Source organism: Alnus glutinosa, chromosome 1 (genome assembly GCF_958979055.1).
Source record: "Alnus glutinosa chromosome 1, dhAlnGlut1.1, whole genome shotgun sequence".
Lineage (NCBI taxonomy): Eukaryota > Viridiplantae > Streptophyta > Magnoliopsida > Fagales > Betulaceae > Alnus > Alnus glutinosa.
In genome coordinates this window covers 12,603,801-12,747,979 of record NC_084886.1, presented here as the reverse complement: position 1 = coordinate 12,747,979, position 144,179 = coordinate 12,603,801, and the positions used below count along the sequence as shown (strand labels likewise).

Below are 144,179 nucleotides of genomic sequence, written 5' to 3'. Positions count from 1 at the left end.
CAAAATCAAGTGAAGTGCCCATCATGCAAGATCTTGGTTTTTTAATCCTCGGTAGCATTTACACTTTACTTCTCCCTTCATTTTGAAAAATTTACATACAATTATTGATTGTTTGTGAACCCTTAAAGGCACGTAACTAAGTTAAGACAGTAAAATTGGGGTCCAATAATGTGTCTGGTACCAAATAAAGCGATGTAGCTTACAACATTACATTCAACAAATACTGATTCATACTGATTGAAAACATAATGATGGTTGAGCATCTACAAATAAGGTTGACATTCTTGATGTGGGAACAACATCCCGTGGCTCATACATTTTTACTTGGACATCTTCAAGCTCTTTATAGTTTTGTTGAAGGTTAGGGGCTTTTTGCAACATTTGAACTACCTCCAACTCTATTGCGACTTCTTTCATTGTAAGTCGTTTCTTCCCGTTTAAGTTTAGGCACCTACGTGCAAGGTTCGCAATCGCAATAATTTCTTCTTTCTTACCTTCCTTCAAAACTCGACTATCAATAATATCAAACAAAATGTTCTCCTCCACCGAATGAATGAAATATGTGACTAAACTTTTGGATTCTTGTGTTCTTGTTGAAGAGATCATTTTTTTCGCCAGTTAACAACTCAGCAAGGACAACAACAAAACTATAAACAACATTATTTTCTGTAAATTGACTTGATTGGAAATATTCAGGGTCCAAGTATCCAAAAGTGCCATGCACTAGTATGGTTAAGTGAGTTTGATTAACATTGATGTTTCTTAAAATCCCAAAGTCAACTACTTTAGCTCTGAATTTATCATCTAAGAGTATGTTTGTAGACTTAATGTCCCAATGATAAATAGGCAAGGAAGCTGCTGAGTGTAAGTAGAAGAGAGCTCCTGCAATTTTTGTTGCAATTCGTAAGCACATATCCCATGTTAGTGGAGACTCCTCCGTTTGGCTATTAACATATTGGGAAAGAGTTCTGTTAGGAACGTATTCATAAACTAGAAAATGAACTTCTGTCTCTAAACAACAACCAATTAGCTTAACCACATTCTTATAGTTAATTTATGAAATTATGAAAACTTCATTAAGGAATTCTTCAAGTTTCCCTTCATCAATTACCTTGGACTTTTTCACAGCAACAATTCTTTCGTCTGTCAACATGCCTTTGTAAACAGTACTTTGTCCTCCTTGGCCAAGTATTCTATTTATATTGAAACGATCAGTGGCCTTCTCCAAATCTTTTGAATTAAACAAATTGGTGTTCTCAACATTGGCTTCATGTGAAGATAATTGTTGTTGAAACAATAAACCACCATTTCGTTTGAAAAACTTGTTCTTTTGTTTAATCCTCCTCCGATCCTTTTCTTTACCACTTTGTAGGACCACCATCCACCAACAAGTAGAACCAGTAGCCCAAAGCCACTACTAATACCTGTTTAATGCAATGTAATAGGAAAAGATTATCTGTTGCAGTAAAAGGTTATGCAATAGTTTTGATTGAGAAATTTGACTTAAAATAGAGAGACAACTTCTCATAATGCTAGAAATTAGTCCGACAAACTATCATGTTACAAGAAGTTTGTTTATAGATTTTGACTATTGAAGTATTCCAAAAGAATGAGATGGTAAAAGAGGGTTGTTGAGGGAGGAAAAGGATAAACAAAAAAGTATGAAGGTTTAAAGGTTCACATTAGAATCTCCTGCCTGTTATTTTAAAAAATTCTAAGTCATCCATCTTGAATAAAAAAAAACACTTACAAGAAATGATTTCTTTAGCCAACACCTACAAACGTTGGGTGCACCATCCCTTAAAATTTTTGGGATGGTTAGTCATCCCAAGAAAGTAGTTGAACACCTCATAAGCCTTAAAAGGTGATTGGACCACCCCCTCCCCCCTAAGGGCTTGAGGGGGTGGCTAGTCAATCTCCCTCTCAAGATCACTTATGAGGATTAGTCGGCCTCATACGAGTTTTTTTGAATGGTTTAGCCATCCCCAAAACCCTTGAGGGAGTGGTTGATCACTCTTAAACCTAATGGAGTGGTTGGTCATCCCTCGAGAGTTTTGAGAGTGGTCAAGCCACTTTCAAAAGTATTTGAAGTAGTCGGCCACCCTCTTTGAGTGGAGTAGCAATCCCATTCTTGCAATTTATTTTTGCCACAAAATGACTGACTTGGCAAAATCTTAGTATTCATTTAAACTATTTTAAGAATTGCAGGCTCTTGCAATTCTTAAGAATTTTAGGATAGTAGTAATTATAATTAAAGCATCCCTATAGATAGTAGTAAAGTGAATTTTAAGGATATTTTTATTGAAAATTGATTACGTAGAACGTGTAGGGGAAATATTAAAAAGGAGAAAAAGAAGAAGAGATTTGCCACCACAGACTCTTGGAAAAATACTTCAAATATTGGGGATATGATAGTACTTCAAAGATTGGAGACAAGCTAGGAGTATAACTGAGTGACATAAGTTTTAGATGTGTAATTATGGCGAGCCCATTTTGATCATTTTGATTTTTTTCAAAAGATGCATGTGCTCTAGCTAATTTTTTTTTTTTTTTTCAAAATATGTGTTTTAAAAATTTTCTCCAAGAGCATAATATTAATTCTCCTAAAAAACTGTACATCCAAAGCAAGTAGGACCAATAGAATGAAGATCAATCAAAATAATGTGGGACAACATATATATGAGATTTATATTGTGTGGGTGGTTTTTCAAAAGAAAAATAAAATGGGAAGCTTGTTTATACTTTTGATCCGAGTAAACGTACATACCTATAGTGAGCAGTCTCTTGGTGTCTATCCCACACGTGTAAGACCCATACGTATTTACACAGTATCCATTATTGGAACAAGAAGTGACTCTGCCCGGTTCATCGCATTCGTTAATATCTGACATGTAACGATGGAGACTAACACGATTAGTATCTAACTCGAAAGGGAAGGAGGATGAAGAATTAAAGAGATAAAATAGACTAGCTATAAAATAGATCATCAATTATCTATAGTGCATATATACCTCCTGACTTGACTCGATGAAAACCAACATATTGACGTCAACAAAGTGGTACTTTGAGTTTGATTCCCTCTCTCCCACTTGTGTGGATGTGTCTTAAAAAAAAAAAAAAAAAAAAAAAAGTGTACCTTGAGTTGATTAAGATATTCTGCGGTTGAATAATTTTTGAGCAAATGCTGAACGGTTTAAAAAAAATTTCCAAAATTTAATCTTTAAATAATGTATCATAATTTTATATTATTTATTATTTAAAAAAATGTGCGATCGATTAATATCTTATGAAATCATGACATATCATTTAATTAGAACCAAATGCGTGGCCGACCAAGATGAAGAAGATGAAGTAAGAGATCGAAGAGCGACTTTTTACTTAGCTCCTGTCATACGTTTTGGAAGAAGAAGAAACGTCAGGAAATTAATGTGCCATAATTGCCTCAAACGCCAACCACCGTCAAATTAAATCAATTGGTACGTAGCCTTTATTTATCGCCACTGCTATATTTATCGCCCAACTTCTTTTTTGTCTGATTAAATGGAGAGATGAGTCTAACTTCCCAGCCGGTTAACACTCCAAGACCAAATAATAGGATTAAAAATAAATAAATAAATAAATATGTAGTTGCATACCTCCTGACTTGACTTGATGAAAACCAACATTGTCGTCAACAAAGTGTATTTAGTGATAGTCCAGCGAAACAAAAGAATAGGCTTAATTCAGTTTTGGAGGCTTGATTTTGCAAAGTTTGAACCTAGTTATCCGTAGATTAACATTCTCTAAGTAGCTGGTCTGCAAGATAAAAGAGGAGATTCACCACCGAACCTCTAACTGATATAAATCTGAGGGAGATGATACGAAAGGCTATGCATGAACTGGGGGGGAACAAACTCATCTAAATCCTAAGACCTTTGGAAATTTTGAACATATGATCTCAACAATAATTTTCCAAAGGACCCATCTGTCAGATATTGTGCTGGGAGCTGCTAGACAACATATTCCTGAAAAAGTTTTAACATAAATCTATCCAAAAATAACACCACAAAGAAATCATGTTAGTTCCATAAAGAATGTGGTATTATAACAATTGTCAATTGGATGCCCAAGAATTACAAAAGCAAATATCGCAATCCAAATGACTCAGATATATCAATATCAACCCAACACACAGACAGAAATGGATTTTCATGTACAATATCTCAAAAGAATATTCCAATCAATAAATATTCCAATATTCTAAAAAGCACAAAAACTTTTAAAGAACAAATGAAGACACAACAAATACCATGGAATGAGAAGAGATGTGCAAAAAAATGTCAAAATATCATGAGAAATCCTAGAAAAAACGCACAACATAATATGATAAATCAATAAAAATGCAAAGGTGTGTGTATAGCAGAGAAAGAGACACAAGTCTTAAACCTGTAGAGATCCTGTCCGGACATGTCACTTGATCGTCTGGACGGCTATTGATAGGTCAGCGTACAACAAGACTGCTCTCGTCCAAACATAAGAATAGATTCGTCCGGACGCTTCACACTGAAAATCTGAAACTGGAGAAAAATTTGCAGAAAATATTTTTCCTAAAGTCAGCTTCAAAACACGCATGTATAATCAACTAATAAAGCAGTCGAAAAGCATCTCAAAAATATGCAGAGATATAAAAGAGAGTTTTATAGTTCAATCAACACACAAATTTCCTGCAGACAGAAATTTCAAATAGATTATTCAACTCTTGCAATGCGTGTGTGTGTGAAGAATTTCTCAATAAGATATGAAGTTCACTGATATGACTTAACGCAACCGATTTTTCTAAACAAGAAAGAAAATCAATGAAATATCAGTCAAAAGTCAAACCTTATTATTTACTAGGGCATAGCAACCCTCATCTGATACACTCCCCTTAAGATGCAGCACCTAATTATTTTTTTTACTTGTATCATGAATGACAAGGTAAAATTTTTACTTGCACCATGAATGACAAGATATAAAGTTAATTCAGCACAGCAACAGTGAATATAAGCATATAACAAGGAATTCAGAAGAATAACTACTTGTTTCTTTTTAGTGCTATAACCTAGAGAGAATGTTAGAATTTTTAGGCTTTAGGTTCAACTAGCATGTTGGTCAATTTGGCCATCTTATTAAAAACATCTCTCTTATTAGAATTTCCAGAAGCAAGAAATTAGAGAGGAAAAGATGTACCTTATGGGAGCCTTGGATAGTGCACATTTTCATCGCATGAGGAAAGTAACTATCTAGTTTTTACATGCATAAGAAAAACTTGGAAGATCTAGGCATAGTCAATTAATGCACAATAAACTGAGATATCAGGCAAAAATACAAGCAATATCTAACATGCCAAGAAAAGAAAAATAAAAAATAAAAATAAAAATAAAATTCCTTGCATTTTCTCCCTCATTTTTTTTTATGTTGAAAACAATAAAACAGAAAAACAACAAGGACATGCTTATGGAAAAGGAAATAACATCTAGTCCCAACATGTAAGGTAAAATCAAACCTGTTCTCAGGGAGAGAGGTTTAAAAATACCAAGACAGAAAGCAGCCGCTTGACGTGCTTTTAATTGTCATCCCCAAAAAAATATCTACAGAAGTTTTTCAAGATAACAAGAGAAATATGGGGATAGAATAAATGGTTCCTCAACCAGAATGCAAGACAAACAATGCAATGCAAGCATACCTGACATGCACTAGGATTTAGGAACCAAAATCCTAGGCATGGGAGACCTCACCTACTAGGTGAGTCCACTCCCCCTCAATGGGTGAATGGTCTCATCATTCTTGACCCATACTTGCTTGACTCGTGGAGATGGTTTGCGGGTCATGTCCATGTTGGCCATACTCCTTAACATACCCTGTATTAGGCTCAGCAATCCTTCATAGCCATGGCTGCCATTGGGCTTTTGCGGCTTTCTCTTGTAGCGCCTTGATTTGTTCTTCTTTGATTTGCCACTCTAATTGGTAGGAACAAACTTCTACTGATGCCGTGGAGCTTGAAGTGCCGTCGGAGGTAGAGTGCTCGATGTAGCTCTTGTTGGCAGCTCCTTTTGAACCTTCGACTTCTGAGCCTGGAGCTGTGGACATTTGGGTCGGATGTGACTGGTGATGCCGCAGTGATGACAGGTGGGCAGGCTTCTTTTGTTGGAATACTGCTTGACTTTCTCTGCTAAAATATGATTAACATTCTTACAAACAATATTGCATTTACCTTTTATATGTCTCTTATGTGAAGGGACATATTTTGAAGAGGAAGAATCTTCAATTTCACTTTTCCTCATAGTATCCTGCTTAATTTAAGGCCTGTGAGATTTCAACAAATAACAATTTGGCCTAATATAACAAATCTTCCCATAATTATGACAAGTAAGGACAAACTTACTATGAGCTTGTGTACCTGTATCTTTGGATTTTGGCTTCACACAATTATGCAAGCAAGAATTTTCAGAATTATCCAAACAAGTAATGTCTACTATCACAGGCTTAATAACAATATAATCTAATTCAGAATCAAAAGCATGTGAAGTAGAGGCACTCAAATTATAAACAATTAAATCAGGCTTGTTAGAAATATCTTAATGAATACAAAGCAAGCTCTTTAAATTATCACTAGAGAATTTTTTCAAGAGATCTTCAGATTATTTTAATTTATTCTCAAGTGTATCAATAATTTCAAATAGCATGGTATTCTCAGATTTCAAATAGTCAATTAAAACATGTGATTCAAACAATTTAATAATTAAATACTCTTTTTCTTGCTTCTCCTTTTTGAGTTTTTTTGGAGAAACAATTTTATCCAATTTAGAAAAAACTTTAAAGAGCTCAATATCATAATTTTCTTCAGATAACTGAGAGAAATCCATGATAAAAAGGTGTAAAAAATAGAAGTCACAAATGATAAGGATCACACTCAGGAATTAAATCATTTAAATGGAATGTACCCGCTCTGATACCAATTGAAAATTAAAGATGACTTCTAATTTACCAAGTGTGTGCAATAGTGTGGAACAAAATATCACAATGCGAAAATTAAAGAGACAGATATTTTATTGACGAAGTGGAAACTCAATTAAGAGAAAAACCACTCCGGAGCAGCCAAACCCAGGATATCCACTATTCAGAAGACAAAACTAGTACATAGACAGTAACACTCACATACCCGATATAGCGATCGTATCTAGCACTCTGACGTGTAACCCAACACGAACGCTTCCTAACCCAGTCACCTACTTGAAGGGGTCTTCAATGGAATCTTTTACCTTATGGTCAACCCCTAAGATAAACTTCAGTTCAGCACAGTAACAACACTTGGCAACGGCTTGAGAGAGAGCGGATCAGCACAATAACTCTTATAATATTCTCTCTAAACCCTACGGAATTCACAACCGAATTCTTACAATTCTCAAGCCTAGGGGCCTCTATTTATAGGCTACAGGAGTTCAAATACGCGCCTGACTCGAAATACCTAGGCCCCGTCCGGACGGTATACATAGGGTGTCCGGATGGACAACTGTGTAATCGGCTTTCCAAATTTCACAGAAATTCTTTCCTGAAAAGAGCCGCGTCCGGAAGGTGTTACCCTAGCGTCCAGACGATCGCATTTTATCTGCACGCAATTTCCATATCAAGGCTTGGTGTCCAGACCATAACAGCTGTCATTCTGACAGTTGATCTGATGCACGCAATTTCCATATATGAAGCTTGAGTGTCCGGACCATGAAGACTGTTGTCCGGACAGTTGAATTTTGAATGCACAATTTGCCTTATGAATGAGCGCTTCCGGACAGGAATACACATCGTCCGAACGGTTGCAGCTGTCTTCCCATATTTGTGTTTTGGAAAGAAATTCTTTAGCTGATCGAACACTGAACGGCGTCCAGACGTTCTGCTGAGACATCTGGACGGATGCAAGCTGGAACAGTTCGAAGCTTCTCGACACAGAGGAAGATCCGAATGGAAAGTTCTCGTCATCCAGACGGATGATGCTTGACTCCTGAGAGTTTGGACGAAATAACCATGTCATCCGGACTGATGTTGCTTGTCTGATGAGCGTCTGGACGAAATAACTACGCCATCCGGATGGATGCAAGGAATCCGACTTCACTGTTGTGAAACTGCACAGAATCTTCCTTGAACACTGAAGTAGCCTTCTTGCATATTGTGACACTAGAACTTGTCATAAAAGGCTCTTTCCATATCAGAGAAATAAACTCTGAATATCTGAAGATTTTGAAATAAACGGCATCCCTGAGAAAACAGGAACATTAGATAGAAGTGATTTTGTCAAACAGAATGTAGCCAATCACAAACTAACACAGCTCATCCGTTATTTCTGCATGCTTTGGTTTTTTGAAAGTGTTGAAAATAAGAGTCTTAAATCGATCACCACTTGTCCTGGGGAATAAATTACGGCGGCAAAGTTTGACTCGATCATGAACTGATCATGATCTCTCTGCTCTTATACAATCTTAAGTCATTATTATGTTAAATAATCACTACTTATTCTAAAAATTTAAGGAAATAAAAAATTATGCATTTAATCATTTAATTAATACTTTAACAAATATTCTTGCTTGAATTTTGTTTTGTATTTGTGATATTAAATTTGCTGAAACTTTGGAATGTGATATTCAATTAGGGTCAAGCACGTACTCCATATAATCAACATTTACACATGCTCATTCATAACCTTTTATTATTTTCATTTCATAAACATTCTATAACCATTTCATCACTTCCTTATTTTGTTCTAGTATGTGCATTTTTCTCAAGTATATACTACAAGAACAAAATCATTGTATGTACTAATATTTTTTCTTTTTCTTTTTTCCTTTTTTTTTTTACAGTTCATGCATCTTTTCTATAAAGACATTTCATCAAATCAATACGTAAACCTAGGGTTTAATCATATCTAACACATAATGCAATTTCACAATTTCACAGTAATTCAATTCGAAGTGAGTTTACTTACATCAAACGGTTAAATTCCTTTTTTGGTCTTTCACCATAGCTCCTCGATTAACCGTCTGCAATTTATTTCCTCATTAGTTTGATATATATTTTTTTTCTCATAAAACTCTAACTTTCCACTTATTGTGACCCTAGTTTTTCTCAAATGAAATTTACCTATGGAACCCTAATTCTCTCAAACCCTCAAGACACTTAAATCCCTTTTTCATGTCTTTAGCAAGTGTACGTCCTATAAGCCATATATTTGTTATATTTTCATGCAGACAGTGAGGACTATGCGTCTTTGATCAAGTGAAAAAATTATTGTCAATAAGGAAAAAATGATCAAGAGTTAGAAATTGTTATCAGTAATATTAAGCGTTCTCGACCTTAAACAGGCTCAAACCTTCTCCCAGTTTATTCCTCCTCGATCATTCAAACTATAGAAAAAGGCAATAGCCGCCGGAGTTCTTGGTTGAAGCAGGCGATGTTCATTCATGAAGGTGATCCATATAGAAGAAGGTTCGAGGTTCTGGAGTCACTGTGGTGGGAGGTGAATGGATCGTTTATTGAGGTTATAAGATTGGGTATTCGCAGTTACAAAGGTTTTGTAAGTTGAACAATATGTAATGTAAGTCTTGATGAGTTATTCAAAATGTTTTCACTTTGTCACCAAATCCGCGTGTCATGGAATTTTCAATCCCTAATGAAGTTTATTTTCTAATTCAGCAATTTGTTTACATGTCTTGTTGTTACTCGATTCTGTCAGTTGATTGAAATTTTTCACCAGGAGTGAAGTTCTATTCTTCTCCCTTCATTTTGAAAAATTTACATACAATAATTGATTGTTTGTGACCCCTAAAGGCACGTAACTAAGTTAGGATAGTAAAATTGGGGTTCAATAATGTGTATGGTACCAAATAAAGCGATGTAGCTTATAACATTACATTAAAAAATATATTGATTCATACTGTGGCTCATACATTTTTGCTTGGACGTCTTCAAGCTCTTCATAGTTTTGTTGAAGGCTAGAAGCTTTTTGCAACATTTGAACTGCCTCCAACTTTATTGCGACTTCTTTCATTGTAGGTCTTTCTTCCCGTTTAAGTTTAGGCACCTATTTGCAACGTTCGCGATCGCAATGATCTCTTCTTTCTTACCTTCTTTCAAAACTCGACTATCAATAATATCAAACAAATTTTTCTCCTCCACCGATTGAATGAAATATGCGGCTAAACTTTTGGATTCCTGCGTTCTTGTTGAAGAAATCGCTTTTTCACCAGTTAACAACTCAGCAAGGACAACACCAAAACTATAAACATCACTCTTTTCTGTAAACTAGCTTGATTGAAAATATTCAGGGTCCAAGTATCCAAAAGTGTCATGCACTAGTGTGGTTAAGTGAGTTTGATCAACAATGATGGTTCTTGAAATCCCAAAGTCAGCTACTTTAGCCCTGAATTTATCATCTAAGAGTATGTTTGTAGACTTAATGTCCCGATGATAAATAGGCAAGGAAGCTGCTGAGTGTAGGTAGAAGAGAGCTCCTGCAACTTCTGTTGCAATTCGTAAGCGCATATCCCATGTTAGTGGAAACTCCTCCGTTTGGCCATTAAGATATTGGGAAAGAGTTCCGTTAGGAACGTATTCATAAACTAGCATAGGAACTTCTGTCTCCAAACAACAACCAATTAGTTTAACCACATTCCTGTGGTTAATTTGTGAAAGAATGAAAACTTCATTAATGAATTCTTCAAGTTTCCCTTCATCAATTACCTTAGACCTTTTCACAGCAACGATTCTTCCATCTGTCAACATGCCTTTGTAGACAATACCTTGTCCTCCTTGGCCAAGTATTCTATTTACATTGAAACGGTCAGTGGCCTTCTCCAAATCTTTTGAATTAAACAATTTGGTGTTCTCAACATTGGCTTCATGTGAAGATAATTGTTGTTGTAACAATAAACCATCATTTCGTTTGAAAAACTTGTTCTTTTGTTTAATCCTCCTCCTCTTCTTTATTACTTTGTAGGGCCACCATCCACCAACAAGTAGAACCAATAGCCCAAGGCCGCCACTGCTAAGACCTGCTTAATACATTAATGTAATAGAAGAAGATTACTCATTGTAGTAAAAGGTTATAGTAATAGTTTTGATTGAGAACGTTGTCTTAAAACTTATAGATATCTACTCTTAATGCTAGAAATTAGCCTGAAAAACTATCCTGTGACAAAATGTAAGTTAATATATTTTGACTATCGAAGTATTCCAAAAGGAGATGGTAAAAGTGGGTTGTTGAAGGAGAAATATGATTTAACTAAAAAAGCATGAATGTTTAAGGTTTACATCAGAATCCTCTACCTGCAACTTTTAAAATTGTAGCTATTATTTTAAATGAACGGTCACGATTTTGTCAAGTCATCTATTTTGAATAATAAAAAAAAATTAAAAAAAAAAAAAAAAACTTACAGAAAATGGTTTCTTTGGCCAACACCTAGAGAGATTGGGTGCACTATCCTTTAATATTTTTGGGGTGGTCGACCATCCCAAGGAGATGTTCGACCACTCAAATAAGCCTCGAATGGCGATTGAACCACCCCTTCAAGCCTTGAGGAGGTGGCTAACTACCCCTCAAGGCTTATAGGGGTTGGTCGGCCTCTCATTAGTATTTTGGATGGTTTGGCAAACCCCAAAAACCTTTAGGAGGTTGTTGACCACCCTCAAGGCTTATATGATGTGGTCGGCCATTTCTCGAAAGTTTTGACCTCGGTGCATGGTCCAGCTACTCCCAAAAGTACTTGGGGAGGTAGACCATTCTCTTTGATTGGATAGTCGAAGAATATGCAAAAAAAAATATTGCCTCAAAATGATTGAGTTGGCAAAATCTTAAGTGTTCATTTAAACTATTTTAAGAGTTGTAGCTAGGCTCTTACAATTGTTAAGAATTTCAAGAAATCCCGATCCTAAAGTTTCAATATATCTCAAAATCAATTATACTTGAAGCATCCTTCTAGATAGTAATAAGTGAAGTTTAGGGATATATATTTATTGAAAATTGATTGCATAAAAAGTGTGCGAGAAAATATTAAAAGAAAGAAAGAAAAAGAAGAAAAGATTTGCCACTACACACGCTTGAAATTATATACTGCAAAAATATGAGATTTATGGCTCGCTTTTTAAAAAGAAAAATACATATCAAATGGCAAGCTAGCTTGTTTATACTTTGATCCGAGTAAACGTACATACTTATTGTGAGCAGTTTAACCCGAGTGTTGGTATCAAGTATCCGACACACGTAAGACCCATACGTATTTTCACAATATCCACTACTGAATCCATTATTGAAACACACTCCGCGCGCGCCCAGGTCCGCACATTCGTCAATATCTGACATGTACACGACACAGACACAGACACATACAGTTAGTATCTAACTATTAATTAGCTAATATATATAGATCATCAATTATCGCCCTATGATACGAGTACGTACTGTTACAAATTTAATTCATATATAGAAGTATTTAATTAACACGAAAAAGCTAGAAGAAGATAGAAGGAATTAAGAATTAAAGAGATAAATAATAGACTAGATCGAAAAACTTAATTTACCTCCACATCCTGCAACAAGATAGGGATTTCCTTCAAAGCCGCTTTTGCAAGAACTTGTAAAAGAGGTTTGGTTACTCGCTGAAATATGAAAACTACTAGAACAAAGGTACTCGACTGTATAAAGAGAAATGATTCATACACTCATTTCTCACAACAGCTCCACAACAAGCTGACGTGACTGATAATATTTTATTATTTTTTTACAAAAAGAAATGAAAATAAAACAAAAAAATAATAAAATATTATCAGCCACGTCAGCTTGTTGTGGAGCTGTTGTGAGAAATGAGTGTAGGGATCATTTCTCTTATTAATGAACCACTTTCCCAGAACCAATTTTGTTCTACCAAGAATGCAGACTTGCATCCTTTGGTGAATGCAGGGTCGCTAATATATATAGTTGTCTCGAACGCATTGAGATCTGAAGCAATTATGGTTTGGCAGCAGTTAGTGCCATTATTGCAACTACTACCATTTATCACTACTTCACTCGAATCACATAATGACATGCACCCAATAATTGAATCCGAGGATCTCATTGAGGCAGAGTTATCGCAACCCATGGCGACGAATATGTTTTCGTATCGGGAGAAGAAGAAAGAGCTGTTTGCTAGCTCTACATTTTGTTTTGTGCCTGAACTATTAGTACAAGTAGAAAATGTCGGATAATTGACGCGAACTGTACTGCTGTGTGGATCATAAGCGTCTACTAATGAAATGTTGAGCACCTCCAGGCCGAAGCTACTTGTTGGTACAGTTTTCGGTATGATGTGAATCTGCACGTTCCTTTGATGTTTTTCACATCTTTCAATAATTCTACAAAACAACAAAAACTAGGGACCCTTCCGGGGGTCCCGCTCCGATGCCTAAGTTAGCTTCTATGAGAAAATAATGCTCTATGCATAAAATTCTGAGACTTAGTTTATACCTGGGGTATGAGCCTATTTATAGGCATAGAGGTGGAGTCGAACCTGGATTAGGATTCCTGCTCCTTGTTGATCTAGAACTGCTGTCAGAGTTCTAATTAGACTTTAATCCTTTATTAGACTTATAATTACATATCTTCTTAGACTTCCAATCTGATATCTTCTTAGACTTCTGATCTGATATCTTCTTAGACTTCTGATATGATCATTATTCTTATCTGATCATTATTCTTATTTGTTTGGACCTTATTTGACTTTTGAATCTCCTATTTGGATCGGGTTGAGTGGGATTTATTCCCAACACTACTCAAGAAAGGTTTGGGAGAGCCCGAAGAGTGATTTTTGCAAACTACTTCAAACCAGCGATCAAGGTAACAACCAGCTCCTATTCCAAAAGGGTATGGGATATTGCTAAGATTCCCACAGCTTTTTGCTTGACATGAACTATTAATTGCTAAACCCGCTGCTTGTACATATAGTATTGCATCAATTGAACACAAGAGCACAATCATGATCTGAAATACCATTTTCACCGCCATGGATGACGGAATTGTTAAGCAGCTAGATATAAGCCCAAGCCCCGGCCTGCTAATTAATTTATACAACGTACGCCATTACCGCGTCCTTCTAAAAGTTGCCAAGAAGTTCTATGAAGTTGCCAAGAAGACCAAGTTGCATGTCTTCGTCTGTAATAGCCATTATTGATCGATCACCGCACCTCTCATAAATTACTAGGAAAATGATCCCATTTGGGTGGTCCACAATTGTGACTTTTGCATATGGGCGCGTCTTATATATCCTCCCAATTAAGTAGATGAAGCCACGCGCTTACTTCGGAATTTGTCTTTTGTTAAATTGACAAAGATCAAACAGCCAATTAAGTTGATCATCGATCTACGCCATTCATTCAATTTCAAGATTGAATTATATCAAGATAGATGTGCTTCCGCGCGTGCCCCGGCCTATAGAATATCGCAATTAAAAAGCCTAAAAGTCATTGCATTCATTTCTGGCTATTGACCGAAACTGATGCAAGAGGAGGTATTAAACGGAGGACAGAAATTTTTTATAAATTAATTTGTGAGAAATATATTACGATTTATATATAAGGTTAAAATGTGTCTCTTGACATGTGAGAATTATATGTTATTTAAATAACATGTACTTCTTACATGTTTTTTAATGGAAATTGACTCCTGCAGTTGTGTTGTGCAGGAGTTTAGAGACATGGAGTGGGTTCTATGTGGGACCCGTGGGTCCCATCCCATGTCTCTAGAGTGGTGCACCAATCACTCTTCTTTTTTAATAGCATTAATGAAAAAAAAAAAATATGTTTCTCACATGTTTAAAAGACACGTGTCAATTTTTTATGTGAGTTAATTGTAAAAAATTTCCTACAAAAGAAATTTCCTACAAAATTTATGGACACTAACCCCGATCTCCAATGCTTTGCCAAACTGGTATCAACTCGTCTAAATTTATGATCAGGAATTTAGGCTGGTATAAACTCGTCTAAATTTATGGACACGTACGTGTGAGGTGATATATCAAGAGGAAATCAAAGATGGACAAGAACTGCCATCTTTGCTTTGTTGTGTACGTTCTTTATTAACAACTCATCTGTTATTTCTGCATGCTTTGGTTTTCTGAAAGCGTTGAAAATAAGAGTCTTAAATCACCACTTGTCTTAGGGAATAAATTACGACCGCAAAGTTCGAACTTGATCATGACCGGCCTCTTTGCTCTTATACAATCTTAAGTCATTATTATGTTAAATAATTGCTACTTATTTCAAAATTTTAAGGAAATAAAAAATTATGTATTTAATAATTTAATTAACATTTTAACAAATAAATTATGAAGGAATGTTTTCGAATTAGAATAACAGCATGTTTGGGTAATCTATGTTTTTTTTTTTTTATATTTTAATTATGTTTTAAAACAAATTTTATTGGGATTCGTAATTTTGAATAGAGAGATATGTTGTTATTTGCATAACTCTTACACAACAATGATAATGTGTCCAAATTTATTTTTTTAAAAAAAATAAAATAAAAATGTTAGACATATCAGTATTGTTATGCAAAATTTTTGTGCAACTAACATATTTCTTTTGAAGATAGTAAACAATATTAGAATACAATAATATAAAAAAAAAAAAAAAAAAAAAATAGCACACCCATTCAATTTGAAAATGGCCTCCGACGTTAATTATTATATTTTATGAAAAATGTTATTTACACACATACGTCTTATCAGGGGAGGAACCATGATTTTTTGTATGGGAGTACGAACTTACGTGAATAAATAAATACATAGATACATATAGTCCCTATATATATGTGTGTGTAAGTCATAAGTCATAATGAAATAAAAAATTTACATGTCTATAAAATCATCTTTAAAAATAACCTCCTTTTCAAATATAAAAATTTTATAGTTTGCTAGCTATAACACAAACAAGCGGAAAGAATTGAATTGAAAAGTATAAGATTTTGTTAGCATTTTTTACTCAATATAGTTATTACTAACACAAACAAGCGAAAGAACAACAAAAAAATATTAATTAAGTAAAACCATCAAATTAACAAAATAAAAATAAAAATCAGCAATCAAAGTAACTATTTGAATTCTTAGTCTAACGACATCACATATGTACACAGAATAATATAAACTACAAACAAAGTAATTCAAGTATAATTAATTAATAGGTTTTAAGAAAAATGAGTACCTTAATTTAAAGTTATCTCCAGGATTTATTGAAAACAAACCAAGCACAATCAGGTGCAGTAAACGTTGAAAAACCGGCCAATTCCAAATATTGAAAAACAATAGAACGATCTGATTTTTATTCATGCATTACAAAGATCAAATTGAACAACACCAATTTGTTAATTGTACAAAGGGATGATGCAAGACAATCCTGATTGCCAAGGTATAATAAAAGAGGAATGATATTTGGGCACCTTATAATTGTCTTTACATACCTATTAGTGTCCCAGCACAAAGTGGTTATGAATATTTTATCATGTTTATTGTGGTTAACCTAAATTACAAATTGTTCATTGTCGTATCAAAGTGAATTCAAAGGTTCTTAAGATATATCTACAAAAAAAAAAAAAAAAATTAGTCCCTAAAGTCAAATTTCGTTAAAACATTTAACAGATTCTATTATGTGTCACGTCAACACCAATAAAAAGATGACACGTGTCACTCTTACTAAAAAAATATAAATATATATAGAAATTTAAGTCTTGGTTGTAATGACACTTGTTGTAAAACAGTTAGTGTTATGACCAAAGAAGAAAAGGCTTCTTGCTCTTATAAGTAAAATTTAGAATCCTGAGTTAAAGATATATATATATATATATATATATATATATAATTTGAAAAACAACTTTTTTTTAAAAAAAAAAAAAAATGATAAGTGTATCATTTTCCTTTTAAAAAATAAAGAAGATTGTGACGTACGTAAGGGGAATTAATAAACTAATGTTTGGGGTGCAGTACTGATACATTAATATTTTTATAAGACTCTAAATTAATTTTTTCGTAGCTTTTGGAGTTGCTTTATGGTTCGTTTGGGTATTGAATTTTTAGAATTAGAATTGAATTCTAATTCTATTTACAAATATCGAGGTAAAAAATTGTGTTTGGGTGTTGAACTTTGAGATTGAAAAATATTATATTTTAATGGTAAGAAATGATTGGAAGTTTAAAAAGTTGTGTATAATTATTTGTATTTTGAAAAGTTGTGTGAAATAATAATATAAATAATATAATTTATTATATATTGATTATTTAATTAAAATAAATAAATAATTTTTTTAAAAAAAAAATAATTGAAATCAAAATTAAAAAATAAAAAATAAAAATAAAAAATGAAGCAAACCGGCAGCCACCCCTTTGCCCCCAGACAATGGGGGTGGCCGCGCGGTACCCCTAGAGGAGGTCGGAGGTGGCTGCCGGCAGCCACCCCTCTGTTTTTTTTTTTAATTTCATTTATTTTTTTTATATATAAATTATTAATAGTTTATTATTTAAATGTGGGACCCATGCGTTTTTTTGTGACAACTTTTCCTGCGCGTGGGTCTCACCATTAATCTGAAAGACAGCCTTGAGTGGACTCAAAATTCGAGTCAAAATCCAAGTTTTTAAGCCGGTGGGTGAGTTTTAGAAAAAATTCGAATGAAATAATTATTTCACTCGGTTGCCAAACCAACTATAAGTACCCCGAGTCTTGGGGTTGGCAAGTCCCCCCAGTCCATGGAATCCCCATCATGACTACTATTTGTACACCCTGGTCCACGTACGCCATTCAATTCTTAAGCATTAAATATAAATTGTCTAGCTAGCTAGAGCTAGATGAAGACATGGTATGCACACGGAATATCCCCATCGATCATGACTATTTCTACACCCTGGCACGCCAAATTAATGTCTAGCTAGAGCTAGATGCAGACATGGCTTTCAACATAGCCTATGCAATAATACATATGCACAAGATCGATGTCTATAAAACTGATCGAAACAAATTCATTCTACTTTTATCAACATTAAGAATATTTAAGGCATTTTATGTGGAAATTAGCTTGGAATATCTTGCCTATTAGACTTAATATTTTCAGGTTTTTGCATAAGCGAGATCCGGATATGCTTTGTTGCACTCTTTGCCAACTCTCAGTGGAGTCTCTTCAACATGTATTCTTGAGTTGCCATTCTTCTAGAATTATGTGGCAGAATTCCCTCTAGCCTTTGCACACAGTTTCTTTCTCTTATATGCCTTTTGTTGATTGGATTAAGGCTTTGCTTCGCCTCATTCCTCTCTTGGCATCCTGGTGCAAGATGTGCATAGTTTTCAAATTTCTGTTTTGGTGCTAATGGATCAGATTTGGTTTGCTAGGAATAAACTTATTCACGAAGCCATTACCCCTGTACCTCTCACTACTCTTAAATGTATCAAGAACACCACTCAGCATCACTTGCTGGCTTGACAGAATAGCAACTTGGCTGATTGGGATCCTCCTCCCTTAGGTTCTTTTAAAGTTAACTTTGATATGGTCATTCATCCTACTTTTGCAGTTGCTGCTGCAGTTCTCCAAGATCACTCTGGAAAATTTCTGGCAATCAATACTCTGAAGCTGCCCCCTATGGATGCCTTGATGGGTGAATCCCATGCAGCATTATTAGCCTCCAGATTTGTTGTCTCAATGGGTTGTTCCCCCCTGATCATTGAAGGAAACTCTCTTCTCACTATTCTGACTTTGAAAGATCCTTTGCTTTTCTCAAGCTGGATCTCTGCACCAGTACTTCTGACTCTCTTGTTCAATTGCATTCCATAAATGTTTGGAGTGCTCTTAAGATATCTAGATGTGCTAATTTAGATGCACACCTTGTAGCTGGATGGGCCCACCTTGTGTTCGGAAGCATTCCCACTTTTTCACATTTCATTTCCTCTATCAGATTAAGGAGTGGAAAGGATCCTCCTTTGTAATTTCTCCATTTCCCCCTTTTTTTCCCATATTTGAATAGGAAAAAAAAAATATATATATATATATATTTAAGGAGCTTTGATATATATATATATATACTCCAGGAGCTCTAACGGTCTACCCCCCTCCATCGACATGAACATGGAAGAGTTACACATGGCAGCTGAAGCGTACTATAACAATTCCGCCTCTCAACTTTGGCAGCTAGCAGCAAACTTCTTCTTCTCAATAGATATGAATGAGGATGGCCTAGTTAGCTTCAATGAGTTCCTGAACTTCTTCCAGCAATGCGGCTACAACAAGATTGACCTCAACTTTTTCCGTAGCTTGGACCGTAATGGGGACGGTAGCTTGGATTTCTACGAAGTTCTCACGTTGTACTACATCATGAAAACCCGTAGTTCGTGTTGCCAAAACTGCATAGCCTGCCTTATGGGACTCTATTTCACTTGCGTCTAATGCTTTGACACCGCTCCCACCATCTACGATCTATGTACTTCCTGTTATAATAAACGGCGGTTCTGTCACTACCACGCCGTTACTGACGCCACCTCCTTGGATAACTACATGTTGCTACAGTCTAAGAGAGGGCTTCCTCCTGATGAAGCAAATCCCAATCTTGTAAGACAATACTAATTTGGAAATAAGATTGTACAAATTAACTCCACTCAAACCATTTATTTATTTTATTGTAATATTATTTAGTATGACTGTTGGGATGATATGACAGTCAAAATTAACCAAATTAAATCGTATATTGACCCTATTTAATTATCAAATGCATATATGCAGGCACTAGTTCCACAACCTTATGCTGCAAATGCACCTAGAAGGGTAACTTTTTGTGTCTACTATATATATATATTCTTCTTTTTCTACTTCTTTGTTCTTCAATTTTTCTCCTTTTAGTAATAATTTGACATCTTCATGCAGTACTATTGATATACACACTCAGATTAAGAACTCTAGTTTTTCGTCCGTACGTATATGCATCCATTTAAAGTGTACTCATTTCTTGTGTTTTTTTTTTCGCTATCCAGAGTAGCTGGTGGATCGCATTTCAAGCATTGGAGATGGCGCTTAGTGTCAGAAATATTTTGGCTACTGGTAGCATCATGTGAGGTTATCAATTAAGAGGAAATCAAAGATGGACAAGCTAAAGCAGAACTACATATATGGCTGCATTTTTGGAATACGTTATCCTGCATTTTTGCTAACAGAGTAATCTTTTTCCTAGAAAATCTGCCATGGAAATATCTTGCATAGAAACAAACATACCCTAATTGAACAAATTGATTGTATCTCAGGACACTATAACAGCCCCACCAATCATATATCATATCATATATATAGAGGAATCAGTAAAGGAAAAGCTTATAATCGCGACAAATGACGCTTAATTGTTTTGACAAGTGTCCCTCTTTATTATTAAACGTGCATTTAAGCTAGTTAAACTTTTTTTGTTTTTTTTTAACAAAGCAAAACTCTTAAAAACGTTAAGCCACCTCATATGCATGCAGTTTAATTTTTTAAAACAAAATAAACTGTTGACAAGTGTCCCTCTTATTATTGGACGTGCATTTAAGTTGGTTAAACTTGGTGTAAAGTTGGTTAACCCACCTCATCATGCGTGTAATTTTATTTTTTAAAACAAAATAACTGAATCTGAAGTCAAATACAAATGAAAAGGTGCGATCAGTTTTTTTTTTTCTACCAAAAAACTGTATGTGAAAAATTGTTTGGAGGAAGACGCTATAACATTAAAAAAAGACAAGACTTCTTCCTCACTATTTCTCATGCTCCAAAGAACTTGCCACTTTATCAAACTTCCAACCCTTTACGCTGATCAAGTAAGTTTTCTATGCATGCTCAAGATTTCATTTTAAAATTTGTTTTGTGGTTTATTTATTATAATTTTTGTGATTGGATATTAGAACCTTTTAACAAAATCGTTCTACTGCCCCTTGGAGTTCGTCTTCAAATCTGATCAACCAAAAGGTTTTCTACTGCCCCTTTTTCGTTTGTCATCTATTTTCATTTTTCGTCCTTATTTTATGTTCTAATTTATATATTATTGCTTATTTTGTGCTAAAAGTATTTTCTTTTATGATATATATGTGAAGGACGGTGGTCGGGAAAATAAAATTTAAAAAAAAAAAAAAAAAATCTCATTTTGTCGGGACTTCTTTCTATACCTCTTAGTTTCATTGAAACCGAGAAAAATATACAAAAAATACAAATCTTACGTTTCAATTTTTTGTCCTTATTTTTTGTTATAAATGTAGTTTCTTTTACGTTAAACATGCAATACATGTATATATACACTTTTAGAATGTTGTATGAGTTACACTTCATTTCATATTGCCCTCAATTTTAAAGGTAATAAGAAAACAATATTTATAAAAATGACTATATAATATTTGGCAAAAGGTTTCTTTTGTAAATATTGAATACAAGTTATAGCAATAATGTGAATACATTATTTTATTCTTTGTTTTTGTGAATTCTTATATTATGACAGAAGCACATTTAATTTTAAAAAAAGTAATAAATAATTGAAGAATAATAAAATGTGTAGAAAAATAGCATAAGCAAGAGAGAAAATAACACAATGAATTACGGGTGGTTAATTGTTAATTTTATTCATTATTTTTTTTTTGTTTTACACTATTTTGTGCATTACAATATTATGTAATTGTTCTCTAGAATTAAATTTAGTAAATGTAAATATTCAATACATGTGATTTCTTTTACTTAATTTGAAAATAATTTGCAATAAGAATGCAATTTCTTAAATAATTTGAAGTCGTGTATTTATACTTTTTTTTAGTTTACGTCATTCAATTTTCATACGAAAAATTAAGCATAATATATAATTTTATGGTCAATAATTATAATTTGTAGTTGATTATGTACGCTGATAATTATATAAGCCCTCCATTTTATGTTTTGTGAGTTACAGTTAACTTGATATTGCCCTCCATTTTGAAGGTACCATGTATATGATAATAAGAAAACAATATTTATAATATTTCACTTCATGTTTGGTGATTTATAAATTGTTAATTATTCATTATTTGATTATGGTGAGTGTGCAATTTTCTTTAGTTGAAATATGTTTATTGTTAACAATATTTTCTTTTGGGTTTCTATTTTAGACTGTAGCATGGCAGACAAACATTATAAGAAAGATGAACGAGTTCCCAACGGACGCTTACTCAGCCTGGTACGCTGGGCGTGTCGCGAGAGATATGAAGTCCTCCGTTTGCGTCCTTTCATGGTGAGGACTCCTAGCATCAGTCGTAGGAGGGTACGACGTGTTCAGATACATCGAGAGAGGATATCAGACAGGGGACTCGCTCATGCGTGCGCCTCTGATCCTAAGAGGGCAACATCACTAAGTCACTACCAACACTTGCATCAAACACCTGAAGTTATTAATTTTCACCACATGGTTGATTTGGAGTATCAAGAAAAGACAAATGCACCACCGCCTGAGTCCTCCGACAATGAGGACGATCACGCTTGACATATTTCAATTTCTCTATTATAAATTCTCAAATTTCATGTTTATAGACTTGATAAATTTTATGTAGCATTTTAATATAGGTTATCCAGTTTGTAAATATTGAATACAAGTTATTCCAATTATGTGAGTGTACTATTTTGTTCTTTGCTTTTGTGAATTCCTGTATATGTATGAAATGTCTATTGAATTAACATCTATAAAATTGAATACATGTGATATATTTTGCTTCCTTACGATATTATTTACCATATACGTTTACGTATTTTTATTCTTATTCATAAGTTTTTATTTTGTTTTTAAAATTTAATGTAGCATTCTAAAAACTTTTTTTAAAACTATTTTGTATATTATTTATTACTTTCTAATTTGATTCTTATTCAGTTTTAATTAGTAAAAACCTGCGCATAACGCGGATTACATGCTAGGTACTCTAATTTGCGAAGCATTTAATTCACTGCAAACATCAAATTAAAATTGAGCCCCGCCAAATTGGACAAAACCCAAGCCTGCCTTATCGGTACCGGACAAGCTAAAGCAAATGAAGTTATCTATCGATCCGATGGAGATTGTTTTGTTTTACTCGATCTTCTGATTAGTTAATTAATTAGGCCATACGTTGTGGTTAGAAGTATTAGTCTTTAATCATTTGATTAGTAGGACAATTGAGTGTAATTTTGTCTTAGGAATAGTTTTAGTCTAGTTGCAAAAGTATTATTTTTCTGAGATTAATTACAACATGAGACGGGAGAATTAAGGGACAAAAATTACAGAAACAAACACAAAAAAAAAAAAAAAACTGTGCAAATCAATTATAAGTTCCGAAACAACATACTCACCGCAAGTAAACATAAATTAAAACGGAATGCGTCAAATAAACGTATTCTACCCTATAAATTCTTGGGACATATGTTGTACTATTAATTAATTTAAAGCAACTAGTGCAATTCTTTTTTTCTTTTTTAAAATCATGATGGTTTTTCAACTATGAATTATGAAAAAATGAAAATACAACTATCGTCGAAATCCTGTAACGTCCGGTCGCCGTTGCCGGATACATCCAGATCCGGTCGGATCAGTGGCCAGATCCATCCAAATCCGACCGGATCCCGGCCATTTTGGCCAGATCCAACCGAATCAGTGGCCGGATCCATCCAAATCCGGCCGAATTCCGGCCATTTTGGCCAAATCCGGCCATGGTCCGGCCGGCTTCTGACCATGGCCGGATTTTGGTCCGCCGGCATCCAGCGATGATGGCCAAATGTCGTCGGATTCTGACATGCACCGGCAATATTTCGATGGCCGGATGTTGCTGGATTCCTGTGCCGCCTGAATAATTTGGCTAGTTGTTGCATCATGTGATGTGATCAATTAAGAGGAAATCAAAGATGGACAAGAACTTCATGCCATTTTTGAGATATAGGCCAGGAATGTGCATGCATATATATGGCCAACACAAGGGCAAAATTTACGTGTTGTTTTCTTTGCTTTGTTGTGTTCTTTATTAACAACTCATCTGTTATTTCTACATGCTTTGGTTTTTTTGAAAGTGTTGAAAATAAGAATTTTTTTTTTTTTTTTTTTAACGAAAGATGTGAGTATTTTATTGATCAAAGATCACAAGCATAAAGCTCTTACATCACAAAGCATAAAGCTCTACAAAATTATAGCCACATACTATATGAGGTTACATAGTTATAGATACAAATAAAATTCTTACAATAAAGTGATATCTATGACTTTCATCTTCCGCTAACCCATGTACAAAAATAATTAAAGAGCAGATTTGCTCTGAGCAGACTAGATTTAAGAAAATAGTAACTAAATATCTTAAAAATTTATTTAAACTGGCCATGAGAAAATCGTAGGAGTATGGAGTAAAAAGGAAAAGGAAGAGGAGGAGGGAGCAACTCATATATGTTTTCTGAAAGGGAAAGTCTTAAAAATAAGAGTCTTAAATCACCACTTTTCTTGGGAATAAATTACGGTGGCAAAATTCAAACTCTTGACCTCATGATCTGCTCTTATACAATCTTAAGTCATTATTACATTAAATGATTACCGGCCACTTATTTCAAAAATTTAAGTAAATAAAAAATTATGCATTTAATAATTTAACAAAGAATTCATGATGGAATGTTTTCGAATTAGAATAACGGTTTGTAATAGCTGCATCATAGTCGATCGACAACTTAACGTACGTACTTAAAATCTCCAATTATTAACTATAACCTAATGGAAAGTTCGCTTCCGTTACGAATTATTTGGGTGTCTATATATATATATATATGAATATAATTAGATTTTCTATTTTATGACGGTGGGGATCGCATCAGGACAAAGACATAGATTGATGCTTTATATCTTAGTATCTCCCAAAAACTGCTCTTAATAAGTCAGAAATCTTTCTTATTTTCGTGCAAATTAAACAATAATTTATTCAGATGTTCCATTTTGGAACCATAGCAAGCTAAAAAAAATTATAAAAAAGGAAGATATATTGCATAATCTTTTCATAATGCAACAACTATACATGCAATTTCTTATAACACTAATCAGCACGTACAGTTGTAGTTATCAATCAGCAGTGAACATTAGAGCTTAGTGGCAGTCGATCGGCAGATTATTGAGGATTGTTATCAGCTTGTCTTGTGGTTTGTCTCAAACTCTGATTGGAGTTCAATATTATCAATCAATTTTCATTTTCTGTTACTTTTGGATTCTATCAACCTTCCTTAGATATCCTTTCCTCAAATATCCTTGATTGAATTTTGTTTTGTATTTGTGATATTGAATTTGTTGATACTTTGGAATTTGATATTGAATTAGGGTCAAGTCCATATAATCAACATTTACACATGCTCATTCATAACCTTTTATTATTTTCATTTCATAAACATTCTATAATATTTTCATAACTTCCATACTTTGTTATGGTATGTGCATTTTTCTCAAGTATATACTATATATAATAACAAAATCATGGTATGTACAGGGATTTATTTTTTTTCTTCGTACAATCCATGCGTCTTTTATATAAAGACATTTCATCAAATCAATATGTAAACCTAGGGTTCAATCATATCTAACACATAATGCAATTTCACAATTATTCAATTCGAAGTGAGTTTACTTGCATCGAACGCTTAAATTCCTGTTTTGTTCTTTCACCACAACACCTCGCTTAACCGTCTGCAATTTATTTCCACATTAGTTTGATTTTTTTTCCCACAAAACCCTAACTGTCCACTTTTGGTGGCCCTAGTTTTTCTTAAATGAAATTTACCTATGGAACCCTAATTCTCTCAAACCCTCAAGACGCTTAAATCCCTGTTTTCATGTGTGTTTAGCAAGTGTCCTAGAAGACAATTGTTATATTTCCACGCAGACAGTGAGGACTATGCATCTTCAAGTGAAAAAAAATTATTGTCAATAAGGAAAAAATGATCAAGAGTTAGAAATTATTGTCAATAATATTAAGCGTTCTCGACCTTAAACAGATTCAAACCTTTTCCTCGTTTATTCCTCATTCAAACTATTGAAAAAGCCAACAGTTGCCGGAGTTCTAGATTGAACCAGGCGATGTTCATTCGTGAAGGTGATCCATATAGAAGAATGTTAGAGGTTCTGGAGTTACTGTGGTAGGATACTGGGAGGTGAATGGGTCGTTTGAGGTTATAAGAATATTGGGTATTCGTAGTTAGAAAGGTTTTGTAAGTGGAACAATATGTAATGTAAATCTTGAAGAGTTATTCAAAATGTTTTCACTTTGTCACCAGATCCGCGTGTCATGGAATTTTCAAACCCTAACAACGTTTATTTTCTAATTTAGCAATCTGTTTACGTGTCCTATCGTTACCCGGTTTTGTCAATTGATTGAAATTTTTCACTAGGAGTGAAGTTCCTCTTCTGTTATGTATTTATTAAGCAATATCATTAAAAGTGTTAGACAAAATAAAGTGAAAAGGCGTAACAGAGCCTCGACACGAAGCTCCAAGTGCATGAGTTCACCTGATCAAAATCAAGTGAAGTGCCCATCATGCAAGATCTTGGTTTTTTAATCCTCGGTAGCATTTACATTTTTCTTCTCCCTTTATTTTGAAAAATTTACATACAATAATTGATTGTTTGTGGACCCTTAAAGGCGCGTAACTGAGTTAGAACAGTAAAATTGGGGTCCAATAATGTGTATGGTACCAAATAAAGTGATGTAGCTTACAACATTACATTAAACAAATACTGATTCATACTGATTGAAAAGATAATAATGGTTGAGCGTCTACAAATAAGGTTGACATTGTTGATGTGGGAACAACATCCGGTGGCTCATACATTTTTGCTTGGACGTCTTCAAGCTCTTCATAGTTTTGTTGAAGGTTAGGGGCTTTTTGCAACATTTGAACTACGTCCAACTCTATTGCAACTTCTTTCATTGTAGGTCGTTTCTTTCCGTTTAAGTTTAGGCACCTATTTGCAAGGTTCGCAATCGCAATGATCTCTTCTCTCTTACCTTCCTTCAAAACTCGACTATCAATGATATCAAACAAATTGTTCTCCTCCACCGATTGAATGAAATATGTGGCTAAACTTTTGGATTCTTGTGTTCTTGTTGAAGAAATCACTTTTTTGCCAGTTAACAATTCAGCAAGGACAACACCAAAACTATAAACATCACTCTTTTCTGTAAATTGACTTGATTGGAAATATTCAGGGTCCAAGTATCCAAAAGTTCCATGCACTAGTGTGGTTAAGTGAGTTTGATCAACAGTGATGTTTCTTGAAATCCCAAAGTCAGCTACTTTAGCTCTAAATTTATCATCTAAGAGTATGTTTGTAGACTTAATGTCCCGATGATAAATAGGCAAGGAAGCTACTGAGTGTAAATAGAAGAGAGCTCCTGCAACTTCTGTTGCAATTCGTAAGCGCATATCCCATGTTAATGGAAACTCCTCCGTTTGGCCATTAACATATTGGGAAAGAGCTCCGTTAGGAACGTATTCATAAACTAGAAGAGGAACTTCTGTCTCCAAACAACAACCAATTAGCTTAACCACATTCCTGTGGTTAATTTGTGAAAGGATGAAAACTTCATTAATGAATTCTTCAAGTTTCCCTTCATCAATTACCTTGGACTTTTTCACAGCAACGATTCTTCCATCTGTCAACATGCCTTTGTAAACAATACCTTGTCCTCCTTGGCCAAGTATTCTATTTACATTAAAACGGTCAGTGGCCTTCTCTAAATCTTTTGAATTAAACAATTTGGTGTTCTCAAAATTGGCTTCATGTGAAGATAATTGTTGTTGTAACAATAAACCACCATTTCGTTTGAAAAACTTGTTCTTTTGTTTAATCCTCCTCCTCTTCTTCACCACTTTGTAGGACCACCATCCACCAACAAGTAGAACCAATAGCCCAAAGCTACTGCTAATACCTACTTAACACAATGTAATAGGAAAAGATTATCCATTGTAGTAAAAGGTTATGCGATAGTTTTGATTGAGAAATTTGACTTAAAATAGATAGACGACTTCTCATAATGCTAGAAATTAGTCCGACAAACTATCATGTTACAAAAAGTATGTTTATATATTTTGACTATTGAAGTATTCCAAAAGAAGGAGATGGTAAAAGAGGGTTGTTGAGGGAGGAAAAGGATAAACAAAAAAGCATGAAGGTTTAATTAAGGTTCACATTAGAATCTCCTGCCTGTAATTTTAAAAAATTTCAAGTCATCCATCTTGAATAAAAAAAAAAAAAAATTTACAAGAAATGATTTCTTTAGCCAATACCTAAAAAGTTTGGGTGCACCATCCCTTAAAATTTTGGGAATGGTTAGTCATCCCAAGAAAGTAGTTGGCCACCTCATAAGCCTTAAAAGGTGACTGGACCACCCCCTCCACCCTAAGGGCATGAGGGGGTGGCTAGTCAATCTCCCTCTCAAGATCACTTATGGGGGTTAGTCAGCCCCATTCGAGTTTTTTTGAATAGTTCAACCATTCTCAAAACCTTTTGGAGAGTGGTTGATTACCCTTGAGACTAATGGAGTGGTCGGTCATCCCTCGAGAGTTTTGAGAGTGGTCAACCCACTTTCAAAAGCAATTGAAGTTATTAGCCACCCTCTTTGAGTGGAGTAGCAATCCCATTCTTGCAATCTTATTTTTGCTTCAAAATGATTGACTTGGCAAAATCTTAGTATTCATTTAAACTATTTTAAGAATTGCAGGCTCTTGCAATTCTTAAGAATTTTAGGATAGTAGCTAGTAATTATAATTAAAGCATCCGTCTAGATAGTAGTAAAGTGAATTTCAAGGATATATTTATTGAAAATTGATTACGTAGAACGTGCAGGAGAAATATTAAAAAAGAGAAAAAGAAAAAGAGATTTGCCACCACAGACTCTTGGAAAAATACTTCAAAGATTAGGAATATGATAGTACTTCAAAGATTGGAGACAAGCTAGCAGTATAACTGAGTGACGTAAGTTTTAGATGTGTAATCATGGCGAGCCCATTTTGATCATTTTAATTTTTTTCAAAAGATGCATGTGCTCTAGCTAATTTTTTTTTTTTTTTTTTTTTTCAAAACATGTGTTTTAAAATTTTTATCCAAAAGCATAATATTAATTCTCCTAATTAAAAAACAGTACATCCAAAGCAAGTAGGACCAATAGAAAGAAGATCAATCAAAATAATGTGGGACAAAATATATATGAGATTTATATTGTGTGGGTGGTTTTTCAAAAGAAAAATAAAATGGGAAGCTTGTTTATACTTTTGATCCGAGTAAACGTACATACCTATAGTGAGCAGTCTCTTGGTGTCTATCCCACACTTGTAAGACCCATACGTATTTACACAGTATCCATTATTGGAACAATAAGTGACTCTGCCCGGTTCCTCGCATTCGTTAATATCTGACATGTAACACAGTTAGTATCTAACACGAAAAGGAAGAATGAGGAAGAATAAAAGAGATAAAATAGAGTAGCTAGCTATAAAAACTTTACCTCCACATCCTCCAACAACATAGGGATTTCCTTTAAAGCCCCAATTGCAATAACATGTAAAATAGGCCGCCCGCGGACCACCATGACCATAACAATCGTACTCTTTGTTGGTATAAGATTCGAGTGATATTGGAAGTGAGTAGAATGACGTGTCAAAAATCCCCCATTCCAACACCACAGGAACGTGCGACATAATGGAGGACATATTTATTAATGAACCACTATCCCAGAACCACTCTTCTTCTACCAAGAATGCAGAATTGCATTGTTTGGTGACTGCAGGGTAGCTAATTGGATCTATAGTTGTCTCGAACGCATTGAGATCTGAAGCAATTGTGGTTTGGCAGCAGTTAGTGCCATGGCAACTACTACCATTTATCACTACTTTACTCGAATCACATCTTGACTGCATGCACCCAATAATTGAACCATCCGAGGATCTCATTGAGGCAGAGTTATCGCAACCCATGACGACGAATATGTTTTTTCCCTGGGAGAAGATGAAAGAGCTGTTTGCTAGCTCTACATTTTGTTTTCTGCTTGAACTGTTAGTACAAGTAGAAAATGTCGGATAATTGACGCGAACTGTACTTCGTGAAGATCTATAAGCGTCTCCTAATGAAATGTTCAGCACCTCCAGGCCGAAGCTACTCAAGAAAGGTTTGGGAGGGCTGAAAGAGTCATTGCAAACTACTTCAAACCAGTGATCAACGTAGCAACCAGCTCCTATTCCAAAAGGGTACGGGATGCTAACATCCCCACAGATTGCTTGACATGAAGTACTATTAATTGCTAAACCCGCTGCTTGTACAAATAATATTGCATCAATTGAACACAATAGCACAATCATGATCTGAAATACCATTTTTACCGCCATGGATGACGGAATTGTTAAGCAGCTAGATATAAGCCCCAAGCCCCGGCCCGCTTTATACAACCCCATTACCGTCCGAACTTCGAAGTTCTCTGGAAGTTGCCGAGAAGACCGACCAAGTTGTCTTTGTCGGGACTAGACTAGTTTATCATTAACAATTTGAGAAGACAAAATTACGATTAAAAAAAAAAAGGTATTTCATGTATCGAGATTGGGGGCTTTTTTTAGTTGAAACGAAGTTAGTTGACCAAGAACGACTCGCATGCCGCAGGACCAAGATTTAGTCAACAATGTGTTCTCAAGGGGTACCCCCTTCCTCTCATAGCTATACACTTCACCTTCCTGGCTTCCTCTCACCTAAAGGCCATACAGCTTCACCTTCCTCTCATACACTTTCACATCTACAAACAAAGACGATCAAAATGAATTTTTACTGTCGAAAGATGAAATACAAAGAATAATAAATAGAAAACCATTCAAAATTCAAAGCCCTAATACATTTAAACATCTTTAAAAAAAAAAAACAAAAAAAAAAAAAAGTAAACTTGCGGAGTTGCGGCTCTCTCTCTATTTGAAGGAATAAATATATAACTTTTATGTACTTTTAAGTGCACACTTTTTAACGGGGTATTACTAGGAAAAGATTTTGGCGTGTAAAAAGAGACAACAAGCCGGTTAAGTGGTTAACACTCGAAGACCAAATATATAGCATTAAAAAAAGAAAAAAAAGACTATAGTGCATACCTCCTGACTTGGCTTGATGAAAATTAAACCAACATTGACGTCAACAAAGTGTACCTCGAGTTGATTAATATATGCTGGAGCTGAATAATTTTTTAGCAATGCTATAAATTCTAAAAAAAAAAATCAAAATTTAGTTTTTAAATGATGTGTCATAATTTCATATAATTTCTTATTTTGATTAATATGTCACTATCTCATGATATTGTGATACATTATTTGGGAACCAAATTTTGAAAAAAATTTTGAAAAGTCTAAATTTTTTTTTCAAATTTTTGGTTTAAATATTTAAATGTACTTTTAAGTATGTTCAGGTCAGATTACCGGCCATCTTTAATTCTTGGTTGTGCAATGTGCCAAGGATATTCTTAAAATAACAAAACATTTTTTGTTTTGTGTTTTTTTTCTTGTCAATTAGACAAAACCCTTTCAAATGCTGAATATATATATATATATATATATATATATATATATATATATATATATATATATAAAGCAGACCGTCTGTGCTTGGAATCAGAGACCCTATGGGCGGTAGAAATCAATTAAAATTTTAGGCTTAACTAATAATTTTCAAAATAGTTCCGTGTTTATTTTTAAAAATAAAATTATAAATTTATTTTCAAGATACATGCATAGGTATTTTTGTAAATTCCGTTAAATTCTGACCAACACCTAAATCTTAGCAATTTTTTTTAAAAAAAAAAAATGGATATTTTGAGAATTTTGATATATATGATTTAACAGAAAATTCTAACTAAGGGTTGAAATTAAAAAAAATTGAAAGATAGATATTCTAAATTGACACTTTTTAAAGTTATGGTACATTTTTTCAAAAGTAATGAAAGATGAGGCCAGGGGTAGTTATAGTTTTCCCAAACAAAAAATTTCAGTCTTTTGCTTAGCGGCATCATGTTCCATTTCCTTTCTTTATTTGTCTTTTAGTCTATTATCTTTGAGCCTATTATGCAAGAGATATGATACATTTACAACTTTCATATAATTGTTGTACAACTCTAATTAACTACTTTTTTTTTTAAAATCAACCATCAGATGTATGTATAGGACCCACTTGTAAGAAAATAAATTCAATAGTTAGTTTAAAAAAAAAGTTTTTGGAGTTGTATCAAGAGTTGTACAACAATCATTTCTCATTACGCAAACATGCCAAAAAATTTTTTTTTAAAAAAAGCATGAATTTATATGGATTTACTACAGCAAATGAGGAGATTACAATTAAGCCTCTCAACTTCACTCTTCGCCAAGAAGACCAAGTTGTCTTTGTGTGTTCTTTCTGTGCAGTTGTCTTTGTCTGGACTAGCTAGACTTGTTTATCATTAACAATTTGAGGAGACAAAATTACGATTAAAAAAAAAAAAAAAAAAGGTTAATTATTTCATGGATCGAGATTGGAGGCATTTTTTAGTTGAAACAAAGTTAGTTGAGAACGACTCGCATGCAAGACCAAGTCATACAAGATTTAGTAAACAATGTGTTCTCAAGGGGGCTCACGTAACGGCTAACGCCAGCACATTTCAATACACTTGAGAGAGAGTTAAAAGAAAAACCTTGACGAGGCTGGGGAAATTAAAAAGAAATGCCGTATGCATTTTTAAGTACACATTTCTTTGACGTGATATTAAAAATTATTATTTAATTTTTTATTTAGTAGTAATTTTTACTCTTATGTACGTTAAAAAAAGCATGTACATGCAATTGAAGTGCACGTAGCATTTCTCTTTTTATAGTAAGTTCAGTGACTTTAAGAAATTTTTCAAAATGGTTGGTCATGTACTATAATGAGAGTTCGACTCTCAAAATAAAAAATTTTAATCTAATTAGTATTAACCGCATTGAATTCAATTAATGGTTACGGTTCAATTAAATTTGAATGAGCGTTTGTAATTCCCACTTTCTAAACCCTTTATGTACGGCTCCCAACAATATTCAAGTGTTACTATAATATCTCACCAAACAGAATAGATACGGTTGATCTGGCCCGAAGTCAAGTCTTATAAGGAGAAGATTTTGCCGTGTAAAAAAAAGGACAACATGCCGTTTAACACTCCAAGACCAAATGATAGGATTAAAAATATAATAATGATAATAATAAATAAATAAAATATATATATATATATAGTGCATGCCTCCTGACTTGACTTGATGAAAACCAACGTTGACGTCAACTAAGTGGACCTCGAGTTGATTAAGATATGCTGGAGCTGAATGATTTTTTAGCAATATTGCTACCCGTTCCAAAACAAAAATTTCAAAATTTAACTTTTTAAAATGATGATGCGATACATTATTTGAAAACTAAATTTTAAAAGAAAGTTTTGAAAAGTCCAGTATTTCTTTCAATTTTTTGGTTTTAATTTTTAAATGTACCTATTAGGGAGAATATTGATCTCCTCGGTCGCAGGGCCTAACCCAATCACTCAAGCCCATTGGGTCCATCTGATTGGGTCAATCAACCCGAATCCAGTGCAACGTTCGAAATCCCGAATATCTTGGAACTACCTGAGAATCAAGGAACGAAGATCCCAAATATTTCCCTCCACGATGTGTAGTCCGAGTCGCACTAAAGAGCCAATGGATCCCAATAATTACGTACGCCCGAGTCGTACGGCTACAAATTCCAAAAGATCCGTGCATCCGAGCACACGTTGCCTCCAACTGTAGATCCTTGGAAACCCGAGATTCGCAAAGCCACTTGGTGACATAGTCACGCCCAAAATCTCTATAAATACAGAAGTTCTCCAAGTACAAAAGACACACTGTCACCTCAATATTACTCTAAGCATTTTTTTCTCAAAATATACACTGACTTAAGCATCGGAGCGGGATTGTCGGCATCCCCCGACGCAGTTCTCATTTTGCAAACTCAGAGAAGGAGTACATTGACAAATCACAAACAGACACGTCACCTACCAAAAAATCTGTATCAACAATACCTTTAAGTATGTTCAAGTCAAATTACCATCTTTAATTATTGGTTGTGCAATGGGCCAAGATTTTTTTTTTTAGGGTATCTTGTTTCACCTATAGCCGAACAGTACTTTTTGTTACCTGACCCACACACAGTGGTGGGCTTCCAATAGCTGAACAGTACTTTTTGCTACCTGACCCACACACAGTGGTGGGCTTCCAAGTGTAGAGGCACAACCAGGATCCGCAAACTAATCCCTGTCCCCACCCCCAGTGCCACTATAGCAATTAAGCCTTTAAATGCTGGTTATACTCGGATGGTTGGCCTAATAAGGAAGTAGCACCTAGATGAATTCGAACTCGAGACCTCGATAGATAATATTCTCTCGAAGCCGCAAGCCTGACCACTAGACCACCCCCTTAGGGTTAATGGACCAAGAGTATTCTTAAAATAACAAAACATTTTTTGTGTTGTTTTTTTTCTTTTCTTGTCAATTAGACAAAACCCTTCCAAGTTAATGCTGAACATATATATCTAGTTGTGTAATAAAGCCACCATTTGTACTTGGAATCAGAGATCCCATGGGAGGTAGAAATCAATTAATATTTTACGCTTAACTAATAATTTGAGTTTCAAGATAATTGTCCATGTTCACTTAAAGCATCTCCAACAAGAGAGCTATTTTAACCAAAATAGTCAAATTTGACTATTTTTTTTTTCCCTCCAGCAGAGTAGCTATTGTAACTTTTTTCTTAACTTCATGAACAGTGAATAGGCACTATTGCCTATTCACTGTTCATTTATTTATTTATTTATTTAATTAATATTTTCTCTCCCTATCAACCGCTTGCACTTGTCCTCCATCTCCTTCAGCTTCCCACTCCCAATCTTCGCCATTAACTCCCTCACAAACCTCGTCCCTATCCCCAACCCAGACAAACCCGAAAACCCCATCTCCACCGTCGTCTCCAACGACGCCCTTAAACACGGATAACCCCCCCAAATTTTCTTGGAGAGCTCGAAGGACTTCCGCTCGTGGGGCTTGGTGGTTTCTGAGCTTGCAGGGAGGTGAGGGTGGCTCAACTGCAATGGGGGTTGGAGATGGAGACGGAAACGAGAGAGAGAGAGAGAGAGAGAGAGAGAGAGAGAGAGAGAGAGAGAGAGAGAGAGAGAGAGAGAGAGAGAATCAATGGGGGTTGGGGGTTGGAGATGAAGACGTAGACTAGAGAGAGAAAGAAAATCAAAATAATAAAACAAAGATTGAAAAATAATATTTTAAGAAAATAAATAGTAGAATAGAGAATGTTGTTGGAGTGTTTGTAAAATAATGAGTAGCTAAAGTAGATATTTGTAGTTTTTGAGTAGCTACTTTAACTTTACCTGCTGGAGATGCTCTTATATATTCTAAATAACGGATGCAGTGTTAGTAGTTCCTCACGTGCAAAAATTTCTCATAAACATGTTTAATTAGGTGTATGAATATGGATAGAGACTTGAGTTGTCATATGCATTACAAAGCAACAATTAAAAAATAAAAAGGAAAAACTTCACTTATAAACCATAATTTTTCATTATTTTAAAAAAGAAGGTACTCAAACTTAAAAAAAAAATGTCAATTTAAGGTATCCATCTTTTTCAATTTTGTTCAATTTCAACTATCTGTTGAAATTTTTCGTTAAATCCTATCAAAATTTCTAAAATACCCATGTGTTTAATTTTATTTTTTTAAAAAAAAATTATAAATTTTTTTCAAGATTCAGGCAATAGTGTTTTTGTAAATTCTGTTAAATTCTGACAAACACTTAAATCCTAGAATTTTTTTTTGCAGCCGGTGTGTCCAACAGGTGGCGCGCTGCTAGGCTTACATCATAGCTTGCGAGTGATAATGCTACGACCAAAGACAAAGCAAAACAGAAATGATCCGAAAATGTTAATTAGAGTGTTAGTGTTAAGGAGTTCGACCAATTTAATTAAATGAGTTGGGTTATAGTTGACATATATAATCTTATACCCATGTCTCAACACGACTCAAACAAAACACAAATACAAATTGCTATCCTTAGTCCTAGGTCCGTCCCTAGGTGTTACCAAAGTCCTGTGCTTTGCTTAACTTTTAAAGGTAGCCCATTTCTAATATTGGATTTATCAGCTTAATTAATATGGTCATTTCAAAGAAGTTGAAATCAATAAAGCAATAATGAAGGTTGTTAGGAGATTGTCGCAAATGGACTTGAAGGTTGATGAAGTTCGTTCAAAGTTATCCATCCGATGATATTGTTTTGTTTTACTCTTGCATTAGTTAATTAGGTCATATGTTGTTGTCGGGAGGAGTAATTTTACATGTATATTAAATATTTATAAAGTGTTCATAAAAAATGAGATGATTTTTAAAATTATTATTAAGCGTGTGATTGATTAAATAATAATTTTGATTAGATGATGATTTTAAAAGTCACCTCATTTCTTTATGAACACTTAATATAAATGTAGAATTACTTTGTTAAGAGTCCTTAGTCTTTAATCAGTTGATTAGTAGGACAGTTGAGTGTAATATTGTCTCGAAAGTAGCAGGTTTTTAAGTTAATAAGGAACCCTTTTAAAATAATTTTGAAAGGCGTTTTATTTATTAGTGAATTTGTAACATTAAAGTGTTCTATACGTTGAATAATAAGTTGTCATCATTGTCTTATTATTTTTTATTTTATTTTATTAAAATATTGGTGTTAATTATGCGGGGCATTACATTACAAATCACTATTCACACCTTTCATCTACAGCCATTATTTCCATTACAAATCCATCAATATTCCCATATCCAGATTCATATACACCAGAAACCAGTTTCCATTACAAATCCATCGATATTTATAATTTCATTTTATTATGATGACATGCGTTATAATTTGATTGGTATTGACATGATATTTAACGGTTTTGAAAAAATAATTAATGCTCCGTTTGTTTCGGCGTAAAATGATTTCAGTATTTTCCGGTATTTGGTAGGGGAGAAAATAATGGTCAACCGGAAAATGATTTCTGTTTGACCAAAAATGCTTAATAAATTTCGGAAAATGATTTATGCTTTTTAAAAGCGTAAATCATTTTCCGTAGATGGTAGATGCAGTCGACTATCTTTTAAACAATGCAGTCGACCTTTACGTTTAAGCAGCGGACTATTGTCAAATTTTAACAAGCCAGATTCCTACTCCAGTCGGCTCCAGAATCCGACATATTAGGTCGGAATCCGGCGACTTCCGGCAGATGTCGCCGGATTTTGGGTATACCGTGTCATATTCTGACCCGGATCAGACCAGAAAGCCGGATGATCGGCCATCTGGCCGGGATCCCGAATCCGGTCTGGATCTAGCCAGAACGGCCGGACCCTCGACATCTGGCCGGATTCGTCCGTTCTAGCCAAATCTCTGTCCAGCTGGTCGGAAATTGGCCAAGATGGCCGGCTTCCGGTCAACTGGCCGGGATCCGGCCGTTTTGTGCCAGATTTTGGCGAAGATTGCGGGAATTTGGCAAAATGGCCAGATTCCGGCAATTTTTTCCGGAATTTGAATCTGGCAAATATAAAAAAATATTTTTATATTAATATTTTTTTATTTTGTGAATAAAATTTATTTATTTTTTTTAAATTAATATGATTAAATTAAAATATAAAAAATATTTGTAATTTTCCGTATGCGTCAAACACTGAAAAATGATTTCGACGGAAAATATTTTTTGAAAAATGAATTTCTCGAAATTATTTTACGACGGAAACCATTTTACACCGAAACAAACGGAGCATAAATGGAAGTTAGGTGCAAGTACCTATTTATTATTTTTGCATTCAAAACATTTTTATATCACATAGAGTTTATTACAAAGAGAAATGCTACATGCATTCTTCGGTGCTTACTATCAAGTGTACATTTTGAACGTGATAGTGAAAATCATTATTAAATTCAAAATCTAACAGTGATCTATCCAAAATTGAAAATTCAATGGTGATTTTTACTATCAAGTCAGCAGTGAGTGTGCACCTGAAAGTAAAAGTCTGTTTGAAATTACGTTAAGGAGCTTAAACTTGTTTGCTGTAAAAAAAAAAAAAAAAAAATCTAAAATTGCGTTTTGGAGAAGTTTAAAAATGAGTTTTTTTTTTAAAAAAAAATTTTTAATTTTTTTTTTGGTTCTAAATTTAGACTTTTTTTTTTTTTTTTTAATAAACAAAAGCTCTATTTATTTATTTATTTTTTTATAAGTAAAAGCTCTATTTTTCAATGCAATCCCAAATAGACTATAAACACTTAAAAAGTCCTTGTAGGATATATTTATGGAGTAATGTTAGAAACTATTTTTTTGTCATTTTTTTTTATTTTTCTAAAATTGATGTGGCTTTTAAAATTGCCATTGGATCAAAATCCAATAATGGTCTATTCCAAAACTAATGGTGATTTTAAAAGCCACATCAACTTTGAAAGAGAGTAATTCTAAAGAGTAATGGTAATTCTAAAGAGTAATTCTAAAAATCTATAATTTGTCATTCAAAAAATGAGGTGGCTTTGAAAATCATTGTTTGATCAAAATTCAATAGTAATCTATTATAAGCTCAATAATGATTTTAAAAGTTATTTCATTTTTAAAAAAGACATAAAAATGATGCATAAAAAATTTATAGAATTACTCTTTTGAGAGGATAAAAAAAAGGAAAAAAATAAAATAAAAAAGTTCATAGCATTACTCATATTTCCGTATTGGAAATCACAAATCAGTAACCTCGTGGATTGATTTTGAATGCTAAAACATCATTATCTCAACCGTTGATGCTAATAGAAAAGAATGAAAAATCAGTCAACGTGATTTACCTAATTTACAATCGTTACTACGTGCAACCGTTGTCCGTTGATGATAATAATCCCACGCGTGAGTGCTGAAACGGTACGATGTGGTCGAGATGAGGAAAGGAAGACAGCACTGTTACTGTCTGTCGCGCCGTTTCAGTGATTTTTCACTTTCTCAAAATATCCTCCAACACAAACCTCAAACCTCACACATCTACAAAATCTCTCTTTGTAGCTTTGTGGCGGGAAACCTCTTCTCTTAGAGAGGGAGATTATAAACCCTAAAAAGCCCACCAATTTTCTTAATCTTCCCATTCTGAACTGATGCAATGCTCAGCCAACAAGCGAAGTAATTTGGATAGGATTCTCTTACAGAAAAAATAAAGAAACATCCACTAACTACTCCACTCTGCACAATGTACTGGCTTGCAACTAGAAGCGTCGTCGTTTCGCTTCCCCGGTGGCGTTCCCTCGCTCTCTTGCTTCGTTCCGCTGCTCCCAGACACTGCTCATTCAGCTCTTCACCCACGCTTCGGTCTCTCTCTCTCTCTCTCTCTCTCTCTCTCTCTCTCTCTCTCTCTCTCTCTCTCTCCCTATCTGTGTGTGTGTGTTTTAATGCTTGCTAGAGTCTGCTGCGTGTCTTTTTGTTGTGTAACTATTAATCTTGCGCATTTATATGTCGTGATTCGTCTTTAAATTTCTGGGAAAATTCTTTCCGTTGTTTCTCTCGAGGGATAATTTGTATTGAATATTGGAGGGAGAATATCTATGTATCCCTAGGAAATAATTTTCATGGAGATAGAGTAGAATTTGTGAAGTTTGATTGATGTAATAGATGAGTGTGAGAAATGGATTTTTGCTCTTTGTGTATTTGATGTGTGTCAAGTGCGCTTTGAAATGGCATTTTGTTTCAAAATTTCTACTCCCTTTTGAATTTTTCTTAGGCTAGTTGTTTCCCCGTCAAATTACACGTTAAACTATCTGTTATATGTAATACTAAGGATTTCTATGTGACAAGTGAGATAACCCATGTATGCGTGACTCATAACTCATAAGCAGAAAAAGGCCCCCCCGAGGGGTGGGGTAATAAAGGCACTTAAATGCGTTGCTGTGCTTGGCATTGTTATAACAACATGAGCTGTGAATCTGTGAATTGTTTCTGCTTTTGAAATACGTAAGTCCATTGGGAATCATGTGTAATGAATTGATTATAATGCTTGATCTGGTGCTGTGGCGATTAGAAAATGGACAATGAGATTGTCATTGCTCAGTATGTCACTGGGAACGTGCCGCAGCCAACAATAATGTATGACATACCTATTTATGTTTTTAAGATGCGAAGAGTATTCTGGTAAAGAAAATCTTGAAGTGATGTGGCTGTTGATCGTACTTAATATTCAATTCTTCCTTATCAAAAAAAAAAAATTCAATTCTTCCTTCTTTTGTCTGTTTTGATTTACATCTAATTCATGAGATTTTGTTTAAAAAGCCACAGCAGGAGAGAGTTGGAGCGGATTTGTTGTTTCAAAGGTCAGAAAGTTTTGAAGGGAAGCTCAAAAACCACCAAGAAATTTAAAGCATTAAATGGTGCCCTCAATGATAAGGATCTTTCTAACTTACTATGGTGGAAGGAGGTGTGCTACTTCATGCATTTTTGTCAAGTTGCTTGATAAGTCTTGCTTCTTTAATTTGTGTGGGATATTAAATTTCTTGAATACGTTAGCTAAGATCTTGAATGTCATGGTTTCTTTGTTGTAGAGGTTGGAGATGTGCAGAAAGCCTTCAACTGTTCAGCTGGTTAAAAGGCTTACATATTCCAATTTGCTAGGCTTGGATGTTAACTTGAAAAATGGGAGGTGAGCTCTTCTGATGTTGCAATCAGCTTATTGACATGTTGCACACATGCCTATGATTTAGTGAAACCAAAAAAAGAAAGAAAAAAAAGAGAGGCCTAAATGGGTCCTTTCTTTTTCTTGCTTTTGTTAATTGGTATGATGATTTGTTGCCATCTGGAATTTTAGTAAATATTCAGTGAAATCATTCTTATTTTGCATCTTTAGATTATCTGAGGAGCAAAATTGAATTAGCCTAATTGGGAACATTGCTCTTTTACAATTTTGATTGGAATGGACAGCAGCTGCATTAGAGCTAGATAGTGGGTTGGTGATAAGCTATCAAAAGGCTTCTGGTTGTGAAATTGAATCTTGAAAAGGAGGCAGGTTTAAGGATTCTGATTAAAACTTGTGCTGGTTGGTGGGTCTGCTTGAGATAATCAGCAGTTTTGATTATTAATTCCCTGCTCTATGCCTAAGCCAAGTGAAATGATTGACTATCTTGCCTTAATTTTCAGGAATTTGTGGTTATAGTAGTGTCCTGGGCATTATGTGCTTCTGGGAAACTGGTTTTGTTATGTTCTGTTTCTGACTTAGTAGAAGAATGTCTGTTACCTTTGGTAAGCTATATTATAATAATTTCTTTACTTTCCTTTTCCAGAGTGTTGAAATTATACTCTATGAGCATTCTTCACATCACTTTTCTGAGCCTTATTAATCTATCTTTTATGGTGTTCGCATGATTGCAAATACACTGAGCTCTCTCCAAAGCATCTTAGAGAAGGGTTCCTTCTACATAAAACTAATACATAGCATTGTGTTCAATGTAGTCTAAAAGAAGGAACACTCAACTGGGAGATGTTGCAGTTTAAGTCAAGGTTTCCACGCGAAGTTTTGCTCTGCAGAGTATGCTATTTTTCTTTTTCTGCACCCCCATCCCTTACTTTTCAATTTTTTCCCATGGGACCTTAGCAGTTATTTTTTTCTATTTTGGGGTCCATAGTGTATAGTTTTGCATAACTGAGCATTTGGTTTTCATTTCTATATTTCATCTCTGGTCGATTGTGTTTTCAGGTTGGGGAATTTTATGAATCCATTGGAATAGATGCCTGTATTCTTGTTGAATACGCAGGCTTGAATCCTTTTGGGGGTCTGCGTTCAGATAGCGTTCCAAGAGCTGGTTGCCCCATAATGGTATCATATATTTTCTTTTCCATGGATCAAATGTTATATGGATACAAGTTTTTTAATGCTCCAAACTCTTATTTTTTTTTTTTATTCTGGACCGCGAGAGTTATTTGTTTCGATCTCTATCCTTTTACCTGTAATAGGTATTGGTATTTATCCGGATTTCATTTTCTCACTATCAGTTGACAAGGTTGAAGATATTATATCTATATATTTTTATAGATAATTTTCTTGAATAAAATAAAAAATCAAACAGCAATCCTATACTATAATAATAATAGGATGTTTTAAAAAATTCGTTGTACAATTAAACAATACTTGGTTTTCTTGTTGCATTAAGGTATATGGAAATCTTTAGTCTTCTTCTTACCTATTTTTGAGAAAAAATGATTATATGTAAATGGATCTTGAACTAACTATCTACTACACCATTTTCATTGTGTTTGAATGATTTAATCAAGTGTTGAATGGAGTTCCTTGATTTAGTTCAGGGAAGTCCACAATGTGGTATGAATAAGATTGCTGGCATAGGAAGGAAGGTAGTTAACTGGTGCATCATTTAGAATAGGGGCCCAACAGTAAACCGGCTGAGGTTGCATCTTAGTCAGCAGATTTGGCGATTTATTTCTATTGTTTTATTTGTTTATTTATTTTGGTTTGGTTGATTAGTTGGTTGGTGCTGTCATTCTTCTTGGCAAATATGGAAATGCTCAAGGTGCTGCTTTGTGGGTTATTTGTTTTGCCAAATTGAGGGTTGTTGAGTTGGAAATAATGAATTAATTTTTATTTGTTCAATAACACACAATTACTTTCTCGTGTATAGGTTGTGGTAGGTTCTGCTTTGGTCTTTTAGTCGTGGCTGCACTAAAAAAAAAAAAGTAAAAACGAACGAAGGTCGGAATCAATTCAAACCTTTGGTACAATCTCCTAGAGACATCACTAGTAGGTTGGGTAACACCTATTTATATTTTGTGGTAATCGTACAGAAAACTATGTAATGGTAATCATACAGAAAACTATGTAAAACACAATCTTGGCGTGGCACGGCCCATAAAAATCATTGGTGACAATCCGAAATAAATCTTTTACAAAAATTATTTTCTCTAATTTTGTTTCCATCAAGAGAGGTACTAAACTTGCAAGTAATAAGCAACTTGGTTTCCTTCTCTATAAACATGAGAGACTAGAATCTCCACATATTTGTTACAAAGAATAATAGTTTGGCTCTTTCATTTTTTCTTTTAAGTTTTCACAAGAAAAAGTTGGTAAAAAAATTTAGATACCATTAAGTTAGAACTGATGTTGCTTAAAAATTGCCAGAAGTAGTTCAAAGTATGCTCATCTCTTATGAAACTCCTGAATCCATTTATTATCCAAGCTTCAAGCAAAATCATACTCTGAAACTGCTAGATTAGTTCTTCTGAATGTTAGTTGTGCCGTATCTCTTGTTTCTTTGCTTTCTGTTATTAATAACGTGGGAGTAATCATTTATTCTGACCATTTTGTACGTTCTGTTGATAGTCAATGCTATATTGAATCTGATTAAATGCTCTTTTTTCAGAATCTTCGGCAAACTTTAGATGATTTGACACGTAATGGGTATTCAGTGGTGAGTGGAGCAATTTAGAATGTTGTTCATGTTAGTCTCTTGGGCTCTGTTGTGTTTTGCTCTTGTGCCATTGTATTGGTTTGCTTGACATATGGATTATGATGTAATTAACTTATAGAACAAGTTTGCTTACTCTTGTAATCTGTGATCCTTAACTTTCATGGACCCATCCTTTATGAGAAAAAGAATGAAACGTCTTTTAAGAATAAGTTTACGTTATGATTTGTGATAATAAAGATGCAGCTATAAAACAAAGTCCCATTCCTTATAAATTTTGAATTTTAAATTTTACTTCCTAATGGCTTTAGCTCACTATTGTCATAGTTAGATTTCTCTTTTGTATTATGTATTTATATTAAGGCGAAAAGATTGAGATTTGGTAAAAATTAAATTGGATTCAATGGTCAGAAACTTGAATTTTCTTGAATATCTAGATCTCATTGTGGACTTTTCTCCTTAATTTTGTGATGTTTATCCACACCATCCTTAAGAAGTTGAATATTCTTTCCTGTTTTTCTACCTGTTTGTAATGTATTAAATGCGAGCCATAAATGACATTATATCAGCGGATCAATTTATGTCGGCCTTTACTCTGAAAGGAGTTGAACCTTTTGTTCGGGTGATTATATTTGAAAATAAAAAAGTTGTCATTTATCACTTTTTCCTTTAGTGAGTACTAATTTTCCCTTCACTTGTGTTAATCAAATTGATACTTGGTATGATAATGACAGTGAAGATTATTTTGTGCATGGTTGGTAGGAGGCGTGATACTGTGGCTGAAGAGTCTTTCCATACTGTAACCTTTTAAGAATAATCTAAAGAAAGAAATGAAGGTTAAAGTTCCATTATCTCCAACATGTCTCAGGTTATGGATGAATATGTAATTAATTCCCGAGCACATGCATTACATCTTTTGCAGGGATCTGGCATTTGTCAATAACTTATTCTTTATGCATAGTACTTGTGTGGTTTCTTTCTTCTTTGTCTGTCTTTCTTTGTACTACTCGATCATCAAGTAAAAAAAGAAGCGGGCTAAAAGCCACCAGAAAAGTCTGATGGCCAGAGTCTCTTACGCAAGGCATCTAATTGTACAATCTTCTGTTGGAGGTCCTTTAGATTATCAACCAACAGCCATGGTCTCTGTTCTTCCTACGTTTGTCTTGCATTTAGTAGAATTGCCAAGTTTGACCTTCTCTCCTTCCATATGTAAGTCTCCAAAGAAGCCAATGACCATTGGGTGAAATGGTACTTCCGCCTCCATAAGTATTGGGTGATGGGTGAGAACTTTGATTCAAAAGCTTCCCTTTAGGGTCAAAAGCTTGAGGCTGGATGCTTCCCATGTTCATAAGAGAAAAAGGGAAAAAAATTTAAATATTCGATTATTTGTAATCCACTTTTGACTAGTCTTTAAAAGAAATTTTCTTTTATTTGTTGATTTGACAAGTGCTTCTAGCATGCTTTTTTTGTATGTTCATGTTGAATATATCTTCCAGCTTTTATGGCCTGAGCCAAATTTTGGGTTTTCTCTTCCATTGCCTAATTGGTCTTCTTTCTGTTTTCAAGTATAAGTCGAAGCAGCTCTCATTAATTATCAGATTGGTTTACTGAGTGGCTGTAGTTTGGTGTTTGCAGTGCATAGTGGAGGAAGTTCAGGGTCCAACACAAGCTCGTGCTCGTAAAGGTCGTTTTATATCTGGGTAAGTACTTGGCAACAACACGTGCTTCAATGTTACGAGTTATTTTCAAATTGTATATCCTTTTTTCGATTGGATTGTTGTGTTGTTGGTACTCATGCTGAAGTGTTTGATTGATAAATTTACACTGGAGAAACAGAATAGTAATTCTCCTTTCTTCAAGCACACTCTGATTTAATCTGCAAATAGAATGTAAATGTATGTATACTTTGTTTTATTGTTATGTTCTGAGAGTAGAATAATATATTAATTGGAAGTCTTGACTCTCTATTGATGCTAATCATATACTAAGCATTCATTCATTGGAATCAGTGGACTGAAGGAATTGCTTGCACGTGTTCCATATTTTTCTTTCTGGCTTTTAAATATTCAACACCCCCCACACCCCAAAAAAAATAATTTTTTTTTTTGGGTTTCTAGTGGATCGAGGGACCTAATTATCTATTATCTTTATTCTTTCAAATGGAGGACATTAAAGTAAAATTATCAGGAAGTTACACAATATAATACTCTAGAAGTTACATAGAAAGGAATGATTGATTAGAAAATAGAGAATAGGATTTAATTGATGAAGGCAAATTAATCATTTACTATCTTAACCATCTAATTTGGAGCATGCATTTCCGGACAAAGCATAAAAAAGATTCTAATTGGGAATTGCTGCTGTTGCTGATGCATTCTTTACAAAAAAATGTTTTCAATTGGTAAGACCAACATTAAAGTCAAACAGGGTTTTCTAATTTATACTTGTTCTTCATAGTTTCCAAAAGCAACATGGCCTGGGGAGTCCATTTTCTATGTTTTTCTCATGGGTAAGGTGTGCCATGTCATTGTACATATGTGCCCATAAAAGGATAATTCTTAGATTTATGTACCTTTTTGCTTTTTAGCTTTCTTGGGGGATTACTTTATGCCTTACTGTGGTGTCTGGATATTCCAAGAAATTGAAATTACTCTATAACACATATCTCACTACCTATTTAGAGACATTACCTATCAACAAGGAACAATTTCAATAGGAATGTTTATTCAAGCTATAAATTTCTTTTTGATGGCCGATTCGTTTAGTACCATCTACATACTATGAAATCATTTTGATCTTGTGTGAAATACCGAGCACTTAAATGAACCAACTAAACGTTTTGATTAGTCCCTTTTTCTTCCAAGATTTGCTTACATTATAGGCTCAAGTTGTTCCTTGGAACATTGCATTATTCTCATGTTGTGTTAGATTAAAAAAAAAAAACAGTGGTTATTAGTCATTTTCCTGTGAGACTAATCTGTATCACAAACACAAGTTGCTACTTGAATTCTTCATATATACATTGTCATGATTATTGTACATTTATTTACATCATGGCAATGGAGTCTCCTGATATTGGGGTTTGGAAATTGAAGTTTGTGTATTACCTTACCCTTTTATTTGCTGTGGAACTTTATTTTTCACTAGTTCTGATATGCAGATCGTTCTCTAACTTGTAATTTGTAATTACCCAGGCATGCACATCCAGGTAGCCCATATGTATTTGGACTTGTATGTGGCGATCATGATCTTGACTTTCCAGAACCAATGCCTGTAGTTGGTATGAACAGATTGCATCGTTATATCTTGATAATTGTTTCAGTAGATATTGTGCTTGAAGTTATCCAGTCTGTTTTATTGCATATTAATAAAGTATGTTTCTATGCCCTTAATTATTTAATGCCATATGCTGCCATCTTATGCAGCTTATTTTATGTTATTATCGATATTTCTTATTCTGTTTTTTTCATGAGTAATATTTCTTATTCTGTTGAAAGTCGTTACTCTGTGTGTGAACAGTTTTGTTATGCATACCCAACCAAAATGGCTGGGATTATGATTTTTTAGCTTAAGATGACGAGAGAAATATAATATAGCATCTTCACTACATGCAGTATTCTGGATATTGCTCTGAAAACTAGACATTGTATTCTTGATACCTCCATATTTTATAGTCAAAGTTGCATGTCAATAAATATAAGTTCTTATCGCCGGTTATCATTAAAAAATTGTAAAAGGATACAAAATTTCAACCGAATTGAGACAGTTTGGTAAGATTCTTAGTTTGGGCTTGTAACTCATGAGTATGAGAGGATCAACTTATGCTTATTGTGCATTGGCTGTTTTGTGACTCGCTTAAGCTGGTGTGGCTCTATGAAGCTTTTACTTTATTTACTCACAGCCTACTGTCTTTAAGGTTTACTGCATCTTGTCGTTCCAGAGTAATAGGGTATAAGTGGATTTTCAAAAAGGTCTCCCATGACCTCTAAGAGAAGCACCTGGCTGGGACATAGATATTTCTCTTAGGTTTCATTTGTTTTATTGTTGAGGATATGTTCTCCTTTGACCTTTAAGACACCTGATAAATTTAACTCAAGATTCTTGGGGGAATACCCATATAAGTAAATGGAGCCTAAAATGTTAATCTTTTCCCAAAACTTTTCTGCAAATATTTTCTTCTGAAACAAACTGCTTATCAGTGTTTGTATATCAGTTACTGATGACCAATATTACACTAGAGATTCTGGAAATCTTTCTAATTATTGGATAAACTTTGTAATGAATAAATGAGTGAATGTTTTTTTTTTTCCCTGTAATATGTATATCGCATTTTATAATTATCCAGTGGTTTTTGCATCATGTGGTATAATGTTTCATTTATGTAATATTCACTTAAACTTTCAATAAGTTTGCAAGAAGTAGAAAGATATGAATGTGTATTTGTGAGAGGATATACATGGAACCATTGGGGGACAAGATGAGGGAGACTTGACTAAGAAGGTCTTGTCATGTGCACCAATAAGATGGTCTGGTCCTGGTTACTTTAAACTTTGTAGGTGCCAATTTATAATGCCTCGTTTGAATCCTATTAATAGTTTCCTATACTTCTTTCTGTATGAAATGTGCCTGTGTTGCGTATTATAAGATACCAGCACTGTGTGGGTGAAATGATTTAAAGATGAGTAATAAATAGCCTGAAGTTTTGATACCTCATAATTATCTTTGTAAGTGATGGCATGTTTAGATAACTTCGAATGCTTGGCAGGGTGAAATACTAATTTATCCATCTGCTTTTGGATGGTTCCAGTAGCAAATTTGTTTGAAATTTTATATAGGTTCTTTAAAATGCTTTTCAAGGGAAGACATCTTCAGCATTTGCATTCGTGCCTTTAGGATTCACTTCCAAAGATTGATTCTTTTTAACTCCATATGTTTTGCTTAGAATCCACCTTCCTCTTTAATCAAGTTCTCTGGCTACTATTTTATTCTTTGATCATAAATATTTTCCAGCTCACCACAATTGAGAACCAGACTACATAGTTAATTTTGCCAAATGTGTTATGCCACACCACTTCTTAGTGATGATTGCCACTTAACTGTTGACTCTCAAGTCTAGATCAGATTTTGAAGTCACATTTGGAAAATGATGTACTGGTATATCGCAACAACTTATATTACTAAATTATTTTATTCGAGTCCAATTACCTTTCTCCACAAGTTGGTTCGTTTCTGTTGAACGCTGTCTAAATCCCCCCCCCCCCCCCCCCCCCCTCCTCCCTCTTTTTGGCCTTTATAATATTTTTATCCCACCCTATTGCGGAGTAATTTCTCTATCATGTTGCTCTTAATTATCAGTATAGATCTAATGAACATCTTTTAGGTTCCATGAATTTAATTGCTGCATTCTAATAACCTTAGTTTTCTCCATTAATGCTACACTCTAATTTGACTATTTGATTGACTGATAGTTTGTACTAATGTAGTATATGTGGTGCTTGTAGGAATATCTCGTTCTGCAAGGGGGTATTGCATAAATTTAGTCCTGGAGACCATGAAGACATTTTCCTCTGAGGATGGTTTGACTGAAGAGGCCTTAGTTACCAAGCTCCGTACTTGTCGATACCATCATTTATATCTGCATACCTCTTTGAGAAACAACTCTTCAGGTTTGCATCATCTTTTTTGCTTCATTGTTTAGGCGATGATCTTTTTGTTTGGATGAAAGGAACTTAGTTTATGACATTCTGCTGGTTGATACACATTCATGAACATCCTGCCCTCGAAACAGGGAAAACAGGGTGTTCTCCTTTTTCTTCATGAAATAGAAACATCCACAGTATAGCCCACTAGATGTTATATCTTTTTAATCATTTTCTGAAGCCCTAATTGGGTTGCCGAAGTTCCAGTCTGGTCGATTATAAATATCCTGCTTTTTCAGAGGTGCAAAGGTGAAAGCAGGCAACGTATGAGACATGATGCATGGGCTCTAAAGAACGATGCATTAGTCTTTTGTATATTTATTTATGTTTAAATATCTTTTAAGAAATAATTTGGAATACCAACAGAAGCATTCTCTATGACCGCTTCTACGGTTAATGTGGGTGGTTTCACAATAACTATGTTAATGATTTGTTTAAATGAAGTTAAAAACAAAAACAGAAAACATGCTTATGAGGTGCAGGTTATGACTGTTATTGTTTCACCAGAAAATATTCCCATAGCGGAAAATATTTGCTAGGAGAATATGTGTTTCAATTTCCAACGTTGTTGGTATGGGATGGATGTTTCCAAGAATAGTGCAGAAAAGGAAAAGATTTATTTATTTATTTATTTTTAATTTTGTAATAAAAGCATTAATACTCACCTTTTCTTTAGAAATTTTACATCCTAAAATATCTCAAGGATATTAATTAGCTTGAAAATTTTCATTAGTGCTTATGGGAAAATGAAATGATATTTTGCCACCCAAAGTTATCTATTGACACAACTATTGACTTTTTTTATTTATTTTTTTTATTGTTTTAATTTTTTTTAAAAAAAAAACACAAAACCTGACTCCAACCCATTTACATGGTTTTGTGATTATTTTTTTAATAAAAAATAAATTAAAAAGTCAATAGTTGTGTCATGGGGTGGCAACATATTATATCTCTATGGGAAAATGTTTTCCAGATATTTTCCTTTGTTTTTCTATTTTTTAGGACCTTATATTCCAAGATTTTGAAAAATTCCTGTAAAGCTTTTTCTTTTTTGGATAAGTAAATCAATCTTATTAGAAAGAGCGAAGGGGCGCAACCTAAATACACAAGGAGTATACAAGAGAAACACTCACTTAGGAAGAACACAAATCCAAAAATTCCAGAAAATTAGAAAAGTGAGAATTGTTTATAGCAACCATCCACCCTTTTAACTCTACCATCGTTCTTTCAGTCTTCAAAATTTCGGGAATTGAGTTCTTTCCAGATACACCACATCATAGAGGAGCCATCCTCCAGACTTCTAAATTACAATGGCTACCAAACTGATCTCTCCAACTAGTCAATAACTCTTCCTCACATTGGGCATTACACATTATCCCGAAAAGGCGAAAAAGCGATACCCACAAGTCTCTAACTACTTCGCTGTGGAGCATAAGATGATCGATGGATTCCCTTTTTCTTGCACATGCAATACCAGTCAATCACTATGACGTGCTTCTTTCTTAGGGTTATTTTAGGTTAAGATCCTCCCTTATGCTGTTGTCCCAACAAAGAATTGGTGTGGACCGATAGATCGGTGCCCGAGCAGTGATCGATCAGTGTTGTACAGTCAACATAGTACATGACAACTGATCGATTGACAACACAGTACATCGATCACTCAAACCAAAATTGTCATTAGTGTCGTCCAGGCCTATTTTCTCCTATATTTCATGTAATACCTTGTCCTGTATTAATCCTTAAGCCCTTATTAAGGTTCTCTTAACCCTAGTTTAGAACATAATATTACAGATTTGCAATAAGCTCCCTTGGGTTTGAAAATGACTTAAAACTCCCATTGGTGAGCATAAATGGCAAATAACTTCCCATGTTGACTTGCCGTTTGAAATTTTGACATAAATCGCCAATGCATCATCTGCAATCAAAATTAGACACGTGTCTCCTATAATAAAAAATAAGAAAGAGAAAAAAATATAAATATAAATATAAAAAATAAAAGATCAAAAAAGCCCAGAGGGGTGGCTGAACCACCCTTTATGGCCGGCCTGGGGTTGGCCGAACTACCCCATGTTTTTTTTCTTCTCTTTTTTAAATCTATTAATCTTTTTTTCTTTTTGTTTTTTTTTTCATTTAGTGTTTTTTTATATTTCTATTTCAATTTATATATATATTTTTTAAGTTTTTCTTTTTATATTATTTTATAATAGGAGACGTATGTTTAATTTTGATTGGGGATGACGTGGCACATTGATGGTTTCCATCAAGATTTCAGATGACAGGTCAACATGGGGAGTTATTTGATACTTATGCTTAGTACGGGGAATTTTTAGTCATTTTTAAAACCTGAGGGAGCTTATTGGAAATCAGTGCAATCATTGAGACTGGTTTTCTATTTCTCCCTTAAAAGTAAGACCATCCAGCCAAAGGGCCTTCGATTTCTGTCTTCAGCTTACTTCTTTCAAAAGAGTAGTCATCTCCAGGTCGCTAGTGATCTCACCCTTTATAGCCTTTTCCTCATTTGATAGTGATCTTTCTTATGCAATAACATCAAGATCGTGGAGTTCAATCAAAAGAGCCTTCTTCCGCTTCTTGACATTGCCAAAAACCTCCTCATTCCATTTTTTTAAAGTCGAGTTTCAAGGCTTTTAGTTCGCGAGCTAAGACAAAATTAGGATTTTTTTTTTTGAAAGCTATAAGATAACCACCACTCTTTCATCTTTTCCTATAAATAGTGTTTATATATATATATACATATTTTACAAAAAACAAACACAACCTAAGGCATACCGGAAGGCGTAGAGGGTGGTAAGTCTCAGCTTGTGGGGTTTAAGCCTGCCTCATTCTTTCTCTTGTTAGGCGTACTACGTTAAGCTATTTGTCATGCAACTCAATTAGCCCATGGCTTAGCTCTCATGTTTTTTAGTTTATAACTTATGAGATTTCTAAGTGGTGCGTGGGGGGCAGTTGCTAATTTGCTGTTTATGGTGCCTAGAGACCCTAGACTAGTTTGGAATGTAATTACTTCCAGTTCTTTTGTTAACAAAAACAAACTTTAGTTCTTTTTTTCTTGGTGACATGTCTAGATTCACTCACAAACAGTAAATTTTGCTTACGTTCATTTGCTCTAAGCCTTTATTGTATTTGTCTATTCAGTAAAGTTAACCCATGCTGGTTTCTTAAAGTGTTTTTATAGAAGTATCATTTGTATTAGAGAAAGAAGAATGCACATGGTACATTTTATCTTATCCGCATTATCATTGATAACAGGCACTTGCCGCTGGGGTGAATTTGGTGAGGGAGGTCTGTTGTGGGGAGAATGTAGTGCCAGACAATTTGAATGGTTTGGAGGGAATCCTGTCAATGAGCTTTTGCTTAAGGTTCATTTGCAATTGATTTTATTGGTGCTCATCTTGTGAGCCAGTCTTTTTGTTTACTAATTTATTGTTTGAAAATAATACATTTCATGATTTATTATACATTTTATAGGTAAAGGAGCTTTATGGTCTCAATGATGAAGTTACATTTAGGAATGTCACTCTGTCTTCAGAAAATAGGCCCCAGCCTTTAACCCTAGGAACAGCAACACAAATTGGTTAGTTTACTTGCAGACAATGCTCAATTTTAATTTTATTATGTAGAAAACAAATTCATGTTAACAATGTAGGTTCTTATGTTGCATCTCCCAGGTGCCATACCAACAGAGGGAATACCTTGTTTGTTGAAGGTGTTGCTTCCATCTAATTGCACTGGTCTACCTGTATTGTGAGTCAGAAATTGCTATGTTTTTAATCTGTTGTAATCTTTGGATTTAATCAATAAATCAATTAAATATTTTGGATGTAATAATTTTTATTTTTGATCCTTTACATTTTCTGAACTTTGGTTTATCTTCATGTGATTACCATTAACACTGTTAAGTGCTAGTATTATTATATTAGTGATAGTTGTAGACCTTATTCCCCTTTATAGCTTCTTTAAGTAAAAATGAAAGAGGAGGTAACAGTGGGCAAAATCTTGGAGGATTATATTGATGATATAGCATGGCACCTTTTGGGCATGGAGTGGAATGGGTTTGTAGAGGTTCAAGGTGAACTTCAAGAAGTCCATACTTTTGTCTTTCAAACTGATCTTAGATCTAATTTTCTTAGATGTCAAAGTTCCAATTTTACATTATTGAACTCCACAGTTTATCTTGCTAACCATATGATTTATACATAATTTAGATATGAACCTTGCATATGAAAGGATGCTTCCAAGCCCAGTTTGCTTTGCATAGCTTCTTGTGGCCAAACCCACCTCTGCACATGCTCTGTGCTTCCTTGATTGAGTGCTATTGAGTAATTTGTTTAGTGTTCAAAACTATTTTTGGTGTTATGGTTGGTGGGGAATATTTATGAGTTGTTCACTTTGTTGTATTCCTTATTTGGGGTGTCTTGAGTTTTTTCTACCCCTGCCACACTTTTCTCTTGGCTAGCCTGATTTGTGGTACAAACAAATGGTTTCTTTGTTTATCATATAGGTTGATTTGCAGATTAGATTAAGTTTTTAAATCAAATACATTTTATAGATTTACAAAGAAGAAAAAATGGTTTACTGGAGAGAAATATAGTTATTTACAGGGGTATAAACGAGTGTTGAGAGTGGGAAGGTGGTTGTAAGCTAACTAGGTATATCAACACATTCGTTTACAAATTTTCCCTCAAGTGGGAAATGTGATATTTGTGAATGATAGTTAATTAATTCATTTTGATTTCAATCCTGATGAGTGCTCTTTACATATTAATAAAGGCTTTCTAAAAGTCGTCTCCTTTGTGTTTAAATTGCCAACATCTATATGTTTATTTCAAATGCAGCCCATGAATTCTTTATTGTTTTCTTTGTATTATGGCTTTATAGTAACATGCTCTGTTTTTCTGCATTCTGCAACATAGTAGCTAGGGTTAACTCTTTCTTCCTTAGTTCCAATAATTTGTTTATTTGGCAGGTATATGAGAGATCTTCTTCTTAACCCTCCTGATTATGAGATTGCTTCTGCAATTCAAGGTGAGTTGTGTTATACCTTTTATATGATGAGAAATCTGTAAATGAATATGAGCCAAAGTAGCACTCTCTTAATTTATTAGTTTCTCCATGAATTGCAGAAATTTACATGGTGATAACTTGATCAGGTTTTATTTCATTTACTATTTTTTTTTTTCCTTCCAAGAATGTTTTAGACTTAAAAGCTAAGAACCCAACTTTTACTGATCATGATCACAGGATCTTCTTCATGTTTGGTAAGATTTGAAGTTCGGAACCTATGACCGATCCAACCCCCACCCCAACCCTTCAACTCTTGAACCAAACCTAAGTGGCAAAGGGACTGCTATTAAATTATTAATTACCAAGAATTGAGTCTAAGTAAGATAATTCATGTTTCTTTTAAATTATAAAAGAGGTTTATTTCCTAGGGCAACCTTGCAAGTTCTACTGAATTTTACTTTAAAGCATATTTTGTGAGCATTTTCCTTCTGTTCAAACAATAGGTGATGATAAGGTAAAACTGAAACAGTTAAAAAGTTTCTGCAAAAATCTAGTTTCAGTTGAGCATTCAATATTTGAATGCTGTAACTGGCTCAGTCACATTCTCATATTAATTAATGGCTTAACTTGTAACTTATAAGTTTTGGTGGTATTTATTTTTTAGGGGCTTCTATTAATGCAACTGATTGCTTGCAGAAAATGCTTGCTGGAAGTCAAATAATAAGAGGCATGACTTAATTCTTTTCTTGGCATACTTGGGTTGGCAATTTTTCCAAAATCTAGTTTGCTATTGAACAGATTCACTATGATTTATTAGCCAAAACAGATAATAATTGCAAGTCACAGAAATTATTTCAAAGTGAGAAGAGTCACAGAAGGAGAAACCACTAACCTGGTATAATCTTCATATGAGGTTTCGCACACAATTAAAGATTTTTGAAATATCAACCTTATATTTTCCTGCTTTTTTTTTTCTTTCTTTTTTTTTTTTTAAAAAAACTTTTGTTTAAGTTAGTTCTCATGGCAATTTACCATGATCACACTGAGATTGTTTTTTGTCTTTTCTTTTCCTTTTCCATGTGGTACTGTTCTGGTATTTTATCTCATATTTGAATATTCTCTAAATTGTATTTGTTTGGGCAGCAACTTGCAAGCTTATGAGCAATGTAACGTGCTCGATTCCCGAGTTTACTTGCATTTCATCTTCCAAGGTTGTATTCCAATTACTTTATTAATGGGTTTGATACAAAAATGCCTACAGATGGTTTATCTTAAGCTTCTTTTTGTTAGTCTCTATGAAATATTGTTGCAACCAAATTTCTTTCCTCATTATGCTTGGTGATATTAATAGAAAGCAGAACCATATATTTTGTCTTCTAGTGGATGATGAGTAAATTCCTGTAACCTATGCTTGCATTTACAGATTGTGATTTTTGGCTGTAACTGAAAAGAAACCTTGAGCACTTGATCTTTGAAATGATTACAGCTTTCATTTCCTCCACTTTTTAAGTTGTATGCACTTGATCTATGATACTTTTCTTGGCGAATTAGAATATTGTTAACGCTTTATTCTAAAAGCTACTTTTGGTCAGTTCATAAGTGCTTTAGCTCTAGTCTTGAAAAGGCCACCAAGTTGTGAGTGATTTTAAGTCATGATTGGAACTTCTCAGGCTTCACATCTCAAACAAGATATAAAGGAGTATAGGTTGTAATGGAACTGATTTGATGATACCAACAGTATTGGTAACCATACTGAAAGGAATGTCAAAACTAGGATAAAACAGTTTGTGAAAATACCAACAACTCACACTATTAAATTTGTATAGAAGTTCTATTCTATTGTATAGAAATTTTATATACTTTTTGAAAGCATAAACTTTTTACTTATTTAATAAAAAAATCATTTGGTTAGAAATCAGAAGAAAGAGAATAACTATGGATACATTGTGGCATGCCATCATCATTTCAAGTTTCAGTTGCGCAGCAACACAAGGTGGATCTTTAGATTACCCAAAATTCTTCTCCATCAGCATAGATCTGATAATCCCGTACAGTTCTAATTCGTTGGTTGACATTAACCATTCTATTGATTGCTTGAAATCTTAATGGTTTTCTGGAAATCATTACCATGAACTGAAATCTGATGCAACGTAATTGTATGCAAATAATTTTAAAGGAAATCTCTCTTATTCTCATATCCTCTTAACGCTTTGGTTTGAAAATGTAATTATGGACTCTCTCTCTCTTCCCCTTCTTAAGCTTTTTATTTTTTTTATTTTTTGACAATGTGTAAATGCTTGTCTATATGTGAATTATATTGTGTGCCTATTATGTTTGATTTTTGGTTTGCCTTTTTGTATGTTGTGCAGCTTGTGAAGCTACTTGAACAGAGGGAGGCCAATCATATTGAGTTTTGTAAAATAAAAAATGTACTTGATGAAATATTGCACATGTATAAAAATTCTGAGCTCAAGGAAATCCTGAAATTGTTGATGGATCCGACATGGGTGGCAACTGGATTAAAAATTGACTTTGAGACATTGGTAAGTAGGAGAATTTGGCTTTGTAGATTGTTTTTGCACTTCCATCGTATATGTATTCTATTGGGGAAAAAATAAACAGTAATTCGTGTGGTATGAAATGGGCATATTATAGATAAATGAATGGGGACTTCTAGAATGGCATATTATAGATAAATGAATGGGGACTTCTAGAATTGACAAACTGCACTTATCACCTTTAATCAATGAACCATTGCAATGTTGCTTTATTACCTTGTGAAATGTTGTTAGAACACTTTGTGCTACTGAGAAAGTCTTGGATTAAAAAAAAAAGTGTTACTGCCATCAGTATGGACTCCATTATTCAAGTTGCACCTTTTCAAGATCCAACTTGTGCTTTTCTATTTAGGAGTATTGTTATTCTTCTTGCAAGTGACTCAGCATATCATTGAAGGCTTCAAACTAGGACATTACAATTGGTTCAACTCATGATTAGGCTGTTTTGTGCATTAATACCCATTGATTCCGTTGGTAATGATATTCACCGGTTGGCCAAGACTCAACCCAGAGCATGCCCGTGTTATGGGCTTGGCTCAGGCTGTATAATAACTCACCTCAGGCCTTGCTGAGCTTGGACGAGAAATTTTCTTTTGGGCTGAGCTTGTGCAAGCCTCAGCCCAGACCAACTGACATGCCTGCTTCAAAAATGTGAAACCTCCCTCTTTCCACCATTTTTGTTCTATCTTTCATAATAATTCTGGGAGTACTCAAATGTGTGTTGACTATTAGTCATTTTCGTTGACCGAATTGATCGTTTCAACATAAAACATGCCCCTTTTCCAGTCTTAAGTATTTGTGGGTCCTATTTACTTGTGCTAATTTCATGAACATTTAACTTTACTTTGATGATTGTTGGATTATTAGATTACAGTTGGAAGTCTGAATATTAGGCACATTTCAAAGTTGATGTTATCAATGTCTTTTCTTATTATTCTGCCTAGCTCATCATCTTTTAGCACATTATTTTAATTGGCCTTGTTTTCTTCCAGGTTACTGAATGTGAGTGGGCTTCAGGTCGAATTGGTGAAATGATCTCTCTAGATGGTGAAAGTGATAAAAAAATTAGTTCCTCTTCTGTCATTCCCAGTGACTTTTTTGAGGATATGGAGTCTTCTTGGAAAGGTCGTGTGAAGAAGATCCATATAGAGGAAGAATTTGCAGAAGTTCAAAGGGCAGCTGAGGCCTTATCTTTAGCAGTAGGTCTCCCAGACTCAAAACTTTGCTTGTCATGATTGGATATTGTTGAAATTTGAAATAGGAAGAAAAATGAAGAAAAGATGGAGAGAAAGAATACAAAGACTTAAGGTGGTTCAGCCTTAGAGACCTACACCCACCATACGTAAAGCCCAAGTGACTACATTTTTCTATCTTGACTTAGATAATAAATCAATTCAATGAACCCTTTCTTCTGATGGAATTTATACAATTTGAAATACAAAGTTGACTTTGAATTTATGATATTAGGATATCGGATCAATATTATAATTAGATATAGTCTCCTAATTTAGTTCTAACAGCCACTCCCTTGATTTACTCATTCAGATATGATATATAAATCATACTTCAACACTCTCTCACAACTTGTGCATGGAATCCATGGTGGGATGCACAACTTAAAAAAATTTGAATTTGAAAGCTTGAAGCTGTCTTTCAAAAAAGTGTAGTTCAATAATACAGCCAATAAAGCCAAAACTTGATTTATGAAACCAAATTGGATGTGCTTTAGAGGCACATAAAAATAAATGCCATTAGAATGGGAACTCCCCCTCAATGATCAATCTGCAATAGATGCTTCTTGAAGACGTCATAGTAATGTTAATGTGATGAGATCTTTTACTATAACTTACCAGTTAGGAGTGAAAAATGCATGAAGAAGTGGCAATATTTCCTATTCTAGAAATATTGAAGGTCAACCTCTAAAAATCTTAGTCGCAGTAAGGGAGGTACCACATAAGAGTTGGCTGATATTCTCAGTTGTAGCATCTCTTCTCTTCCCTTGAAATACTTGGGTCTCCCTCTTGGTGCTCCTTTTAAATAAAAACCTATTTGGGATGAGGTAGTTGAGAAAATGGAAAAAATGTTGGCTAGTTGGAAGAATATCTACATGTCTAAGGGAGGGCACCTTACTCTCATCAAGAGCACGTTATCCAGTCTACCTACGTATTTCTTATCCCTCTTCCCATTATTAGTAGACATTGCTAGGAGATTGGAGCGTCTTCAAAGAGACTTTCTTTGGGATGGACCTGGTGGAGAGTCCAAGTTTCATATGGTGAATTGGAGGACTATTTGCTCCCCATTCCCTAGAGCAGGCTTGGGAGTAAAAAATATCATGTTCAATAAAGCTTTCCTTAGTAAATGGCTATGGAGGTTCATGCAAGAGGAGAATTTTTTAAGGAAACAAGTGTTTGTTGAGAAGTATGGGTCCAGAGAGGAGGTTGGTGTTCAGAGGAAGTTTGATGGCCTTACGAGATGAGTCTTTGGAGGAATATTAGAAACCGGTTGGGGTTTTCTCCAATCTGGAGAGAAAGTAGGATCGATAATCTTAGAAGGCGGGATTTCTCTCTTGTTAATTGGTGTTATCTATGCAAAAAGAATGAGGATATTGTAAATCACCTTCTCATTCATTGTGAGTACACTAGTGATCTCTGGCACTTGGTTTCCAACTTATTCAGGGTTTCATGGGCGATGTCTAGCAACATCCTAGAGTTGTTTCATTATTGAAAGATCCAGGGGCGAGGACATCCTAAAGAGGCATTTTGAAAAGTTATTCCTGTTATCTTAACGTCTAGCATTTGGAGAGAAAAAAATTGACGTCTCTTTGAGGACGGCGGGTTCAACGTTCTTTCTTTACAATCCTCTTATTTTAGATCCCTTTTGGATTGGGCTTTTGTATATGTTCCTAATTTTTCCTCATTGGACCTGGTAAATATGGTTAATTTTTTAGATTGTATAAGCCTATAGGGTGATTGGCTCTCTTGTATACTCTTTGTGTACGAGGGCTCTGCCCTTTTCTTTCAATAAAATTATTATTCATAAAAAAAAATAAAAAAATAAAATTCCTAGGGAAGATATGAAAAGAAATGAAGCTAGTAAAGAGATTCAAGCAAGGTCCAATTGGCACACTCTAATATCATGTTGAAATTTGAAATAAGAAGCAAATGAAGAGAAGATTGAGAAAGAAAGAACACATAATTAAAGTGGTTCGGCCTTAAGGTCTACGTCCATCGTACCTTCTGTGTAATCCAATAATTCTTAGAAGATCATTTGATCTTGACGTCGTTTCTTAATTATACATGTAGTCTTTTTTCGGTTGTTTTAGGGCGTAACCTTTTCCTTTCCTAATTTTATTACAAAAATATTCTTTTTGAGGTTTCCCTTGTCCAAATAATCAGCCTTCAATTCTGTACCATCTATCATTATTTGTGAAGCATGGATATGGATACATGTTATAAGTACAATACTATATGGATACAGTAATATGATGAATCTTGTATGCGTGTATGTGTGTAGTTGTAAGCTATTCTAAATTAGTTTTGCATGCATTTTCCATTTGTGTCCAGATATGAGATAACGTTAACGTTAAAAGGGTCAAATCCATGTCATAAACCCTTACATTTATATTATGATTTTTGAAATAATTCATATATATTCCTCATCCAATACGTATCCCAGTATTAAAATAAAAGCAAAAAAAAAAAAAAATGTATAAGAAGTATCCCGTTTCTTATTGGGGAACATATAAGAAGTATCTCATATCTTACACATGGCAAGTATGGGCACAACTTCCAGATTTGTATTACTGCATAAATTTTTTTTTTGATAAGTAATAAGCCAATCTCATTTAAAGCGTGAGGCACCCCTTAGTACACTGAGAGTATACAAAAGGAAACGCCTAACTAGAGAAATGAGTAAGAAAATGAAGAAAGCTAAAAGATAAGGAGAACACATAAGCCGTAGTCCAAAGATACAGAATGTGATAGAAGGAGGATAAAAGTTCCTCAGGGGTCTTCTCCACTCCTCAAAGCTCTGGTTATTTCTTTCCCTCCATAAGCACAAAAAGAGGCAAATGGGCGCCATTTTCCACACCGTAGCACTCCTCGACTGGCCTGAAGACCACCAACAAGCAAGCAGATCAATAACCCGTCGAGGCACAACCAAGACAACCCAAAGTGACTGAAAAGAGAGCACCACAAGGTAGAAGTCACATCGCAATGGAAAAGGAGATGGTCCACGGACTTCTCCGTCTTCTTGCACATGCAGCATCTGTTTATCACGATAATATGGCGCTTCCTGAGATTGTCCAAGGTGAGGATCTTATCAAGAGTTGCCGACCAATAAAAGAAGGCCACCCTTGAGGGGGCTTGGGTCCGCCACACACACTTTCAAGGAAAGCAAGCACCTATAGTACGAGTCAAAGAGTGAAAAAGAGTCTTGACCTTGAAAATGCCTTTTTTGGAAGGGACCCACCAAAGCTTGTCTTTGCCGCCTCTTCTGACAATACCTAAGTGCAACATCTGGAAGAAAGATCCAAAACATTCACCTCTCAATCATGCGCTTCTCTAGTAAAGCTCACGTTCCACTGGTTGGAACCACCCAAGAACTCTAGGTTATTCGCAACAGAGGCGTCCTTCGCAATGGCTATATCAAACAGGGCTGGAAATGCTGTTTTGAGAGTCATATTCCCGACCCACAGATCGTGCCAAAAGCTAATCATGGTTCCATCTCCCACTTTGAATCTGGTGTAACCTGAAAAAGTCTCCCAACCTTTCCTAACATTCTTCCATAAACCCACCTCGAAAGCTCCGGTAGGAACGTGAGAGCACCATCCGCCTTGTAAACAGCCACATTTGGAATCCACCACAGTTCTCCACCAAACATCTCTCTCAATACGCCACAACCATTTACCTAGAAGAGCACGGCTGAACATTCTTAAGTTACGGATACCCAACCCCCCCTCAGAGATCGGGGAGCAAATCTTAGCCCAACTAACAAGATGATATTTAAATTCATCACCAATCCCTCCTCATAGGAAGTCTCGTCGGAGCTTCTCAATGCGATTAGCCACACTAGCAGGGATGGGGAAGAGGGACAAAAAGTACATAGGTAGGTTGGAAAGTGTGCTCTTAATAAGGGTGACCCTGCCGCCTTTGGAAAGATACATCCGTTTCCAACTTGCCAACCGACGTTCCATATTTTCCATAATGACATCCCAAATAGACTTTGCCTTGTAAGATGCCCCTAACGGGAGGCCAAGGTACTTCAAGGGCAGAGAGGAGGGCCCACAACCTAGAATGCCAGTCAACTCACCCATGTTGTCCACATTACCCACATGAACCAAAATAGACTTAGCCAGATTAAACCATAAACAACTTCGAAAAATAAGAGTAGAACTCGGAGATGATTAGGGTTGGCCCCACAGAAAACCAAAGTATCATCCGCGAACAACAAGTTTGAGATGATTACAGCTGGAGGCCTAGAACCCACAGAGAAGCTTGAAAGAAAACCTTCATCAACAGTAGCAGTGATCATTTTGTTCAAAGCCTCCATGACTATAACGAAGAGAAAAGGAGATAGTGGGTCAACCTGCCTCAACCCCGAGAGCTACTGAAAAAGCCAGGTGGAGAGCCATTTACCAAAATGGAGAAGCGAACCGAAGATATGCAATGCGCTATCCAAGAGCACCATTTCTTCTCGAAACCACACCTCCTCAGCATGTACAAAAGGAAATTCCAGTTGACATGGTCAAAAGCCTTTGCAATATCCAGCTTGCAAAGTAACCCAGGATCGTCGGATTTGAGACAATTGTCCAAACATTTGCTAGCTATAAGGACTAAATCCAGGATTTGCCTACCTTTAACAAAAGCGTTCTGAGGCTTAGAGATAATCTTTTCCATAATAGAACTCATTCTATTAGCAAAGACTTTGGCGATGATCTTATAAACCCCAGTGATAAGACTAATAAGCCAAAAGTTAGAGATATTGATCGCCCCAGCTTTCTTTGGAATTAAAGCAATGAAAGAGGCATTAAGGCTTTTCTCAAAATAGCTGCAAGCATGGAAATCTAGGAGAGCCTTCATGAGATCAGATTTGATAACATCCCAGCAGTCTTTAAAAAAAGCCATAGAAAAGCCATCAGGGCCTGGGGCCTTATCTCTACTTACAAATCTTGCCAAGTTTTCACATCTTGTTATCCAGATTGCTTATCTACTTACAAAACCATGGCAAGTTTGGTTAGCTGCATAACTTCTCCTTATCCAAATTCTGCACTTGCTACACTATGCATGTTGCATTTGCCACTTTTGTATTTGAAAATAAAATGAAATCGTTATATTCTCACCATAGACCAGTACATTTGCTCTGTGAGTCCCCTTTTCATCGTTTTTTTTATTAACATTTATACTTTTCTAATTCTATTTGTTACACATTTTATTTATGGGCAATTATTTTCAGGTAACTGAAGATTTCCTCCCTATAATTTCTAGAATAAAAGCTTCCACAGCCCCATTTGGCGGTTCAAAGGGAGAAATTTTATATGCTCGAGAGCATGAAGCTGTTTGGTTCAAGGGCAAACGTTTTACACCATCTGTATGGGCTGGGACTCCTGGGGAGGAACAAATCAAACAGATTAAACCTGCTTCAGATTCAAGAGGTAGAAAGGTTGGAGAGGAATGGTATACCACATGGAAGGTGGAGGATGCTTTAACCAGGTGTGCACATACACATAAAGCCATGGAAGTTATTATAATGATTCTCCTCAGTAAAATACTTGCTTCATGTATTTAATTACATCTTTTATAATGGATAAAGTTTTTTATTTTTTGTTTTAGGTACCATGAGGCAGGTGCCAAGGCAAAACTGAAGGTCTTGGAATTATTGAGGGGGCTTTCTTCTGAATTACAATCTAAAATTAATATCCTTGTCTTTGCTTCCATGTTGCTTATTGTTGCAAAGGCATTGTTTGCTCATGTGAGGTTGGGTTCACATATCTTTAATAAGCGTTTGCAACATTACTTACATATCTGTGACAGTAGTTCATCTCACTTATTATTTTCATGCCTGTAATAATAAAGCTTCTGCTTTCTTTAACAGATTTTATGTTTACGTATGAGTTAGAAGAATTAGGGTGCTGACATATATAGGGTGTCTTGTACCTTGGTGTACAACTTGGTTGGGAAAGAGTTAAATCAATTTAGTTTTTGCATATATGAGAATCATCTTAAAAGATTCAATAAGCCTGTGAACTTTGCAGGAATTAATAAAACAATAAAAATTATATGTGCCATCAGTTCATATTTATATTCTTAGGTTTTAATTGAGTTGTATAAATTGTCAATTTAATCATAAAAATGATTCAACTTAATGGAAATACTTTTTATATGCATACTGTTTACACTTTAGCTGAAGGTTCTTACGGGTGGTTGGTTTACACAAACTGCAACTGAGGTCCAACTTGACCTTTGGTCAAAATTCATCATGCTTAAATTTGTTAACTTTTTCATCTTCTGTGTTCTGACAAGTTTGTGTTGTGAAATGTTTCTTGTTTTAATCACCACTAGTCTTTTATTAAACTTGCTGTCTGTATTTTAATTTTGTTTAATTGATATTTTGCAGTGAAGGAAGGAGGAGGAAATGGGTTTTTCCCACTCTTGCAAAGTCCCATGGGTCTGAGGTTGTATTCAACAAATCAACATATGGTTGAGTGAATATTATATGATCCCTTCTAGTGATACTAATTCCATTTACCATATGTTTGGTCATAAATATCACAATATGTAATTCAAAATTTATAGGATTTGCTATTGGTTATGTTCTTGTTTATCGCAATTATGATTTTAAACAGGACACAAACTCATTATTGAATTTCTTTCTATTTTTAACTTGTAATCATGACAGATCCATGCTAGATATATGGAACTGGTGTCTTCCCACTTGTCCCATTAACTGACATGGAAGCACAATAACGTAGGCTTTTGATGAATATGATAAATTGTTGGAATACTCCAGTAGAGGAACTATTTATATGTTGCACTGAATGATATCTTATTGTCTTCTGATACTTCACAATTTTCATATGTAGTGCAGTTAATATTTATTTACAAAGATAGGGCAGTTAATATTCACAGATATAGAACTGGAGGGGAGAGTATCACTGTCTCTGAACAGCATATTTGCACTATTTTCTCAGGATAGTCATGAGCAGGCTTACGATGAGAAGATGTGTGAGCAAGAGCGATGGGGAGCTCTCTTTATGTCTTTGTTACTTAAAACATGCTGCACGTTAAATGACCCGTGCTTCATTGGTCTACATGTTTGGACATAATGTTTAATTGTCTGGGTTACTGCTGAGTCTTTTGTGCTAGAAGTACTACATCTGTCATTTTATATATAGAAACCATCATCATCACATTCTTACATGGTGGTGTCTCACATATTGATGCGTTGAATGCAGGATGTAAAGCCATTTGATGGAGCATATGGGATGAAGATAATTGGCCTATCGCCATATTGGTTTGATGTAGCAGAAGGCAGTGCTGTACACAATACAGTTGATATGCAATCATTGTTTCTTTTGACAGGACCTAATGGGGGTGGTAAATCAAGTTTGCTTCGATCAATCTGTGCTGCTAGTTTACTTGGAATATGTGGATTTATGGTGCCTGCAGAGTCGGCCTTGATTCCTCAATTTGATTCAATCATGCTTCACATGAAATCTTATGATAGCCCTGCCGATGGGAAAAGTTCATTTCAGGTAAAGCATTAAATATTTTTCTAATTTTTTCGGTATTCATAAGTTCTAAATATCTTGGCATATGCGGTGTTTTGGCAATGGAGCTTTCTTTGCTTTCTTGAATGCTAGAAAATTATATTTGTAGATTCCAACATCAATCTCCTTGCTTTTTTTTTTTTTTTTTTTTTTTTGAGCTGTGTTGTTGGATCCACCTCTCTATGCTCTAATTAATTTGTCAATTGGATAGCAATGCTGTGTCTTTTTGCTGCATGATATTTCCTCTTGTTATCAGAGCAGATATATGCTCATCAAGCTTTGTGATGGAGCAACATGGTGAACCATGATTCTTGTAGCCTACCCCTTTGATTTCTTATTTTTTGATAAGTAATTCGATCTCATTAAAAGGGCGGAGGGGCACAACCCAAACATACAAGAAGATACAAAGGAGACTTCTAATTAGAGAGAAAAATAACACCAGTCCAAGAATTCCTAAAAACTAGAGAAGCGATGACACTATTGTACATCGCGATCCAAACGCAAAGAGATTTGAACATATCTTTTAATTCTACCACTGATCTCTCACAATTTTTTGAAAATCCAGCATTTCTCTCTCTCCAAACACATCACATTAAGAAAAGAGGAGCCAAACTCTGAGCTTCTAAAATGCACCTACTTCCCAATTGGCCGCTCCAGTTAGCTAACTCCACCACCTTTCTAAACATGACCCATTCTACACCAAAAAGATAGAAGATCGAAACCCATAGCTCTCTAGCCACTTCACAATGGAGAAGAAGGTGCCTTTTACATATGTAACACTAATCTGCCACTATGACGTGTCTCTTTCTCAGGTTATTCAAAGTTAGGATCTTCCCTAACGTCGTCATCCACATAAAGAATGCGATTCTCGAAGGAGCCCTAAATCCCCAAATGCTCTTCCAAAGAAGCGAAGAGCCAACGGGACTGCAAAGCGCATAATAGAAGGATCTAACCTCAAACTTCCACCTTTTGGAAGGGATCCAATACATTCTATCCTTACCTTGTGTCAATTTAAGAGAGTACAATAGATCAAAGAACGAAGTGACCAAATCCACCTCCCAATCATGCACGGGTTTGGTAAAAGAAATATTCCACTAAAGGTTGCTGTTAAGGAACTGCACATGATCTGCCACCCAAGCCTCTTTACAGCGGGAAATATTAAACAATTCTGAAAAAGAGGCCTTTAGGAACTGATCCTCACACTACAAATAATGCCAAAAACCTTATATTGACCTCGTCTCTCACCTCATACCTAACAAATCTAGAAAACACCCCCACCTAATATTTTTTGACACCCCCACCTTGAAAGGCCCAACAGCCTCGTTGACATCCTCCCCTCATGCTATCATATTTGGTTTCCACCACTGATTTTCATGTTGTCTCTCTTTCTGTTGCGAAATGTTATAAACCACTTCCACAAGAAATCACGGTTAAACTGAATCAAATTTCTAACCCCAAATCCACCAAAGCAAACTGGAGAACAAATTTTGGACCAACTGACTAAGTTTAACTTAAACTCATCACCGACTCCATCCCACAGAAAATCCATCTGAAGTTTCTCAATCCGGTTTGCAACTCCTATAGGTATGGGAAAAAGGAGTAGATAATAAGTAAGCAAATTGAAAAGAGTGCTTTTAATCAGAGCTAGCCTACCACCCCTTCAATAAATAGAGCCTCTTCCAACCTGTCAAATGACGTTCCATTTTTTGAAGAATGCCATCCCATACCAACTTAGCCTTATATGAAGCCCTTAGAGGAAGACCCAAATATTTCATAGGGAAAAAGGGCACCCTGCAACCAAGGGTACGCGCCAAACCTCCAATATCATCCACTATGCCAACAGGGACTAGCTCTGATTTAGATAAGTTAATCTTCAACCTGGAAACAACTTCAAAACATAAGAAGAGACAACACAAGTGAAGGAAAGGGTCCCGATCTGCTTCACAAAAGATTAGCGTATTGTCTACAAACACGAGATGGGATACTAGCTCGACCCCAACCAAAAAGCCTGATAAAAGCTCCCTGTCCATTGAGGTGGACAACATTCTACTCAGCTTCCATGAAGACCACAAATAGCATAGGAGATAAAGGGTCTCCCTGTCTCAAGCCGCAAAACTATTAAATAATCCAGATGAAGAACCATTAATCAACATTGAGAAATGTAATCCTAGTCTAATTTGGCTATCAAGACATTCATTAGCTATCAGAACCAAATCTAAAATCTGTCTCCCTCTGATGAATGCATTCTGAGACCTAAAAATGACTTTCTCCAAAATCATTTTCAGCCTGTTGGCTAGGACTATATAGATGATCTTATACACACCACCTACAAGACTAATAGGACAGAAATCCCTAATAATAATGATGAAATGGAGTTACGGGAGATTTGAACTTGATAAAAAATTGAGCAGTATGTTCACAGTTGTTGCTTAATGTATGCATACTTGAATATGGAGAATGCTCGATATTTTTTTTATTTTTGAAAGTGTTTTTTCGTGAACTTCAAAGTCAAGCCTATATTTTGTGGAGTTTTATGATTAGAGGTGTGCTGGGTCTGCAATACCTAAAATTTAGAGGTAAAAAAAGATTATTAAAACTATTAGCCTTGTGTAACTTCAAATTTTCTTCTTCCTTCTATTTCTTTTCTCTTTGACATACTAGGACTTATTATTATTATTATTTTTTTTGATAAGTCGACATAATAGGACTTATATCATAGGCTCCATATTTTGTGTGGTCTTTCTAGCTTTTGTTTTTTGGGGGTGTGTTTCTAGCTTCATTTGCTGGTAATCGGAAATCTATTATCTAAATCATATCCTCAAGCTCTAGGCTTTGATTTTAATCTTTTGGATGAATCAGGGAAACTTACATAAATTGTTAATTTTTTTCAATTCTTAAACTAATACTTGCTGCCATTGGATACCCAACCAGGCTAAATCAGAATGGCATGGGCTCTAGTGTAAGTGTTAGTAGTGCATATCACTTCCAAAAGGTTTGTTAACAGTTCATCAGATATTCTGCTTTATTTTTAAAATATTTAATTTATAATTATATTTGGTTGTAGAAGTCTTTATAGTGAGATTCATGTTAGCATAAAGTATTAACTTTAATTCTAATTTTTAAACCTTATGTCATTTTTTCGCTCATAACATCATAAGCACCCTCAATTATTTATACACCTTGGTTTTAATATCTCAGGTAGAAATGTCGGAAATTCGGTCCATTATTGCCGGAACCACTAAAAGAAGCCTTGTGCTTATAGATGAAATTTGCCGAGGAACAGAAACCGCAAAAGGGACTTGTATTGCAGGGAGCATCATTGAAACTCTCGACAAAATTGGTTGTCTGGGTATTGTATCCACTCACTTGCATGGAATATTTACTTTGCCACTCAATACCAAGAACATGGTTTACAAAGCAATGGGAACAGTATATGTTGATGGCAAAACAAAACCAACTTGGAAGTTGATAGATGGGATATGTAGAGAAAGCCTTGCATTTGAAACAGCCAAAAAGGAAGGAATGCCTGAAACAATAATCCGAAGAGCTGAAGGCCTGTATCTTTCAGTTTATGCAAAAGAAGTTCTTTCTGGAAGAAATGAGAGAGAAGCTGACCTTTCTAACACGAGTATTTATCATTCTGATGAATCCCATCTTGAATTGAGTAGGATTAGACAAGAAGCTGCCTTTAATAGGAAAAAGTCAACGAACCAAGTGGAAGTTTTACAAAAGGAAGTTGAGAATGCTGTCACGGTAATATGTCAGAAGAAGCTGATTGAGCTCTACAAGAAGAAAAACATATCAGAACTTGCAGTGGTACACTGTGTCCTAATTGATGCAAGGGAACAGCCACCTCCATCAACAATAGGTGCTTCAAGTGTCTACGTGATGCTTAGACCCGATAAGAAATTTTATGTTGGAGAGGTACTTTTCTTTTGACATTCAATTATTTTATCAAGTATGAGTTAATACTCAGAAAGTTGTCCCTAAGCTTTTCTCAAGATGATTAATTACACCAAACCACAACCTGTTCTGCTATTTCACCAAGATGACCTGAGCAACTGTTGTCCAATATCTGGTACAATGTATTTGTCTTCACTCTTCATCAAGGCTATTTTAGTGATGCCAATTATTAATCTGATTATCTTTTTTTTTTTGCTGTAAAATATCATTATATTATAACTCTCACCTATCTAAATTGTCTTTCTCAAAAAACTGTTGCTATAGACGGATGATCTTGAGGGCCGAGTCCGTGCGCATCGTTCAAAGGAAGGGATGCAGAATGCATCTTTCATTTATTTCTTAGTCCCAGGAAAGAGTCTGGCTTGCCAACTGGAAACTCTTCTCATCAACCAGCTTTCTAATCAAGGGTTTCAACTGACCAATGTGGCTGATGGTAAGCACAGAAATTTTGGCACGTCTGTCCCCATAGAAAGTGTGCCTGTGTCTGTGTGTTCTTGACGCAGCAGCCCTTGATCCCTATGTTAATAGCTAGTCAGTCAGAAGAAAGAGGTTGTTGGCCTCGCTATGTTACTGGATGTAATTCATTGACAAAAGCAAGAGGATGTGAAATTGATCTGGCAGTGGCTGCACCAATTTTGTCTTTTTTATGTCCGTTGCTCCACTTGCAGTTTAGGGTCCTCACCTCCAGTAAATGGGGTGAGATTTTGTTGTTATTTGACATCTTATCTTACTGTCAGTGATGCCCATGTATATAAATTTCTTTTTATTTCATGAGTTTTACGTCTCCCATTCTTTCCTTTGGACTTTGTTTTGGACTATTTTCTACAGGTTTTGAACTTTTGCTAGGCCTAACATGGCTTGCAAGGAGCGCATATTGAGGTTAAAAATAACAGGTATCTCTACGAGGTGACCATCTACCTGCAAGATGCACCACTTCCATGAACTCCTATTATTCTTAGCATGGATAATTGAGTTTCAAATGGGGTTCCGATTATTGTTAATTTATTATAAAGCATCATATTAATGGTATCTCCTTTTCTTTTCTTTTTTTAATTTTTTTTTTTATGACCATCGTTTATTGTAACTAACTCCAATTAGTTAAGAAAAAGTTTGTAAATAGTCAAACCTAATATATTGGGATGAAGGTTTCACTTTTCAGTTACTGATCAGTCTGATCTCAATTAATTAATCTTTAGTTCATATGAACCGGGTTCTTTTATAATTATTTGTTCTGGGGTCATCTTTGGTAGTGATGTGATAGATAGAAATTGGTGAAAATTAGAACAGAAAGTTCCAAGTTTAACACCCAACTTCTCTGCTTAAAAAAAAAAGAAAAAAAACACCATGCTTTAGTTAGTTGCAGCCGGCTCGATCCCTTAATGACTAATGAGAGAGGTTCTTGACGGGGTTCACTTGTCCGTGTAGTCTGAGGTGTTAAGCATTTATTTTTTCTCAATTGATTGTAATTCGAGCAATTTTGTAAGGAATCCGGGCCCATTTGGAAAAGCCAAACCTTAACCCTTCAGATTGAGGGTTGAGGGTCAAGATTCGTAGAGAAAATTATTATTGAGCCTCTATTTTTTCCATTAGCATTAGAATAATGCTATAAATTATATTTATATCTCAAAATGTTCACGTGACGTTCCAATTAATCATTGAGATTACGATATCAATATTATGAGATAATTAAGAAATAAAAATATAGTATATTTATTTTTGTCAATTTTGATCCCTCTAGAATCCGACAATACTCCAGGGAGTGTTAATCGGTTTTAGGGGGGCAACTAAACAAGCCTCCAAGAAAATCTCCGTGGCGCGCTCTCACAAAAGGAACGTTCAACCAAAACGGTGCGCTTCGTTCATTTTTGTTGCTCTTCTTTTAAAATCTCGTTTTATTTTCCCACATTTTTCTCGGCAACCAAACAGAGGGAATTGCGAAAGGTGGTGAGATCTGGATGGACAAGGTAGTGGAGGCAGTGGAGAAGGCGAAGAAGGAGTGGGACGAAGCGTATAGTGGGACCCAAGAGCATATAAAGGCGATCGAAGAGTACGGGAAATCGAAGGAGGAGAGGAATTCGCTGCCGAGATTGAACGGGCTCGCGCAGGACGGCTTGGCTTTGCTCTCTTCGCTCCAGTTCAAGCTCGATCTTCTTGCGCCACAGTTGCCCTCCGATCATGAAGTCCAATCAGCAACGGCTTTGCTTCACTCTTGGAAGAACCAATCCCAGAAGTACAGTTTCTTTTCCTCTCTCGCTATGTGAACAAATTGTACCGTCTGTTTGGTTGCTCAGAAAAATGGAGGGAATGGGGAAAGATAATTTGGAGTCTTATATTGTATTCTTTAACCTGAATTGCCTGAAAAGAATTGAGCTTTCAAGCCAACCGAGTGAAAATAGATGCATTGAGTGCAAGATTACGTTTTATTTTATGTTCCTTAATTTATGAGCAAGCAACTAACGGTCTCGTTTACTAATTTCCTTATAATGGATTTTTCATATATGAATAGTTTCGTGATTTTCGATCATGGGCTTTGTTTGCAGTTTGCGATTGAGTCTGAGGAATGCCAATTTGCAAGCAAAGGCTAACATGAGGAAAGCTGCTCAGAAAGAGGTAACCATTTCCATATTAAATTACGCTACTAAAATGTTAGTCATTAAAAACCATTTTTTCTCTGGTAGTTTATCTGATACCCCATCTTTAACGTTTCTCATTTTGTGAAAAGCTTGCAATTATTGACATATGGCAATGCTTATGAGAGAGGCTTGGAATGAGGTGTGATTTCATGTGCTTGTGTTAATTGCAGAGAGAACTACTTTTGGGCGGTGGAGAAGAGTCCACAATTCGCAGACGCAACTTGCAGTAAGTTTGAATGCTTTATATCAATATTCGGTGCAGTCATTGAAATTTATGGCAAGTTTTATGAACATGAACAAAATAGTCACTATTCTTAACTTGGGTTTGTTAATACACGTCTTTCAGGACAAAAGCTGGAATGACATCTGCTGCTGAAAGCATCACTGAGAGCCTTCGCCGTACTCGCCAATTGATGGTTCAGGTTAGCAGCTATTTTTGCTTCCTGTTTTGTTTTGAATGGGATGCACAATTAATTTATTTTTTTGAATTTCTATGTGCTTATAGGAGGTGGAAAGAAGTACTAGCACACTCATGACTGTCGGTAGGTCCTCTTATTCCAACATCTTATGTAAAGTTATTGTTGTTTAATTATAATGGAACTGCATTGGGTATGATCCTTCTTTTTTCTTTTTGATGAATTATTGGATATGATCTTTCTTCCAGCATCATTTCTTGTATTTTACTTACTCAGTTTGGATACTCTTTCTAATACTCAAGGAATCAAAGAATTATGGAACTATTTTTATGACTGCACGATTTAGTCAAAAATGTCAAAATTACTTTAACCCATCAGTCAGGAACAAAAATATCTTCCAATGGATGTGATCCATTGGAATCCGCAATGAAATGTTCATTCCTTTTGTCACAAGGAGATGGGGCTGGCTCTCTTTGGTATCTGGTCAACTCTTCCTCTTCATTGTTTTGTCATATTTCAAAATTAATCTCCTAAATTTTTGAAAGAGATCATTCTTTGGAGTTCATGTAGTGAAGCGGAAGGAGATGATGGATGGTCTTTGTGAGCTGGATATGATTGCAAAGGAAAGACCTTTAAATGAAGATGAAAGGTTGAGGAAGGAAGATATCTCTAGAGAGTTGGAGAGAAGTTTCCTTGAAGAAGCGAGTTGGAGACAGAAGTCAAGGGCCCTTTGGTTAAGAGAGGGAGATAAAAATACAAAAAATTTTCATCGTTTGGCAAATTTGTATGGAAGACATAACTCGGTGGAGCCCCTAGTTGTAAATGGGAACATGACGTCTGATTCCACAGAAATAAAGGAACATATTGTCAACTTTTATAAACAGTTGTATGTTGAATTGTATAATTGGAGATTAAAGTTGGCTGTCTGTTCATTCCTTTCAACTGATGTGGATGAAAGAAATTGGATGGAAAGGGAATTTGAGGAGAGTGAAATGTTGGAAGTGGTGAGAAATTTTAATGGGGATAAGGCTCTAGGACCTAACGGTTTTTCTATGGATTTTTGCAGAAGTTTTGGGAGGTATTAAAAGAGGACATTATGAAAGTTTTAAATGAGTTTTATAGCTGAGGGAAGTTTGAGAAGAGTTTCAATGCTACTTTTGTGTCTCTCATACCTAAGAAAGCTGGGGCAATGGAGATTAAAGATTTTGGGGTAATTACATTTTCCCCCCATGAACTACCAAAAAATGCGCGATGCCCCCATGAACTACCAACTCGACCAAAATAGAGCATTCAACTACCAAAGACAACTATTTTTCTTCTTTCGGTCAGTTAGAGGGGTTAAAAGAAACAGTCAACGGGTCATGTGTCGTTTTATATGGGGGCATGTTGGAAGATGGTGGTAGTTCATGGGAGGAAAAGAGGAAGATGGTGGTAGTTCATGGAGGGAAAAGAAGAAGAAAATGAGGGTAAAACAGCGTGTGACGGTCACGTGACCCGTTGACCGTTTGTTTTAACCCCTTTGACTGACGGAAGGGGGGAAAAGTGTTGTCTTTGGTAGTTGAATGCTCTATTTTGGTCGAGTTGGTAGTTCATGGGGCATCGTGCATTTTTTGGTAGTTCACGGGGGGAAAAGATAATTACCCCAAGGATTTTCGTTCTATTATTTTTGTGGGTGGTGTGTATAAAATTATATTGAAGGTCCTGGCGAACAGGTTGAAATTGGTATTGGGTTAAGATTGTTTCAAGTTCACAAAATGCATTTATCTGAGGCAGACAAATTATGGATTCTGTATTGGTGGCGAATGAGGATTTGGATTTTCAGATTAGATCTGGGGAACCGAGGCTATTGAGTAAATTGGACTTGGAGAAGGCCTATGATCATGTTAATCGGGAGTTTTTGTTATACTTGTTTGATTGAGTTCTTGTGGCTGTTCCTTGTTTGGGGATCCTATAATTCTGGTCATCAGAATGTCCCCCGTCTTTTAAATCAAAATTTGATTGTTGTCCCTCTGCATCTTTGAGTGTAGTTATATATTTGAATACTTGTTCGGGTTACCTTTTAGGCAAGTGCTTATCTTGTTCTTGAGTCTCTGATCTGAAAGAACTAGAGAATGTCAAAAGATGTGGAAATCTTGTGATATGTGATATCTCTTAGGTCAAACTACTGCGGCATCTCCGGCATGAAACCAATCTACAGAAATATTCTCTTTCCTCTTTCTTAACTTGAGTTTTCCTCTAGAAGACACATAATGCAGGAAAATAATCTGTTGTCACAAAATTGGAAGTTACTAAGTCAAGCAAGGTTGTCAAAACAGAGTTTGATGAAGGTCAACCAAAAACTTTGAAAAGCAATTTGGGTATAGATCAGAAGTAAGCTGTTTCAGTTATTTTTTATCTTAATTATTAAGACTTATTTCTGAGAAGCAACAGAACTAGTTGGAGTTATAGCTCTAACTGCAAAGTAGAATATACTTGAATCATGGTTGTCATCAAATGAGACAGAAGGACATGAGGACATGGTATTTGGCTCTGGTGGAATAGATAACAAGTGTGGTGAACTTATCCGAAAAACCAAAGGAAGAAAAAAGTGTGATGAGCCCCTAAGATTTGTGTATCTAGATGATAGTGACTTTGATTTTGGTTTTAGTTCGGATCTAGTGATGAGGCCACATTTTGATGAGAATGTTATCCTTTCTCTAGCTTTCTATGATCAACTACTGACTTGTCTGTGATTTAAACTTTGAAGCAGTGTGATTATGTCTACAGTGAAACACCACCTTCTCAACTTCATTTTCACAGCCTCACCTAGTGATCAATCATGAGTAACTGGGAGCATATGTGCCAAGATAATAGAATAAGGCTCCTTTATAATAGCCACCGGGCAGAGACATCATTATATAGGCTTCACCCTGAATCACCCATAGGTGTGGCAACTAATTTCTTTTATATATGTGACCAAATGTTCTGTAGTTTTGTCTGCTCAGGGCATCCCCAATGATTTATCATGTGATGCTGCTTCTTTTGGTTCGCTGCTATACAAGATGCATATTTATAGGAAATTTTGAGTCAGATTTCTATGAAATAATATTACTTGTAACTTCAACAAAGCACAGACGTAGAGTCCATAGCATGATTATACAAGAACTTTGGACATGAATTCTTTTTGTATTTGTTTGGCAAATATGGCTTGGATCTATAGAGGAATCAACAGGAGTATTAAAGAAGTCTGAAAGTGAATATAAAGGGCATCGCTCATTGTTGATGCGAACCCGAAACCTACTCTCCACAATGAAACGTCAAGATGTCTTGGACAGGTAAAGAAGATTTTTTTGGTTTCTCTCTTTCCCAATGACTAGTTATCTTTATTTGCACAAATTTATGCCATCTCTTTTATTTGAACAGGTTGATACTTTCAGTTGGAGTTTTCTTGTTCTCGTGTGCTGTTCTTTATGTTGTCTCAAAGCGCATTGGAATACTAAAGTTGTAGAGAAAGGTTACTGCCGCTATAAAGGCTGGTTTGGTGGGACAAGCAGAGATTGGACACAGACCGGTTGCAGATGGCGTAAATCTTGCCCAGGTCCATAAAGATCCAGTTCATAAGGTGGATGTTCCTTTTGAAAGACCTATGCGTGATGAACTCTAAAGTTCTTTTCTTCTTCTTCCTTGTGCCTCTTAAGCTATATATGTCATGCAATATAGTATAATCAATTTTATTTTTATTTTTTTCTTCCTTCATGGTTGTATGTTCTCTACATTGTTTTCTTCTTTTAATCGTAAAATAAGATGCCTCCTCGGACAAATGCCCCAAAATTACTTGAGGAAAGGGAAAGTTGGTTTCTGCTTATCTCTCATATTCGTAGGGTTTGTTTCCTAGAGCCAACCATGTCCAAATATGTACAATCTTTGTCCATGAAGTGTAAAGAAAATTATACATAGCTGAGAGAAGACAACCAAAGATGTCTTAATTTAAAAGTGCACTAAATCTAGTACATAACTGATTTGGCAGACGCAAAGCAGTGTCATTGGTCTGTTTCCGGTGTCCCAACAAAAACGAGATGAATCATATCATGAATCGAACAGAGCCAACTGACTGCCAGAGGTGGTTATGCCAGGAGCCAGAAATTTTTGTGGGTTTTTGTATTGAGAAGAAAGCCTGCATTTTGGCCCTTTTTCTGTACTCCAACACAGGTGCACTTGCTGTTCTCAATCAAATACTCTGCTGTGTCTATCCCTTTGGTCCCTCTCATAGATCCTCCCGACCGCCTACATCTGTTGCTGCAAAAAGACACATACCTTCATTTAGGATTACGAAAATCCAATAGCACTTTAATAAAATATAATTACAAAGAACCGAAAAAAAAAAAAAAAAAAGAAAAAAAAAAAAAAAAAAAAAAACACTTTCAGCGGTGTTCTTTTTCCACTTTTATATGCAAGTTTTCTGGTGCAAGAAACATGTCTGTTCTGAAACTCGCATTACTTGTCATAGATATAGGACATGTTAGACATCTATCTCTTACCTATATCTGTACAACCAAGTTTCAAATTCATCATTGAATTTGTGGGACCTGATGTGAGTTTTACAAATTTAGTAGGTGGTTTTGAAAATGAGATGGGTAATAGGAGATTGATTTGTATCATTTTCCTATAGGTATTTATTTTCACGCTTACAATTTTTGTTTTTTGATATAGGTAAAGTACGAATAAATGAATATCAAGATAGAGAATGACTTTAAGAAGTATATAATGGAGATATTCAATTGAGAAACGCTATTTATCATTCTCTCAGCATTTTTAGCTAAGTTGGCGTGCTTCATCCATCCTTCATTAAATATGGGATAAAAGAAAAAAAAAAAAAAAAAAAAAAAAAAAAAAAAAAAAAAATCACTGGTCGATGAAGTTCCTAAGCCAAACTTGATTGGTCTCTCGCAGAGGAACCCAACCACCCATTTACCTCGGCTATGAAAAACGTATTTAATATTATTTTCAAGTCTCTACCAAATAATAATAAATAAATAAATAAAAACACTATTTATATATGAACTAATGCAGCCCTGGTTTCTATCGATTAGCATTGTAGGTTGAAGATTGTTGCTAAAAAACTCACCCTAAAATTGCTGTTGAGAGGCTTCGCCGCTGCCCTATAATTATGAGATCGATCCTGAGTAACATGCTTTGGAAAAGAATAACGCTTGCCTTGTCCTTGCCTTCCAATATTTCCACCCTCTCTACATGTACCCGCAGTTTCGGCTGAGCAGCTTTGCATGCATGCTTCATTTCTTCAACAAAATCCTCACCCCCTCCACCTCCATCCGAGCATCCCATGGTGGAAGAGGAGCCTGCACCTGGCCTTCTGAGGAACATCGTGAATGTGTTTCGCCACGAGTTTGGGTTTTCGACGTGGAGGAGAACCAATTCGTCTTGCTCAAGCACTGCATGGGAAAGAGCGTATTGTAGTGCAACCGCTGACTCGCGGGTTGGCTCTGCTACCACCATTACCTTACGTGCTGAAGAGGTCTCACCTTGCATGGCCCGCCGCTCGATCTCTATATTATCATCAAAGGCAGCCCCCGCCGCCGCCACCACCACAAGCACAAATAAGGCTTTGGATGGAATCATGGAGGGTAGAAAAGCGAAATACAAGACAGTTAAAGGAAGTCATTTTTGTTATGTGTTTATCCATAAGGACAACTATTAACAAATTGTCAGCTTTCATTATGTGATTCACAATTTAGGGCTACTTTGGTTGTTCCCTGCCAAAATTGGGGGTTGTATGTTTGTTTTGGAAGCCCCCCATCCTCGAGACTCGGTCCCTGCCAGCAAAGCTCACAAACGGGGAGGGTTTTGTCTCATCACTTTCTTCTCTAGTTTCAAAACCCACCAGCATATGTAAAGGGTTTTCAATTGGAAGTTGTCCTATATATGTCTCCTGAGTTTTTGGGTTGGTGACAAATGAGGTCCAAGTTTCTAATTTTAACAGTTAAATATCTGATTTTTTACCATTTGACAAATTGGTCTAACTTTTAATGGAATAAGGGTCAAATGCCTTATTTTCGCATAAATCCAATAAAAACTTACCACGTGGAGACCGAATCCTTGTCACCATGTCATAAATGTACGTGCATTACGCTCAACAAATTTACAAACAAACACACACAAAAGATGAAAGCAAGTGATGCGAGATTTGTGATGGATGTATGAAAAACAAGGATGACTTGTAGAAATAAAATGAAAAGATGATAGGATTTGATACCTCATTTCGAGTAGGAGAAATCACAATTCTTGACTTAGGGTAGAAGAACACCACAATACTCTACTTAGGGTAGGAATAAACCAAAATTTCTCTAATTATTTTTTCTTCTTTCATTATTGACCAAATGGTCTTTAAATAGAAATACAAGTACTATTAATAAATGAGAGCCCCTTCTATAAGGATGGGCTGTAAAAGTGATGTTTTACAGCTTCCAATAAGGAGTAAACATATCATCTAAGAAGAATAAATACAATCGATATAAAAGTACCTAATCTTATGAAGAAAAAAAAAAAAAGAGTAGTAGATGCAATACCCCCTCCAGTTCAGAATCAACCCACAGTTCCTAAACCTGTGAATCACTACGAGAAAGAGATATAAAGAAAGCCTCCTGCAATACCAGCCATGTCCTTTGCTCCCACTCCCATTTCTTCTCTTTCTTCATGGATCGAAATTTCTGAATGTGATTAGTCGATTTTCACTTGCAGATTTGATGTTTATTTCTTGTTTTCTTTGTTATGTTGTTGTGGGTTTTATTGTTTTTCTTGATCTATGATTTTTTTGGGTCGAAATGACAGTTTTGAAAGATCTCTACGTTGTGGGTTTTTGATTTTAAGATCGAGATTGTGGATTTCCTTTGTGGCGTTGTGAGTAGATTGGTTGGTTTGTTGGGTTAGAATGTGAAAGTGTTCTTGAATTGGTAGTCTTCCATTTTCCTTTCATTGGCGTCTCAGTGCATGTGGATTTTGAAACTCAATGTGTGCATAAGCATAGGGATTGAATACAATGATGTTTTTTCTAATAATTTGGGTTGGACATGCTTGGTGGCTCGATGAATTCATTCTGGGGGTTGATTTTCATTCGCTCTGATTTTGGACCCATGTGTTTTGATTTATTGGTGATGCCATCCGATCCTCCCTTCGGATTCGGATGGTGGCTCCATGGATTTTGGCGGCAGCTTTGGCCAGCCTTGCTGGTTCTTTGGGCAAGGGTCCAGCGGAGATTCCATGAGAGATTAGAGAAGAACATAGATGAGTAGGGAAAAAATCGGGAGTTTTCATGCTTATTTTATTTTTTGGTTTATTATGAGTTGTCTCCTTATAATTGGATGCTATAAAATGGGGGTTTTACAGCCCATCCTTATTGAAAGTAAACTCTTAATAAATAACTACGATAAACATAAGCAAAAACATTTTTACTAACTTAACAACTCTTAAGATAACCCAACTGAAAAGATAAAGATAATAAAATAAACCAACTAAAAAAATAAAGATAATATCTCATTACTAATGAGATAGAGATCAACTTGAATTAATCCAAGTGCTAGGATCGGAGGAAGACTCCTGGCTATGTAGATTTTTTATAGGATGTTTTATTATGTAGATTTCATAAAATTATAGCTTCTTTTTTTTTTCTTTTTTAATCTTGAGTAAATGGTTGGGATATTACCATAATAGCATTTATCACCTTATTTATTATCTCAATATTACCCAATTTTTCTGTAGATTGTTGCCATAGTTACAACAACTTTTACTACAAGTCTTACAAAGTTAAGTCTATGACATTTATTACATCAGGTACTAAATAATTAAATTCACTTGTCAAATTTTGCTACTTCTTTTTATCACCATTATGATATTTACCACTTGAGTGTAAAAGAATTATAATAGAAGTTGTACTACCCTAAGTATTTTCCTTTTTCGTATTTTAAAGTAATAAATGTTGATATGTCAAAGTATCAATCATTTAATTGAAAAAAATAACTGAGATTTGAGGAAATAGAATGGAGTTTCCAAACACCCCTTTTTTTTTAACCCAAAAATTTAAATAATTTTTTTAAAAAATTAAAAATTAAAAATTTTTGGGTTTGAAAAAAAAATGGGGTGTTTGGAAACTCCATTCTATTGCTTAGGAGAAATAATGTGCAACCAAACAAAGGAATGGTTATTACAATGGAATAACCTTTTTCATTCCATGCCCTAGCCCTTTCTTTCAAATTATAAACATCAAGTGAAAGGAATGAAAGTTCAAAGTCAAGAATGACTTGAATTCTTACAACATATACATAAATATCAAAACCATAGTGCTTACAGTCACTATTAATCTATCCCATATATATATATATGTGTGTGTGACAAGGCAAGTAACAGCCCGAGTCTTTCCCAAGCAATTCCTTTCCATGTTCGCACTGGACAGGTTAAACTGTAAGCTGGCATGAAGTATCGTGAGTTCAGAATTAAAGCTCAAACATGTTAAGAGTAACGATATGCTTTTACCATCAGGAGGCAAAGATATGTGATATAATTCATCAGCTAAACTCATCGGCCGTCATTGTTTGCAAAATCAGATCACTGGGACAACGAAGGTTCCAGTAAATGCATCTTCTAGCAAGACCCAAGGAAATACCAGTTTTTATGATGGAACCTGGCAAGAGATATACCAGTTTTATTATGGAACCTGGCAAGAGATATGGAAGGATCAATGATTCTATTCTTTTTCTGTAAAAAACAATGCAGATACCCACCGACAAAATCATCAGCTTTTGGAATTTAATTTCTCCAAAAGGATCTTGTTTAGAAGACCGGGACTCGCTTTACCTTTCGATACTTTCATTACCTGCATGTGCCAATATATACAGTATCATCTTGCTAAAGTACAGAGGAAAAATATTAACAACATAACCAAGGGAGAAAATAGAAAAGAAGTTTCTTATTAAGCCCCACAATTTTATCTTTTTTTACCTGGCCAGCAAAATAACCTTGTAGTTTTGTTTTGCCACCACGATATTGCTCCAGCTGTTTTGGGTTCTCAGCAAGCACTTTATCTACCATTTTCTCAATCTCCAGAGGATCTACTATCTGTTATTTTCAAAACCATGAGACCCCTTGACACGATTTTCTACTAAACCATACTATAATCACCACCATCATACAAATAATGTTCCAACCATTTTATTGGTGGCACAAACCGTCTCTCTCATAGGACATCAGATAATGAAACTACTCCCACATTTAAAGCTATTAGATGCCCCCAGCTGCTTGGGAAGCTTGGGCTTGGTTTAGAGAATAACTCATTCAGGCATTTTCAACTGATTGCTTAACAGCCAGAGCTTGCCAGAAGTATGCTTGAAAACCAGTTGATGGATCTGATGCAATTGCAATAACCGCCCAAAATCTTTCTCCAAGGAGTTAATAAGAAAAGTCGACAATTAATAGAAAGTCAATCAGAAATCTGAAGAACAAAACAGCTTAAAGAGTTTTTTTTTGGGATGCGGAGAGTATGCTGTAAGTTCTAATTTTACACTGCTAAAATTAGTGTTGGATTGGCATAAACTCAGGTCAAGCTCAAGATTAGCTGACTGAAAGTTTAACTACACCGAAACTTAAACAACCATTCAGCTTCTGTTGGTTCATACCCATATATCTAGGACATTAATGCTTATTACATTTTCCTCCATAGTTACATCTTTGACAATGGATAAGAAAAATAATTTTTAGACGTAGATATTTTACGAAAAAGCACAACAAAGGGTGGCAGTCTTAGTAAATGGGACATCAGAAAATGTCTTTCACCTAAAGGAGTTACCCAGTTCAGTTGCTTCAGTCACACAAACATGCCAAAGCAAAAGTTAAGTATCAGCTATTAAATTGGGCTGTCCTCTTCCATCAATGTGACCGGAACAAGTCTACATACTAAATCTGAAGCTACCAAAATGTCTACAAAATCTTTCTCATGATAAGATTGACCAACCTAATAGAAGAATACAGTAGACAAATCCTAATTTAAATAGCTTGGTTTATTAAAATCTTTAGTTACAAAGACATCCACTAAAACTATAAGTTCTTGCTTCCGGGATCACTCTCTCATGTAAGTCCAAGACCATGTATCCCTTGAATTTGAGGCTTGTTCAAATTTAGGCATCTCATATGTCTGTTCAAATTTAGGCATCTCATAAAAGCATTTCATGGCAAAGGTATGGGAAAAAAAAAAATTTTAAAGGCATAACCAACAATAGAGAGCATCATTTATCATATATCTCACCATTGAAAAGACTTATATCTATATAAGCTCCTAACATAATTACTTACCTGAACCAAATCCTTTTCTTTTATTAGTCCCTTGACAGTTCCACCTTTGGCTAGTAGCTCAAACAATATCTGCAAATTATAATTTATATGATGAGCATCTAAGAAATAAAAAAGAACAGTAAGTACACCCAAAGAAGAATAGCACTACTGCAAGACAAGCATAAGGTCTTTCTTCCTTTTCCATTCATCTAGAGAATGCCTAGATCATGTAAATTGAGAGTTCTTACTATGCTTAATGAAAAGGTGTGGTTTTGGGGAGAAATGGAATTGGATGGCATATTGTATTTCTTCGGTGCGCATTTCTGTTTTGGTGAACGGCCCACCGTCTACGTTCTTCATTATCTCTCGTGGTTTGAGACAAGATGATCCTTTGTCTCCTTTGCTATTTTTCATTGTTATAGTCTCCAAGTAAAATGTTATCCGCTACTGTAGATGGGGGTTTTCTTTTAGGCTTTTATGTGGGATCTAGGAATATTTGTATGCTTCATATTTCCCATCTTCTGTTTGCAGATGACACTTTTTTTTTCTTTTTTTTTTTGTGAGGCAAACTCAGATCATCACACTATCTGTGTGCCTTATTCTTATACTTTGAAGCTGTCGCTGGTTTGAAAATTAACCTAAGTCAGAATTAGTTCATGTGGGTAATGTCAATAATGTTGATGGTCTAGCCAATATTATGGGATGCATGGTGTCTTATTTGCCTATGAAGTATCTTGGCCTTCCGTTGGAAGCTCCTTTTAAGGCCAAGTCTATTTGGGATGGTGTCATTGAAAAGAATGAGTGTCGCTTAGCCAAATGGAAGAGGATGTACTTGTATAAGGGTGGAAGGATTACCTTAATAAAGAGTACCCGGTCCAATTTGACAGTATTTCTTGTCTCTTTTCCCCATTCCTGTTGGTGTTGCCAATCGCATAGAAAAGTTACAGCGGGATTTCTTATGGAGTAGGCTGGGTGATGATTTCAAATTTCACTTGGTAAACTGGTCCAAGGTTTGCTCGCCGATTGTTGAGGAAGGGTTGGGGTCCGAAACTTGCTTCGATTCAATCGTGCAGGGGAAATTGTTGTGGTGTTATGTGCATGAGATAGAGTCCTTGTGTAAAGTCGTAGTAGATGCCAAATGTGGCAGCTCGTGGGGTGAGTGGTGTTCTAATGAGGTTCATGGGTCGTATGGAGTGGGTTTGTAGAAAACTATTAGGAGGGGTTTGGGGCTTGGGGGGTTGGGAGAGTTTTCTAGTCATATTAGATTTGAGGTGGGAGATGGCTCTAAAATTAGATTCTGGCATGACAAGTAGTGAATTTCCCGGATTTGTATAGTATTTTTAGTGTGAAGGATGCTTCCACGGCAAATGACTTGGATTTATCCGATGATTCTCATCAGTGGAAAGTAGCTTTATAAAAAATGCTCATCATTGAGATGTGGATGTCTTTTCTTCGTTTTTTAACTTTACTCCCTTAGATTGAGGCAGAAAGGTGAAAACAAGCTTCGTTGGGATCCCTTCAAGAGAGAGATGTTTGACGTTAAATATTTCTATAACATCCTTGTACCTCATGATAGCACCCCCTTTCATTGGAATAGTATTTGGTGGAATAAGGCCCCCTTGAGAGCAGCAATTTTTGCTTGGACAGCCACCCTAGGGAAGATCTTTACCATGGATAACCTAAAGAAACTACATGTTGTTGTGGTTGACTAGTGTTTTATGTGTAAAAGGAGTGGGGAGTCTATAGATCATCTTCTTCTCCATTGTGAGATTGCTATTGCCTTGTGGAGTGCTATTTTCAATCATGTACGGTTAGCTTGGGTCATGCCTAATAGAGTAGTAGACCTTTTTGCTTGTTGGAGAGGGTTGGGAGGCAGTCCTCAAAGCACAACAGTGTGGAAGATGGTTCCGTCTTGCCTTTTGTAGTGTCTTTGAAAGGGAAATAAATGGTAGAAGTTATAAAGATCTTGAGAGTACCGTGGTAAAACTTAAGTCTTTCTTTTTCAAAACTCTTTACTACTGGACAGCTGCTTTAAATCTTAATTGGCTTAGTTTTCATAATTTTCTTGACTTGTTCCTCTTTCTAACTAGGTGTTTTTCTCGTCTACTCTTTATGTACTTGAGCTACACCTTTTGTGCTTTTAATGATATTTCGTTTATTTATCAAAATAAAATAAAAAGAAAAAAGAAAAAAGAAAAAAGAGAGAGAAGTTAATACAACATCATTCCCCAGAAAGGAGAATTGAAAAATCTAAACCTGCATAAACCCCACAGCCCCGGACAACAGCTGAACTATCTCTTTGGTAAAGTATCATAAGGTCTCAATGTGCTATTTAAAATTTTTAAAACTTATGGCGCATAGTGTGCAACAACAATATCTTAAAACCTTGCCACCTTGGGTAGCCTTGCAATTTGTTAGTTAAACCTCCCTGCTGCATGCTATTACAAGCCTGCTATATGCTAGTGTTAGATGATATTTACCTGCTTATATTGGTATACAGGCTCTTCTTACCAATAATATTAGCAGTGGGGCAGGGAGGGGAGGGGCAGAAAAACAAAAGAGAAGAAAATATTTTGTACTGATGAGAATGTTGAAAAAGCAAGCATATAAAAACCTCAGTCAATTGACAAGACCAAAAAAAAAAATACAAAGTATATTTTACAAACAAGTGAACCAACGATATATAGACACTAGAGATATGGTGATCAAATAGGACATCAAGGTTTTAAAAAAAAAAAAAGAACTGTGAATACAAACTAGCAAGCGTTACTACCAGAAGCAAACTCTTACCTCTTTCCCAATCTTCCCGCTAATAGTGCCACCTTTTATGGAAGCTATCAACTCGGCTAGCTCCTGGGGAACTAACTTAATCTCATTTATGGTCAACTTTTCATTTTTCATATAGGCAGCAATATCACCCATTATCCAATTGGCAGCTAGCTTCACGTCAGCTCCCTTTGCAATAGTTGCATCAAAAAATTGTGCAACCTAAGACATTCATTCCGCAAAAGAGCCATATCTCAGAACATTCTAGCATGATATATGTTCCAAACAATACTGTAAAGCAACAGATACATGGTTACAAAAGGCATACAAGAATTCTGCTTTCAGGCTTGCCTTTGAAGCAAGGCTAAACAAAATACCTCGAGGCACAGCATTAGAGGCTTAAATGACCTTGGCCACACCTCAAACTGTGAGGCACTTAAGATTCACAAGTCAGATCCTTGAAGCTTGTGATATACAACTGAAGTGTATCAAATATTGTGGGGTTATTACTTATATATATATAGTGGGGTTCTCTCTCTTCATTTCAATTGTTGTTTTAAATACATAGAGAATTGTAAGGACCTTGGGCACACTTTTACATTGACGATTATGTCAGATATCTGCAGGCTAACCCAAATTTAGCTTTTCTAATTTTTTAACTCTAAGTAGGCAATATGAATTTGATGTTAATTTTTCTACCCTTCTCTTTTATTCTTCTTCCTTTTTCTCTCTCTTTTGTTTTGTTTTTTTTTTTTTTTTTTGGTTGGCATTTACCTTCAAAATTTTAGAATTTGTAAAGTAAAAACTTTCAAATACCAATTGAGCAATACCTAACCAAAAAAAAACATTCTATAGAATGAAGAGGACTCACATTAATGTCATTTGCAAGGAGAAGAACATCTTGCATGCTTAGGCCCATCTTCTCATACCTCCGACGCTTCACTTCAGGAGCTTCTGGCAATGAATCACGAATACTATCCACATATTCTTTAGTGAGGATAACTCCTGGAAGGTCTGGTTCTGGGAAATATCGATAATCAGCAAGGCCTTCCTTTTTCCTCATTGTGACTGTTTTCTATACAGTGTAACAATGGTTAGCGGCGAACATAAATAGACACAAAATGGCCAAGTGAACAAGTTATATTGTACTTGTTCCATTAGACGACTAGAATAAAAGCAAGATGTAACAATTACCTGAGCGCCTTCTTCCCAGAGACGAGTTTCCTGTATAATTTGATCACACTGGCCTTGGCTATGAAGAAGCACCTGCCTTGAAATTTCAAAATCAATGGCCCTGCTAACTGATGAGAAAGAGTTCAAATTTTTTATCTCAACCTGCCAATGCAAATGTGATTAGATTAGGTGCTGCCAATAAATATGAACACCAAATAGATAAAAAATAATAATAATAAAAGCCATTGCATTTTGCTGTAATGCATCCATTGGTACATCCATCTTCTAAAGCCCTGATATTACTCCAAAATTAAAGTACAAAAATTCATCACTGTCAGAGAAGAAAATTAAGCAGTAGAAATGTTCTTGAGGTTACCACTAACAAATTACTCATTTAAGAGGAGCTTGAATAGGAGGTCAAAGCAATATAGGTACCCAAGAGGTGGATAATTCTTCACATTTTCTTTTTTATTTATTTTGTGATTTTGAGAAAGGGTGTCAATATTTTATGCAATGGATTTGTTTTTTTGAGCACATATTGGACATAAATTCCTGATTCAATAATTATGAACAGAAATTCCCTGATTTTTTTAACAAGTACATATAACTCATGCATCATAAGTCCCGTAAAGGTTTGAACCCATGAACAAAACCCCCACCTGTTAATTATGAGGAAGGATGTGCAATAGGGTCCAACAACCATTGGCGATTTAACCCCCTCTCCCCACAAGAAATAATAAACCTCCCAAATATGATGTGAGATTTAAGGTTTTGAAGTACTTATCAAAAAAAAAAAAAAAAAAAGATTTAAGGTTTTGAAGTTAGTTTACAATAATATCATTGAGGTTTGATAAAAAATACTTTCTTCTCTTTATTCAACTACTAGTTCGTCCATGTACCGCTCAATCGACACCATCTGAATATGGTCAAAGTGTCAGAGCCGATTTTTCATGGGAAAACTAGCACCACTTACACATAGGCCTTCTCTGGATACCCTTTGATCCAAAGTATTTTAAGAAGAAGGGAACTTTGTTTCTATATTAAGATAAACAAAAGCAAGTGAGGAAATAATACTACTCCCTCTTCAGATCTCCATATTGCTGTATGTTTTCCTCAAAAGGTTTCATAAAATTCTCTCAATGTTTCATTAAACACAATCTACCAACCTTTTTCATGAGCAATGTAGCCTCATTTTATTGCTATAGCTGAAGTATTAACAGATTATTATGATAACATGATATTACGATAATCCTAAGCACTAACAATCTCTAAATATTTTCGTCATGCAAGTTGACAAAATATGCTTCTTTCACAGATCAGAACATTTTAACGATTAATTTCATCAGTTTTTCTAGTTGCTAGGAAACAAGACCAAAAAAGAAAAAAAACCAAAGTGAGATGAAAGAACTTTACCTTGGTCCCAAACTGTGACTGCCCAATTGGTCGAACCGAGACATTCACATCACAACGAAGTGAACCTTCTTGCATATTGCCATTACTCACTCCCAAATATCGAACTAACCTTTGTACTTCTGCTGCATATTCTGCAGCTTCAATACCAGTTCTCATATCAGGTTCGGAAACAATCTCAAGTAAGGGCACCCCTGCTCTATTTAAATCAACCTGCAACAAAATCATAGTGTCAACAAACCTACAACAAACATCATATTTGCCAACTACAGCTCTATTCTAATGAAAAGGAGACATATCACAAACAAATTTTCCTTTTGAAATGCATGCTAAGTGATAAGTACCACTGGATAATGATAATAAGACAAAAAATTGTAGAATTACTGCACTTATAGAATCAACTTAACCCAAAAATCATATCACTAGCACTTGACCCTGATTGAACCATGAAAATACCAATGCCATACATAAATAGATTAAATCAAGAAACAGATATATTCTTGAAAAGAAAGGGAGAATATAATTTAATCCACAGTAAAAAGTGATACAGTATTTAGGCAACAGGGCAGCAGTAATTTCCTCTGAATAACTTCCATTTTCTGAATGAAGTAGCTTCCCTGCATCTTCTTCCATGTGAACCCTAGTAATGCCAAACCTCCTATGCCCACCGCCAAACTCCACCGGAAGATCCACATCAATGTAGCCACCAGTTGCAATAGGAACATCAAACTGAGATATTTGGTAGCCCTTTGGAAGGTCGGGGTAAAAGTACTGTTTCCTATCAAACTTTGAGTTGAAAGACAACTTGCAATTGAGAGCAAGACCCATTTTCACAGCAAACTCAATGACCTTCGAGTTCAAGACAGGCAAAGCACCAGGTAGACCCATGCAAATGGGGCAAACACTGGTGTTTGGTGGAGACCCATAATTGTAAGGGCAACTACAGAAGGCTTTGGTGAGAGTGTTGAGCTGGACATGGGTTTCTATACCAATGACTGCTTCGTAATCTTTTGAGATTTTGTCAATTGTTTTGGTCTGAGTACGAGGTGGAACTTTGATTTGGGGCTTTTGCTTTTCTTGCGTGGCTGTTTGGGCTTCTGTGCCTTTCATCGTGCAATATAAAACACCATTCTTTCTTCTAAACAATGCAGTCTGGTATAGCAACAAAGGATGGTTTTGAATGCTTCTAAAAAAAGTGGAAGCCATCATGTTGCTAATTCAATCAACCTATCAAACAACACAAAGGCTGTATCTGCAAAGCATTAAACAAGGCACTGATAAGCAAGAAAGATACTTACAAAACAAAACAAAAAAGAAACAAGCTTTAATGAAACTTAAAATGAGAACCAAAATCAATTAGAAGAACTAAAATTGTTGAACACCCAGATGATATCTTCATGCTCACAACTTGAAAATCAGTCAAAATCATAAAAATGACAGATTCCTGATGTCTGGACAGAAATCTTACCACAAGTAGCAGTAAAGTTTCCGGAAAGAAACCTGAAAAGAATTGATTTTGAAGGGAACCCAGAAAGGATTTCAACGTCAAACAAGTTAAGAACATGCACACCAAAAAAAAAAAAAAAAAAAACGGGGTACATTGGGATTACATGCATAGTGCAGAGTTCAACGTATTCAAAAAGAATCGGAAAGAACAGAGTGAGAGGGACCATTTCTGACCTGCTCGACCCAAAGAGCTTAACAGCCTAGCAACAGACATCCATATGAAAGCTATCAGCAGCAGCTACAGTTAGTGCACGACCTTGTATATGAAACCCGATCCAGCGTCTAACCGGAGCTACGATACCAACCCGGTATCTGAGGGTTTAAAAAAAAGATCATTAAAGCATTATCACTTTAGCCCCGTTTGGTACACTGGATAAGGACTATGACTAGGACTAGTCTCACCCCCCTATATTTGGGGCTTTCTTATCCGGGAATAAGTTAGTTCGGATTTTCAGCATTTCGAATAGGTTTGGTAATTCGGGTTAGCGTGTCAACTCATGGGGTTAGCGTGTCAACCTATTTAGCTAATTTGGTAAAAAATATGTAATTATTGCGTCATAAATATGTTATAAACGGGTCGATAGGTCATAAACGGGTTATAAACGTGTAATAAACAGGTTGGTGGGTCATAAACGTGTCATTAACGGGTCATAAACGAGTTATAACATAAACTCAAACCCTATATATTTGTGTCGGATTCGCGAGTCGTGTTGAAATTGCCAAGCCTAATTTCGAAATCTCAACCGACCTTAGCTTGCAAAGTTGCAAGTAACCAACTAAACCGTTAAGTCCAGACCGACCTAGCTAGCCTGTCTACTGTTAATTATTTATTATATTTTATCACATACGCTGATCGGACCAACCGAATCTTCTATTTAAAATGGGAAATGCTTGATGGGGGACACTCATCCGTCCCCCATCAGCCATTTATAATAAAAAAAATTATTTTTTGTTATAAATGGCTGACAGGGGACGGATGTGTAGAAGCCCTCATTTAAAATCTCTCCTTCTCTACGCTGGAATACTAAAAGGGCAAATTTTTTTAAAAAAAAAAAATATACTAAAAGGGCAAAACATATACCTTAATCACACTCCTTTTTTTAGTTTTTTTATTTGAAAAAACGATTGATTTCATTACCGGAAATTAAGAAATTACAACTATTACGGCTAGTACAATATCTTGAACATAACGAGAAATCTCCTCCATCCAAATATGTTCTTCTAGCTCACACATTGCTTCTTTGGCTAATCTACTAGCGATAGAATTGGCTATTCTTATCACATTCGTCACCCGCTACTCATTGAGACTGTTTAATATACCTCAAAGTAAATGTGACAATGAAACAAGTACCTTAATGGCATATTATTAGTGGCTGTGGTTCAGTAGTCTCAAATAAATGTTCATGAGGTTAGGCAAGTATTATGGAGTGAACTCGAATCTCCACAATAGAAATCACCCATTTCTAACTGAGACATGATACATATATATCTTCTGTACATCTCTTTTTTAAATTAATCATTTGATCTAATATAGGTCCTACGAATTTAATGATTAATTTTTTTTAAAAAAAAAAAAGAAAAAATGTAAAAAAAATTAGTGTTAAGATCTCACCGATGGCACTGATGGGCCTGAATTGGGTTATAATGCAATTGGTCTTGATAGAATGGCTGCAATTCTTTGCCGCCTAGGCTCCTCCTACCTGATTTTCAGTAAATAGGTGCTATCATGATAACGCCAAGCTAAAATTGTCATACCATCTCCTGCCCTTTCGATTAGAAAAGAAAAAGTACCTTAATGACATACATAATCAGCACTGTTTGGGCATGCCGGAGTGGTTATTGGGCATGACTAGAAATCAGGTTCGAATCCTGCTGCTCACGTCTATCTACTCTTGTGTTTTGTTCTAACTTCTAACATAAATTTTATAGCCAATGCAGCTTGTCATTATTAACCCCTTACCTTCTTCTTCTTCTTCTTCCCATAAAAATGCAAATAACGTTTGTCCTCTCTTGAACACTTCTCATTTATCCGTTTAATAAATAGCCTGCTCAGCCATCTGAATCGCCTTGGTAAAAGGCTTTCCATGGAATCAAAACTTTCTGTATCTTTCAATAAGCCCTATGCATTGTCTGCAATTATGCCAAAGGAAAACTACATAGAAGAAATGCTATAATATACAAGAAGAGAGCAGATCAAATTGCACTGAGATACCTCAAGACATTCCTCTTTCATATCAAAAGGAATATCAAAAGGAAATCGTGGAGAAAAGCCAATATGAAATAGAGATCACACAATCAAATTTTTTGATATTTCTGATGATAATTGACGTGGCAAGATCATACGGCTGCAGTGAGGGGAGCCAAACTTAAAAGTCAAAAAAAATAAAAAATCTACGTTGACCCACGATTTCACAATGATTGTAGATTCCGCAAATTGCTGCCACAATCCGAACTTCAAGTCCAAGTGGGACCCCAAAAAATGTTTGCCTCAATGGAAAGTCATGGTGACGTTGCGGGCTTTGGATGTCAACGTTACTATTTTAGCACGATAAGGAGAAGAGGAGGAGAAATAGAAGGAAAAGATGGAGGTACCACAGTCGTGGAGGATGAGGTTCTCCTTCAGAAACGCGACCATAGTGGTGTGCTTCTTGAACGTTGTCACCGCTCTACTCTTGCTTCAGGGCTTCCTCTCTTCCGCCTCTTCCCGAAGCAAAATCTCTGCTTCTCAGTACCATTCTGGTCTCTTTCTCTCTCTTTTTTCTCTGTCTCTTTCTGAATTTTGTTATACTGCTGTGAATTTCTTTGTCAATAAACTGAAAAGGGTCGTGGGGTGTCGAATTTTGTTATTTTATGTTCTAAATTTTGATTTTTCTTGCTTTTATGGGTTATCTGAGTAAGGCAAAATAATGGGTTCTTGTTGAATTGAAGAGAAGTGGATTGTTGAAATTTAGATCTTGTTGTTCATTGACTGGGTGACCCATTTTTTGTTTAGGTTGGGTTTTTTAGAAGAAAAATCTGAAATTTGATGGGTTTTGTAGAATAAAAATCTGAAATTTGATGGGTTTTGTAGAATAAAAATCAGAAATTTAATGGGTTTTGTAACAAATTGTGCGAGTTTGATTCGATGGTATGTGTATCCTATCCTCCTCTATATCCTTGTGGTTGATTGAAATTATAATGCCTTGAAGCTGTATGGGAAGGATGGTTGATGTTCGCAGGTTTAAAAATAGGGCTCTCTGTTCAAGAGAAATGACTTGGGGTGCTCACTCCATTTTTGAGTTCTTTGAACTAAAGGGAGTATTCTAGTGTTCTATTAAAAATTCGCCGCTATTAGCACTTTAGTTTCAGTTAGGATAACAAGTCTGCAAATAGTGCATTGTTATCAGGGTGGTAAAATCTTCCCTAGTAATTTTTTCTTGAATTCTTATTCCCTTGTTCATCGATCTTCTTGTAATGCCAAAAAAAAAAAAAAAAAAGACGTCTCATTTGGAAAAGGTTCCATGAAGAGAATTACTTTTGCAAAAGGTGTCATGAAAAGGCACCGTTAAAGTTATATGTAACGGCCAAGGCACTCTATTGCCTGATGAGAAGAATTCTCTTCTTTTTTCTACGAATATCTTTCTTTTCAAGTGTGACTTTGTCCTTTTGTGGGGTTATACACATAGTGCTCTCATCTCAATCCTTTTAAAGGAAAGAAGTGGGAGTGGTGGTAGATCAGACAAAGATTTGTCTTTGAAGGTTCTGTACTGTGGTGACATTTCAATTGGATGTGATCACCAGTCCAACAACAGAGTACACATGTCAATATTAATATTTAACTGGGATGAACACAGACTTCTCAAATTTTTGGATTGGTTTGCCATCCCTTTCGGTGTTTTTCTAAGAATAATATTTGAGGAGACAGATTATGATAGAAGTGAAAAAAACTTGAAGAAATTTTCAAATAAAATAACAGAAGGAGTCCTATGGCTGTCATTTATGGCATGCTGGTTCAATTAGTTATCATGGCTCATGTTCTTGTATGGGCTACTGAAGCATGTTTACAACACAAAAAGTATCATGTGATTGAGAAAAGCTTCATTGTTGCGGCATGTTGCCTTTACGAAGATTTGCTTTTTGTGTTGGTCTTTAGTTGCTTGCTTGTAAATTTTTTTTGTCCTCCAGAAGAAGGAAATAGAAATACAAAAATACTCTGTATACTTTTCCTGATACCCTGGGATTTGTTACTTTTCCCAGTTTTACCTACATAGATGAAATGTGATGGCTTCTTTTTTCTGAAAATAAAAATTTGACTACTTTTACACCCAATGACTCTCTTATCAAGGACATGTCTGTACTTAGAATCACTTAACTGAAATAGAAATACAACTGAATCATATCACTTTTGACTGTAAGCTATGGTTTCTAGCCTACATTACTGATACAGGTGTAACCCATTTTAGAAAATTGTGTTTGCTTGTTTTTGAATTAATGGCTATACATGCAGTCTCTTACTTGGCCTAAATTTGTTCTATCCTTAAATGTCTAATGTCTTCTAGATTCTCTTCTCTGAGTTTCTATTCTTAGGGTCATTTACATGTCTCTGAAATTCATTTATGATGGCCCACATTCAATTTGGCTCTGCAGACCTTATTAAACATCACGGTTTATATAGTCTACTAAAATCAGTGTTGTGGCCAGGACAAAACTCCTGCAAGATGATTCCTTGTTAACCAAATCAGTTAGAGCCCACTTCTTTGCAGCATCGATCTTGAGGATAAGTTTTAGGTTTGTTAGCTAATTGTATTGATGCAGGCTCTTTTTTAAATTTTTGACCCATTAAGATTAACTTCACCATTTCTGAGTTCTTACACTCACATCACATTGTTTCTATAAAGCCTCAGCTGTGATGGAGTTTGCAACTTCTCAGAAGTCGAAATTGAATTTGCTCAAATTTTTCACTGAATGCTTTCCTTTTGGACTGGCCTTGGTTTCACTAGATGGTTGAATACAAATTAAACCTTGTAGGCCCACACCATTCTCTTGGTTTTAGATCGCCTTTAAAGATACATGAGCTTTTATGAGGTGGCTCCAACTATTAAGTTACCAGTGGTTGAACTATAGTATCAAGCCGGGATTGGCAGCAATTGCAAACATTTACTGGACGTGGTTCATATATTTAAACACGTCGTATGACTGACATGGCAATCATGAGTATCTCTCTACAATTGTTAGTGGTAACGGTGGCATTATACGATAGCACTCCTTGAAGTGGTAAAACATGGTTATGGAGCAGTAAACTGCACAAAAAATCTATGACCTAAAGATATTAATCAGACTCAAGTGACTTGTCAAAAAAAATTAATTAGATTCAAGTTCTAGTTCTTGGTCTGACATGAAAGTATCAAATTATATGAGACTACTTGGCGAAACATGAAGGTTTCACATGACATGGATCTAGAAGTTTGTTGCTCTTCATATGGATGACTTCCTAAGCTTGATCATGATTTCTTATTGATTTTATTTGTGATTCTTTTCTCTGTTCAATTTGCATATAGATTACTTGATGAGCACTGTAATTGCTGATTGACTAAGGCATATTGCCCAAAATTTCCAAAATGCAGCTCAAATCAGGTATATCAAGGAATCTGAAGAGATCCGTCTTGCTATGCAACCCTTGGAACTGATTAAAAGAGTAAGCATGGCTTCTAATTTGAATGAGTTCATTATTATCGCTAGTCTTACTATAAGTTAAACAAAAGCAAATTGTTGGCACAGAAAGATGCGAATCAAACTATTCTCCTTTGTACTTATCAAAAAAAAAAACTATTCTCCTTTGTCTTTCCATTATCTAATGAATAATTGGTTCTGGAGTATATTTTTCATTAGGTTGAATCTTTTCCATTTATAGGTGAGGGAAATTGAGCAAGAAGTATATGCAGAACCAGAAACTGTCCAACAGAAAGATACAAAGCAAACTGCTGCAGTTGATCTTTCTAAAAGGTTAAATGATTTACGTAGCTTTAATGATGCTGGCAGCTTGAAAGGTAACTCTCTGTGTTCTTGCCCTAGAATCTGTCCCTCTCCTCCTTTGAATTGTCAATTAAAATGATCATGGACTTCCTATTATCATTCTTCAAGTATAAGATTATCTTGTATGTTGAGTTATGCATAACATTAGTTATGTTTATTCTATTTGTCTATCCTTAAGCGAAGAGGAAATTCTGTCATGTTGCTTGATCCAGCTTTTTTTTTTTCATGTTTGTAGACTTCTTATTTCTTTCTGCAGTGAGATGTTAAATTGTGGCTTTTTAGTGTTTGCAGTTGTAGTTAAATTCGACATACAGTTGTGCTCCAGTATTATCCTTGAATTACTTGCATCTGGACTTTTGAGTTTAGAATTTTGGATCGTCTTATATCTGTAAGCAGACATATCTAGGAAGCAGAATTTTTTAGTTGTCTTATCTCTTTGAAAAGTCGCAATTCCAGATCCGAGTTTAACACTTGAAATTTATGTAGTTAAATTGCTTGTACATCTCTACAAAGAAAGAAATTTTTTATATTCTCACAGTAGTAATTTTGTTAGCATGTTTGACCAAATTTGATCCTTGGCCTTGGATGTGTCACTAAAAGAAAGCCATTCTCTTCTTGTTTGGTATTTGTCAAGCAGCATGCCATTTCCTACAAAGTGTTACCTTGGTGATTTCTGATTGTCACATAATCTAGATTCCTAACTCTCTAACAAAAATGCCTTCTTTTGGTCATCGGTGTCTTCTTGAAAATCAGACACTTGATAAACTTTCAAAATAAATGCTGTCTAGTATCCAGCACAATCTTGTCCAACATTCTTTATTGCAAAACCAGTGACTCATTTCCAATTAATAGTACTATAAAACCATGCATAGCTGAATGGTTTGAAGCTTGGCACTTTATGGACATGAAGGTCCAAAGTTCTAACCCCATATGAGCCCAACCTTACTTATCAAAAAAAATTAATAGTACTGAGAGAGAGTTTGTTGTGTGTTTGGAGGGCATGGCTTTATGTTTTACCCCCTTCTAGTTCTTGGTTAATAGCACCATTCCAAATATTGAGTTGTGCAATATATCATAAGTTTTGCACATTAAATTTTGGTGTTAATATTTAGTGTACATTTATTTTGGGATTCACAAGCTTTACCCCCTTCTTGGTTAATAGCACTATTCCAAATATTGAGTTGTGCATATATCATAAGTTTTGCACATCAAATTTCCTTATTAATATTTACTTATTTAGAGTACATTTTTTTGGGATTCACAAGCTTTGTCCCTAGTATGTCATTATCCAGGAATCCAATCAACCATGAGTCAGTCAAAACTTTTCTGACCATAATATATGTGTTTACTTATTCCCTCTGGTTTTCCGATTATTTTTCTTGTCTTGGGGCATTACAACTTTGTTAATCTGATGGAGATGATTCTATGTTCCTCAGCGCTCGAGGAATGGCGGAAAAGGAAGATGGATCGAGCCAGACAGCGAGAGCTAGAGAAAAATGGAACAGTCGCCTCTCAAGCCTGATTGATAACTTTTTAAAGAAAATGTTGACTTTGATCTTGGATGTATCAACCCTCGTCACCAGCTTAATATCAAGTTGTGTGAACTTTACTCATATTCTTGTATACATATCACTACTTGCTTTGATAAAAGAGTTTCTGTGTAATTCATTATATCCAGCTCGGTATGCTTACTTTTAGTTCACTTAAAATAAAATAAAATCGTAAATCAGACAACCATCAAGGATAAGACTAGGGGGGGAAAGGGGTCCTCCCACCGGTAATGGGAATGGAAGGGGCAAAAGGAGGAGACATGGGAATAGAGATGGGAATGCAACCGGAAAAGAGTTTGGATGTGGTCCATTTGCCGCATGGTGGGGTGCAGAAATTGGCACTTCTGTTAATTTGCTTGGCTTCCTAAGAAAAGAAAGCCAGGATAGATGAGAGAGCCAATCGGAGGTGATGGTTGGGATAAAGTCAAGATGACAACTAGAGAGCCTACTTCTATGACATAATTTTTGAGATGAAGAGAAGCAACTAAGTTTGCAAAAAGGAGGGTTGCCAAAGCTTCGCCTGTGTTTGGATCAAAGGGGGTGCTGATAGCTGAAACAGCTTTGATAATGAGGCCCTCTGAGTTTTGGCAAACAGCTGCTTCAGCTGAGAAGGAGTCGCAAATTGCAAGTTTAAAGTTGATCGTGAAGGACTTTTGTTGGGGGGGGCAGGGGAGCTACTAATGCAAAGTTTTGGAATAGATGAGTCTCTTCCTGGGGGATGTTGAGGAATCTCCCCGGGTCACGAATGTAATTGATCCAATTAGACATACTGGATGTGTCAAGGGGCTAGGAGGATTCTCTCCGAACCACTCAGGCAAAGATACAATTGAAGAAAATATTCAACAGAGAATCCTCATTAGATTTACAGAGAGGACAAAGCAACTTAGGGTTAAAGGAGGGGATGAGAGAAGAGAGATACTACCTTGGTGGGGATGATGTTCTAGGTAAGTTTCCAAATGGCTGGAAAGGGCTCTTCAAGACTTGCTATGAGAGGTTCCTTGGAAAGGAAAGACTGTTTGTGGTGAACCTCTCAAAAGGAGGGGGGGTCCAAAAATGTTTGTCAGGGAAGGGTTAGAAGGGATTCAAAGGTTAAGGATATTTTGGGCACAAGGGGAGTGGACCGGGGGGGTAAGCCAAGAATTTGAAGAGCGGTTTATGAGATCTGAGATGGTCAGGTTTGAGTGAGTGAGAGATTATTGGAGTTCTGTAGAGAAGGTCTGAAGGATGGGTGGGTAGGAATCCAAGGGTTGGACCAAATCAGAAGAGAGAGTTATAGTGGATAAATTAGCATGCCCCAGCTTCCACCAGCTGCTTAGTCTTCAAGATGCCCTTCTAGAGAGGAGTTATTGGCCGTAGTTGTAGAGGAAAGAAAGTCACCAGTTCTAAGATATTTGGCTCTCACTTGAGCCACCCAAAGGCTATCATGGTTGGTCAAGATTTTCCAACCAAGCTTTGAAACAAGGTTCTTGTTAACTTCTTTCATAGGTCTAGAACTAACACTTCCAAGATAGCGGGAGAGACAAATGGAGCTTCAAGATTTAGTAAAAAGGTTTTTGGTTTTTCTCTTCAGAAAACCCCACCAAAAGTCTTTAAAGAGATTATCAAACTTGCTGCTAAGGCTAGAGGGCAGCAAGAAGCTGCTCATTGCATCATAGGGGATGGTCAGGGCCCATTGCTTTAATCAAAATAGATTTCTCAGACTGGGAGAGAGTTTTGGCTCTCCATCCTAATTTCAATTTGGACCTTGTCAATTATGTCTTGGAAGGTAGCCTTCTTTGATTTGTCAAATAAGATGGGGGAGCCCCAGATGTTTGGATCTAAGAGGTTGCTATGCTTATCTCACCCCTCTACTTTTAGTTTACTTAAGTTCTACCTTATATGCCGTTTAAACTAGATTTTCTCTCTCTCCGTCTTCCTGTGAGAGAAAAAAGAGACTGAGTCTTGTAGTGAGATTTGTTTTGCCCTCCCTCCTCTGGCAGTGTTCTTTGTCTTCCTCTCAACCTTTGAGCTGTAGAGTTTTGTTCCCCCCGGTAAAACCGGTGGTGGCTGAACTTCCTCTAGCTCTTCTGAGCTATAGTGGTTTGTGTTTTTTTTTTTTTTTTTTTTGTTTCTTTCTTCTAGCTTATGGCAGGGAGTTTCAACTCAAGGAGTCCAATTGAGGGAGTGGCTGGCTTCCTGTGTCGTCGACGGTGTGCTTTGGCCGGTTTTAAGTGTTTTTTTTCATCAGATTTGAAGTCAGATCTACGCACATCCATCGACTTTTGCTAGACACGCGCCACTCAACCGCATTCCCCGTCGTCTTCCGCCCTTACCGCCGGAAGTATAGGTCGTGTGTTTTGCCGGAGCTCGGCGCGTGGTCCTCAGTCCTCACGCATCAGGGAGCCTTTGCTCTCTAATTGCTCGTGAAGGCCACGCTCTGCCTTATCAAGCCATGCTTGGCGGCTCCGAAGGTCTCATCGGATCTGCTGCTGGGTGCTTCCGGTGTCGGAACTCCAGCGAAGTCTGCCCTTTTTCCACTGTTGGCAACTTGTAGTTGGGTTTTTCTGCCTTTGTGTTGTGTATTCCATTTGTTTTTCTAGTACAGTCTGTCTTTGTATTGCATAAATTTTACTAGAATTTGTGTTGGCTAAATGCTAGATCGGCCCTCTTTTATTTTGAGAGTGTGCGTTAATGTAAATAGAGGCTCAAATGTAATTCTTGTAATGTTTGTGTTTCTGTTTAGACAGCTGTTGTTAAGTCAGATCCTTCTGTCGTAGAGTTGTAGGGATCTTGAACCTCCTTCTCATGTAAGCCTTCGGGCATTTTCAGTAATATACTGGGTAGCATATGCTACCATGTTCCAAAAAAAAAAAAAAAAAGTTCTACCTTATATATTCTTCATTGTTGATTTCATATCTGACAGATAACTGGTGCCTTAAAATATTTATAAAATCTTTCTTTATTCATCCTATTTGTGATCTTATCTTTTGTTTTGTTCTTTTTTTTTCAGTAATTTTCCCTGTATACAATTTTTATTTTTTTTTGAAATATTTCTCAAAAATGAACAAGAAAAGCACATCTTATAATACTTTTTGTTATTTTGGACTAAATGTTATCTGAGGTAGAAAAAGACAATAAGTAGTGTAGTTTAACTGATCTTCAAGCAGGCAGCTTCTCTGCGAAAAACAAAAAACTGAATTGACGCCAACATATTTTACTTCAGAAGTTGTCTAGCTAGCTTATGCGCAGAAATGATAAATAAGGCTGCAGATTGGATGATCAGGCAAATTGGTCCTTTTATTACACCAGTCGCATTGCCAGACCCAACGAATTTGTAATAAACATAAACATCCATGAACATGGCACAGCCATATCACAAGTTCAATAATCGAACAAAATGAATGTTTCTGGGCACCGTAAATTGGTCATCATATATGCTCAGGACTAGTCAGAGCAACTGCGACCTGACTACTAATCAATCATACAGCACGAATTCCTAAGGAGGGCAGCAGTTTCCTCTAGCCAAAAAAGAATTGGCTTTCACACCCCTCTTGCCTCAGCACTACCACAAAACCTACTTGATTCATCCGCTAAGAGATATAAATAGGCAATAACAGGAGAAGCCACCCTCATCTACACATGCACTGATACAATTTCTATACAAGCTTTATCCGATTTTGCACTTTATATACAAGTTAAAAAGTACAAAATATTCATACAGTCAAGCATACAAGGCTACAAAACACCGTGGCAACCAGTCCCAGAGGAATAGCTTGCAGAAAGACGTTGTCCTCGTAGCAGTGATAGCTTTTTGATAATCGGATCAACAGTTCATTTGCAGCATCTACTATTGAGCAAAAAGATGAGGACCTGAAAATTTAGGAAGGCAGGCGGCGTGACTTTGTAAATGTACAGTCCGTTCCCGCCTGCATAAGATGAGCAAAATAAGTGAGCACGGCTTCAATATTTAATGTAATAACAATGCTGCAAGCATTGCAATAATTTGTCAGATATGTCAATCAGGTCAAGTTGATTCAAACAAATTTTAGGCATTTGTGGCAGACTCACACATGTATTTACATGAAGACAGAATTACAAAGCAAATAACATTCAGAACCAAGCCGGACAAGATGCAAAATTCTAAGATAAATAAGCATCCAACTAAATCTCAGGACTGTACAGAGATACAACACAATAAAGCAAATAAGAAGAAACCAAAACGAACCTAATTGGGATTACCAAGATAATGTGACTAGCAACCAGATGAAACCACACAAATTTAATAATTAATAACTAAATTGAATATAAATGCACACACACTCATTTGAAAATTTTCAATCCAAACTAAAGCGTAGATTTTTTTTAAAAAAAAGAAAACCTACAGATCCTGGAAAAGATGCTGCTCAACTGGGTTAAGCTATCCAAGTCCTTGCTTCTCTTTCCAAGCCACAAGAGATGTACCCCTTTGATTCAAGAAATTTCAAACTGCTCTCATTTTAATGCAATGAACCAACTTAGTCACTTCAGTGTATTTGGGAGTTCATAAAAAAAAATAGAAGGGAAAATACTGAATTAAAAAGAATGGAATGTACAAATATTCTCCTTTCCTTGGTTTGGATGTTTGAGATAAATAAAGAAATGGAAAGGAAAAATACATGATTTGACTATATATCCCCCTCTTTTATTTGTCTTTCATTAGCTGGAAGGTAAGAAAAAATAAAAAGGGTGAGAAAAAATAAAAATCACCCTTTTAATAAGGAGAATCTTCGATGCCTACCAAGTTTGGTAGGAAGCTCATAAAGGAATGAAATGGAATAGTTTCATTCCACCCTTTTATTTCCTTTAGAAAAACTCTCAAACAAGGGAATAATGGGTTCCTTCCATTTGTTTCCATTCCATTGCTCCCCAAATGTTCCCATCCAAAGGGCTCTTAATAAGGTTACAACGAGATGTAATACAATTGAAAATAGTTGTGTTAGTCTGTGTGTGAGATGTAGACTAGCCAAGCATAAATTCATTAGGCACAACTAGCACAGCTAGCATCTTTTCAATGAAAATAAAGTCAAAATTGCAGGAAGAAGGAAACCACCATAATAACTTTCCATCATTAGCAATGGCAATGAAGTCAAAACGTAGGCTGTTGTGATCCCTTCAAATTTTTGAAAGAACTCCATGTGCTCCAGGTAATATTCAAGGTTCCCTCACAGTTAGGAACCTTTAACTTGTACAAAGGTTCCTTCAGGCTGGCATAGCCATATAAGGTTATAACTTCTACGTACACCATTAAATCACATGGGACAGCTAAAGGCTATTTAAGAGAATTAAAAATTGATTCGCCCAATACCCAAACAAACAGGGAGGGAAAGAAAATGACAACACCATCTATACTACAGTAACAGTTACAACTCAAGCATCCAATTGAATATCACAAATAGTGCCACCACACATGCAATGACATAATTCACATAAATGTTGGATAAGTACACATGCGCTTCATACAGTAAAACTTACATACTCCAAATACGAGGATATCAGACAAACTGAGGTACTGATCCTAATCCTAAAATTCACTAGCAAACTGAGGTACGCCCATTGCTCTGCCTTAGCCAGAAAAAAAAAAAAAAAGCCTCTTTTTGCTTGCCCGCCCAAGCATTAAAAATGAGGAAAGAAAGCAGCTTTTTTGGCTGGGGCAGCGCAATGAGCATTCTGCAACATACATGACCTGGGCAATATGTTTTACTAGTGGGGGCATAGTTGCAATCATCTATCAAACAAGGAGTTGAACTATATAATGCAATCAAATCCATAAATGAATGAATGCAATCAAGTCCTGCTCCCCTTCTTCCTCTCCAATTTGGTTGTGCCATTTTGGAGCAAACAAAAGACTAGACTCAACCTAGCATCCTCACCCATTGAACCATAGTACCTAGCTTTGCTCGAGTCCAAACCTGTTGAATCGATATCCAGTTCCACCAGCGGAAGAGACAGTTGGATAGGTACCCCCAGCAGTAGCTTCAGCTGCTTACCTTAAACCTAATTTAAAATAGATATAAATACTCGCTTAAACACCCTGCTATAAGGAACATGACACCAGTAACTGCCCTGCAAAGGGGATGCGTTTATTTACAAAGATCCATAAAAACTAACAGAAGAAGAGAAGGGGATGAGGGTTGTGCAAAGAAATAACAAGCTGGCAGCTTGGGCGGAGAAGTGCTTCTGAGGATAATCTACTCCCTCCTACCATAATGAGTGTCTTATTTAAGAAGAAAACACTCATTTCAAGAAAGCATTTAATGCCTTGACAGCTCAAGTTTTCTGCATGTTCTCCAAAAATTACCCTGGTATACTTTGAACTGTTTATAAATGACATACAGTTCAAAATGAGAGATAAAAAGGAAAAGTAAAAAATTGTTTTTTTTTTGTTTTAAATAGGACAAAAATTTTGGGACAAGCAAAATTAGCATGTGTAGGTGGGTACTCTTAAGGGATGAAATATAAAATTTAATACTCACAAAGCACATGAAAAGGGGGAAACCCAATGACCCAGCTTGATAATTGAAATTTTTGAACAGCCTCAAGAACGTGAGTTGGTCATGCACAAATAAGGCAGAGGTTTGGCGAAAGAGAATTAATTTATATGCATTCCACAAAAGAAACAACATTTTTACATTTTTGAGCCATAAGGTCTACTTGAAATCATCCCCTGAATCGCGAAATCACTAACCTGGCACTAAAGTAGGGAAACAAGTGATCCTAGGAGTTCAAAAGGTGTGTGAGTGAATGTTGGTGAACTACCTCCGCAAAATGCATTCAGAATCTTCAGCTATGTTTGCTAACCTTTCCGAAAAGTGTCTTCTTTTCTCAAACACAACAACACACTTTTTAATTTTTTTTTTTTTTTTTAAAAATAAGTTAGCTCTACACCTAAAAAAATAAGCTTGTGTTTTCTCAAAATAAACATGTTTAGCGCTTACTTCTTTAAAAATACAACATTTTTCAAAAAAAATTTACCAAACAATTTTTCTAAATGAACCCCACGGAAAACACTTTTTCCAAATGTTGAGTCTACCAAAAACACTTCTCAATTTTCTATAACATCAGAAACTTTTTCAAATCAAAATGCAAACACTTCTCAGAAAACTTAACACACATACCCTATTTATGTTTCAATGTTGAAGCAAGTGTCTCTGCCTAATTATATTTTAAATGGAAAATTAAATTCCAAAAAATATCATATTTTAAGAGGAAATTATGTCACTGCACCCTCGTACTTCCGTGCTTTTTAACATTGAAACCCTAGTTTCTAATTTGATGAAATTAAGACTCATGTTTCAAGCATTTGTAAATTGAGACCTCTATTACGCTTTCCATCAAATTATTGATGGAAAGCTACTCATGTGGACCCCACTCTATCTGAAGTTTTACGGAATTCATTAAAAAAAAAAAAAAAAAAAAGCAACAAAAAAAAGAACTGTCCTCCATGGCCATGGTTTCTTGGCCACAACCATGGAGGGAGGAGACCCATGACCAGCCATGGGTCTCCTCCATGGCCATGGAGACCCATAATTCTCATAAATTTCTAATTCAACCAGATTGACTGCCTTGGAGCCAAACATCAGTCCAATCAAATCCAACATTTGATGATGGCAAGCAGTCCCTCTAAAGTTAAGCCAGGAATGGGTTAGAAAATGAGACTAGAATCACTAAACCATCAATTTCAGAAATACCATTAGATCTGCCAGACCAAATAATTCTAGTCTCGACCTGTTACAGGCCATTCTCCTTCTTCCCCTAGGGGCGGCGAGTGAATGCGCGTCCCACTAGGGTTCTGCTCTCTAGAGGATGGCTTTGGAGCGTTTCTTTGTGGAGGCCAAAACTTTCCTCTTCTCAGTGGAGGAAGGCAAGTCTATGCTAAGAATGGAGGAGAGAAGGAAAGGTTTCTTAGGGGTTGTGCTATTGGGTTTGCAGTGTACTGCTTGGGTTGTCACAGCGGTGAAGGAGGCTTTGTGGTCTCAGGGGCTCGAGGATTTTGTCAAATCCTTCCAGGAAGATTTGAAGGCTTGGATTGTTCGAAAAGGCTGTAATAAGGATGGCCGCTTCTTGGAGCTAGTGGTCTATGCAGTGGGTGGCCGGAGTGGGTTCATCTTGTTCCCGAAGGGATGAGGAGGGCGGGGCTGGAATAGAGTGGTTGATGAATTGTGCAAGGTAACGGTTTTCCTGGAAACTGGGTCCCCTTATGCGATAGCCTCCTCTGCCTTTGCTTCGCCTCCAGAAGCAGTGAGGGTCCCTTTTGGGTGCTCGAATTTGAATTCTAAGGGGTTTTCTCCGGCACTCGACTTCTCTGAAGTTGGGTTAAATTCCTTCGGTGTCTATTCTTTGGGGGCGGCTGTGTTTGGGAGAAAGGCTCCGCTTTTCTCTTCCGATAATGTTGAAGTGTGGGGCACTGGGGCTCTCATCTACCCGTCTGAGTCCAAATCGGTGCTAAGATATCAGCAGAGATCGAAGGTAGGCAAAGGTGCTCAAATGGATGCTTCTATGTTTGATGAGGCAGTGACAGCTCTCAGTGCTCCAACGACGCCATCTTTGGGTGCTTCTTCTCAGGCCTTGGACGGGACCGTGGTCCAGTCCTCACCGAAGCCAGGTGGGGGAGTGGTCGGTAAGTCTCCTTCATCTAGCTTTCTTCGGTGAGGCTTCCTTCTCCTGAGTGTTTGCTCCCCTTTGGATGGTTGCGCTTCTCCAATTGCTGAAAGGGTGTGAATTTCAAGTCAGACAGCTTGATCCAATAACAAAAGTGGCCGGTAGGATTTGGCTCGTCTAGGGAGATTGTTGTGTGGGATCAAGGGGATGAGGTTTTGGTTGGGAAGGATGGAGACTCCCCTTACCCCTTGGGTGTCTGTCCTCCCGACATGCCCTTGGATTGAGTGTCGGATGGTGTTGAGGATGAAGATCCGTCCTTAGCGATTTTGGATGCCATTGAAGATGATTTCCATTAGGTTAAAAAGGGTGTGCATCTTAAGATCAAAGGGAGGAGAGGGGTGTTGAATCTGAAAAGCTTCATTAACTACGGCGATGCAAGCATGCACTCTAGGCGAAGGAAAGGAAAAGCTCGGGTGTTGTAGCATTGGGTGCCCCTTGTGGGTTTCGGGTTTGAGGGCTTAGGTCCTTATGGGTTTGTTTGGGTTTCTTTTTGTGAGCTGGTTTGGTTGATCATGTGTATAATCCATGTGTACTTAAAAGCACCTTACGCTTTTTTTAATAAAACATCTTTTACTTATCAAAAAAAAAAAAAAAAGTTTGCTTTAATGAGACAAAGATCAACTTTCTAGCTGTCAAATCCCATTGTAGGGAATTCAAGCAAAAACTCCAGTTGAATCAAAAACATACCCCGGTTCAGAAAAATGCAAGCACTAAGATACGAACATACCTTAATCTACCATGCATTCTGAGCCAAAAGTAGCCATTGCAACTCAATTTGAATCTAAAAGATTTATTATGAGGTTTACACATAAAGAATTTATTTTTATGAATAGGTTTACACATAAAGTAATTGATAGCTTTGAGACAAGTTACATTACAATGAAGGAAAAGTTTGTGCTTTAAATGATTTAGTAACAACTACAAGAAGCTAAATTGTTCGAGCTAACATCTTAAGTAGTGTTGACTTCGACATGTAAAAATGTAATATCATGGACTTGTATAAAACAAACACAGCGTATAAAACACAGACAGACGTGGATTGAATACAGTACTCAAGAAATCTCCATTCTTTAACCTTTAGTTCCTTCCTATGGTCTACTGCACCTTTCACCTTTATATGCTTAAATTTGTGAGGCCTTTTTTTTTTTTATAAGTATATTCAAGAGACACAAAGGGGCGCAACCCATAGTACACAGGACGTATACAAGAAACCCCTAATTCAAAGAAAAAAGAGAGCACCTATCTATAAATTCAAAATAAGAACACTCATGCATAAACTGAAATTTCTCTCTCCACATAAACAATGTTTGTAGCATCATTTTCTTCAAGTTCATCAAGTCAATCTCACAATCTTCAAAACAGCGTGCATTTCGTTCCCTCCAAACACACCACATCAAACACAATGGAACCATGCGCCAAATCGGTATCAACATTTTACTTTCATCTTTTGATTAATATCCCTGTGAGCCTCAAGACATGAGCTAAAACGCCTTGCCTAACTCTTTTTTTCTCATGAGACAGGTAATAGTTTTATAAAAATAAAAAATAAAAAAAACTCCAAGCTGTATAAGTGTTACCTATTAAAGCTGAAGTCTAGTTATTATCATAAATATTTTGTCTGAGAATTAGTTTTTTTTTTTAGTCAGTTAAGCCATTTAAAGGCTACTGTAATAGAAAAGATGTGTTATTTTAAAATTTCTCCATCATTGAATCATAATTCTCCGGCATGACAAACTATTTCAAAAGTTCGTATCACGCTACATTTACCAAGCAAAATTTGTAACAATATGGAGGATGGATCACAGTTATATATTTTGATTTCACAGACAGACCCCTGGGGTTTGACGTCAACAATCTGTTCAAATGTCCACAACATTTGATTTCAGATATCACAAGATATAATTTTTTTGATAAGTAAAAGGTGGAAAAATAATCTCTAGATATCACAAGATATAATAAACCCAAAAAATGGAGCACTACAAAGTAACCTTGTTGGAAGATGTATTTACATGCAATCGTTATACATTATGATGCCAGAAGCATGTTCATTATGCCATATAGCCTCAAAATGGCAAAATCTTCATTTTTTTATTTTGTAAGTAATTGAAATTCATTAAAAGGCACAACCCAAATACACAAGTATACAAGAAAAACACATAACTAGCAGGAAAAAAAAAATTCAAAAAATACCAAAGCTAGAAAACTGAAATAAGTTCGTACAATTAGGGTTTTCATTTTTTTTTGATAAGTAAGAGAAATATCATTAAAAAGCGCAAAGCGCAATCAAGTACACAGGAAGTATACAAGAAAGGCATCTAAGAGGAAGTAGAAAACAATACAAGGAATTTTTCATATAAGGGTTTTCATACAAGTACATTATGTTGTAACCCTAAATTATTGAATAGTGAAAAATATAGCCGCACTATTCTATAGACGTAGGCACATTGCCAAACCACGTAAATATGTGTCTCGATTTTTCCTTACTCTCTCTCTCTCTCTTTTCGATTCTGTATTATTCATTGTTAATGTGCACGATAACAATAGAAATTATCTTTTCCAGAACCATTTTCAACCTGTTGGCTAGAGCTTTAGCAACAATTTTGTAAACTCCATAATAGATCTTTCTTTAGAACAAGAGCAATTGAAGTAACATCAAGACTTCTTTTAAACTTGCCTCTAGCATGAAAAATCATGAAAGACATTTATGATATCTTCTCTACGAGCATCCCAACAAGCTTAGAAGAACACCATAATAAAATTGTTAGGGTCTGGGCCCTTGTCACTATTTAGGGCTTTCACCACCTCAAAGGCCTCATCTTCCTCAAAAGCTCTCTCCAACCAAATGGTGTCATCCTCCCCAATGGAATCAAAGGAAAGGCCATCCAACCTAGGCCACCAACTGAACTGTTTGTTAAACAAACTATCATAGCTGTACAATGTGTTCTTTAAACTCAACATGATCTAAAGAAACTGTACCATTAACCAACAAAGATTCAATCGTGTTGATCCTTCTATTCAAGTTGACCACTCAATGAAAGAACTTTGTACACTTATCACCCTCTTTTAACCACATTCCCTCGATTTCAGCCTCCAACTCACCTCCTCCAAAAGATTTATCCTCTCCAAACCATTAATAGCTATTTCCTTCCTCACTTAAAGCTCTCTCTCTTCTTTCAGACCCTCAAGAACCCGTAAATCCTCCATAAGAAGCTTTTTCTTTCTCTCTACATTGCCAAACATTTACTAATTCCACGTTCTTAAGACAGCTTTCAATGCCTTAAGTTTGCGAGCCAAAATGAAACTCAAAGAACCCTGAGAGTGATAAGAAGTTCACCATGGTTTTACCCTAACCAATGTATCCATAAACCCCTCTGATTTTAACCACATGTTTTTGAACTTAAAATACAGCCCATTAACCTTAAACTGTCATACTGTTCCAAAATTAACACTAGAAATCACAAAGATACTACCCCAAACATACAGCCTATTAAGAATCTAGAAAGATGGACCCTGCAACAAAGAATTCGCTCGCGTTTGGGAAAGTTGGTTTTAAGTTCAACCACTTTAGACCACCCCTACTCTGACCCAACCAAACCCAAACAAATCCCCTTGCTCTTGCTGGTTTTTGCACCTAGGTAATAAAAGATTACTAAAGCAACTTCCGAATGAGTACACCATATCCAACAAACTAAATAGAATCAAATAATAGAGCAATATTTATAAAAAGGGATTAACAGACATGGAAAATATCTCACCAATTGTAATCTCATATCAAGGAAATGAAGATCATTATCAACATTAACACACCTCAACAAATTCGTTGTTAACGCTGTTGGATACAACTTTTCAAGCTGTGATTCAAAGGTTTATCTCTTACACAGGACAAACTTAACAACGTAAGATGAAGATGTTTTACAACTCACCTGAAATTGCCATGAAGTATCTAGGCATCATATTATAAGTCGTTAAAAAAAAGCCAAAAATGTGGCTCTAGTTTCACTAGGCTTAGGAAGGCACTTCCCAAGTCTTGACTCCCACCATATATTCAATACATGCTGGGATCCAGACAACATGAAAACTCATTGTCTCGTGTCTTCAAGAATGCTAACCACACTCATTAAACATATCAAGTCAAAATTGACCGACAAAATACATTCCCAATCCTAAGAATAGCAGAACTGCATAACAAACCTGTCCAAACATTTTTTTTTTTTTTTTTGATAAGTAATTTCAAATTCATCAATAAAGCGCAGAAGGGCGCAACCCTAATACACGGAAAGTATACAAGAGCGCCCCTAAAAGGGAGGAACAGGTAATAAATTTAGAAAGTCTACAAAAGTAAAAACACCTAGATGGCAAAGACTGGACGCTAACCAAAGAAATAGCGTGTTAAGCACACGCTTCCTTAACACTACCATTACAGTCTCTACATCTTCAAAAAGCCTCGCATTCCGCTCCCGCCAAATGCTCCACAAAACACAGTGAGGAACTAACCGCCAAGCTTTTTTAGCTAGGCCATGCCCAAAAGATGCACCCCAAGTAGTCAACAAATCCAGCACCGTTTGCGGCATGACCCACTCAACTCCAAATAAAGAAAACATAAAGCTCCAAAGCTCACAGGCGGTGTCGCAGTGAAGTAACAGATGATCAATAGCCTCCCCCTTCTTTTTACACATACAACACCACTCAATAACCACTATTCCTCTTTCGCAGATTATCATGGGTCAGTATTTTTCCTAAAGCTGCAAACCATACAAAGAACGCCACCCTTGTCAGAGCCTTAGCACACCATATATTCTTCCACGGAAATGAAGGGCCTTCTTTCCTACTAAGCACTTCATAATAGGACCTTACTTCAAATAAGCCCCTTGTAGAGGGATTCCAAACTAACCTGTCACCCTCTACTTGTCGAATCGAAGTGGAGTACAACCGCTCGAAGAAGGAAAGCACCATCTCCATCTCCCAGTCCTGGAGTTGCCGCGTAAAGAGAACATTCCAATGAATATTTCCATTATGAACTGCCAAGCTATCCACCACCATTGAGGGCCTAACTTTAGAAAGTATTCACCATGCAATCACAAACCCACAATCTTAGTCCTACAAAAGAGTATTATTTGGCAAAATATTCACACCTAATATTCTTCATATTCCTAGGTTCCCTCAAATCATGACATAGTCACCATACCCAAGACAAGAGTATGAATCATTTTTTTTATACAAGAAGAGTGTGAATTATAAACAGCATTTCCCTTCATTCCTCTAGAGTTCTACTGTCACCATTGGGAGTTGATTTTTTAGCATCATAACTATTTGAGTCTTGAATATGGATATCTTTCCTGTCGCTAGTTACCAAATCACTACACTCACTACAAGTACAAATCCACAACACCAAATAGTTTAGACGACCACAAAGGACTATATAAAAACAAGATTCAAGCATTAATCCAGATGATAAATCCAGCATATGCGAACCCTAAAGCATTTAAATTTGCAATAACAGATTCCTATACATGCCCACCATCAGGGTGCGGGGCTGAGTAGGTAGGTGTATGCATATGTGCAAGTGTTTGTTAAGTAAGTCACACATAAACACATGTACCCTGTGAATCTTAAACTCATGATCTCATCCTCTAAATGTTTTCACAAAAGGAGAGTGTTATTTGAGCTAAAGCTCATTGGCAACCAGTGTCTAAAAAAATAAATAAGTCAACAATGATTATAAGTGGCACCATAAAAGTACCTGACTCGGGAGTAATTTTCTGTATATAACGAATTGATCAAAAACTCTGAAGCACAAATGAAAAAGGGAAGAGCTAATATGAATACAATAAACTACAGAAAAGAAACCTATAAAATAGGACAACAATTACATTTACATTTATATATGAGGGAAAACTGGTTTTTTTTTTTTTTTAAAGTAAATTTTATCTTATTGAAAACGTAAGGCGCCCCTAAGTACACTGGAAGTATACAAAAAGAAACACATAATTAGGAATAGAAAAACGGACAAGGAAATCAGCAAAACTAATCGACAGTGGGGACAAAAAAGCCCCCGTCCAAAGATACAGGATATGAAAAAATGAAGCTAAAATATCCTTCATGGAACTCTTCAAATCGCAGATTGGCACCATCTTCCAAACATACCAAAAAATGCAGATTAGCACCATCTTCCAAATCACAGCACATATCGGCCTTCTAGACTTCCACCAACAGGCAAAAAAGTTGATAACTCTTCTAGGCATAACCCAAGACATACCAAAACGAGTAAAAATGTTATTCCACATAGCGGAAGCCACATCGCAATGAAGAAAAACGTGGTCCATTGATTCCCCGACTCTCTTGCACAAGCAACATCTGTGCACAATGATGATATGCATCTTTTTTTTTCTTTTTTCTTTTTTGATGGGTAAGAGATGATATGCATCTTCTTGAGATTATCAACAGTAAAGATCTTGCCTAAGGATGCCAACCACGAAAAAAAAAACCGTCATCGAAGAAGCCTGAGTCCGTCACACACTCTTCTAAGGGAAGCGCCTACCTTAAGAGCCGGCCAAGGAGCTGAAGAAGGACTTAACCTTGAACAATATCTTCTTGGAAGAGACCGACCAGAGCCTATCTGCACGATCTCTACTCACCATGGCCGAGTGCAACACCTGGATGAAGGAAGCAAAGACATCCACTTCCCAATCATGCGCCTCTCTAACAAAGCTCACATTCCACTGAGTAGAACCACCCAAAATCTCCATATTATCCACAACTGAGGCATCCTTCACAAGAGCAATACCAAAGAGATCAAGAAAAGCTTCATTCAGAACTGTATCACCGCACCATGGATCGTGCCAAAATTATGTCTTAGCCCCATCCCCCACCTCAAATCTAGCAAAACTAGAGAAAGTCTCCCACCTTTGTTAATGTTCTTCCACAACCCCACTCCAGAGGCACTTACAAGCTCAAGGGAGCACCACCCGCCCCACAAATTACCAAACTTGGAGTCCACTGCAACTCTCCACTAAACATCTCTCTCAATCCCAAACTGCCACAACTAATTACCTAACAAAGCGCGGTTGAACACCAAGAAGTTCCTAATACCCAGCCCCCCTTCTGAAATTGGGGTACAAACCTTCAACCAACTCACCAAGTAATATTTGAACTCTTCATCAATCCCACCCCATAGAAAATCCCGTTGTAACTTCTCAATGCGAGCAGCAACACTCCCCGAGATAGGAAACACAGACAAATAATTGGTAGGTAAATTGGCAAGGGTACTCTTAATAAGGGTGACTCTACCACCCTTGAAGAGATATAATCTTTTCCAACTGGCCAGTCAAATATGAGTGGACCTATAGAAAGCCCCCAAAGGAAGACCTAGATACTTCACCGGCAAGGAGGCAACCCCATACCTAGAAAGCCGGCTAACCTTCCCACTTGATATACATTCTCCACTGGAATTAAATATGACTTTGCCAAATTAACATTCAAGCCCGAAGCAGCTTCAAACAGAAGAAAGAGACTCCGCAAATAACGCAACTGAGAAGAACAAGCACTATAGAAAATCAGAGTATTATCGGCGAACAGAAGATGAGAAAAAGTAGCATTACCAACTTTGAAACCTTCCAGCAAACCCCCATTAACCGCAGCAGAAATCACACGGCTCAAAGCCTCCATCACAAACACAAACAAAAAGGGTAACAGAGGATTCCCTTGTCTCAGCCCACGAGAACTGCTGAAAAACCATTAGGAGAGCCATCGTCTAACACTGAAAGCCACACAGAAGAAATACAATGAGCTATCCACGAACACCATTTTCCCCCAAAGCCACACCTCCTCAGCATATACAAAAGAAAATCTCAAATTTACATGATCGTATGTTTTCTCCAAATCCATTTTACAGATGACACGTGGCTCCCCCGATCTTAACCACTATCAAGGCATTCATTGGAATAAGGATCAGATCGAGGATCTGCCTACCTTTGATAAAAGCACTCTGAGATTTGGATATGACCTTCTCCAAAACCAACTTCAATCTCTTTGCTAGAACCTTAGTAATAATATTGTAAATTCCTCCCACAAGACTAATAGGCCGACAATCTTTGAGGGAATTAGCACCAGAAATCTTTAGAATAAGTAATATGAACGAAACATTAAGGCTCTTCTCAAACATACCTCTAGCATGAAAGTCAAAAAATACCTTCATAATGTCCAATCTCAAGACATCCCAGAACGCTTGGAAGAAAGCAATAGAGTAACCATCAAGACCCGACGCCTTATCACCATTCATAGCTGGCACTACCTTCCTAACCTCCTCCTCCATGAAAGCTATCTCCAACCAGCTGGCTTCAGACTCCAAAATAGAGTCAAAGGAAATACCATCCACCATAGGCCTCCACCTACACGGCTCAGAAAAGAGCTTTTGATAGAACTTAGCTACGTGCTCGCCTATTTATGTCTGATTAGGAGGAGAATCTCCAATCAATAAGGAGTCCATTGAGTTGTACCTTCTATTAGAGTTGGCTATGGAATGGAAGAATTTAGTACACTTATCCTCTTCCTTTAACCACATCACCCTCGATTTCTGCCTCCAACTCACCTCCTCCAAAAGAAAACACCTCTCATAAATTTGAAAATGAGGGAAAACTGATACGAAACATATCTAACAGGTTCTGACAATTAGCCCAACAGAAATCACATAAAAGAAGTACACAACAGAGAATCCATAGGAGAATATAAATTTGAAGATGAGCAGTTGTATGCTAATAAGAAACACCAACTCCATCGCATAGAAATGCCTTTCCAACCTAAAAAATGTGCTTGTACAGTGACTATGGTATATAGTCGCACAATAAACAACACCCCTGGCACCTACAAATACACAACACAGTCGACATTGAACTAGAGCTAGAAGAAAGCAGAGGAAAGATATCAACCACATGTAATTCTTAATAATCAGAAGAAGAAAAAGTGCATACTAATATGAAAAAAAAAATGCAACTTTTACTGAGATAGAAAGTTGATGTATACCTCAGTGCATCATGTCCTCCGGACTCTGTGCTACACCACATTCAAAAATGCATCAACTCTTCAAAAACCTTCAGTTACAGATAGACAGCTTCCCTGTCCATTCATCAGCCACGCCGTAATCAAGGCTGAGCTCCCTCAAAGGAGGGATGTTCTCCATTGCAAACAGCATAAGGTGAGGGAACATCAAGTTATTGTGATCATATAGCACAAACTGCACCAACACATTCGGAGTTGTACTATGGCTTATATAACAAGCAACGTTCCTCATTCTCGACACATCCATTGCAAAATCCAAAGGAGGAACTAAGGGATACGAGGGGCGCACATAATCAGTGAATATCTGAGACAAATCCCCCCATTCTGCCCATCTACTTGAAAACCGATTGGGATAAATCAAAGTATCACCATTCATGGAAAAAATTTGGGCTTGATCCCTCGTCAGAACCACCCCGGCATATTCACATATAAAAGCACCAGCTTGTATCAAATCCAAGGACCTAACTCCCCAACCCGTCTCCCTCGACCTAAACACTTCCAACCTATTTCTCAACCCTTTCTGTGTTACGCGGTTCCGGCAAGAAGGAGGGCACCTACAAAAGGGCCCACATTCAAAAACCAGAGGCTTCCCTCTCACAAGAATCCCATTGTGATCATAGGAAAACTCTCCCCCATTCTTGATAGCACAAAAGCAATCATCCACACAACCCGAAACGCAATCACACCCAGTACCGTTCCCCGTCTGATGAAACGCAAATGGCGGAAACACCGTCTTCACAAGATAGTCATAATACATGGGTTCCTGATCAGCATCAATGTCATTGAAGAGCAACACCGGCACATTCTCCTTCTTCATCGAGATATCGAGGCTAAGATAACCCACAGGCCTCGCCGCCAAGGGACTAGTCCTAAGACTCTGAGCAAACCTCATAACGGCGCTACCCATCTCCGCCTGCCCATCTATTCTCACCAGCTTGTACTTGTAAACCCCAAAACCAGACTTGCCCACATCGAACCAACAATCGAAAATTCTATACAAGCCATCGTAAACATAGACCTTACTCGTCACGCCCCCCTCGTATTTGATCCCTCTGATAACCCTCACTTCAATCCCGTAATGCATGCTTCTCTCCAAAGCTAAATTCCCACCTTCCAGCTTCTGGTGCACGCATTGCTTCGAGAACTTGTCCTGCCCGCCGTGGCCAGTATAGACGATCACATCCCCGGCGTCCTCGTCGTCCTCGTACCCGCCGGAGACGATGATACTGGTGGCAATAGGCTCGCCGTTGGAGCTCTGGCTGACGGGGACGTAGTCGATTCCCGCTTGTGCCTGGCCGTGCAAGCCGACCACGCAGAGCTCCATCCGGAAGAAGAAGAGATCGCCGATGTAGACCCCCGGGATGGAGCCGACGATGCGCTTGTCACGGTTGAGCCAGAGGCCGCGGTCGCGCATGACGGAGGCGGCGCGGAGATCACCACGGAGCCTCCGGCTGAGGCCCGGATCTCCGAGCCGGCGCTTCTCGTCCTCCATCATGGAGAACACGCGCAGCGAGTCGTAGATCATGCGCGTCCGCCGAACGACGTCACGAAAGTACCGCTGGTCCTCCATGCCGAGATCGGTCACGCGCACCAGCTCCCCCGAGCGCTGGTGGTGGGACCGCCTCCGCGAAACGACGTCGTTTGAGACCTGGTTGTTGCTGTTGTGGTTGATGCTCTCGAGGGCGTTACTATCTTGTGGGACCGGGACGATGGCGCGTGAATCGGGGTCGATAACGTCGCCGTAGCTCTGCAGGCGCTTCGCGAAGGCGGAGCGGAAGAGCTCCGAAACGCGGAAGAATTCGGAGTACACGTTGTCCTCGGAGGAGGAAATGCCCGACGGTTGAGGGGCATTTTCGGAATTCGAGTAATTGTCAGGGGTAGTGCTGGAAAAGAACGAGCCCTGAGAAGTTTGTTGAAGATGCTGCTGTTGCGGCGTTGGTTGGAGATTCTCTAGCGGCTCGTCCAACGGTTCCAGCTTTGGCTCGATTTTGGGGGTTAGCATCGCAGTTGTGGTGGTGGGTGGGTCTGGGAGGACATTGAGGTCTTGGAAGGGGATAAGAGAGCCCATTTCGTTAGAGAGACAACGAGCTCAAGCTTAGGGCATGAAAGGCTTGGTGGGCTTCTCGCTTTCGTTAGGGTTTTGGAGAGATCTCTGGAGTATTTCCCATGGCAAATTTTGAAGACACAGAGAACTGTGTGTATTGTTGGGGGAAGTGACAGAAGATTTTGAAACTGAAAAATGTTGGGAATTTTGGACAGTTGTGTGACGGAAATGCCCCTCAATGTCGACGGTAAGAAATTTGGGAGTCCGAGGCAGGGACAGAGCTACGGTGCTCTTAGGACAGCAAGGTTTGCAAAGGGTTATGAATGACCATTTCCATCATGACACGCTATGTGGATGACATGATCTGCGCTACGATTGGGTCCCAACCGTGAGAAAAGTTGTATGCTGACATGTTTCGTGAGAAAAGTTCTTAATTAACTTAATCGGTATTTTGATTAAATAATTATTATTTGAAAAAAAATTGGAAGTGGTTGTCTTAATTTCTCACGATTGCTTTAAAATTTAAGGAGTAGATGTCAATTTATGGAGAGAAAAAAAAAAAAAAAAAAAAAAAAAAAACTGTATATTCATTTGTCAACCACTTCGGAACAACAATTAGTTAAAGTTTGAATTGTTGCAAAAAGAAATCAAATCAATCTTGAGATTTTTCAAAAACATATAAGACTTTTTACATGTAAGAGCATTCTCATCGGATTATGTATCTTTTTCTTTTCTTTTTTTCTTTTTTCTTTTATAGCTAGAATAAGTAAGCAAAATCATAAAACACTCCTCCATTCATTTATCTATTGAAAATCCAAAATGATTTGTCTTGAATATGTGAACAGATTCATCATTTTTTTTTTAATTCATTGCACTCCATCACACCAAATACGCTCTCGAATCCCACATATCGACCACGAGATCTTCTACATGGATGGCAGCCTCTCCTCCCTCCTCAACCTTGACCGCTTCACTCAATACCGCGACATGAAGGCCATGGACCCCACCACGAGCTTCTTGGAATCTTATTCCCCTGCCACTTCAGCAAAGTTTTGCTCTAAGAAATACCTCTCCATTGTCCATCTCAAGATAGAGGAGTCTTTGTTCGGAGACTCGGAGCAGCAATGTCAGGTCTTGGTTGGAAACCACACCAGGACTCAATTTTACGATGAGTTATTGGTGCTTGCCAAGGCCGTGTGGCTGCTTCATTTGCTGGCATTCTTGCTTGAACCGACACCTAGTCAATTCGAGGTCAATCGTGGGGTTGAGTTTCATCCACAGTATATGGAGAGTGTTGTTCGGTTTCTCGATGGGCAATTGCATGCAGGTCAAGTCGTCAGATTCCCAGCTAGCCCTGGATTCAAGCTTGGCAACTAGGGGTGAGCAAAAACCCGAATCCCTCGCCCCTAAAAACGCGGGTTTTAGTGTTTTTTAACGGGTACGGGTTGGATTTTAACCAACCCGTGAGGGACGGGGCTGGGCGCGGGTTTTAGTGTTTTTTTTTTCTCAAATCCCCGCCCCGTACCGCGTTAAAAATAAAAAATAAAAAAATAATAATAATAACAATTAAAATGCCTAACCCTAAATCCCTAAACACTTCTCCTGCGGCGCACCCCTCCTCCCCCCTTCATTTTTCTTTTCTTTTCTTCGTCTTCCCGAGACTTCTTCACGATTTCCTGCATCTGTCTCGTTCTTCTTTAGTTCTTTTGTTCTTCTTCAGTTCTTCCCATTTCTTCTTTGGGAAGAGATGACCTTGGAGCCCCGTTCTTCTTCAGTTATTTTCATTCTTCTTTAGTTTTTCCCATCTCTTCTTCAAAGAAGAGATGACCATGGAGAGCTTGATAGGCCTAGCCAAGTCGCCAATCCTATGGAGATGTCATGAAGCTCCAGATCAAGGTTGACGAGGAGACCGGGAACGGCAAGAATATCGTCGACACTCACTTCAAGACCAATATTGAATGATTCCCCTCTGACCTCTCATCATTTTTTGTGATTTGTTTGAATCTGATTTTCTTGTTTGGTTCCTGGAAAAATCTAGCTTTGGTTTGATTTCTCATGTATCTGGAAAAATCCCGCATATCCCCGCACAACCCGTACCCCCCCGCCCCACATCACCCCACCCCGCATCACGCCGCACCGCACGGGTTTTCCTCATTTTGTGCGGTTCGCGGGTACGATTTTTGCAACCCGCAGGGGTGCAGGGCGGTGCCAAAAAATGGGCATTCCCGCCCCATGCTCAACCCTATTGGCAACGTGTTGATTATTAAGGCTAGGGTTGGTGTGAAAACAAAGGGAAAGTAAAGTTTTTTTTTTTTTAACAAAAAAAAAATGGAATTCTTGGTGATTGGTTGCTTAATTTGTTAATTTGGTGTTTTTTATGGAGACAGGTTTTTAATTAAAATGAATAAAATTAAAAATATATGTTAGGGGTAATTATCTTTTCCCCCCATGAATTACCGGCCTGCGTCATTTTGTCCCCACGAACTACAACTTCGACCAAAAAATAGCATCAAACTACCATCTTTACATACTTTGTCCCCTTCCGTTAGTCTAATTCATGCAAAGACTTAAATGCTCTAACTCAATTTCAAAAATTACCTAAATATCATCATCTTAAAAAAAAAAAAAAAAAAAAAAAAAAAAAAAAAAAACTGAAGGAAAAGGGGGTGGCGGGGTGGTCTGCGAGCCACCCCTTATCCTTCAGTTTTTTTTTTAATATATTAATTTTAATATTTTTTATTAATTACTGTAGATGACATTTTGGTCTTTAAATCGAACTTAACGGTAAAAAATGGCATATTCCATCCAAGTTAACGGTATTCCCTGACGGAAGGGAGCAAAGTATATAAAGATGGTAGTTTGATGCTCTTTTTTTGTCGAAGTGATAGTTCATGATGGAAAAATGACACAGGCCGATAGTTCATGGGGGGAAAAGGTAATTACCCCTATATGTTATTTTAATAAAATAGATACAATTTAGACAAGCTAATGGATGAGGTTTCTAAAATTGGTTAATTAGTTAAACTAGCAAAAGTAAGTTTTTATTATCTATTTTGCATATAAATTTGTATAAACCATTGGGAGTTGGGAGTGGTCTAATAGTAAAACATTCAAACCTGCCCAAACATTTTAGAAATGAAGAAAATATATATCAAATCTTTTTTCAGTGTTTTTAATTCGCAACAGTTGGAGAACATAAAGTGAATTTCACAAAATTTAAAATTTTTAACTATTTAATTAATCCGACTTTAAAACTTTAATTTTCTAAACAATGTTTCACTTTTAACACAAATCGAAACTTCTAGGATCAAAACATTCTTTTAGAATCAAAAAACTTTTTTAAGTGGAGAATTGCTTTGTTCTTGGAGAGTCTTCCCTACACCATGTCATGAGCTCTTTGAAATTAAGAGAAACAAAATAGATATTTAATATTGTTGAAAAAAATTAATCGTAAGATATTATTGCTAACTTTAGAATATTCATGAGCTATTTAAAATTTAGAAAATAATACATTTGATATTGTTAAAGAAAATTAATCATAACGATATTCTTTATAACTATTAGAATCATCGATATGTCATGTCTTATAGTAATGATAAAAAAACACTCACATCACACACCCCACTCACATGAAGTAAGACATATGTGATGGCAGGGAAATGATACATGCATTACAAGTGCACAACTCCAAGACATATTGAAGTGAAGTCCACACATGTAGGTTCCACCACATGTGCCTTAGAGTTGTGCACTTGTAGTGCACTTGTTGTAACTCTATCATTTTCCGTGATGGTAAGTCCTATCCATGTGAGAGAAAAATGTGTAATTGGTGTGTAATTGATGTTTTTGTATGATCTCCCTTTGTCTTATTGGTCTAGAATATGATCGTCTTCATTTTAAACAAGATCAACTCAAGCCTCATGTGACTTATGGCCCCCAATTAAATAATTGTACAATAAATATTTTAAAAAAAAAATGTTTGAGGCTCTAATATGGTAAAAAAGTTAACAAATAATCTATAATTTAGGTCACCAATTATAGTTGAAAAATAATTATTAATTAAAAGTCTCATCAGTCTCATTAATCTAAAGGTGAATTGGTAATACCACATTACCGGATAAAGATAGACAAAAAACAAGAGAATATTAAATAGCAAGTCTCTTAAAAAAATAATAATAATAATCTATACTTACTAATTACCAAAAACTCATTTATGGTCTACCATATTTGATGGTAATAACTAATTATTATGGAAATTTGTCTTTCTTTATATAGATTGAGAGTAAAATAATCATTTCGCAAAATGAAGCTGAAGTACGTAGTTCATTTGATAAATCAGGTTCTATTGTTTTACATTATAAATTTTATTTTATTGTAGTCATAATATAATTTTATATTATAAATAGTGCTTCTTTTATTTGTAAATTTTAATTATTGATGCCTACTAGAAAATACGTATATGGTTATTATTAAAATTAATATTATTTAATTAATATTTAAACACAAAAAAGGTATAACCTAAACTTGTTGTCTTATGCATCAGAAATTTACCTAATCAACCCTAATTTCAAGTGAAATTAAAATGATTCATTTATGGTCAATATTTTTGTTTTGTTTTATCTAATAAACATATATAGTGATACGTTATTTAAAATTTTAAATTGTGTTATAACATATATATCTAATATGGACTATGAAATGGAGAGGATCTAATCCTCTCCATGAAATGGAGAAGAGCAGCTTCATGGCTAAGATCTTTTTAATGAGAAATTGCCAAATTCCTTAAAAAGAACAAACAGCTAGTTAATGGAGAGAAAATAAAACGTTAATTCCTTCCATAGTGTATTAGGGAGGTTGTATTCTCATAGATTTCTACTCTGTTTATGTAGAGCTTTGATGCTCTTGGTGGTTCTTATTATTCATGAATGAAATCAGATATATTTTTTCAAAAAAAAATAAATCCACTCTTTCTAAGCTTTCAAAACTCAAATTTCAGAAAACCTACTTTCCCAAAATCTCCACAAATCACCATAATTTGTTGATTTTCGCTAATTTTGACGAATCCCTAAATGGATAGTGCCATGAACACCACCCCACCAACTCAGTGGCTCAATCCCACTACCACCACCCACAAGGTCTTCCTCTTCTGTAACGACATTCTACCTGATGTAAGCTCCAATTGCATCTTTCTCACCCTCTCGCTTTAGGGGGAAGTTATACGAACAGGTAGAGCAGGTTATTACTGTGGTACCACCAACAAATACAAACGAAATGAAGCATAAACACCATAAGAATGTTTAGGACAATATAGATTTTCCTCTCGTCCTGTGGGAGTGGCAATTCGGATGCCATTATGGAGGAAAAAGAAAATAGGTAAGAAAAGAGAAAGGGGAAGACAAAAAGAGGCGGAGGAGAAGAGAAATACCTTGGAGAGATGTTGATGAATGAAGACAAGCAAAATAAGCAAAGAGAAAGGGAGGGAGAATATAGGGGTGTAAACTCGGAGCCAGAATCTGAAGAAAAGTCTGGAAACTAGTGGAAAGTATCAAAGTGAGAAAAGAAAAGTGAAGATCGGCGTTGAAGTCAGTGAAATGAAGAGCCGAAAAACTAAAGGAGAAGGAACTAGGAAGAGCTAGCCTTAGAGCCGAAGAACCGTGTGAAGAAGAGTATGGAAAGTATAAAGTGATAAAAGAAAGTGAGTGAAAATTGAAAATAAAAGTGAAAGAGAAATTATCAAAACACTCACAATGTACAACAATGGTACAACAACAAGATACATTGGGGTGGGACCCAAATATTGGGTCCCACCCCAATATGTCTTGTTGTTGTACCATTATTGTACTCTAAAAGTGCAAGGATCATTTCCCAAAGTGAAATTGTGAAAAGTCTCAATATCCATGCTCTGGAAGTTCCTTGTAATGAGTTCCTAGGGGTGAAATCGTGAATTTACTGGATTAGGGTAAGGGTAGTATAGGTAAATATTTTTTTTTTAATAAATATATACACCCGGAGCGGATTACCCGGTTATAACCGAATTTATAAGAAATGAATAACCGATTCCGGCTCTGGGTGTCCGAATACCAAATCGGTTTTTTGGAGACGTGTGGTGCTCGATTACGATTTTTCGACAGGTTATAACCGGCCCGAAATTACACCTCTAAGAGAATATACTCTAAACATCGAACGAAGCGCTGGAATCGTAGCTTATAGTGTTGGTGGTGCTTGTAGGATTAATGAGATGCAAGCAAGCAAGCAAAGGTGGTGGTGCTTGGCGTGGGGATGGGGATGGGAGTTGATATGTCGTTAACTTTATGCTCGATGATGTGGCCAATTGTAATCCTTAGATTGTTTTAAAGGAATCCTAACTATGAATCGGCTCCGAGATCCAATTCTGTAATATAAGGAGTGTATCTTATCGTCAATTTATAAAAGATGAGTAGTACACATATTTTTAAGTATTCACTTTTTAATGTGACAATTATAATCATTATTGGATGAAAAAAAAATTAATGCTTATGCGATATTTAACAGTTTTTTGTTTTCGGACAAAATTTGAACAAAAATTAAGTATAAGAATATATTTATTATTTTTTCATATCACATTAAGTGGTTACAGACCGACAATCATTTACAAATTTGCCCCTTATTCTCCAATTATTTTTCATTTTCTTATTTGTTACAAATGTTGGTGATAGGTTTCAGTCATCTCAACGTGGCCCTTTTTTATTAAAATTGTTTATAATTTGAGATGGAAAACCAAAAACCCTCTTGTTCCGTATGATTGGTGGGATTTTGAGAGTGTTTTTACAATATAAGTAAGATACATGATTCCTGCACAACAGTTAGAGTCAAGAGATATGGGTGGATCCTATATAATAGGTCCTACCACATGAGTCCCACATAAGATCCACCACATGTCTCTTGTTTCCTATACAATAATTGTGCAACTGTTGTGCATGAGATATTAGCCTATAACTAATAGTAGGTAGAGCTGCTTCTATGGCTTGCCTTCTCAATCTCGAGAATTTTATTATTGAGGGTGACTTTCAAGTGGTAATTCTATCTCTACAATATCCACAGAATCCCATTGATTGGCACATATTATCTATAATATATGACATTATTGACTCTCTTATGGTCTCCATTCATAGTGTTAGAAAAAATTATAAAAGTGTAAATTTCTATACTCATTTAATGGTACATTGAGCCGCAGCCAAATCTCTTTATAGCCGTATTCTCATTGCTCCTCACTCCACCCTCAATTCCTATTGTAAGTGAGAAAGATCCACCTTTTATTAGATTATTAGGTTTTTAGTTTCTTTTGCTTTAAACTTGTTAGCTGCCTTTTTTAATTAAATGTACTAATGTCTTTTTTTTAAAAAAAAAGGTAAGTAAGAGCTTGTCTTGCTCTGATTGTTTGTTTTACACTTTTACCCTCCATGACTCCTTGGGTCTCCACTACATCACTCTATTTAATTTTTTAAAAAAATAAATTTTAAATTTTGTTCGTAAAATAAATATTATTTATTAGGCATGATTATATTTATATATTAAAATAATTATTTATTTTATTTATTTATCTTCTGTTCACTTAATTTTAAAAATTATCATTAAATTTGTGTGATCTCATTAGTTTTGTGGGACCAACTATATACCACTTGTTGGCCACTTTTATTGCATGTCATATGAGATGTCAGTTGCATTGGAGAGATGCGAAGCCCATTTTTCTTTATTAATTAATTTTAGTCTTGGTTTGGGAGCCCAAACTTTATTTTTTTTTGGTTTTTTCTCTTTTTGAAGCATCTTCGGCAGCAGTATGGACAAAGATGTAATAATAGTTAAATTTGACTTTTATGGGTAATTTTTTCTCTTCAAAATGAATAGGCAAACTAATTTTTTTCTCCTGTTTTTGACTGTTCACATTATAAATAATTTATTATTATTATTATTATTTGTTTCTCTGTCTCCTTCTCTGGTTCACTCCTTTTTATAACCAAATGAAAACAAATTCCACTCAAGCCAGAAAAGTGGATCACCAAGGCTATGAAACAACTTCGAAGCCTACAACCATTCAACACTCCGTAACCCAGCAAGGCAAAACAAAACCAAATCAAATTTGGAGGCTAAAATCGTGAGTTCATCCAGTGCTGGACAAAGGGGATTTGGGTTGGACAATAAAATCAAGGGAGAGGGGGAGCGTGAGAGAGAGAAGTGGGAAAAAATAATTAAAAAATAATATTTAAATAAATTAGAGAGTGAAATAAATAGTCATGTTGGAATTTGTAATGAAATATTTAATAGAAAAACTAAAAAATGTTGTATTTTGGGTAGCTAAACTAGCCACCATTGCTGGAGCATTAATACCATTAGCACGGGATTAAAATCTTATATATATATATATAAAAAAAAAAAATGGTAGGTAAAGTGGTTGCTCTCAAAATTTATAATAATAATAATATTTGTTTAAAATAAATAAATATTTAAAGAGTTTGATGTATGACATTTTTTAAAAATAATAAATAAAATAATAAAACGTAGATTATTTAGTTAAAATTTTTTTTAAAATTAAATACCTTGCTAAATATGCTCTAAACCTTTGTGGTCAACTTCAGTTTCCTTTCCAAAACGGTTCAAATTAAATGATTAGTTAACATGAGGGCCACCTTTATTCAATTAAAGGCTCTTCGTCTCATTCTTGAATAGGTACGTATTAATGGCACAATTAGAGATGCAATCCTTCTCCTCTTTTCTTTTTCTTTTTTTTTAATTATTCAATTGGAGCTTTTATCTTGAATTTAGAGTAAATCTGTTGTAGTCTACGATGAATCTAACAATTAAATGAATATAAAATAAATGGGGTCAAATGAGGTATGATACATTTATAATTTCTGTACAACTCTAATAATTTTTTTTTTTTTAAATTAACTATTGGATATGTAGGACTCAAACATAGGAAAACATATCTAATCATTAATTTGAAAAAAAAAATTATTGAAATTATACAAGAGTTGTGTCAAAAATTGTATAACAATCATTACTCGAAGTCAAATAATGCAACATAGATCCAGATTAGGATTCTCTATAATTATTTGCCTAAATTTGAGAGAATTCAAACAAGTGATTGTGAGAGATCATTTATAAGACCTACCTGATCCAATAAGTAGTTAGACAATGAGCAATCTAATTTTTATTTAGTTAAATAAATTTTATAAATTATTTCTTATAATTAATCATCTAAATTCTTTTAAATTTAGCCAAATAATTCTAAAATCTAATCGGATAGATCCATGCCTTTGTACGGTTAAAAAAAGAAAGTTATCCTTTGTGCTGTCCTTGTCCAATGCACAGAGTGCTTACTTTGAGGAATGCATGCATCTCGATTAAAAATACGTGCCATTTTATATTTGCTCGAAGAAAAAAAAAAAAAAAAAATTATATACTCGTTAGATTTGTTAGAATTGTACCCCTAAAATTATCAAAGAGTCACATATTATTTGGATTTTTTTACTCGTAAAGTTTATAAGTTACGAGCAATTCGGACTTTATCAGTACTTTTACCGTTTCAGCTTCTTTTAAGTGGTTGTTGTTGTTCTTTAGTGGGGGTACATATAAGCTTGTTTTAATCTTTACATTTTTAGTTTATGTAACTACATTGTGCAGTCCCTTAAAATGATCGAGTCATTTGTTTAACCTATTTCTTATTATTTGTAATTATTTTAGCACCGTTTTAGTTTGTTTTGAGTCTATTATTAAAGAGCCTATCATTTTTTCATTTATAGGGTTGCCCACTTCTTCTTCCTTTTGGATTAAGAGTGAAAATAATCCTCCCACGTAACCATTTTCCTTAATTAATTAGAATAAATAAAAAAACAAATAAAAATATAGTCAATTTCTTGTTGAATAATATATTTTCTAATTTATTTGAAAAAATTTCATTGCAATAATTTTTTATTTTTTTTGTTTAAACTACTGCCTTTTGCTTCGCCTTTGTATAATATTTTTCATTTCAAATGAAATTGATTCTATTCATTTTATAATTAGAATTTAAAGTGAATACATCTAATGGTATACATAATTTTATATTATTTTAAATTTTAAAAGATGTGTCAGCATTAACTTCATATACACCGTTATATGCACTAACTTCAAATCTTGATTTTTCATTTAAAATAAATAGACGATAATATCCATTTCATTAAATTCAGAAACCTTAAAGCCCATTATTGCAATTTTTATTTTTTCCATTTAATTTCTTAACAAGAAAAATCTTTTATTCATTTGCTTCTATACGTGGGGGTCGATTTCATTTTTGAGTCTCAACACGTTGTTGGTTAACTGTGGTCTGTAGACCAGGCTGCTGAATTGTAAGTTGGATTGCGTCGACTTTGAGGCCCTTGTGAACCTTTTTATTCCTGATCCATTCATATTGTTAAAATATTATCATAATATTCTCGAAATATTATGAGAATATTCCTTATTCCTTTCATACTTGATTCACCATAATTATTGTAAATCAATTTATATTATTTATTGATTTTGTACTTATTGTATGTCCATTTTTCATTAGCACAGACCTAATCATTGTACATATTTTTTCTACATATGCCTAATCAATTTATATTATACAGTTTTACTCACTCATAAGTGCAAATTTTCTTCTACATATTTCCTCTTTCTCTCTTTCTTTCAACATAAATCAAAGCCACTCTTTTTCGGCCTCCAATAGAAACATCTTTGAGTATTTTTCTATTCAACAGATAATACTTACATGATTCTATAGTTCTTGATAGGGGAGAAAATGCGGGCGGAGAATAACTGCCACATCTACTATCCGTTATTCACATGTACGGATACAGTTAGCAAAAATTACTATCAGCGTATGAATAGAAATTGCGGGTTTAAGGTATGCGGATGCGGTATCGGCATTCGCTTTATATATGCTATATATTATGTATATTTAATTAAATTCATTAAAACGACATCATTTGTAATGTTGTTGGATTTCGCTGCTAGAAAACTCTTCTGATTTGTTCTAAATTTAATTGTCTTATATGTTCATTCTTTATTATTATTATTTTTTCCCTTCACCAATTATAGATAAATGATGCAATAAGCTAAATAATGTATGAAATTAAAATTTCATAGAAAAATCATTAGCAAGTGTGATACGAATAACAAAGTTCAGCAATACATAATGCATTTGTGTATTTACTAGAAGTAGGAATTACAACTTCAATGCTCAAAACTCTCATTACCTTATATGTGGATAGTGGGTAATAACTGCAATAAACGCGCGGATGCGGATAGTAGTCGTGTGATGCGGATGCCTATAAGTGATAACCACAATATGCGAATGCAATGCAAATATTGCTAATAACCGCATCCGCATTTTTACCCCTAGTTCTCAATATATACTTGGTGGTAAAAAGAAGTGGTTTCAACCTCATATGCGCTCTCACACGCCCATAAATTAGTTTATCTAGATGGGTCTCAATTTTTTTAGCCTCAATTAGTGTTATAAATACATGATATAATTCATTTTATTCAATGAATTTATAATCTTCAATTTTTTGAAATATTTTTATTCTTAATTTGTTTTTCTTTTTTCATTTAAGAAAATAAATATTTAAGAGGAAGAAAGTGTAACAGCTTGGAAGGATAAGGAGTAGCCAACATAGAGTGTGTGGTTTATAAGAGATGCTCATGGGTGCTAAGTCACACATTGCTTAGTTACTATGTGAAACTGAGATTTATTATGAATTATAGAAAAACTCCAAATTGACTAGTCATTTTGGGGTGATAGCGCAGATGTGACTAGCGCTTTTCCTTAAGTCGTTACAAAAAGATTATCTCCAATTTTCATTATGTGTCATGTATGTTTATTTTTATTATATGGTATTAATATAGTTTGACATGAACCAACTAGTTAAAAACACAAGAAAAAGATATAAGCTATTTTGAGTGAGATGTGACCTCCGATTGTTATTTCAAGAAAGTCGTGACCTCCAAAACATAGTGAACTGTATTGTAAAAAATAATACTCAACTGCCCTTTCATTATTGATAGTTCCTCCTTTAAATAGAGGAATAATAGACTGTCGATTACATTAGAGACCTACTATGACTTGACTCTATGACTATGACCAAGGACGGAGCCAAAAAGTGCTATGGGCAAGGGCCAAGGCATGACTTACAAATATATTAAGATAGAGATAGGGGTTAAAGCATGAATGAGAAATATATTAAGATTAAATATTTTAAAAATATATAAAAAAAAATGAAATTAGTATCAATTTAGTTTTGACAAAGAAAAAAAAATTAAACAAAAGAAAATATACAAAATAAGTGATTCATAATACATCAAATTTCAGCAAAAACACCTATCAAAATAGAACCAATCGTTTTTTTGAATCCCGAAAATCATCTATGATTTAATTTATGGTAATTGTTACAGCAATTTCTCTTTCGATGTACACCATTAGAGAATCTATCATAAAGTCATCTTTAATTTTGTTGTGAAGCCTAGTTTTGACAATATTCATGGCTGAAAATGCTCGTTCTATAGTTGCGGTAGAAATGGGAAGAGTAAGCACAAGTATAATAATTTGAAAACAAGTAGGTAGATAGTTGATTTTCCGGTACTAACCAACCATTGGCACAATTCAGAAATATTGAACAGTGCTTGGAAACTCGAATTTTGAACTACATTATGCTTATAATGGTTAAGTTATGTTTCCAACTGTTCACTTTCAAGATTAGTAGAAAAAACTTGTTTATCAACTGACAAATATCATCAATTCTAAAATATTCATGTGTGGCTTGAGGATCAAGAGCCGAGCTGAGAATAAGTAACTCCATCGCATGCTCACTAAACTGGTGATTTAATTATTGCAATTGAGAATCTATTGTGGTACAAAAAATATCAACTCGATAATGTTGCTCAATTGTAAAGTCGACTTGTTGATGGCGAGCTCGACCTCGTCTCTCAACATAACGAGCATTCATATCTGGGACATCTATGTTACGTTTCTCGCAAAATGACTTCACATTGGTAAGTAAATCATCCCATTTATCATCTCTATATTGTTGGATATATGCTTTAGTGGATGAAACAAGATGCATGACACTTAAAATGTCTTGATATTTTGATTGCAATTCTTGACATAGATGATTAGTTATATGCATCATTTATTTCATGAGATGTAAGATGAAGACAAATTCAAATGAAGTCATTACTGGATGAATTGAATTTGCTTCTGCTCATTCAGAATAAGTAGTTCCTACATCAATGATTTTAATAATAACTTCACAAGTTGGACTAAATTTTTTTATTAAGCCAGAAACTGATCTCAAGTGAGAACTCCAACGAGTATCTCCAGCCCGTTGTAAAGTACTAATTTGATTAGGACCCCTTCCACTCTCAATCTCATCAATTTCAATCAGGTAAGCAATTTCAGCAATTTGGGCAATCTGCAATTCTTCAAATTGATTGCATGAGAGACAAACAATATTGATAATAGAACTCAAATTAGTAAAAAATTTATGAACATGAATAACTTATTTTGGTGCCGCCACTAATGCCAATTGCAAACGATGTGCAAAACAATGAATGTAGTATGCATATGGACAATCATTTGAAACCAAAGTTTGCAACCCATTCCACCCACCTCACATGTTACTTGCGCCGTCATATACCTGCCATCGAATATTTTCAATGGCTAACTTATGTTGAGACAATACAAAATATATACCACTTTATAAGGTTAATGCCGCAGTATTAGAGACATGAACAAGCCCAAAAAAAGGTTCCCGCACAAAACCATCTTTGTCGACAAATCTTAAAACTATAGCTACTTGTTCATTCATTGACTCATCATGAGCTTCATCGACAATTTTGCAAAAACTTCGCATTATCAATTTCTTTGCGAATTGCCTCCATCACTTTGGTTGAAAAAATATATAAATTTTCTTTTTGTATTATTGGTGATGTGTAAGAGACATTTTTTTGGAGCTTTAGCTATCACTTAAGCAACTGTTCATTTTATGAAACCATCAAATTCAATTTTTCAAAAAAAATTCCACGATTCGTTGAATCCACACTTTCATCCCGACCTCTAAAAGCAACACCTTGAAATGCAAGCACTCGAACAACATCAATTGAGGCTTTTAACTGCAATTGATTGTTTATAATTTGTTCAGAAGTGAAATTTTCAAACACATTTTGCATGTGTGGAGACTGGTTCATCAAGTTTTCGTATGACCTCTCAGCAATTCTGTAAAATGAATTAGGATCTTTTCCTATATGATTGAGAAAAGCACAATGTTTTCCATCTCTAACTTTCTTCCAAATATTGAATCCATCTATAGTGAATATACGTTACATAGGATGCCCAGTTGGCTTATTAAAGAGAAAACATGGTAAACAAAATGCTGCATCTTTATGGTAGCCGCAAACCGGCTACGTGAATTTTAAATTTATAAGTTTTACCACTTCGCAATAGTACGAATCAATTGTATTATAGTAAGGGTTATCGAAAAACAGAGATTGGGGGTTATTTTGCGTAACGGGATACTTATAGAGCGTATGTAACTTGACTTTGGAAAAGAAAACAAAAGTAAATGTTGTAGAATTGAAGTTACAACAAGTAAAGTGAAGAAATGAAAGCGAAAGATGAAAACAAACTTAAAAGAAATTTAGGGTATTGATCTCATCCAATCCTCAACCAATGAAATGCTTAAGTTCTATATGGATTTTCCTAACATGCATGATATGAGCACGTAACGGGCGTCAACCATTATGACGACCTCGACATGAAAATACTTTTGTTAGGGCATAGTTATAAAGCACATAGTTTCACATCAAACATTTACCATGTAAAGGTTTAAACTACAATTGAAAAACATTTACTCTACCAAAGGTGTGAAGTGATTAATGCTCCCTAGCTTACTACCCTATAAAACATCCTAATAAGCATACACAATACATGAATACCCTAATTAGACCACAATGATAAGGTATCTAGTTTCACACCGATTTATTCCATGTAAAGATTAACCTACAATGGAAATACGTTTTGTACTACCAAAGGTATGAAATGACCGGTGTTCCCTAGCATACCCTATAAGGTGACTCTAATAGGTAAACACACATCATGTCAAATAGAACCATTGCAAAAGACATCGTTATCTTTCAAGAACGTTGATTTTATTCAAGAAATCTAAGAAAACTCATAGACAAGTTTAACTATTTTTCATGAATAAGTAAATTGGAATCTTGAAAACAAAACTTTTTAGCATGGGTTTTGAGATCCTCTTGCCCTTCATAATCATCAAACACATTTAGAAAAACTCAAGAACATCAAGAACACTTCATGGTTTTTGGAGATGATTTTGATCAAACCCTAAGAACTAAATTAGCTAGGCATGAAATAAACTAATCTAAACATTAAAATTAATGAAAACAGTAAAGAAACAAGAAGAAAATGAACTAAAACAATAGATTAAAACTTAAGAAATTCGGATTACAAGAAAGACAAGAAAAGAAAATACAAAACTAAACTAGAACATGAAATTTAAAAGAAGCACAACAAATGAATTAAGCTCTCTGGATTTTGGTCCAGAGAGTTGCATCAAAGGAAACTAAAATACAAGAAATTAAGTTGATACACCTGAGAAAATTCGAAACCCCCAAAAGATGCATAAACTAAACCTAAATCCTAATTCCACATATATAGGAATTTGGATTTACAAAAGAAACCATCAAGAATAAATTTGGGCCACACAAACAGAGTTGGTCGTCGTCCATTTCTATTCATAGAATCTAACTTATGATTTGGATCACACAAAGATTTGGAAATATCTGATCTTCTGGAAGATGGAGAAATCGATCGGTCGATTATAAAGTCGATCGATCGCAGTCGGGATTGTCCTGGTTCGATCGATCGCATTTCGCTCGATCGATTTTTCTTCGACTGATCAACTTCGATCGATCGATTATAAAGACGATCGATCGAATTGCCTTAGCCGATTCTTCACTTGGTAGGAGCAAACTCGAACTTTGAAACTGACTAACATACCCTTGATGTATTTTCAGGTCTAATTCAGGTGTTTTGAATTAGATTTCAATTAAGACCTGAAAATAAGACATAACACAAAACTACAACAAAATGTTATATTTACAACACAAATTAGGTATAACAAATGTAAATTAAGGGATCTTGAATAGAATAATTCAAGACTTATCACATCACGCGAATATTCAAGCCATGAAGGAAATAGATTGAACCACGAAGGTTGAAAGCTATGAAGATAATTTTCATCTCCAGATTTGTGTACTTTGGGAGGATATATTGGTAAGGACCAGCTTTAATGTAAGCTCGTCAAATTTCATCTCGTTGATTAACATTATACTCTCATATCTGAGGACGCAATCAAGGATCAAACTCCAATGAACTAATCTCAAATTCAATGATCCCAACTCTTCGAGATTTTTTAGAAGAATTTTCAGAAACTAAGATATCAGAAGTTGGCGATGATGCATCACCAACATAAGCATTTGAACTTTGTTCATTTTTTCTTTTGAAAAAGTCAAGTATTGTATTTGGCTTTCCCATCATCTACAAATAAATTTACATGGTTATATTAAAGTCTTTAGAAAAGTAAGAAAAAATATTTGAAAGTTAGCAATTAACAAATTCACATAAAGAACAATAAAATATAATAGCTTTCACGTGTCAAATTCTCCAATTAATTGTTTACACTTATAAGCTATAATAACCAATATTTAAAATATTTAATAACCATAATATCCAAATTACAATACCACTTATATTAGGAATTGAGCTTAGAAAACTAACCTCAAAAAGTGCAACTTGCGTTGAGTGGTTTTGCACCACTTCTGTGTTGCGAATTAATTGTTGTTTTGTGTCGTAAAAATCAGATTAAATCAACAATTTTCGAAATCAAAATTTTATAATACTGTAAAGTAAAAACTAAAATAATAATAAAATAAAAAAATCGTCAACAAGGCATTCAATAATCAGTGAACAAACTATTTAATCTATTTAATAATCATCACCCTCACCCATTTTTTCTTTTTTAATTAATCCATCAACTCTACTTAGACCACTTTCCTAACCCCCCAACTTCCAAGTCATCATTCAAGAATATCATGATTCAAAGAGACAAAATTCACTCACAAATCACAAATTGACAAAGATTCCACTTTCACACATTTTTTTTAAATGTTAGAACTTTGTCAAATTTCAAATACCACTTTAAATATTATTATCAACAACACAAATTACCATCCACACAAATACAATCACTTTCACTGTTCTCACAATTAACGAGTCCGTGGGTAGGAGTCAGGACTAGCATATTCTGTATTCACGAGTGACGAGTTAGTGGTGATGGACTTGGACTTTTTCATACTTTATTTATTAGTGTATTCACTTTATTTCAATGTTGAATTTTTCCCTCTTTTCTTCTCTTTATGTCTTCTCTTTTCTCTTGTCTCTAGACTCTTTCACAGACTTCCAATTTTCCAGTTCCAATCTTCCTCTTCCACCAATGGCGCCTTCTTTCCGCCATTATCTTCTCATCTTCCTTTCTTTCTCTTCCCTTGTTTTTGTATCTCACATTCCCAATTCCACTCCCAAACCCAAACCCAAACCCAAACCACTTTCAAGCCAAACAAGCTCGTTTTACCGGTGCAAAAAGCAGGGACGGAGCCAGTTCCAAACTCATGTTCAGCCAGTTCTAGTTATTTTTTATTTTTTTTTTATTTTTACTGAGTAGCTCCTTAGTCCTCCCCCATTTATGTTTTCTTCTTCAGTTTTTCACCTTATGAGTTATGACTTATAATGACCGGAAAAAATTAAGAAAATACATTGAAGTTAGAGTTTTGAGAACTTACAAAGTTACAATCCGACTCTCAAAGTCTCCGAGACGAGAGATCTGATAAGTATTGAATATTGCATATTCAAGCCCTTTAATTCACATATGTTAATCTCTTAATTAGTTTTGTTATAGTTTGATATTTTGTGTTGTTTTTGTATTTTGTAGGTTTTGGAAGAAAAACATTCAAAATCCATCAAATTCCAAGCTTAGAACAAAGTCTGCAAGGATATTGAAATCTGCAAACTCAAATTTGGGAAGAACCAGTTGCTGCAAGAATATTGAAATCTGCAAACTCAATCTTGGAAATATCCAAATCCAATTCAATTTTGGATTTGTTTGTTGCAGAAAAGAGAAATCTGTAAAATCTATTGTTTTTGAAAAGATTTCAGGATGATCACGTCTTCGTATTTTAATCATAACTTTCTGCTCAAGTATCGGATTGCGGTGAAATTAGCAGCATTAGAAAGCTAATAAAAAAAATGCAACAAATTTGTCTGAAATACGTTTTTCTTAATTCGGACATTTACTATGCCAAAATTATCCCACAATAAAGGATCGCAAATCTGGACGAATTTGGAATCATTTTCCTTCTTGGATTGAATTTTCAGTCTTCTACTTGAACTAAGAGACTAAGTTTCGATTTTTCTAGGATTTATATGGCATACATGTGCTTGGGTGGTTTTTCACAAATTATTATTATTTGAACCAAACAAAGAAGACAAAACTTATTTTTCTTCCCTTGGCATCAGAGCAACCAAGCCTATGCCAAGGGTTGACGCATGAGAGCCTCCGAACCCTTGCCACCAAGATTCTCGAACATGAGAGCTTCTGAGCCTTTGTTTGAGATCTAAGCATGAGAGCTTTCGAGCCCTTGCCACAAAGACTCTCAGACATGACAGCTTCTGAGCTTTTGTTTAAGACTTATGTATGAGACTTTTCGAGCCTCCAAGGTTCTCGGACATGAGAGCTTCCGAACCCTTGTTCGATACCTAGGCATGAAAGCTTCCGAACCTTTGCCTCCAAGGTTCTTGGATATGAGAGCTTCCAAGCCCTTGCCCGAAACCAATCACCTCTTCAACACGGAAGAATCAAGACTCTTACCTTAAAAAAGCAAATAAAGCTTTTGCACGAGAACTTCTTATGGCATTGAAGGGAAATTCAACTATTTCAAACATTTTCCCAAATGCAAGATACACTCGTGGCAAGAAAATTTCGAGGGTACTACCCCTACACTAAAACCATCCTGACAGCAGGAGGAGAGCTTGCAAGAAGGGAAGAAATAAATTCAAACTTACCTAAACCTCAAAACATTGGGCATAACTTGTCTAAAAGGCAAGTTAACTACCAATCATGGGATAAGTAACATGCTACTCAGAATCACTTGTCTACTTAGATTTTGAAAGAAAAATAGGATACTCAGAAACCTAACAAAAAAAAAAAAAGAGATTAAATTGGAACGAGTGGGCTGTAAGGCAAACTATTCATTTATTTACGCACTATGCTTTACAAGTGCAAAAGTTTGTATAACAAAAAGTTTATATACATTCTAAAATTATTGGCCCACACCACTGTTGGAAATAAAGCTCACGTTGTCAACTTCTTGTTCGTTCCAAGTCTTAGGGAGTGGCTTGTGAGTTTGAGAAAGCTATTGCATCTGGTTACTCTTGGACGTTAGCACATCACCCTCAACATCCGGATTCACTTTACGGTCAACCCCTGGAGTTTTGTTAAAAATAGTCAGACCCTCAGCATCAGGCAACTCCTTTTAACCAAGAGACACGAGCTCTTTAATATCTGTTGGGTCAATAGGGAAAGCCCACAATGATACAATGTCAATATTGACTTCAATTGAAGTGTTCAAAGCTAACTCTCGAAAAGTCTCAAACCCCCATAGATAAACGTAAACCTAGGCTTGATCCCTGATTCGCGACATGTAAGAGACTTGCTTAAGTTATGAGAATTAGCCTTATACAAGTGGTGCCTCTTCTTCAAATGGTGAAACTTGGAACGACTCTTCTTTAGTTCCACCTCAAGACCAGAGCACCGACCATTGGCCTTTTCCATTCCTTGAAGATTCTCAGTAGCCTCATTCCAAACCTTTCACAAGGATTAGTTCAAAGATGCCTTCTTCGCCTCAAGTGCCACAAGCTTTAACTCAACGTTTATCGAGGCATTCTTCATTCTACAGAGCTCTTCCAGAACTTCAGCATGTATAGCTACAAGCTCAGCAAACTGAGCTTTCGATGAAGAGATATTGTCATTGGCAGCATCAAGTGCAGTATGCATCCACTCAGATGGGGTTGCTTGTGTATCCATGAAGGATTGTCTATGAGCGGAAGAAAGAAGCTCTTGATCCCGTTCTTTCAATAAGTTCTTCAATCGAAGAACCTCATCCTCAAAAGCCTTGAGCTTGTCACGCAAGGCATTCACCTCAAAGGGCGATTCTGTCATGAAGTCTCGGTGTTTGGAGAGCAAACTCACCGTCTTCACAACACTCTAGAATGGTAGACCAAGAAAGTTTAACCTAAATATATAAAAAATCAAACCCAAGTTTGGGAGGACGGGCCCTTACTGAGAGTTGATGATGAATAAGAATATCGTTAAACCTCTCCGGAAGGACTCGACCCGCGCCGTGGGTGTAACCCTTCGGAATGATGTTGCCCAAAGCAACAAGTGGATGTCCTATAAGGCCATCCCTGAGCGAAAAGATAGGGACCTGTCTCCCAGATGTCCTAGATGTTCTACTTCCGGAAGGACTCATCGGTGGCCCTTGAGGACTCCTTGGTAATTCGGAATTGGTGGGCTTAGTGTGCACCATTCTCAGAGGCTGCTCCACCCTCTTAGCAGGGACTTGGGTATCAACAATTGAAGTGTTTTACCCCATTCAAGAACAAGATCACTGTCAGTGATAGTATGGCCAACCTTGGGTGCGTCATTCTTGATTTCTATAACAAAACTTCAAACAAATTCACAGGAAGTTACCGTCTCGGAGAGAGTCACTTTAGCACAATATGCTGAGTGAAATTTCTTTTGAGAAGCAAAATGAGGCAAACATGGAGAACCCACCTTGGAAACTACAGTAGGAGCCTCAAAAGTAGGGATTGATAACTTTAACGAGCCTCCCATATCAGACTTATGGGGCAGTAAAAGATTGCACTCTGGGTCAGCTGGATCCTCTTCCTCCAACTCGGGAGCAACTGCCGAATTAGAATAGGTTTCAATAACCCCTGAATTCGGGCTTGGGCACAGGTCTATGCACTAAAGTATCAAGAAGCAAAGAATTAAAATACTAACCTTAATATGCTCTCGGTGGATTAGAAGCCTTGGTCTTCTTGGCAACATCGTCCTTAATCTCGAGGTGCTTGTGCTTTTTCTCGACATGAGTAGTGGAAGGTTCGTTTTTGGGGATCAGCTCGGAACCTCGGAGGATTTCCCCTTGGGGGTTGAGTCATAGGCCTAGGAATCGTAATCCTGTCACCCTTTAGTTCCTTTCTCTTGGGAATCTTTTCTGCATCCTCAAGAAAGGCGCTAATTACTTTCCCTTTGCCCTTCCCGAGCATTGCTTTCTTTTTATTAGCAGCAGGGGCCTTAACTTTCTTCGAAGGGTAAAGCAAGAATTCCTCCAAGTTCTCCTTGGAAACTAGGTAGTTCGAGTCCAACAACAACTCATTCTTATTGAACCAAGCCTAAACGGCGTCAACCCTCTTTTGGTCCACATTCGTCAACTGAGGAGCTTCAGGCCCTGCAACGAGAATCAAGGTTACAAAGTTTAAAAAGAGAAAAGAAATGCAAAAGGGGTTTGAAAACTTACAGGATCCAGGGGGTGCAACCCACTAGCAAGGAAGTCTATGTTGAGCCAAAGAGGTGCCAAGATCCTACGGATAAAATTCCCAACCATCACCCGAAACCAAGAAAAAACGGATTTCCCACTTCTTAGTACTTCAGTATTTAATAAGAACAAAGACCAACTTCGTGACCCAAGCTTCAAAAGAACATAGCCATTCACTGGACTTAATTGGGTAGTAGACAGCCAAAAGCTCTCTGATTGTCAACACAGAGTCCTTGCCCAACGCCATGGGCCATAGAAGGCAGCAAGACATCAAGTACTTCCATCCATTGGGCTTGATTTGCCTCGGAGCCAACTTGAGTTGGCAGAAGAGTTCCCAAAAAATGTTTAGGAATGGTTGCCTAAACTCAACCTTGATTTCATAGAGGCACACATCTCGGTATCTCTCTCACCAAAGCCTTTTTGTTGAAATCAACAAATCAGAGGGTCATAGAATCCGGGATTTGATAAGCCTCCCTTAATCCGATTTCGTCCTTCTTTGTAAGGACATACCACCATAGAGTCGCATGAAAATGATTGAACTTCGCAACAACCTTTGGAACATCTTTGATTGGAGATTCAGGAGTACCGTCAGAGTTCTCTGAAGGGTAGTCGAGATCAACCTTACCCATGATACAAATAGCACTTGAAATTAAAGGAGGGGGAATATGGTGACACCCAAAATGAACCAGCAGATACTCAACACTCAAACGAAGATGCAGAACAACATGTTCAATAAAAAGGAAAGGCGAAGTGGAAGATCTCGTTAATAGGGTTGTCCAAATCGGTGAAGAGCTTGAATGGAGGAATCCGAGCGACAGAGGCCCGAAAGAAAATAATTATGAGAAAGAAAAAACGATGAAAATTGTGTAGGTGATACCAAGCAATTGGTGTAGAAGAAGAAGAGAAGGGAAAAAATGGCGGATAATGGCAAAATGAAGAAGACAAATAATGAAAGAATGGGACGAAAAACTGACAATGAAAAGATGGAAGAAGAAAAATAGTGAATATGATAAAAGTGACTTGACATAAGGTACGAGACTTTAAATATTTTGATTTTTGAAACTCATGTAACCACAAACTCGACAATCAAAAGCCGCGCATAATGAAATGTCAAAAGTTGAGAAAAACAAATTGGCGCACTAAGTGGTAACAAACAACAAAATTCCAAAGGTTGGAACCAATCCCATAGCTAATAAATTCCCATTATCCTTGCTCACATGTGAGATAAGGTAATTGTGGGGTAACTGTTGGGAATTGGGCTACATGGATGTCCCACAACACCAATTCGGTTATGGATCCAGGTACAACGAAGCCACAAATGAACCCAGTAATTCGGTTCTATTATGCCAGGTATAGCAGCGGAATAAAGCTCTCAACAACAAACCCAATTAAATCCCAGGATTCACTCCCACGATCTCCCACATTTCAAGGGAACCAGCTTCCTACCTTTATAGTCTCAACCCCACGATTCGTAAAGGCCAAGGATCAAGGCTCAACGGTTAACCACTATAAAAGACAAACTCCAACCAAGTAACATGGACTTTTGGGCCCTCGGCAAAACTTCGACTTATTAAGTCCTTACTTTCTTCTTACACAAGTTTCTGACTTAAACATTGGAGCTATCATCTGTCGACACACACTGACTAGTTCTTTTGTTTGTTAATTTCTATCTTACATGTGCAATTTGACTTAGCCTTCCACCCGTTCGGAAAACTGTTCCAACTTGTTGGTTTGTGACGTACCACACAAAGACAGCTGAGGCCGAGGGTGCCCAGTATGGGCCAACCCCCCCCCCAGTTTGTTTGATTTTTAACAAGGTGTAAATTGATTTTCAGCTTATTTGGCACCTATCCATGAGAAATTTTGGCCCCTTCTAATGGCAGGAGGAATGCCAAGCAAAGGGATCTAGGCCCGACAAAAGTTTGGAAAAATTAAATATTTGGTTTGATTTTTAATTTTTGTTAGCTTTGGTTAAAGGCCCGCCCCTGAATTTATTCTTCTTCTCCACTCACACTTCACTCACGATTTCATTTTGACATAAATAGAAAGAGAGATCTCAACTATTTCATTGTTTAAAGCCTTGTTTCCTTAGAGTCTGAGGCAAAATAAAAGGAAACAACAAAACATAATAAGAGAAAAAACTAGAAGTAGAGAGGCCGATAGTCGACAGAGAACAGAAGTAGAAGAATTAGAGAGGGATAGAAGGGAATAAGAGAAAGAAAGAAATAGAGAGAGAAAGGAGTTTGAGAGAGTAGCAATAGCATTGATAGAGAGCTATAAGCATAGAAGTAGAACTGAGATGTGCATGATAGGTAGTCTTGGGCAGAGAGGACAAGTGAGTGTGATATCTGAACCCCGAGCAAAGCAAATTTCGTATGTTAAATTCAATCATAACCCGATATGAATGTTTTAAAAGACCTATCTGACTCTTGTATTAATATATTAATTTAACCCTATTTTATTTGTGATAATGGGAAATTCCTATAGTTACTATATATATATATATATATATATATATATATATATATATATATATATATAGACACACACATATATATATTTGAAAACTTCACTTATAACCCTTCATAACTTTTGAAATAAAGTACTCAAACTTTAAAAAGTGTCAACTTAGGGTATCCATATTTCATTTTTTTTTTTAATTTCAATATTCTGTTAGAATTTTTCATTAAATCATGTCAAAATTATTAAAATACCCCATTTTGTTTTAGAAAAAAAAAATAAAATTGCAAGGATTTAGGTGTTTGTCAGAATTTAATATCCATCTTTCATTTTTTTTTTTTTCAATTTCAACCCTCCGTTAGAATTTTTCATTAAATCCAATCAAAATTCTCAAAATATCCCCTTTTGTTTTAGAAAAAAAAATTTGCAAGAATTTAGGTGTTTGTCAGAATTTAATGCAATTTGTAAAAATACTCATGCCTGATTGTTTGAAATTTTTTTTATAATTTTATTTAAAAACAAAACACGGAGGTATTTTGAAAATTTTGATTGGATTTAACGGAAAATTATAACGGAGGGTTGAAATTGAAAAAAATTGAAAGATGGATACCCAAAGTTAACACTTTTTAAAGTTTGGATACCTTATTTTAAAAGTAATGAAAGATCATGAGTTATAAGTGAAGTTCTTTATAATTTTTTCTTAAAAAAAATGGGAGCCGAATGAGTAAACCCAATAGCTGAAATAGCCAAAAGTGGATGAATTACTATTGGCGTGGATTAAGCTACAATACCAAGTGAAAAGATGAGAAAAGGAAAGTAGGCACCATTAAATCGTAGATGATTTGCAAACAAATTGGTTATTAGAAGGCTAAATAACCAATTGGAGAATTTGACATATACAATCATAGATAATTTTCAAAATCTAAAAGAACGTTGGATTTCATTTTAATAGGTGTTTGAGTTGAGAATTAAAATTTAATAAGAACAATTATTTTATGTATTTTATGTTGTTTATTTTCTTGTTGATATTGAATGCATTATTATTATTATTTTTTATATATTAATTTAATCTTCAAATATAATGTATTTTTTATTCATATTTTGTCCCCTATTTTAATAAAAATTTTATTTGTCCTTTTTCACTTAAAAAATGTCTGACTCCATTCCTGAACTACTACACATATGCCATGGGGAGGATGGAGAACATTTGGGGAAATAATTGCCATGAGTTTTTGTCAGAAAGATGGTTGGAAAAGAATAATGATTCACTGCCACATAAAGATACAACTTTTCACCACCTTGCCTATGTGGCAAGGTGGTCCCCCACTATTTTTTGAATTAATTTATTTTTTAAAAATAAATTAAGGTGAGAGACCACCTTGTCACATAAGTAAGATAGTAAAAAATTATTTATTTAAGTAGTAGTGAATCATTACTCGTTAGAAGATAGAGTGTGTCGGCAAGAGAGCCCGTTTTGGTTAATTAGACGTTGCTTTGATTGAGGAATGCGATTATTTTTTGTTTTTACTTGGACTGAGGGCCGACCATGCGATGTTCATGCGGATGCGGAGGCCGAGGGTCCGTCATTGTTGATACGTACGCCTGCACCAATAGTGGGTGGCATACCCTTTTGTGACATGTGCTTTATATTATTATAAAAAAAGTTGTTGGCTCATCAAGTTGTCGTGAGCTTAACAAGTTTATGTTTATGTCAAGTTGAACTCAAAGAACAACCTCAAACTTGAATAATACTTTTTCACATTTTTTTTTTCTAATGAATTACAAGGAAAAAGGGAAGGGGCAAAATAAATAAAAGAAAAAAATACAAAATATAGTTATATCGAATACAATCAAATAAAAAAAAAAAATGGTGTAATCAAATAAAAGCACTATGTTATACCGAAGACAATCAAAAAGCCTTACCTATTTATCTTCGCTAGATGATATCAAATGTTATGATCTTATAAATTAGATGGAAGGATGAGATAAATTTAATAATAATTTTAAAAGCTACATTAATTTTGGAAGGACAAAATAAAAATATACAGTGGTAATATGTAATATTTCTCAAGATAAGATATAACACATTTTCTATATTTTTTAAATCTAATTTCATACTCTCTTTTTCATGAAAAACGATTGGAGATATGTTATAATTTTTTTTTTTAATTTTTTTTTTAGCACCTAAATCAATTTCTTCTGGATAAACCTTTTGCTTTTTAGCAAAGAAAATAATAATAAAAGTATTTACAAACAATTTCAAATATAAAATATTAATAAAATATTTAAAATTATTTTTATCTTTATGTCATATCAAAATATTTTTTTTTTAAAAAAAAGTATGTTTCAAAAGTTTTATCAAACGAACCCTCTAGGGCCTTTACTAGCTTCCAAAAATAATAGATTTTACTTTATTCAAAGTAAATTAGGGACGGCTATAAAAGACATTATTTTATTCAAAAGTAAAGAAAAGTAGCATTCTTTATCTTTTGTTTATAAAAAATAAAATAAAAAAAAGAGGTAAGAAGATTCTCTTTTTATTGGCCGGATTATCCTCCATTCCTCTATAAAGAGCAATAATCTTTTTTTTTTGGGAGAGGATCATCGAGTGTTGTATAAAATAGAATATAGTTTTATTCTTCTTCTTCTTCTTTTATTCTTTCTTTTTTTTTTTTTATAAAAAAAAAAAAAATTCTGAAAAAAAAAAAGAAAGAATATAGTTTGAGTGTTGCTTTTGTCTTCATGTTTAAGATTGACATGAGCCGAATCTTTCCTCAAAAAAAGAAAAAGAAAAAAAGACATGAGCCGGATCTGATCCGAGCCAACGTCCACCCTTTACAAGCACCATGAACCCAAGCCCAATGTACGGACAAGCCCATGGGTTGGGCATGGCCAC

At 35.8% G+C, this 144,179-nt stretch overlaps 8 protein-coding genes and 1 pseudogene across 17 annotated transcripts; 3 read left to right on the top strand and 6 right to left on the bottom strand.

Moving 5' to 3' along the window:
• Window positions 1–228: 228 nt before the first annotated feature.
• On the bottom strand, window positions 229–2,891 carry LOC133871406 (wall-associated receptor kinase-like 10; annotated as a pseudogene).
• Window positions 2,892–9,862: 6,971 nt separating this feature from the next.
• Window positions 9,863–11,025, bottom strand: LOC133873262 (wall-associated receptor kinase-like 6). The gene has a single exon (XM_062310988.1). The coding sequence runs from the start codon at window positions 10,786–10,788 to the stop codon at window positions 10,309–10,311; it is 480 nt and encodes a 159-aa protein (XP_062166972.1). The 5' UTR covers window positions 10,789–11,025; the 3' UTR covers window positions 9,863–10,308.
• A 15,727-nt stretch (window positions 11,026–26,752) lies between these two features.
• Window positions 26,753–30,461, bottom strand: LOC133873254 (wall-associated receptor kinase-like 10). The gene is made up of 3 exons (XM_062310981.1): window positions 29,533–30,461; window positions 29,323–29,439; window positions 26,753–27,957 (listed from the first exon to the last, which is right to left on the bottom strand). Exons 1-3 carry the CDS (start codon window positions 30,407–30,409, stop codon window positions 26,768–26,770), a joined length of 2,184 nt encoding a protein of 727 aa, XP_062166965.1. The 5' UTR covers window positions 30,410–30,461; the 3' UTR covers window positions 26,753–26,767.
• An 8,467-nt stretch (window positions 30,462–38,928) lies between these two features.
• On the top strand, window positions 38,929–70,598 carry LOC133873217 (DNA mismatch repair protein MSH1, mitochondrial). 5 transcript variants are annotated; one of them, XR_009901113.1, is made up of 23 exons: window positions 38,929–39,440; window positions 40,395–40,539; window positions 40,664–40,761; window positions 41,568–41,643; window positions 41,812–41,931; window positions 43,487–43,534; window positions 45,167–45,231; window positions 46,726–46,811; window positions 49,033–49,197; window positions 52,498–52,607; window positions 52,717–52,822; window positions 52,917–52,992; window positions 54,215–54,273; window positions 55,396–55,463; window positions 56,622–56,795; window positions 57,803–58,009; window positions 63,264–63,520; window positions 63,641–63,784; window positions 64,425–64,482; window positions 65,263–65,562; window positions 68,776–69,501; window positions 69,805–70,236; window positions 70,369–70,598. XR_009901113.1 is itself a non-coding variant. In XM_062310964.1 (22 exons), exons 1-22 carry the CDS (start codon window positions 39,322–39,324, stop codon window positions 70,036–70,038), a joined length of 3,432 nt encoding a protein of 1,143 aa, XP_062166948.1. In that variant the 5' UTR covers window positions 38,929–39,321; the 3' UTR covers window positions 70,039–70,314. The 5 variants fall into 5 exon arrangements, 4 of the variants coding, with proteins under 4 accessions (XP_062166948.1, XP_062166936.1, XP_062166944.1 ...); XM_062310964.1 differs by lacking the exon at window positions 70,369–70,598 and having other exon boundaries at window positions 40,404–40,539; window positions 69,805–70,314; XM_062310952.1 differs by lacking the exon at window positions 70,369–70,598 and having other exon boundaries at window positions 69,805–70,314.
• Window positions 70,599–71,289: 691 nt separating this feature from the next.
• On the top strand, window positions 71,290–76,324 carry LOC133873239 (uncharacterized). Its single transcript, XM_062310973.1, has 7 exons — window positions 71,290–71,770; window positions 72,081–72,150; window positions 72,344–72,399; window positions 72,520–72,595; window positions 72,679–72,715; window positions 75,789–75,903; window positions 75,992–76,324. Exons 1-7 carry the CDS (start codon window positions 71,496–71,498, stop codon window positions 76,074–76,076), a joined length of 714 nt encoding a protein of 237 aa, XP_062166957.1. The 5' UTR covers window positions 71,290–71,495; the 3' UTR covers window positions 76,077–76,324.
• Window positions 76,325–76,692: 368 nt separating this feature from the next.
• LOC133873246 (uncharacterized) lies at window positions 76,693–78,158 on the bottom strand. Of its 2 annotated transcripts, none has more exons than XM_062310977.1 (2): window positions 77,694–78,158; window positions 76,693–76,858 (listed from the first exon to the last, which is right to left on the bottom strand). In XM_062310977.1, the coding sequence occupies exons 1-2, from the start codon at window positions 78,113–78,115 to the stop codon at window positions 76,693–76,695; spliced, it is 588 nt and encodes a 195-aa protein (XP_062166961.1). In that variant the 5' UTR covers window positions 78,116–78,158. The 2 variants fall into 2 exon arrangements, 1 of the variants encoding a protein (XP_062166961.1); XR_009901114.1 differs by having other exon boundaries at window positions 76,732–76,864; window positions 77,694–77,810.
• A 2,613-nt stretch (window positions 78,159–80,771) lies between these two features.
• LOC133873203 (glutamyl-tRNA(Gln) amidotransferase subunit B, chloroplastic/mitochondrial) lies at window positions 80,772–90,084 on the bottom strand. Of its 3 annotated transcripts, none has more exons than XM_062310935.1 (11): window positions 89,933–90,067; window positions 89,721–89,752; window positions 88,834–89,504; window positions 88,256–88,467; window positions 86,864–87,004; window positions 86,541–86,744; window positions 85,694–85,891; window positions 82,925–82,993; window positions 81,578–81,694; window positions 81,361–81,452; window positions 80,772–81,260 (listed from the first exon to the last, which is right to left on the bottom strand). In XM_062310935.1, exons 3-10 carry the CDS (start codon window positions 89,459–89,461, stop codon window positions 81,372–81,374), a joined length of 1,650 nt encoding a protein of 549 aa, XP_062166919.1. In that variant the 5' UTR covers window positions 89,462–89,504; window positions 89,721–89,752; window positions 89,933–90,067; the 3' UTR covers window positions 80,772–81,260; window positions 81,361–81,371. The 3 variants fall into 3 exon arrangements, with proteins under 3 accessions (XP_062166919.1, XP_062166927.1, XP_062166922.1); XM_062310943.1 differs by having other exon boundaries at window positions 89,863–89,983; XM_062310938.1 differs by lacking the exon at window positions 89,721–89,752 and having other exon boundaries at window positions 89,933–90,084.
• Window positions 90,085–92,290: 2,206 nt separating this feature from the next.
• LOC133873192 (uncharacterized) lies at window positions 92,291–97,441 on the top strand. The gene is made up of 4 exons (XM_062310927.1): window positions 92,291–92,497; window positions 95,362–95,432; window positions 95,649–95,784; window positions 97,207–97,441. The coding sequence occupies exons 1-4, from the start codon at window positions 92,341–92,343 to the stop codon at window positions 97,290–97,292; spliced, it is 450 nt and encodes a 149-aa protein (XP_062166911.1). The 5' UTR covers window positions 92,291–92,340; the 3' UTR covers window positions 97,293–97,441.
• Window positions 97,442–100,570: 3,129 nt separating this feature from the next.
• Window positions 100,571–117,401, bottom strand: LOC133873178 (histone-lysine N-methyltransferase family member SUVH9-like). 3 transcript variants are annotated; one of them, XM_062310916.1, is made up of 3 exons: window positions 115,015–117,401; window positions 114,185–114,855; window positions 100,571–101,225 (listed from the first exon to the last, which is right to left on the bottom strand). In XM_062310916.1, the coding sequence occupies exon 1, from the start codon at window positions 117,116–117,118 to the stop codon at window positions 115,085–115,087; it is 2,034 nt and encodes a 677-aa protein (XP_062166900.1). In that variant the 5' UTR covers window positions 117,119–117,401; the 3' UTR covers window positions 100,571–101,225; window positions 114,185–114,855; window positions 115,015–115,084. The 3 variants fall into 3 exon arrangements, with proteins under 3 accessions (XP_062166900.1, XP_062166894.1, XP_062166904.1); XM_062310910.1 differs by lacking the exon at window positions 114,185–114,855; XM_062310920.1 differs by lacking the exons at window positions 100,571–101,225; window positions 114,185–114,855 and adding an exon at window positions 110,272–111,043.
• Between the last annotated feature and the right edge of the window lie 26,778 nt (window positions 117,402–144,179).

What these genes read in the sequence shown, in the direction of transcription:
- LOC133873262 (XM_062310988.1), bottom strand. Translation starts at nt 10,788, where the DNA reads ATGTTGACAGATGGAAGAATCGTTGCTGTGAAAAGGTCTAAGGTAATT.
- LOC133873254 (XM_062310981.1), bottom strand. Translation starts at nt 30,409, where the DNA reads ATGGCGGTAAAAATGGTATTTCAGATCATGATTGTGCTATTGTGTTCA. An exon ending in TGTTGTTGGAGGATGTGGAG is followed by an intron (nt 29,440 to 29,532) that starts GTAAAGTTTTTA and finishes GTTACATGTCAG; the next exon opens with ATATTAACGAATGCGAGGAA. An exon ending in CAAGAGACTGCTCACTATAG is followed by an intron (nt 27,958 to 29,322) that starts GTATGTACGTTT and finishes TGTGTTAAGTAG; the next exon opens with GTATTAGCAGTAGCTTTGGG.
- LOC133873217 (XM_062310952.1), top strand. Translation starts at nt 39,322, where the DNA reads ATGTACTGGCTTGCAACTAGAAGCGTCGTCGTTTCGCTTCCCCGGTGG. An exon ending in TCAATGAGCTTTTGCTTAAG is followed by an intron (nt 52,608 to 52,716) that starts GTTCATTTGCAA and finishes TACATTTTATAG; the next exon opens with GTAAAGGAGCTTTATGGTCT. An exon ending in AGGAACAGCAACACAAATTG is followed by an intron (nt 52,823 to 52,916) that starts GTTAGTTTACTT and finishes TGCATCTCCCAG; the next exon opens with GTGCCATACCAACAGAGGGA.
- LOC133873239 (XM_062310973.1), top strand. Translation starts at nt 71,496, where the DNA reads ATGGACAAGGTAGTGGAGGCAGTGGAGAAGGCGAAGAAGGAGTGGGAC. An exon ending in ATTCGCAGACGCAACTTGCA is followed by an intron (nt 72,400 to 72,519) that starts GTAAGTTTGAAT and finishes CACGTCTTTCAG; the next exon opens with GACAAAAGCTGGAATGACAT. An exon ending in TAGCACACTCATGACTGTCG is followed by an intron (nt 72,716 to 75,788) that starts GTAGGTCCTCTT and finishes TTGGATCTATAG; the next exon opens with AGGAATCAACAGGAGTATTA.
- LOC133873246 (XM_062310977.1), bottom strand. Translation starts at nt 78,115, where the DNA reads ATGCAAGGTGAGACCTCTTCAGCACGTAAGGTAATGGTGGTAGCAGAG. An exon ending in CTCTCAACAGCAATTTTAGG is followed by an intron (nt 76,859 to 77,693) that starts GTGAGTTTTTTA and finishes TTGCAGCAACAG; the next exon opens with ATGTAGGCGGTCGGGAGGAT.
- LOC133873203 (XM_062310938.1), bottom strand. Translation starts at nt 89,461, where the DNA reads ATGATGGCTTCCACTTTTTTTAGAAGCATTCAAAACCATCCTTTGTTG. An exon ending in TCCTTGCAAATGACATTAAT is followed by an intron (nt 85,892 to 86,540) that starts GTGAGTCCTCTT and finishes TGAATGTCTTAG; the next exon opens with GTTGCACAATTTTTTGATGC. An exon ending in GCGGGAAGATTGGGAAAGAG is followed by an intron (nt 82,994 to 85,693) that starts GTAAGAGTTTGC and finishes TATAATTTGCAG; the next exon opens with ATATTGTTTGAGCTACTAGC.
- LOC133873192 (XM_062310927.1), top strand. Translation starts at nt 92,341, where the DNA reads ATGGAGGTACCACAGTCGTGGAGGATGAGGTTCTCCTTCAGAAACGCG. An exon ending in TGCTTCTCAGTACCATTCTG is followed by an intron (nt 92,498 to 95,361) that starts GTCTCTTTCTCT and finishes TCCAAAATGCAG; the next exon opens with CTCAAATCAGGTATATCAAG. An exon ending in TGATGCTGGCAGCTTGAAAG is followed by an intron (nt 95,785 to 97,206) that starts GTAACTCTCTGT and finishes TATGTTCCTCAG; the next exon opens with CGCTCGAGGAATGGCGGAAA.
- LOC133873178 (XM_062310916.1), bottom strand. Translation starts at nt 117,118, where the DNA reads ATGGGCTCTCTTATCCCCTTCCAAGACCTCAATGTCCTCCCAGACCCA.